Source organism: Apus apus, chromosome Z (genome assembly GCF_020740795.1).
Source record: "Apus apus isolate bApuApu2 chromosome Z, bApuApu2.pri.cur, whole genome shotgun sequence".
Classification (NCBI taxonomy): Eukaryota; Metazoa; Chordata; class Aves; order Apodiformes; family Apodidae; genus Apus; species Apus apus.
In genome coordinates, this window is record NC_067312.1 from 47,787,111 (window position 1) to 47,931,289 (window position 144,179).

Genomic DNA, 144,179 nt, shown 5'->3' on the forward strand with positions numbered 1-144,179 from the left:
AACAAGAAAAGGTGCTTTGCTGGACCTTGTTCTCACAAACAGAGGTGGGCTGGTTGTTGGTGTAAGACATTATGGGAGACTAGTGACCAAGTGACCAAGTAGTCAAGTAGGAGTCAAGTAGTCAAGTAGTGACCAAGACATGGTCAAATTCAAGATCCTTAGGGCAGCAAGGAAGGAGCAAAGCAAGCTCACTACCCTCAACTTCAAGAGAGCAGATTTTGGTCTCTTCAAGGTGCTGCTTGAGAGGGTACTGTGAGACAAAGCCCTGGAGGTGAGTCCAGAAAAGCTGGTCAATATTCAAGGATCACCTTCTCCATGCCCAGGAGCTATGTGTTCCAACAAAGAAGAAGGCAGGCAGGAGAGCCAGGAGGCCTGTATGGATGAGCAAGACACTACTGCACACAGTTAAAAGTAAGAACAAGGTATACAGAGAGTGGAAGTAGGGCCAGGTGTCATGGGGGGAGTACAGACAAGTTGTCAGAGAAGCAAACGATTAAGTAAGGAAGGCCAAAGCACAGATAGATTTGGACCTGGCCAGGGATGTTAAGGACAACAAGAAAAGTTTCTACAGTTATGTCAGTGACAGGAGGAAAATGAAGGAAAATGTGGTCCCACTTCAGAAGGAAACTGGAGACCTGGCCTTGCAGGACATAGAGAAGGCTGAAGTACCCAGTGACTGCTTTGCCTCGGTCTTCATCTCTGGTCACGCAATCCCAGTTAGAGAAGGTGAAGGCATGGACTGTGAAAAGAAGGATCTCCCCACTGTAGGAGAAGGGCAGGTTTGTGACCATCTGAAGGACCTGAAGATGCACAAGTCTATGGCTCCTGGAGGAACTGGCCAACAAAGTTGCAAAACCTCTGTCCATGATATTTGAAAAGTCTTGGCAGTCTGGAGAAATCTCCACTGACTGGAAAAGAGGAAACATCACTCCCATTTTCTAAAAGGGAAAAAAAGGATGACATAGGGAACTATAGACCAGTCAGTCTCACCTTTGTGCCCAGCAAGATTATGGAGGCCACTTCTGGGCTCCTCACTATAAGAAAGACACGGAAGTGCTGGAGCTATGTCCAGAAAAGGGCAACGAGGCTTGAGAAGGGCATAGAGCACAAGGCCTAAGAGGAGCAGCTGAGGGAGCTGGGGTTTAGTCTGGAGAAGAGGAGGCTGTAGGGAGACCTCATTGCTCTTTACAACTATCTGAAAGGAGGCTGGAATGATGAGGGGACCAGTCTCTTCTCCCTGGTGATGTGTGACAGGACCAGAGGGAATGGTGCTTAAGGACATGGTTTAGTGGTGAGCTTGTGGTATTAGGTCTAAGGCTGGACTGGATGATCTTGGAAGTCTCTTCCAGCCAGGGACATTCTGTGATTCTGTGATTCTGTGATACTATCTGTGCTGCTTCATAAAAGATGCTTCCAGATACCATCTGGTATTGAACAGATATTTGGCCCATACTGTTTCTCTAGATAAATTCTTCAAAAAGCATTTTGAAAGTCTCTACCCCATCTTGGGAAGTTTGGTTTCCAAAACAGAGCAGATTTTCTTGAATGGCTGGGTTTTTTCACCTTATAGACACCACACCTTAGGGGTGCTGAACATCCAAATCTTCAGCTGAAATCAGTGGGTTTGACTCTGTCCCAAGGGAGGCAACCTTTTCACTTCTGATGTGTTAAAATTATTTAGGCTGGAGGTCTTAAAACTGCTGAAGTAGCTTAGCCATGCTCTTCCCACTAAAGATGAATGGATCTTGTTTTTTCAGACAAATATTCATCTACACATGAAGATCCAGTCTAACATGAAGTGGGACAAGAGCATAATCCAGTACATGTGGACTTTGGCAACAGTAGAAAGCCCATAACTTTTGTTCTGCCAGGTTCCACCAGATGTAGAATATATGTGAAATTTGTACCTTAAAGGGCATGGAAGTAAATCAAGCCCAGATACTGAGATTTTTCTCTGTCATATGTATGTGTTTGGGCATGTGTTTGAATGATCTTTTCCAAAACACCATGTATTTTAAATCATCAGGTTTTTCCCACATATACGTTCATATGGTCAAAATTAATCTTTACACTGATTATTTTAATTGGCTGAATATGTCTTAGGGAATGGGGAAGAATGAGGCTGGTAATATTCTTCTCCTCCCCTCTTTGGTGTATTTGTGAAATCACATATGACAGCAACACCCTCCTCTAAAGCTCTTTGTCCTGGAATTCCTGAAAAACTCAGAGAGCTTTGCAGAAATGTTTAGCCATCCCAGTGGGAGCCGGACTGTTGTGATGACGCCAGCTGGTGGGTGAAAGATGGAGAAGCATTTTTTGCACCACTGCCAGGTCTACTAGGACAAGCTACCTCCAGATGTTGGAACTTGATTTTGGTGGAAGAGTAATTACCTATCAGTATTATTGCTAGGGATGGGCAGGTTCACATTGCCTAAACAGGCTCAGACCAAATAGACTTGAAAATTCAGGAAATGTTAACATATTATTTGTTTTTGCTACCTCTAGGAAGAGAAAAAAACACCCCAACATTATCAAAAAAAGAAGGCAGAACCTCTACTGTGAAGGCAGAATCCAGGAGAGAGGACCCAATGCAGTGAAACAAAACAAAAAAATAATAAATAAACCCAGGCTATTGAATATTAGTCTCCTAAACCTAACTTTCTCGAAGTACAGTAGGGATTTAAAAAGAGGAATTAACATCCTATCATCTATCTCTTACTAAATAAAGAAAACTTTATTTGAAAGATATCCAAAGTTATCCCTTCCAGGACAAAAATATTTTCAGTAGAAAAAGCAAAACCAAAACCCCAAGCAAGGCACAGAGGAGATGGCAGAAATTTAAACAGAAGATGCAAACAGTCTTTGTTATATGCACTTACAGCTTTTACAAAGTTTGTCTAGAAAGGACAAAATATACAGTAGTCATATATCAGTGCCAGAAGATACTCACTGGGAGTCTGTGTAGCTGTGCAGTTGTGTCCCTGTGGTCCCACTTGGGGGATGCTTGCAGCTTCCAGCTCTTTCCATCTTGACTTGAAAACTGAGTGATGGTTTTAAAAGCTACTAACAATTGCAAAATGAGTGACAGTACCACTCTGAAAGAGTCCTTGGACTGTGCAAGCCTCTGATTTTTGAACCTGGTAATATTTTGTCTATAGGGAAAGTTTCTCCCCAGAGGTGAGCAAAGTCTGTAAAAGCAGACCCGTGCAGGACATTTGCACTCTGGGGGTGGAAAATAATGGTGTTGGTGAGTCTAAACTGCAAATGAAAGGTGGGCCACATGTATGGATGGTATCAGGACAAGGAGGCTTCGTTTGCAGCTGCTTGGGCTCAAAGAGACTGGGAGTCCTCTTTTCCAGCAAGTGGTATAATTTAAATGGGTAAAAATAAGGCATAGACCCATACATGTTTTAGTCATTAACTTTTAACTTGGAAGTCAACTTTAGAGAAAAATGGTCTGAAGAAGCAGCTCTTTCAGCAGGAAAAAGTTGAAAATGGAGCCTGGCATTTATCAAACAGCCTCTGAGAGAACAGAAACTCTCCCTCAGACATAACACAGGTGTCCACATTTCTCTCGAGCAAAGTGCAACATGAGGAGCACGTGTTTTACAGTTCTAAGCATATTTAATACAATGTTTTTACAACAGCTGTTGCTTTCACAGAACTTTAACCCCACTGTGTAAATGCATCACAGAGAAAATACGCTGTTGTCGTGGAGACAGCCTTTACTCACAAGCACTTTTCCACAGAGCTGGTGTCAGTTTTCAGTTCCAGCCGCATTCCAGGCGGGTAGGCACATCCCGCCCTCTCCCTCTCCCACGTCGTCGTTACTGGCACCGCTGAAGTACTGGCGGACGGAGGGACGGACAGACGGGCGGCTCAGGAATCCGGGGCTGTTATCGGGGTGGCCTGGGAGCAGTTTCCATCAGAACACCTGATTTTAAAAATGGCAAAGTCGAAAAGGGGTGTGGGGTGGAGTGAATCTGTAAAGGATTTCCTTACATCCAGCTTGGTTTTGGTTTGATTTTATGTTGTTGATGTTGGTTTTGTTGTTGTTTTCTTTCTGTTAAGTTTCTTCCTTATCAGGCTTTGTACAGAGCCAGGTGCCTTTTTACTTCTAAATTTAGTCAGCTTTATTGTCTTCGCTGAGAAGTGTTACGTGTTACAGCTGACACTTGGAAGATCACTGGAGTTACTGAGTGACAAATGCCCGCCGTTAAAGGGCTTGGAAACTTATCTTTGCAAAAGGTGACACTTGCCAGTGAGTTGACCCCTCCAGCTGTCCAGCATAAACACTCCCTGCTGCAGGTAGCACACAGCAAACACTGCCCTTGTCACGTTGTGTTGGTGGACACAGCCCCAGAATGTGTTCTAAAGCTCTTCAAAATCGCACATATGTATAAGAAATAATTTGCAAGTTACAACAATAACAGCAACAACAATAATAAATGACACTACAAATTTAAAATATGGCTGTCAGGCCTCAAAGACAGATTTTTCAAAATTGTGTAGCTGGATCTAAAGCACTGAATGCCCTTGAATGCAGTGACTGTTGGAAGGACTTGGGTCTTCTCAGCAAACACTGAAGATGTTAAACAACTAAGGCTCTAAATCTAATAATCTGAGAACAGCAAGGTGCAGCCATACCTTTGTCTAATTTATAATCAATACTGCTTTCTTTCATGTGCAAGCACGGCTTCTGTTGGCAGGTAGTGTACAGCTAGTGCAAAGCTAAAAAGTAGATTTTGTTTGTCCCTGGACACTCTCATTAAAGTCCAAATCCAGAAAGCACTCCTATCCAGAACACCATTTAATTGCAATCTTAGATGGAAACATGTATATCAGATCCCTTGGTTCAAATGAGTCTTCCAAAGCGTATGTTTAACATTAGAAGTGCCCTTTCCTGATCCAGAGCCTAGGAAGATTAGCTGAGTGTTTTCCTAAAAGGTTTTAGAAGTAAATATTACCTGTGTCAGGTTACTTGTGTGAGCAGAGATTTGAGGGAACTGTGTGTAACTTTAACAGCTCTTGACTGGAGTAAGAGCAATAAGGGCCAACATGTTGTCCTCTCTGCAGCAGAGCAGCCCTCAACAGGAGTAGGAATTTTGGCTGCTAAACAAGATTAGGACTGGATTCAGACTGGACCTGCAAATAAGCTCAACACAGACAAAATACAGTTTCAATTCTATGTAGCTTTAAAGCAAGGTAGAGTTCCTCAGGAGCAGCTGTGTATCCTGCAGCATCACAGGAAGCTCTTCTGTGGATTAAGTTGTTCTTTTAAGCTTGTGTTTTGGCTTGCACATCCTATCATATTATACCTGCTGATGCTCACAAAATGTTGGTTATGAAATGTGGGAAGACACCTTCAGCAGAGGTCTGGCACAGACTGCTGTGTTCCTTCTCCCATGGACAAGAGGCCCAAGAGGCAGCTCAGCCAGCTCTACCCAACATAGGAACATGCTGCACTTACAGCTCTTCTTTTCCAACATTTGCTTGCTCCAGGCTTGTGAAGAGGAGCCCCAAGTACAGAAAGCAATGTTCTTCAGCTGTGCCAAAGTGTGCTCTGCTGGCAAGCCGGGCATCATGGTGCTGCCATGAGACTGAGCAAAGCAATCAAGCCATCCTTTGCAATTCTGCAAGCAGTTTCTTTACTTAAGGTTGGGTGGCCAGAGCAGCAATCATAACTGCAAACACAGCTGTGTATGGCTGCATGGTCACCAGATGATCACCTGGACCAGGCTTTCCACTCAGCTATTTGGGTTTGTACCTCAGTGTAGTACATTATTCCTGCCCATCTCTGATGATTTTGTCCAGGAGACACATCATTAAATAAAGGAAAGAGAGACTCCTAAATGTCCATCTTCCCTAACTTTCTCTTGGTTCTACTTGTTGTGCTAACTTTGACAGAGGACAATGATGAACTGATAATCTTGCTTTCCCTGACATATCTGGGGGCACAGTCTGAGCCCCAACAAGCTAGGGTTAGTAAAGTGTGTTTAGTAAGTAAGAACTGTAGCCGTTTCTTAGCATAGAAACAAAGTTAGGAGCTTGGAGATAAAGCCACAAGGCAAACCTCTCCTATGTGAAGTGAGCAGGATTTGGCCTCTTGGAGTATGTGTGCATGTCTGCAATCGAAAATAGCATGCTACATTCTGGAAGTGTCACACGTCTACCCTGGATACAGGATTTCATCAGGAAACTGAACTGACAAATCCTTCCAGGCTAAGGCACTCTGAGAAGAGCCATTCTGATGTGATCTCACAGGAGAATTAACAGGTACTTCACATTTACATGTGTAGCTTTTCTGCAAGGGAAAAGATATTTCTGACCTTACTATTGTTGGCATACTTAAACTGTGCCTCCTGTGTCGTGGAAAATAAAAAAACCTTTTGGAGGTTGTGCTGTCAGCTGCGTTTTTGTTTGTTTTTTTCTTTTTATTTCTGCACATTCAAATGTGCACAGAAATGTACACTGAATCGGTAGAAGGTTGCAAAGGCAACTGCTATGTGACACTTCAGTTACTTACAGTGAATACTAAGTAGAGATGAGTAATTACAAATATGTAGTGCCTAATCACATCCATTTTGTTTTTGTACAAGAGTGATCCTTATTTTTGTTAAATGAAAAGATGCATGTGAAAGGTCTGCATTTAATCAGAGACTATATTTCTACACAACATGAAGCAACCCACCTGGAGCTTTGGGGCCATGAATGTTCCCAAATAAGCAGGGACTCAGAATTATTAATAAATGCTTTAGCAAGAGGTTGGCTCAGTTCTAGGTGTTATATTTCAAAATGGACTTAATTGGGTTGTTTGGTTTGGTTTGGTTTCTTTGCTCTGTTTTTGTTTTTGTTTTCTGGTTTAAAGCTGACTGAAGTAAGATGGTTATGATTTATATATTCCTCGCTCTGGCATAAGATTTTTTTCGCAGATTACACTCCTGCATTCATATATAGTTAGAAGCAGAGTTGTCCCTTATTTTCAAGTAGGAAATCCTTCATTGTCAGGGTTCTATTCTTGGAATTTCATATTGGCCTTCCAACATGTTTAACTGATACTTAATTTACCTGTGTTTGTGAATGGTGATATTTCCAGTTTCTTACCCTCTGTGGCGGCTATCTCTGTCAGCTTTTCAGGACAGTTACAGGCGCCCAGTGATTTATAGTGAAGACCTTAAATACTGTTTAGTTATCTTGGAAAGACAACATTTAAACCCATATGGTCACTCAACATTTTTCTTTTCTGGTTCTTCTCTCTGGACTTCAGAAAGAAAAATGGGTGTGTATAGCTCTTTGTATTAAGTCACTGATAAGCAATATTGAATTAGGTTTTTTTGTCCCCTAGTAAAATATCAATCTAAGAAGATAAAGAATTTCAAACTCTAATGCATGCTGAGGGGTTTGTTTGAAAAATAAAAGAGTGTTTAGCACATGGTTGAGTGGAAGCAATGCTATGGCATTTTTGTGGTGATTTTTATGAATGTTGTAGGACAAAACCCCTGACTTTTAAAACTTCAGGATGCACCAAAACTTTCCCAGCCAAATGGCTAGGTTTGAGCAAAGAAAGAGAAAGCATAATAGGCTGGATGTCCCATTGTAAGACCTCAAAATGTCCTAAACAACAGAGCACAGCCTGGTAAAAGGAGCTGGGTGACAAATGCGTCTCTGCTTCCTCAGACCCAGGTGAGACTCTGGCTCCTGAGGATACCCATGAGGGCAGTCACCTTTGCTGTTCTTCAGCTTTAAAGCTTGAAATTCTGTGTTTCCCCACCTCACCCAAGAGCACATGCTTCCTCCATCCACTTCTCCCGTTCCCCCTTCCAGGAAGGGCTGGGGAACCCAAGGGTGCTGCCATCACTGCCCACCACCTCAGCATCATCCTCAAATGCTTCAACACACTCTTAGTTTCATTCACCTACAAGAGGGGGCTGAGGAGAGTGCAGCAGTGCCTACCCCTCCCAGAGGGCAACAAGGCGGGACCACCAGTGTGTGTCAAGTGCAGGAGGCTGCCCAGGTTGAATGCCTCCAGTGAGTCTGGAGCAGGAAGTAACTAGTGATTTATATTCTTCTTCCCTTACCCATCTCCTGATGAATGAACTTACTACATTTCTTGTTTGTCCGTAATAGTCATCCTGCTCAACATTGTGACACAGCTGTATGTTAATAGGCATTGACAACAGACTAAATAGTCTTTTTACAAGTAAATGGAAAAAAGTTATTTCATAGAATCATAGAGTCATAGAATGCCAGGTTGGAAGGGAGCTCAAGGATCGTCTGATCCAACCTCTCTAGATACTACTATAGTCAATATGAGATGGCTCAGCACCCTGTCAAGCTGAGACTTAAAACTCTCCAATGTGGGGGAATCCACCACTTCCCTTGGGAAACTATTCCAGGTTTTGACTGTCCTCATGGTGAAAAATTAACCTCTTGTGTCCAATCAGAATCTCCCCAGAAGCGACTTGTACCCATAACCCTTTGTCTTTTCCGTGTGACTCCTTGTAGACAGGGAGTCTCCATCCTCATTGTAACCACCCTTTAAGTACTGGAATATGGTAATAAGGTCTCTCCAAAGCCTTCTTTTCTCAAGGCTGAACAAACCCAGTTTTCTCAGCCTCTCCTCACATGGCAGGTCCTCCAGTCCTCTGATCATTCCTGTGGCCCTTCTCTGGACCCTCTCCAGCCCCTTCACATCCTTTTTGTAGAGCAGGGACCAGAACTGAACACAATACTCTAGGTGTGGTCTGACAAGGGTCAAGTAAAGCAGGATGATGACTTCTTGATTTCTGCTGGTGATGTCCTGGTTGATGCAGCCCAGCATCCTGTTGGCTTTCTATGCTGCTGCAGCACACTGCTCACTCATGTTGAGTCTATTAGCCACCAAGACCCCCAGTTTCCTTTCCACAGGGCTGCTTTCCAACCAGGTGAGTCCCAGTCTGAACTGCCCTCCTGGGTTATGTGTTCCCAGGTGCAAGACCTTACACTTCTCACAGAATCACTGAATGTTTGGAGTTGGAACAGACCTTGAAGATAATTGAGTTCCAACTCTCCTGCATGGGCAAGGACACCTCCCACTGGAGCAGGCTGCTCAAATTCCCATCCAACCTGCCCTTGAACACCTCCATGGATGGAGCCCCCACAACATCCCTGGGCAGCCTGTTCCAATGTCTCACCACTCTTACACTGAAGATTTTCTGCCTGATCTCTAACCTAAATCTCTCTTCTTTCAGTTTACAACCATTACCCCTTGACCTCTCACTACAAGCCCCTGTAAAAAGTCCTTCCCCAGCTTTCCTGCAGGCCCCCTTCAGGTACTGGAAGGCCACTAGGAGGTCCCCTTGGAGCCTTCACTTCTTCAGGCTGAACAACCCCAGCTCCCTCAGCCTGTCCTCACAAAAGAGGTTCTCCAGCCCTCGGATCATTTTTGTGGCCCTTCTCTGGACTTGTTCCAACAGGTCCACATCTTTCTTGTTCTGGGGGCATCAGAGCTGGATGCAGCTGTTGAACTTCATAAAGTTCTTGCTAGCCCACTCCTCCTGTCTTTCTAAGGTCAACCTGGAGGGTGTTTCTTCCTTCTGGAGTGTCAACCTTTCCACTTATTTTGGTGTTGTCAGGAAACCTCATCAGGGTGCTCTTGATCCCAACATCCAGGTCACTTAGGAAGATGTTAAACAGCATAAGGCCCAATATAAATTCCTGGGGGACTCCACTTGTGACCAGTTGCCAGTTTGAGGAGGAACTATTTACTATTACCCTCTGGGTACCGTCTGTCAGCCAGTAGTCATGAACCAAGTAGGGAAACCCAGGGAGATTCAGATTGGACCCCCTTGCTTTCTAAGCTCCTTCTCAGAGTATGGCTGGATCCAACCTTTGTCTCAGACCTGGCCCTTCCAGAGAGAGGGATTAAAATGTCACAGCCCAAGGAAATGCTCGACGGTCCTATACTAAGGTGAAATGACACTCAAGGTCTGTATTGAATATTAGGTTTACTTAAAGCTATAGAAGGAATACAGATACTTCAATTATTATCTTAGGCTGCACAATCATTAAGGCTGACACAAGAGTATAATACATATATGTTTAATCTGCACAACCTGAGAAAAAATTGTGGTTAGGCCTTGCATTACTTAATGATGATAGGAAGGTAGAGAGAGAAAGTAGGAGAAGAAAAATTTAGAGAGGTAGATAACAGAAAATCACCAGTCCTTGATCCAGCTTCAGGCCAGCCAATGCAGGAAAGTTAGGCAGTGAGGCTCCCAAAGCCCACCATTGCAGCCTCCTGTTTTCTTGTTTCACAAGGATGAGCAAGCCTGTTTGAGTCATAAACCTGAGCAGCTGGAGTGGAGCTCCACCCACTCTGCCCCTCCACCCTTATCTCAATCGCTGTACATGCAGCCTCAGGCCATATGCAGCCATCAGCGCAGTCTCCATCCTCTCAGGCAGGCCTTTTGGGATGCAAAGGAGACTTTGTTTAGGGGTTGCAATGGGGTTTCCATGCCAATTCCAGCAAGTATAGGTCCTGAGGGCTGGTCCCACACACCAGTTCCCTGCCCACTGCACAGACCACTTGTCAAGGCTGTAATGAGTCAGTTTCTCCTGAAGGAAGCTGTGGGGAACTGTGAGCCTTGCGGAAGTCCAGATAGACGATGTCCACTGCTCGTCCTGCATCAACCAAGCGGGTTACTTTGTTGTAGAAGGTGATCAGGTTTGTCAAGCATGATTTGCCCCTGCTAAATCCATGATGGCTTTTCCCAGTCATGTGCTTCAATTGACTTGTGGCTGTCCCCAGGAGGATTTGCTCCATGACTTTCCCAGGGATTGAAGTGAAGCTAATGGGGCTATAATTACCTATATCCTCCTTAAAGCCCTTCTTATAGATGGGGTGACATTAAGCTTCCTCCAGTCTTCAGGGATGTCTCCCAGTTTCTCAAAGATTATGGAGAGTGGCTTTGCAATGACATCAACCAGCTCTCTCAGCACCCTTGGGTGGATCCAGACCCGTTGATTTGTACAGGTCAAGCTCCTGTAATAGCTGACACATCAACTCTTCCTTCACTGCCAGTGGGTCAGTGTCTGCATCAACCTGGACTTTTGTTCCTGTGGCCTGGGACTCAACAGCACTGGTAAAGACAGACGTGAAGAAGGTGTTGAGGTCTTCTGCCTTTTCAGCATTATTGGCAACTAGTTCACTTCTCCTGTTTAATAGTGGGCCAATATTATCCCTCTGTTTCTGCTTGTTGTTAAGGTATCTGAAGAACTCTTTCTTGAAGTTTTTGACGCCTCTGGCCAATGTCAGCTCAAGCTGAGCTTTTGCTTTCTTAACTGCATCCCTGCATACTCTCATAATGCTCTTGTAATTTTCAACAGGTAGCGTTCCACTTTTACGTCTCTGGTATGTTTCCCTTTCGGTTCTGAGCAGACCCAGAAGCTCACAGTTAAGCCTCTGCCTAATTCCATAGCCTTTATAAGGGATGAACTGTTTTTGTGTATCTGCAAGAGTGTTCTTAAAAAACTCCCAGCACTCACTAGCTCCTTTACCCTCCATGGAAGCTGGAAGCTTCCCATGGGATCCCTTCCAACTGTGCTCTGAGTGAGATGAAGTTTGCTCTTCTAAAATCTAAAACCTTTGTCCTGGAATTAACTTTAATTGTGCTCAGCAGTATCCCAGACTCCACAATACCGTTGTCATTGCAGCCAGCCAAGTCTGTCACTAACTGAGATATCACAAAGCAGGTTTTCTTGGTTTGTGAGTATTAAGTCCAGCTGTGCCCCATACCTGGCTGGCACGTCCAACATTGGGGTGAAGAAGCATACTTCTGCACATTCCAGGAAGTTGATGGATGTCAGTGTTATTCTTCCAGGAAATGTCTGAGTGGTTAAAGTCTCCCATCAGGACCAGGTTTTGTTGACCTGAAGCTTGCCTGAGTGACCCAACTATCTCTTCGTTGGTCACAGTTGTCTTGGTTTGGGGGTTGGCAACAGCTGCCTACTGTAAGGTCACCCTTACAGACAACCTCTCTGATTTTGACCCAGAGGCATTCCGTAGGGCTACCACAATTACTAGAGTTGGTATCTATACATTCGAGGTCTTCCTTAACACAGAGTGCAACTCCTCCACCTCTTCTCCCCTGCCTGTCTTTACAAACAGCCTGTACCATCTGTCAGTTGTGTGAATTGTCCCACCACATTTCAGTCATTCTCATGAAATCATAGCTATCTGACTGGGCACAGAGCTCCAGTTCCTCCTGTTTGTTTCCCAAACTGTGTACTTTTGTATACATATGCTTCAGGTGGCTGATCTTCTGGTTTTAATTTTGGGAGACAGCTGAGGCACATTTTACACTACTCCGGTTGGCCTTATTTATCCCCCAATTAATTGTAGTGGTGACGGTGGTGTAATTGCTGAAATTTTTTATCCCTCCCCTGGTACTGGTGTGCTGGTCCCAGACTTCTCTCTAGTAAGCCCAGTTTTACCCCTACTCCTCTTCGAGTCTAATGTAAAGACCTTTCTATGAGTGCTCCTAGCCCCTGACCCAGGATTCTTTTCCCCTCTGGGATAGGTGTATCCTATCTTTTGCCAGCAGCCCTGATGTCTTGTAAAGCAGCCCCCGGTCTTAGAACACAAAATCCTGCTGATGACACCAGTCACATAGCCATGCACTGATCTGTAGGCTCCTACTGTTTATCCCTTCATCAATCCTTGCAACAGGTGGGATAGAGACAAACACTGCTTGTGCTCCCAGCCCCCTAAACAGCCATCCCAGGGCCCTGAAATCTCTCTTCATTGCCCTTGGACTTCTTGTAGCAATCCCATCACTGCCTGCCTAAAAAATATCTAATGGGTAGTACTCTGAGGGTTGAACTAGGGTAGAGATTTTTTTTCTGTACATCCTTGAGCCTGGCTTCAGGGAGGCAGCAAACCTCCCTATGCAGCAGCTCTGGTCTACATATTGGACCTTTCACTCTCTTCAGAACGGAGTCCCCTACAACAAGGACCTGTCTTTCTTTCTTTACTGCAAATGTTTTGATGAGTGGGGTGGTCTGACTAGATCTTGATGACGCCTCCAAGCGAGGAGAATTTTTGTTCTCACCATTATTCTGTTCCACTTGCAAAGCACTGTAGGTGTTATTCAGTGACACCTGGGAAGGTGGTGTAGTTTTTGAGCAGACATGTTTACCTCACCTCTTGCACTGGGCAAGAACATCTTGCCATTGCTCCCTGTCTTCTAAGGCATCACATTGAGTTGGATGGAGAGAGGACAGGTAGTTTGTTTTAGTTTCTCTGACATGAGAAACATTAACATTAAGTAAGATATAATTGTATAAGATATCTTACAGTAAGAGCTTCCAAATAAAAAATTTTCTCTTCTGAAATATATAAAACATTAAGAAATTAATTTTCTGTGGATACACTACCTGCAGAACTGAAGAGTCACCAGGTCAGTTCTGATGCAGCATTTCTTTATCAGACTAGTAGGAAAAACTATTGTGCCCTGTCATCTCCTGATGGTAACAGATCTATCAGCTATCTGAGATATTCAGGAAACAGGTGGGATTCAGAATAATTGTTCACACTTGCAGATTTCTGCAGAGACTACATTGATGTTCGTCAGTCAAAATGTAAAGAGGAGAAGGGGATTACTTGTTATAAATAATTTTTTAAAAGCTTCATGATTGACCAAAGCAAAATGAAAAATCGGCTCAGTAGGATCTGAAATAAAATGGGCTTGACAGAAATTCTTCTTGAGGAAGAGTTTACATCAGAGTACATAAAATCCGTGCTATACATATAATTTTTTTTAAAATAAACATATTCATTATGTACTAAGCATATACTGAGGAAGGATTTAATTTTTTGTCAATATCTATCAATAGAGGTACACTATCACAGAACCAGAACTGTGAGGAGACCATCAATCTTGTGACATGATGTGCAGCTTCACTTATCTACTCATTATTGTTACAAGTTCTCTGCTGCAGCAGCATGGATGGCTGCTGCAGCAGAAACTGCTGGACCAGAGAAAGAGCTGCTGCTCTAGTTTCACTAGGTAATGTTAACTTTTTTTTTGTTTAGATAAGGAAGTGCCTTTAAGGGAGTCTCCTGATCACTCCTGCTTAGCAGATCACTGGCTGATCTCCAGGCACACAAACTGCATTCTTTTTCTGTTAAATTGAACAAGACACACCCTAGCAGCACATTGACTGTATTCCTACTGCCAGCGGACATTTAGCACAAAAGCAGATCAGAGCTAGCCTCAAAAAAACCTCCTGAAACACATCTGGTGTGAATGTTGGCCCTCCAGAACTGCTTCTATTGTGCTCCAGAGGTTGTGTATGTGAAAGTGGTTGTGCGTTCCTGACCCTCATCACTCTCCCCTCAGCTCCTGTCTGCTCTGCCGCTCTCTCTAGCAGCTCTGGGACATTTCAGAACCGCTCACAGCTCAGGAGATGCTGTGGGAGGTGCTGGGGTGGGGGGAGGCAATAGGGGTTTGCACGTTCCCAAACATACTTTTATATAATTGTACATATTTTCTTTCGTCATTAGTATTTGATTAAAGCTGTGCAGTTTAGTTTTCAATATAGGAAGTCTTTCTCTCCTTCTGATCTCTTTCCTTCCCTGTCTGGGTGGGAGGGGAAGGGGATTGAGAGTGTTGTTGTTGCTGGTTTAATTGCCAGTCCTGAGTATTGGGGAGATATTGTTGTGTGTTTTGGCTTTGTTAATAAATCTAAGCCCTGTCTTTGATGCTGTGTGGAGATGAAAAACTATACAAAAGCTTGAAACACAAACACACTAATGTGTATATTGCTCAAAGGATTCACATCTTTTGCATACACAGGTTATTTTATGTCCTGCAGTCATTCTTGCTTCATTATGAGTAGAATATATTATGATTTTTTTTTTTTTTAAAGTGCTATTTTTACTTAGTAGTTACAGAGATTCATAAAATCATAGAATTGTTTGGGTTGGAAGGGACCTCAAAGATCATCTAGTTCCAACCCCCCTGCATGGGCAGAGACACTTCCTACTAGACCATGTTGCTCAAAGCCTCATTTAACCTGACCTTGAACATTTCCAGGGAGGGAGCATCCACAGATTCTCTGGGCAACCTGTTCCAGTGTCTTGCCACCCTCCCAGAAAATAAGTTCTTCCTAATACGTAATGAAAACCTACCAACTTTCAGCTTAAAACCATTCCCCCTTATCACTACAAGCTTGTCCTATCACTACTCGTAAGAAGTCTCTCCCCAGCTTTCCTGTAGGCCCACTTCAGATACTGGAAAACTGCTATAATGTTTCCCCAAAACCTTCTCCTCTCCAGGCTGAACAACCCCAACTCTTTCACCCTGTCTTCACAGCAGAGGTACTCCAATCCTTGGATCATCTTCGTGGCCCTTCTCTGGACTTTGTCCATGAGCTCTGTGTCCTTGTGTTGGGGACTCCAGAACTGGACACAGTACTCCAGGTGGCATTTCACAAGAGCAGAAGGGGAGAATCATCTCCCTTGACCTGCTGGTCATGTTTCTTTTGATGCATCCCAGGTCATGGTTGGCTTTCTGGGCTGCAAGCACACATTGCTGGCTTACGTTGAACTTCTCATTAACCAAAACCCCCACATCCCTCCTCAGGGCTGCTTTCAATCCATTCTGCACCCAGCCTGTAATTATATTTGAGATTGTCCTGACCCAGATGCAGGACCTTGCACTTGGCCTCGTTGAACTTCATGCAATTTGTATGACCCCACTTCTCAAGCCTATCAAGGTCCCTCTGGATGGCATCTCTTCATTCCAGCATGTCAGCCTCACCATACACTTTAGTGTCATCAGCAAACTTGCTGAGGGAGCACTCAGTGCCACTGTCCATGTTGCTGACAAAGATGTTAAACAGCACAGGTCCCAGTACTGATCCTTGGGGAACACCACTCATCACTATGTTATTATTAGTGAAGCCTTACTATCCACATGCCTTAGCATCATTTCCAGGAGGACTTGCTCAATGATTTTGTCAGGCACAGAGGTGAGGCTGACTCGCCTGTGGTTCCCTTCATCTTCTTTTTCCCCCTTTTAAAAAATGGCGGTTAAGTTTCCTTTTTTCCAGTCAGTGGAAACTTCACTGGGCTGTCATGACTTCTGAATATGATGGATAGTGGCTATGCAACTTTGTCTGCCAGTTCCCTCAGGTCCCAAGGACTTGTGAGCCTTCAGGTTCCTTACATGGTCTCAAACCTGATCTTCTCCTACACTGGGTAGATCTTCATTCTCCCAGTCCCTGCCTTTGCCTTCTGTGCCTTGGGTGGTGTGGCCTGAGCACTTGCCAGTGAAGGCTGAGGTAAAAAAGTAATTGAGTGCTTCAGCCTTACCCATATCCTGGGTAACAAGGTCTCCTGTATCCTTTTGGAGAGAGCTTTCATTTTCCGTAGTCTTCCTTTTACTTTAAAGTTTATTTTAAAATTTAAATTTTAGCAGCTTATTCTTGTGGAAATTGAAATTTTCATCACACATTTTAGTACAGAACTACACTTTCACAATACACAAAATAAACAACTGCTGAACTTTCCTTTTGTCACCAAAGGAAGCAAAAACCAAGCAGACAAACAAAACTTCACACACAAAAAAAGCAGGACTATGAAGTGACTTGGAATGAAATGGCAAATGCAGGGTGGTTAAGACTGTAAGTTAATTGATTTTCTTACTTTATGCTTGATGTTGTTTGAAGTGTAGTGTTATGTAGACATGATTTACACCTAGAGCTAGCAATGTGCTCACATGCTGCTGTTCTTTATGTCCAGATTTTGGCCTTGGCAAAAGCATCTGTTTCACATGGTAGAAAACTGGAATAAAATTGACTTTAAATTAGTTTGTTATGTGCTAAGTAGTGGTTTGGAGCTGTGGGTGTAATTTTTGAAATGTTTTTCTTGTCTACAGAAAACTAGGAATTTACCTAAAGTAAAGGTGGAAAGTAATAACTAAAGCTAGCAGCACTTGAAAAGAATGTCTGGAGGTGTTTGGTTCTCATTACGTGAATCATGTTGGATTATTAGGTCACATTCCTGAGGTGCATGCATAATGGAAGAGTTTTGGTGAGAAGAAGATTTTAAAAATCTTTGAATGGTAAACATGAGTTGTGCTTCATATAACCACAAAATTTAACAAACACTGTTAGGTCCATAGCAAATTGGAAGTAAAGCCTGCTGATTCCTTGGGATTCATGAGGAAGCTCAAATAAAAGGGGCATTCCTGAAGGAAACACTTATTGTAATCAGCATTTGATAGTTCTGCTAAAAGTTGTTTGCTGTTCTATGGGATCTATGGCTTTTAATGAAAATCTGCTCATACAAAAAGTGCACTGCAGTGATTTGAATGGGTTTTCTGATAACATACTGGCTAGGGAAGCAAGGAAGTGATGTGGTGACTGTAGCTCCTCATGGGAGACTCAGATCTCTGGTTGTGAGTGTTCCCACAACATGAACAAGAAGTCTCCAATCTCTGAGCACTACAAAGTCATTTATTAGGATATTGTGAAACACTGACAACTCACCCTGAGCATGTGAGCCAGCTGGCTAGCTGTCTGGCTACATGTGTTGTCCCTACACTAAAGGGAAAAAAAGTTTAAAGATGGAGGCATCTATGTTTTCTTTTAAATTTTCACCTTAAAACATTTCAGTCTGAGCCAACAAACGCTATTCACAGAATCCACTTCAGATGAGAAATCAAAACAAGCATTCCTTTGTTTTTTGGCTATCAAGGCACATAACAAAGGCTGGTACCAGTTTCCTCTCCCTCTCAAACCTATTACCTCAATTTACACATGCAGTTGACATAAGCTACTTATTACGTCCTTGGACACACCAGCCAGGGCTTTCAGCAGCTCTGTGAGCACCCTCTCTGCTGACCAGCTCTCCGCAGGCAAAGCTCTTGAAGCCTCTGGATACAGCTTTGGTCTCTCCTCTGTGTGTTCATTAAACCCTCTCGCTTGCCCAAAAAAGCCAACAAGATGTTGGGCAACAAAATGAAAGGTCCTGATGGCAGAAAACATTGTTTTGCCACCTAATAAAACCTTGTTGATCTGTGTTCAGAGCTGGTCTCTGAAGCCCAGGAAGGATGTAATGTAGTTGGAAAGCACACAGAAGAGGGAAAGCAAGATGCTTAGGCTGGCAGAGCAGCAGGCTTAGCAGGAGAGACTAGAAGTGGGATTCTTCAGTGCAGAGAGGAGAAGGCTGAGGGGTGATATGACACATTTACAAAATCGTAAAGATGGTAGATAACTTGGATGTGGGCATGATGTCCAGTAAATCTCACAACACTAGAGTTAAAGGGCACTCAGTGAAACTCACAGGTCACCTGAAGTCAAAGAGTGCACACAATGAACTTCTGGCACTGGATGCCAGGGGATGGTGAGAAGGCAGGCAGTCCCAGCAGGCCCCTGAAAAAGGCTTAGGCAAATTCCTGTGCAATTTCTGTAATCTATAAGTGGATATTAAGAGGATGAGACAGGGATGTAGCCTGTATAACCTGTCAGTTATACTGGTAAGAGGAAGAGGAATGGTTCAAAGGCGTCCAGGCTCACCCGCTCACCCCTAAATAGCACCTCCCCATCTGGGTAGACAGCTCAAACTCTTGAAAAGTGTTCTGAAGCTGCAAACAGGCTGTCAACATTTAATGGGATCCGTGAAACATCTCATCTGTAGCTCCGGATACAACACAGAAACTGGTATCAGAGGCTAGAGCTTTCTAAGGCCTAGGTGGAAATTATTCCTTTTCCTGGTGGAAGCTGTGACAAATATTCTTGTTAAGCAGTGTCTCTGGAGCAGGACTGGTGTTCTTCTCCACTGGAGATGTGTCTTTGGTCTTGCAGTAGAGGTGCCATTGATGCTAATACAGTGTGATCATTTTCATTGTATCTCTACTTATCTCTTGATAGTGAAAAAAACCTAACTCAGTAGTTTTTTTTAATCTTAGTTATTGAAATATAACATATTTTCTCTGTTTTTGGGAAAAGCCATATAATAATTCAGAAAAGAATAAACAAATAAAATATGAATTCTGCTTTTTCTAAGATATGTGCATCTTTTGACATAGGATGAATTTAAATTTGAGTGTGGCTGTGGTATAGAAAGAAGAAAAGGTGTGGAGACTTACAAATTTGCTGTTCACTTGGCTTTGACTATGCACATTTGTGACTGACATTCTCATGTGGGCAAGAAGGTTCCTGTAAGTGGAGATAAGTCTTTGAATTAAGAGAACTGGTATGTTATCACCTTGTTTCAGTGGATCCCTGACTCTTGAACTGAGAGACATACACGTAATACCAGATCTGAGATCACTTGTCTCCATATGCATTCGAACAGACGATCTGCTGTATTCCACCCCTTATATATAAACACTTTCAGCACCCGTCATCCCTTGGGGTTTTTTGTTTGGTTTCGGTTTTCATTTGGGTTTTTTTGTTTGCTTTTTGTTTTTTGGTGGGTTTTTTTCTGCCAGATCAGATTATTGCAGCATAGTCTGCAACAACTGATGTGGTTTATGTACTATGCCTTCCTCCTATCTTATTATTTATGGCATTGCCTCTGCTCCTAACAGCAAAGTACAACACCACCCTTTAAGTTGAGATCAGGCCCCTGTTCTATCCCATCTTAAGGTGGGTTTCTAGGGACAGTTCTGTCTGCAGCCAGAATCATTCTTGTCTGCCCTATGATAAGGCCCTTAAAGAGACTAGTCAGTAGGGTCATGGGCTTTCTGAGAGCATGCATACGTCAGTGTAGTCACAGAGGCTCATACTTTAATAAGAAATATCAAGTCTATCAGTAATAATGAAAGTGTTCAAGTAAGGAAACTTTAATTAAGAAAACTCTTTGCATACCTAGCTCACAGCTTGCATTACAGGACACTATTATGTCAGCTGCTCATCTGCAACACATACCAACAGTATGGCAGTGATGGAGGAGACTCTTAGGTTCATAAATCTGCTATTGGTGCTCATGAGGTATGCCTCTGCCCCAGTCCCCCAACCACAGACTGCCCATGCAGCTCACTTGCTCTCTCAGGGATCTCCACTTACTTCAGAGAGAGACAGAGGATGTTGAACTGTTGCACAGTTGCCAATGTCACCCACAGGGCAAAGAGTTTGAAGAACTGAAGGTCTGTTAAATGGGCACATGTGCGTAGGAGGTGGGCATGTGCAGCACCTTTGCCTCATGGAAGTCTGCTTGTCATAGAGTTCATGGTTTGAGAAAAAAAGATGGCAAAGTCTTGGTGCTGCTCTGTTTCTAGAAGGGTTGTTTGTGGAATTCACATTTCAAGATCACAGACAACAGCATGAGCTTTTCTGAGAGAGGAGCTGATCTATATGGAAGCACTACAGAGGACCAGACCTTCCGATATTTTCAATGCAGGTGATGATGAAGAGTTATCCATCATTAACTATGTGTCATCTGTCCTACTTGTATTTACTTCTTGGGATCCTGGGAGCTATGTCAATAACAAATCAGAGACCTTGCAACAGTTTTAAAAAAGATACATCAACCCTTAGTTTTACTGAGGAGGCTTCTTCTTGGTGCCTTCCAGTGTAAGCAGTAAATGAAGTCATGACTATGCAAAAGTCACGTTTGTTTCCCAGTTAATATATTCTGCTGTCACTGAAATACATGGGAAGTTTGCAGGATATTTAGCTAGGATTAGAGCTAGACCCTAGTAACTGGACATTTACGCTTAGTACTGTGCTAGCCTTGATTTCCCACCGTCAGGTGTCTGGACAAATGCAGGTAAAGAGTAACTGAAGGATACATGTTTTAAGATACAAAAAAGCCAACATATTTTAAACAGAGTAGCTTTCCCCATCACCATTCACGCTTTCTTGGAATAATTGAAGTGACACAGATATGGTGTCCATTATGAATGAGATTTCAATCCTTACTCACTGAAAGCACTAGATATAAATGCTTTCACCAGCAGCAGCTGATGTCTTAGCGCTGGAGGCAGATCAAGATACTAAATAAATGCATTATTTAAAGGGAGAGAGGGACAAGATGGAGATTTGCATTGTTTTCCTTGATAAAAAAAACTTTTTACATGACCTAGAGAAACTTTTTGCTTGCATCGTGTTTCAGCACAGCAGAGGAAACCCACTTTGCCTCCTCAGGGGGACTGCAAAGCTGAAGGTCTGAGCCCCTGGTAGCAATGGTATTGCCTGGGACAGGCTGGGCAGTTGCTGTCCTCTGCTCCCTGCAGTGGTGGGAATGCATAGACAGCCTCATGGGTATGGGATGGACTGCTGGACTGCCAGGATTGAAGACAACACTCAGGCCAAATTGGAGTGGACCAGCTCCTAGGTATGTTCAGCTGACTAATTTTGGCTCAGTCAGCTGTACAATGGGACTGATGTGGTGCTGTCAATAATTTTAACTTGTCACTTGGATCTTTGAATATATTATATATAATATATAAATTGCATATTATATATATATTATATATAAGGCAAAAAGGTGTATAAGCAAATCAAACAAGAACCATTTGTTTCCTTCTGCTCTCACACAGTGCCATACAGAAGAAGGTGCCCTTCAGTCCTTAGGCCTGATCATTCCCAACACCTCATTCTGTAGCTCAATTTGTTTCTTCAAAAAGGAGCAAAAGGGAAGGTGATTCACTCAACCCTTAAGCAAGAGGCTAAAAAGAGGTGCCACAGAAGCACTTTCTGACATCCATCCCACCCATGACTGGTAGTATCCAGGACTCAGAGACAGTAGCTCCTGGCTCCCACATTAGGAAAACTAGCTTCTTGTTTCCATATGAATTAAAGGCTTCTACCTGTTTCCCTGATTAGCTGGGAGCTGTGGCTTGGACAGTGGCAGCTGCATTAAGCTGAAAAAACAAACTTGGGACAAAAGTAAGGATCTTGGCACAGATTGCAACTGTGTGCCTAAAAACCTTGGTGTCATAGTAACATTAAGAATAAGAGCATGAGCAGCACATGAACTTCTGCAGCTAAGCTAAATTGTTACCTCTTGAGACATTTTGCTCAACAGTAAGGATTAGAGACGTATTGTAAGAATACAAAAGTTTACCTAAGAAGTTTTTCATCCCTCAACCACTAAATTGAGCAATGGTGTCATAGTACAGAGCAATGCTGAAGAGCCATAGGTCTTGATGATTAAAATAAACAGTAAATATTAACCCAAAAAAAGGAGCATGAAGGTTTTTTGGGGACCTGTGTGAATATTATTGTGTGAGAGGGTGCAGTTTCCACTTACAAAGCAGGAGGCTGTATTTTCATTTTATATTATACTCTGCAGCAAATATGAAGACTACTTTGTTCCCAGTTTGGTGAGCAAAGGCAGAAAACAAAAGCTGGGCTCTGGAGGCTGAACTGTGTTATTCTGCATGCAAAGATTTGTTGAAGAATGGGGAATAAGCAGCCTTCAACTTCATGGCTTTCTTCCCCCTAACAGCCAGTCAGTCACAGGTGCTGGCAAAAACCCCACCAACCTACTGAAATTTATTAGTGAGGGCCTTGTTATTTTAACACCACATTCAGAGAGTTCCTAATTTGCTCCAGTTTGAAGTGCTCATTATGAATACAGTGAAAATAAAAAGCAGTCCAGAAGGAACCTGAATAAACACAGGAAAACTTATTTGCAAATAAAACAGCTAACAAAACAACCATGTAACATCTATGCACAAAATACACTGTCTGGGGTGAAATGTGCTTGTAGTTTCACTATGTAACCATGCTATCCCTCTACAAATAAAGTTTTAGCATCCTGTCCTCTGTTACATATCTGAGGGATCTGCAGAGTGCTGAATAAAGTGCCTTTTTAGAGGGTATATGAGAATTTCTGGGAACTCAAGAAAACTGTAAGACAAATAGCCAAGAATTCAAAACTCCCTGGTGGACATCCAGTGACCCTTCTGATGTCACACCTTTTAACAGAATTTTCCTGAAAATAGGAGCCCTAGTGGGCACTTGGGTCTCACTGCAGCATCGCAGGAGGCCAAGAAAGCAGTCAAAAGGTATCAGGGATAGCACTTGGAAATGTGTCTGAGGTAATGCTGGGAAACATCTCCAGTAGGCGACAGAAAGTCACATTTGGAGATTGTGGGAAGTGATTCTTCTTCTTCTGCACATAAGTCTAAACAAAATGCTCTATGGCATTAACTGAGTACCAGTATAAAACAAGCTATTTCAATTAACAACGTCTTCAAGCAGAAGTATCTTTTCCTAAAGACAGATGCCGTTAGAGCACTGCACTGGAAAAGGAAGAAATTATTTGCCCACAGTGATGAAATTTTAATCTGTTTACTGAACAAAACTTGTGCTAATATATTTAGATGGTATTTCACGATGTTTTTTTGCTAATAACTGCAATAGCCCTCAATATTGCCAACGTTTGGGGCTTTTCCCTGTGCTCTTGACTAAGTTTTTGCAGGATTTCAAATCTATGCTACTCTAGGGCTTTTGGCAATTGTCCATGTTTGTTTGTTTGATTTCATTTAGTGCCATGAAACATCCAAGAAGTAGTGATTTCTGGAGTTCCATTTTTCCAAATGGGTTCCAACATCTCCTGATTTATCAGATTCAAGGAAGGAGTGAGAGACTAGTGCAAAGTAAGGGCAGGGAAATGAGAATAACATAACCTTTGGAAACCCAAGTCTTTGTTTCAGCTCTATGGAGGTGAACAGACAGTATGAAGTGGAAGATCTATCTTGAGGTACGAGTGACAAATGACACAAACATATGTCCCAAGGTGCAGCATGCCCTCAGAGCCTTTCAGAAGATTGAGAGCCTTATATAACTTGGCTGCCTACCTGCTATTTTCTGGGTGGCGTGGATAAGATCTTGCTGAGACCTGTGAGAATGATTGAATTTGACCTCAGGCAGAAGATTGCAATGATATAGTCTGGTCCCTAAAGCAAGGTTGGTGGCCTCAGCTAATTAAATTTATGGGCTGCTCTCCTTATTGTGGAAATCATAAGAGAAACTTGCCCTCAACAGAAGTCTGATTTACAAAAGGTGCTAAGTTTTGCCAGCTCAAATTAATTTCATATAAGGTTGTGGGTGCTTGTGCCTCTGAAACTTAAACCTTGCATGTGACGCATGAAGAATCTGCCACGTTCAGTGTCTCATTATCCAGGAGCATAAAATGATTGAAAGGAGGGGAAAAAAACAACAAACGCAGGCTTCATAAACATTCATTAAAGTCCATCATCAGTATCTAAGCAGCATGCTAGCAATATAATATGTCAGTTTTTCACTTTGTAGCATACAAATTTTATTCCCAAATTACCCCAGTAGCGTAAATAAGAAAGGCAAAAAACCCAAAGAATATGGCCATCTGGAATACATAATGTGGAAAGATCTGCAATGCATTAGATAGTCTGGAAAGTGGCTGGTCGAATTCCAGAGACCTAAGATAGACTTCAAAGTCTGGCCGCACATCAGTGAAACTGCTGATCAGCTCAGATATTTAAAGTGGGTGCAGTAGAATGAATTTATTACATTTTTATCTGTTGCATTCATACAGGAAAACATGAATGTAGACAGGTTCTGCATTGATTTCATGCTTGATTCTTCTATTTTTAACTGTGTAATATATTTTCAAAATTTTAGATCATATTGCAGTTTTACAAAAAGAGTATTTTCCCAACTTTTAAAATGCCATTGTACAAGAGAAAAACAAAAACCCCAAACAACTGTAAAGAATAGACATGACTCAAATACCTTAAAAAAATAGTTGGGCAATTTTAAGTAATGAAAGACAAATCAAGCTGAGTTTCCAACTTTGCTTTTTTTTTAACTAAATCCAAAGATATTCACCATTTGGGATTTTTCATATTTTTACTTCAAACAGCTTCCTCCTGATTTAATTGCTATGTCTGACTCTTATTTACCCAGACTTCCAGCTTTTTGTTTGAGGAAGGGAAAGTAAGATGAATCCATACACTTCATTATTTTCCATGTGTTGGAACCATATGATCTTTAAGGCCCCTTCCAACGCAAACCGTTCTACAATTCAATGATTTACCTCTGATTTATCCTGACTTCCGGTGGCCTCTATGATGCTGTTGGTTTGCGACAACCTCTTTCTTGCCAGTATCTTTGAAACATCCATAAAGGCAATCCTGGTGGTCATTTGCATCATCAGTTTCCAGTTTTTCTTGTTTTCCTGAAACCCAGAGGAAAAATAAGGTTGAAAAAAAAAAAAAAAAAAAAAAAGTTGGCTAAGCATTTAAAAACCTTTACACACCACAGAAGTTTGGCTGCAATTTTCCTCATGTTTCATTCATACCTTTAAAAGAAGAGAAAAGGGAAACATGTTGCCCTTGAAAAATAGGTATGAGACTTTGGAACTTCAGGGCCAGGCAAATGATGATGGAGAGGTAGTCTAGTGAGTCACCTAGGGCTTGTCACTCACCCCACGCCTTAGGACTTCTTCAACCAAGAAGAAAAGGAGAGTAATTGTGGTGGGTGACTCCCTTCTGAGGGGAACAGAAGAGCCCATTTGTCCACCAGACCCATCCCACGGTGAAGTCTGCTGCCTCCCTGGGGCTCAGATTAGGGATGTTAAAAGGAAACTCTGATCTGGTGCAGCCTCCTGACTACTATCCACTGCTGTTTTTTCAGGTTGGCAGTGATGAAATTGTTACAAGGAGTCCAAGGGCAATGAAGAGAGACTTCAGGACCCTGAGATGGCTGGTTAGGGGGTCTGGAGCGCAAGTAGTGTTTGTCTCCACACCTGTTGCAAGAAAGGATGAAGAGATAAACAGGAGGAGTCTGCAGATCAGTGCATGGCTACGTGACTGGTGCCATAGGCAGGGCTTTGGGTTTTTCGATCACGGGCTGCTATGCGAGACACCTGCTGGTGGCAGGTGGGATGCACCTGTCCCAGAGGTGCAAAAGGTTTTTGGGGCAGGAGTTAGCAGGGCTCATTGACAGGGCTTTAAACTAGATATGAAGGGTGATGGGGAGATAAATGGGCCTCTTAGAGACAAGTGCAAGAGAAACATGCCATGGCTTGAAGGATCATGGACTAGGCAGGATTCTCACTCTGTTGTTTCATTTGAGAGAAAGAAGAGATGTTTAGACATCATGGAAGCACCTGAGAATGGTCTGGTAGGAAATGGGGCCCACAGTGGAAAAAAGGTGTTGGAATCGTTAGCTCATCTGAACTGCATCTATACCAATGCACACAGTGTGAGCAACAAACAGGGGGAGCTTGAAGCCGTGATACACCAGGAAAACTATGACATAGTGGCTATCACAGAAACATGGTGAGATGCATCACTCGACTGGAGTGCCACAGTTGATGGCTACAATCTCTTCAGGAGGGATAAAAAGGGAAGGAAATGGGCTGGAGAGAATGCTATAAGAGCTTGGAAATCAAGTACAGTCATAATGAGGTTGAGAGTGTTTGGATTAGGTTAAGGGCCAATAAAGCTGATTTCATCGTGGGAGTTTGCTATTAGATCTCCCAACCAAAGCAGTGAGGTGGATGAATCTTTCTATAAGCAGTTGGGAGAAATCTCCCAGTCACTTGCTGTTGTTCTTGTGGGGGACTTTAACCTCCCAGACATCTGCTGGGAATACAACACAGCAGAGAGGGAGCAATCCAAGAGGTTCCTTGGTGTGGAAGATAACTTCCTTACACAGCTGATAAGTGAGCAGACCAGGGAAGGTGCCATCCTGGACCTGTTTCTTGTGAACAGGAAAGGTCTTGTGGGAGAAGTAAAGGTTGGAGGCTGTCTAGGGCACAGTGATCATGAGATGATTGAGTTCTTGATCCTTGGAGAAACAAGGAGAGGGATTAGTAAAACTGCCACCTTAGACTTCGGGAGGGCAGACTTTGACCTGCTCAGAAGACTGACTGACAAAGTCCCTTGGGAGGCTGCCTTGAAGGATATAGGAGTCCAGGAAGGCTGGACATACATCCAAGAAAGGAGTTTTAAAGGCACAGGAGCAGGCTGTCCCCATGTGCTGAAAAACCAGTAAGCAGATTAGGAGAACAGCCTGGCTAAATAGGGACCTTTGGCTGGATCTTAAGAACAAAAAGAGAGTCTATGACCTTTGGAAGAGGGGACAGGTCACTCATTAATTCTATAAAGATGAAGTGAACCTATGCAGGGTGAAAATTAGGAGGGCCAAAACACAGCTAGAGCTCAAACTAGCTACAGCTTTTAGGGATAATAAAAAATATTTCTATAAGTTCATTAACAGCAAAAGGAGGATTAGGGAAAATCTCCATCCTTTATTGGATGCAAAGGGAATCTTAGTAACAAAGGATGAGGAAAAGGCTGAGGTTCTCAACACCTGCTTTGTGTCAGTCTTTAGCAGTGGAACTAGCTGCTCCTTGGATATACAGCCACATGAGCTAGGAGACAGGGAGGGGATGCAGAATGAGGTCATCACAATTAAAGAGGAAGTGGTCAGAGACCTACTACACCACTTAGACACACACAAGTCTATGGGACCGGACGGGTTACATCCAAGGGTCATGTCATGGATAACAGGAGAGGTGCCTGAGGACTGGAGGATAGCAAATGTCACACCAGTCTACAAGAAGGGCAAGAAGGAGGACCCGGGTAACTATAGACCGGTCAGCCTCACCTCCATCCCTGGAAAGGTGATGGAACAACTTGTTCTTGTCACTATCTCTAGGCATATCAAGGATATGGGGGTCATCAGGAGCAGTCAGCATGGTTTTATCAAGGGTAAATCATGTTTGACTAACCTCATAGCCTTCTATGAGGAAATTACTAGGTGGATAGATGATGGTAGAGCGGTAGATGTGGTATACCTTGATTTCAGTAAAGCATTTGACACCGTCTCCCACAGCATCCTTGTAGATAAGTTGATCAAGTATGGGTTTGGTGATCAGGTAGTAAGATGGATCAAGAACTGGTTGAAAGGAAGGAGTCAGAGAGTTGTAGTCAATGGGGCAGAATCTGGTTGGAGGTGTGTGACCAGTGGAGTCCCTCAGGGGTCGGTACTGGGACCGGTGTTGTTCAACATCTTCATCAACGACCTGGATGAGGGTATAGAATGTACTCTCAGCAAGTTTGCTGATGACACTAAGCTGGGAGGAGTGGCTGACACACCAGAAGGCTGTGCTGCCATTCAGAGGGACTTAGACAGGCTGGAGAGTTGGGCGGGGAGAAACATGATGAAGTTCAACAAGGGCAAGTGTAGAGTTCTGCATTTGGGGAAGAAAAACACCATGCACCAGTACAGGTTGGGGGCTGACCTGCTGGAGAGCAGTGTAGGAGAAAGGGACCTGGGAATCCTGGTAGACAGGAGGATGACCATGAGCCAGCAATGTGCCCTTGTGGCTAAGAAGGCCAACGGCATCCTGGGGTGCATTAGAAAGGGTGTGGTAAGTAGGTCAAGAGAGGTTCTCCTACCTCTTTATTCTGCATTGGTGAGGCCGCATCTGGAGTATTGTGTCCAGTTCTGGGCCCCTCAGTTCAAGAAGGACAGGGATCTGCTTGAGAGAGTCCAGTGCAGAGCTACCAAGATGATTAAGGGAGTAGAACATCTCCCTTATGAGGAGAGGCTGAGGGAGCTGGGTCTCTTTAGCTTGGAGAAAAGGAGACTGAGGGGTGACCTCATTAATGTTTACAAATACGTAAGGGGTGAGTGTCAGGGAGATGGAGTTAGGCTTTTCTCAGTGATGACCAGTGATAGGACAAGGGGTAATGGGTGGAAATTGGAGCATAGGAGGTTCAAGGTGAATATACGAAAAATTTTTTTTACTGTGAGAGTGACAGAGCACTGGGACAGGCTGCCCAGGGAGGTTGTGGAGTCTCCTTCACTGGAGACATTCAAAACCCACCTGGATGCATTCTTGTGTGATGTGCTCTAGGTGACCCTGCTCTGGCAGGGGGGGTTGGACTAGATGATCTTTCGAGGTCCCTTCCAACCCCTAAGATTCTATGATTCTATGATTCTATGATTCTAAGGGTGCTGAAAGAGTTGGTAGGTGTGATTGCCAAGCCACTTTCCATTATTTACCTGAAGTCCTGGCTAACTGGGGAGGTCCCAATGGACTGGAGGGTAGCAAATGTAACATCCATCTATAAGAAAGACAGAATGGAGAATCCAGGAAACTATAGACCTGTCAGTCTGACCTTGGTACCAGGGAAGGTCATGGAGCAGATCAAGTGTCATTAGAAGACACATAGAGGACAACCAGGAGATCAGGCCTAGTCAGCAAGAGTTTATGAAAGGCAGGTCCTGCCTGATGAACCTCCTTTTATAACCTGATGACCTGACTATCAGATGGGGAAAGGCTGTGGATATTGTCTATCTGGACCTCCAAAAAGCATGTGACACTGTTCTCCATAGAACTCTCATGAAAAAACTGGCTGCTCATGGCGTGGATGAGCATATGATCTGTTGGGTCAAGCACTGGCTGGACAGTCAGGCCCAAAGAGTGGTGGTCAATGGAGTCAAGTTCAGCTGGCAGCCAGTCACAGGTGGTGTTCCTCAGGGCTCAGTGTTGGGACCTCTTTCTGTTTAACATCTTTATTGATGATCTTGATAAGGACATGGAGAGTATTATCAGTAAGTTTGCAGATGCCACCAAGCTAGGCGGGAGTGTTGATCTGCATGAAGATAGTGAGGCTCTACAGAGAGACTTGGATAGATTAGATCATTGGGCTAATGTTAATGGTGTGGGCTTCAACAAGGCCAAGTGCTGAGTCCTGCACTTGGGCCACAACAACCCCAGGCAACCCTACAGGCTTGGGGAAGTGTGACTGGAAAGTGTCTGGCAGGAAAGGACCTGGGGGTTCTAACAGACAAGCAGCTGAATATGAGCCAGCAGTGTGCCCAGGTGGCCAGGAAAGCCAATGGCATCCTGGCTAGTCTTAGAAATAGTGTGACCTGCAGAAGTAGAGAGGTGATTGTCCCCCTGTACTCAACACTGGTGAGGCCACACCTGGAGTATTGCGTCCAGTTTTGGGCACCTCAATTCAAGAGAGATATCAAGGTGCTGGAGCGAGTAGAGAGGAGGGCAACGAAGCTGGTGAAAGGCCTAGAGAGAAAATCTTGTGGAGAACACTTGAAGGAGCTGGGAATGTTTAGTTTGAGAAAGAGGAGGCTGAGGGGAGACTTCATCAGTGTCTACAGCTACCTGAAATGTGACTGTAGAGAGGCTGGTGCTGGTCTCTTCTCACAGGTAATTAACAACAGAACAAGAGGGAATGGCTTCAAGATGCAACAGGGTAGGTTTAGACTGGACATTAGGAAATTTTTTTTCACAGAAAGAGTGGTTAGACACTGGAATAGGCTGCCCAGGGAGGTGGTTGAGTCACCATCCCTGGATGTGTTTAAGGGCTGTTTGGATTTGGTGTTGATGGATATGGTTTAGGGGAGAACTTTGTAGAGTAGGGATGATGGTTGGACTAGGTGATCCCAAGGGTCTTTTCCAACCTGAATCGTTCTATGACTCTAGATTCTATGTACTGAATCAAAATTCCAGCTGCACTCTCTGAGCCTATATGTTTTGCAGATGGGAAAACTGAGAAGACAGACTGATTTTTAATCAATAAAGAAAAGCATCTGCTTCATGTAGTAAAAATGTATCCTATAGTCCTTGTCATCAGACACAGCTGCTGATGTCATCACTGCGCCTATGATAAGGAAAATATGGTGATAGCACAGTGCCTCCTAAGAAGCACATCAGCTGGACAAAGGTTGTCCTCTGGTAGAAAAACTATCTGCAAATCAGTGTTCAAGCCTTCATTTGCTCCACCTGGGCACTAGAGACTGGATTAAAAGATCAAGTCATCATAAATACATATATCCACAAATATGAATATAAATATATGAATGTGTTCACAAAAATACATTTTCATTATGGAAACAGATCCAAAACAACTGATTGTTCAAATAGCGAGTGTTTCCAAAATTACTGCAGACAGGTCTAAACTTTGTTGTCTGGCTGTTGACTTTTAAGCAAATCAGTGTGAAAACAAAAATGGCTTGGATAATTAGCTGAAATATTTTATTTCCCCATAAAACTTACTGTTTGCAAGTGAAGGGATTCCTATGTGAGGAGAAGGAGGCAAGCTTGACTTGCATTTGCAAAGGCTCGTAGCTATAAATACACTGCCATGTTTTGTTATAGTTGTTTTAATGCTTTAGAAAACAAAATTGCAAACAAAATAGAAGCCAAGATGTTTTAGGTACTGTGAATGGACATAATAGTTGACGTGAACAATGCATCAGCAATGTGAAGACTAACTTTTAATTAAGTTATGCAGAATGTATTTGCTAATTATTATAACATTTACAAAAATGGGTTCACTTTGAGAAAGATCCATCCACAGAAAAGAAACATCTCCTGGATAAACGGTGTCCAACAAACTTCCTCAGTTGAAATGGCTGTGGAAAGGTGTGATAAACATGCTAAACTAAGAACTAAACCCCAAAGCTTAGTGCAATAATCTGCTAAAGAGTCTGAAACACACTGCATGAGAATTGCCGCAGTTAATTACAATAGGATTTGACTTTAAAGCCTCTCCAGAGTTACTTTATAGATAGGACTTCTGAGGGCTGTTTAGTGGAAACAAAAGCAAATATCTGCCATCCTCAAAGTGCTAGCAGGTAAGAGGAAAATTACCGCATGGCTAAAGAAGCCCCCAAAACTCAGGGATCTATTACAGAGGAGTCTCTAGGACCCAGTAGTCTTTGTTTTTTGAGCATTTTCCATCCACATTACCTTTACCACCATCTGAAAGAAAGGAGGGAGAAAAAAGCTTGTATCCTCTTGTTATCAAAGAGAAATTTGCTTTGTGTCAGCCATGCAAACCAAACTCACCCTGCTTCCTTCCGGGGATCCAAGTACTCCTACTACCCTTTCCCAGGAGCGGCAACTTCTAGCACTTACCTAACATAGCTGTGGGTTTTGAAGCAAAACTGTATTATGAAAATTGGTAAGGGCAGAATGTGTAGTGGAAAAAGTGCCCATATCTACAAAATGTAGTACTGGAAGACAAAAAAGAAATCTTAAGAAAGGTGATATCTAACATATCTGAGGTGCTCCTTGAGTTATAAGGCCTTACATATCTTTTATAATCATCATATGTGGCAGCCAGTCAAGACCAAGATTGCCAGTCAGTGTTTGCTGAAAGTCTGAAAGCAGGGCACTTATCTGTTGCCTTTAGTTTTACAAGCATGCCTTTCTCTTTTGTCTTCCTGTCCTGCTTCATGTTTTCTTTATTCTTGTCTGAATGTTCCATTTTTTAGAATGGTTTAATAATCCTTCCAAGGATTTAATTTCCTCTTTGCCAGTCTAAGCCAAAAACCAGGCTATATTATTTTTGACTGATGCTTGACCATGCAGATTTTTTATATATATCCATACAAATACATACACATGAGGTCACACACACACACACACACACACACACACGAACTTGAAAAAACCACCAATCTGTTACAAATCTGAAAGCAATCTTCAGCCCAAATTCCTCAGGATCTCATTCAGGGACTTTTTCAATGGCAGTAGGAGGAATATTCATCGGTTTCACAATTACATAACAGAGAAAAATCTAGATTGCTTTCAGAGCACCATCCAGCAGAGGGGTGTGTGTCCAATTTGAAAACTAAGCTTTCTTTGAGAATCACTGATGATGAAAGGCTGTACTTATTCTGTCATGCAAACTATGCAGTTTAATGTGTACTCCCTTAGGGGGTGACATGGAAAAGAGACCTAGCTAAAGTCTTCTGATCTAATGCCCAAAATATATTGTATTTCTTTGATTTATATATGATGATGAAAAACAATAATAAAAGGTGCATATTTAGACATAAAAGAACCCAAATAATTTAAAATAATTACATTGTAAATGTCAGTTCTTTGTGAAGAAGTCCAAGAAGACCAGTGGCATCCTGGGATGCATTAGGAAAAGTGTGGCCAGGAGGTCGAGGAAAGTTAGCCTCCCACTCTATTCTGTCCTAGTGAGGCCACATCTGGAATACTGCATCTAGTTCCAGGCTCTCCAGTTCAAGAGAGACAGAAAACTGCTGGAGAGAGTCCAGTAGAGGGCAATGAAATGACTGGGGGTCTGGAGAAGCTTTCTAATGTGGAAAGGCTGAGGGAGCTGGAACTCTTTAGCCTGGGGAGAAGATGGAAAGGAGACCTTGTCAATGTCTATGCATATCTAAAAGAAGGATGGAGCCAGACTCTTTCCAGTAGTGCCCTGTGACAGGACAGGGGGCAATGGGGACAAGCTGGAACACAGGAAGTTCCATCTGATCATGGGGAAAAACTTCTGTATGGTGAGGATGACAAGGCACTGAAACAGGCTGCCCAGGGGGCTTGTGGAGTCCCCTTCTCTGGAAGACCTTCAAGACCTGCCTGGGTGCTGTCCTGTGTGATGTGTTCTTGGGAGTCCTGCTTTAGCAGTGGGGTAGGATTAGACAATCTCTAGAGGTCCCTTCCAACTCTGAAAATTCTGATTTTGTGATAAAAGGAGCAATAAAGCATATAGAGCAGGAGAAGGGATACATTGTCAATCAGGCAGCCCTTTTTAAAAGCTGCATTCTAGCAGCAAATATTTTAAAAGTAACATCATAACATCTTTGAAGGGCTATTATTTTTCTGCCGCTGAAGTTCATTTCTTGTCTTCTTTGGTGGATTTTGAAGAAAATCTCAGTGCCATTACCATGGTCTGTTGGCAGTCTTGAAAAGATCAACCTTCATGCTTCCCCAGGCCCCTAGGCTGGAGCTATGCAGTTGCTCCGTTCACTCACAGCCACACAGAAGCATATGCAGCCAGCAGGGAGGAAAGAGCAAAGCCTGGAAAACCTGGAGAGTTTAATTCTTCTACTGCACTTCTCCATGGTGTGTTCCTCTGTAGTCTGTTGGATAAATTAGGAAAAAAATTGCAGAAAAATAGGGAACTCCAGAGCAAACTGAAATTCTACCTGTATATGAGAGTTTTTATGCAAAAACCACCACATTCTCTTTCTGAAAGTCTGTCAGAAAGCTGCATTTTCTGCAGCACCTCACTGCTTTCCATCCTGAGCATTTTATCTTCCAAAATTAGACCTTGTCTTTTTTCTGTGTGAAGTTAGGAGTCTTGCTGGAGCTTTTTGTTGTGTAATTTTCACTCCTCTGTGCTGGTTAAGGGGTCACTATATTTGCATCACGTATTGATCAATATATAAGTGTAAAGCTAAACCTGAGCTGTTCCTTGAGCTGTGCTGGATGAAACAGGTTCAAACTGTGCTGCAGTTATAATCTCCTTCCTTCAAAAAGCAGCAAAACAGCTGAGATTACCATAAGCTTGGAGAAAAACCTAGCTTTTATTGGAGTATGAAACCTAGGAAACAACAGGTCCTTGATTCATTTCTGTTCTCGAAGTTAAGAGTGCAGTTCCACTCTCTAGGGATAGAAAGTAATTTAAATAAGAATTTAAGTAATCCAACGCCTGTTTCTTACTGTAGTTACCAGGCGGTTTCTTAACTGAGAAGAGCAGTTCTTCAGAAAAGCTCTTAAGAGCAAAAAAAGTAGAAAGGCCATTCGGGAAGCTTTTAACATAACATTATTTATTTATTTATTTATTTATTTATTTATTTATGTTATTTATTTATGTTATGTTATGTTTATTTATGTTTCACTGTCAGGTGTGATATTAAACATTCTCTGGTTGACTTTATCTGCAGGAATTTCAGTAATGAAATAAAGCCATAGTTTTGCAGTGAAATAATTCATAGTGTGAGCTAATCGGGTTTTGAAATGCTGCTGTATAGAAAAGCCAAAAGGTTCCATTTTTTGGATTTTCATGTGTATAAAATATTTTACTGTTACTACAGTTTCTGCTCCAAGGCACTTCTCTAACAATAAATCAATTTAAAAAAAAAGTTCAGTTGTTCAGGATAACATACAATAGCTTCTGGATGCTTGGGATTATGCATTTAAAATACACACGCATGTTTCTAACTGAGCTTTGGAATACATTGTTGTACTTTAGCTAGCATTCTTTAGCTTATCACATTATAAAAATAAATTTATTTATTATCTTTTTTTTTTTGCATATTAATATCTCCATGACATCCATGTAAAGACAAACAATATATTAGAGAATTCTCTCATTGCTTTTCCTGTTGTGCACCTCTAGTTATCACTAGATTTTTTGTGTGGACAGTGACTATATAGAGTATCCTAAGGGTAGATACATACAGGTATATTAGAAAAAATTACCTCACGTTGTCTTAATAAACTCATATATATAACTTACAAGTGTTCAGCTACAAAGAGAAAGAAGATTTTAAAGATGGGTTGTGGGTTGCCTCAGGATTTTTTGTGTCCAAACATTGCGCAATGAAGACAGTAAACAAAAAAAAAATTGCTCTCCAACTAGAGAAGTGAAATGTACCCAATAAACTCTAAATGACACAAAACACATCTGGCTTCAGGTTTTGCCCTGCATACCAGAAATTAATTTTGATTATTCACAGGTTTGCAAATCTACAAAGCAAACTTGTGTTCAGTGTCTCCTACTCACTTACAGTATTCTGCTGAAAGACTTGCAAAATGTGTGTTTCACCAGCTTTGTGAACTGTTCTGTGGTTGTATCTGAACTTCACTTTGATTTTTGGTGTGCTCAACACAAAGCGCAAAGCAAAATTCACAGCTAAAGATTCTATATATGTAAAAGCAAGAGAAGATAATCACGTGAACAGACTATGGCCCCAGCGACAAGTTTGCATAGGATAAATCCTCATTTTCCCTTCAGTATACAAGCAATTCATATTTTGAAATTCAAGCCCAAACACTGGAGTCAGGATTTAAAGCATGAAGTCCATTCACTTTTCCTGTTTGATAGACATAACTTTAGAAACAGAAGTAGATCTGCAAAATTTTGTCTTCTGCAGTGTCGTGGATGGGCCCAACACAACAACAAAGGAACAGCCCCACGGCTGCTCGCTCAACTCCACCCCACACACACACACTCTGGAATGAGGAAGACAAAGCTAATGGGTCGAGACAACCAACAAGGAGGCTTCTTCACTGATTAAGGTCCTGGGCAAAACAGACTCAACTTGGGGAAAAAAGAATAATTTAATTTCACTTCTCACAGAATTTTTTGAGTTGGAAGGGACCTGAAAGATCATTGAGTTTCAACTACCCTGCATCAGCAGGGACACCTTCCACTAGAACAGGCTGCTCAGAGCCCCATCCAACCTACACTTGAAAACCTCCAGGGATGGAGCCCCTACAACATCTCTGGGCAGCCTGTTCCAGTATCTCACCATCCTTACACTGAAGAATTTACGCCTGATCTCTAACCTAAATCTCCCTTCTTTCAGCTTAAATCAATTACCCCTTGTTCTCTCACTGCAAGCCCCTGTAAAAAGTCCTTCCTCAGCTTTCCTGCAGGACCCCTTCAGGTACTGGAAGGCCACTATGAGGACTCCTTGGAATCTTCTCTTCTTCAGGCTGAACAACCCCAACTCTCAGCCTGTCCTCATAAGAGAGGTGCTCCAGCCCTTGGATCGTTTCTGTGTCTCTTCTCTGGACACATTCCAACAGGTCCACATCTTTCTCGTCCTAGGGGCACCAGAGCTGGATGCAGTATTCTAAGTGAGGTCTCACCAGGGCAGACTAGAGGGGCAGAATCACCTCTCTTCATCTGCTGGCCACACTTCTTTTAATACAGCCCAGGATGGAGCTGGCCTTCTGGGCTGCAACTGCACATTGGTGGCTCATGTCCAGCTCTTGATCCACTAATACCCCCAGGTCCTTTTCCGCAGGGCTGCTCTCAAGTGTGACCTCCCCCAGCCTGTATTCATATCTTGGGTTATCTCAGCCCAGGAGCAGGACCCTGCACTCGGCCTTGTTGGACCTCATGAGGTTCACCTGGGCCCACTTCTCCAGCTTGTCCGGATCCCTCTAGATGGCATCACATCCCTCTGGCATATCGACTGCACCACCCAGCTCGGTGTCATCAGCAAACTTGCTGAGGGTGCTCTCAGTGCCACTGTCAATATCATTAATGAAGATTTTAAACAACACTGGGCCCAGCACTGACCCCTGAGGGACACCACTGGTCACTGTTTTCCATCTGGACTTAGAGCCATTGACCACTACCCTCTGGATGGAACCATCTAACCAGTTCCTTATCCACTGAACAGTCCACCCATCAAACCCATATCTCTCCAATTTAGTGAGAAGGATGTTGTGTGGGACATGTCAAAGGCCTTGCAGAAGTCCATATAGATGACATCTACTGCTTTATTCTGGTCTCCTGATGTAGTCGCTTCGTTGTAGAAAGCCACTCGGTTGGTCAGGCAGGAGATGCCCCTGGTAAAGCCGTGCTGGCTGTCCTGGATCACCTGCTTGTCCTCCATGTGCCTTAGCATGTCTTCTAGGAGGATCTGTTCCATGATCTTCCCAGGCACAGAGGTGAGGCTGATAGGTCAGTAATTCCCAGGGTCCTCCTTTCTACCCTTTTAAAATTAATTTCATACTAATCAGATGCACCCAGGACACAGACAACACAAAGAGCAGAGCTTGCATATGTTACCCCACCCCTTCTTTCTTCCTGGACCCAAATAATTTTGTTTCTGGTTTCTCTCCCTCCCTCCCCCCAGCGGCACAGGGGGACAGGGGATGGGGTTTAGATTCAGTTCACAGGCTGGTGGTTCCTGCTGCTCCTTTCTTCTCAGGAAGAAGGATTCCTTCCTGCTTTCTCATGGGGTCCCTCCCCTGGGAGAGAGTTCTCCACTAACCTCTTCTTCATGAGTCCTTCCCACAAGGTCTGGAGCTGCTCCAGCCTGGGCTTCTCACAGAGTCACGGGCTGCTTTGGGAATAGCCACCTCCCCTTCCAAAGCTGCATAATCTGAGTCCACTGGCAGCAAATCCGAGTCCACTGGCCACAGAATCCAAGTCCAGCTCACTCTGCTCAGGTCTCAATTATTTTGTATGTTAATCACAGAGGCACATTTATTTTCTCTCCAGTGGCTCCTTGGTTGGTTTTGGAGCAGGGGGAGCTTCTTGGCTTCTTACTGGAGCCACCCCTGGGGCCCTTCTCTGGCTATCAAAACTCCACCAAACCAAACCAGAACGTGGAGTAGTGCCATACTTTTAGGCTTTATGATCCTTGTGTTGCTCCAGATACATGTTGGGCTCTCTTTCTGGGGAAAATAGCATTTGGGGATGGAAAAGAAAAATACAGTTCAATGTGAGCAATAGTCCAGGGAGACAATAAACCGTATTTGTAATTAATAATCTTCATGTAAAATGGCATTTCAAAAGCCCAACTTTTCATTTATATGATGTATGCTTAAGATTTTTGGAGTCAAGCAAGGTAAGTAGTCTTTCCTGTGTGTTTTTAAAAATTTTGAGTCAAGCATCCAAAAGTTGCTCAGATCTGTATCACTGTAACTAGCACTTTAATTTCATTTGTCATTAAGGAATCCACCTCAATCTAGTACTTTGCTATTGACTCAAGATTGTCAGAAGTTATTTGGGTCCGTATCTGGAAGTAAGGAGGTGATTTCAGTAAAGAGGAGTAGAAAATCTTGTGTGGCCAAATAACAGCCTTAAGAAAAGGGAAAGCAAGAAGAGGAGGGTGCTTGGAAAAGGGTCTCACCTACAGAAAGTAAGTTTTCTGTCGTTCCCTTCCTGACACTCAGTGAACAGAGCAAACATATTGTCTGTTGGAGCCAGAACTTCAATGTGGCTTTACTTTTGCTAGAAGAAAGAAAAGAAAACTTGCCCGTAATGAATTGTGCACTTGAGTGCAACTGGAATGAATAATCAGAGGAACTTGCTGGCATGCAGTCTCCCAAAAGAGACAGAAAGCTGTAGGGAGTATGGGGAACAGAGGACCAAATGCACCCCTGGTTTCATCCTTTACCTTATCTACTCTGGTTTATTTCTCTGAATGGTCTGGAAGAAATGATACGTGCAATCCATTCTGTGACATTTCAAACACATTTGCGATATCAGCATTCGGTGTCAGAGTAGGGAAGTCTGTTTGTTTATAGGGAAATGTGATAGCTGCAATTTATGGCCTGATGAAGTCACTTTAATAAATAATTAGTCATTTTGTGGGTTTCTGGTACTCTGCTTCTACTAACTGCTTTTCTGCTGTTAATTGAGATGTCTCATTTTATGACTTCAAAGATGCTCACAACAATGCTAGAAGGCAAATGGACTAAGAACAGCCAATAGAGCTGCATTTTAATTTAAACAAAGCAAAAATTTATCCCAGCTAGAAATTTTACCTTTTAAAATATGAAAATCACCACTAAACTATGCAGTTGTTTCCAGTGTTTGGGCACAACATTAAAAAGTTCTTGATTTTAATAAAGGTCAGATTCTTTCACAATTGGAAAACATCTGTCAGAAAAGTTTGGTCAAACTAAACAGGCACTTCCGCAGTCTCTCATTGCACCACCCAATAAAATTAAAAATAATAATAGAAAAAATAGCAAGAAACTGCAAACATTGAGCTTACATCTTTGGCTTTTGCAAAGCTGCAGAAACAACCAGATGAGAAGACCCAGTAATATCACATTTAGTAGATTATTTTGCATAGCCTCATTACATATGCAAGGTCATAAACTCCTCTCCACCTGAAATACACTGTGCCACAGGTTTTAAGTGGAAAAGAAGGTTGTTTGGGTGGGAATCCAGAGACAGGGCTCAAGGCTGAAACAACAGAAGAGGCAGGGCAAAAGAGACGACTGAAGAGAAAAAGAAGGGGCGGGACTTTTCACCTGGGACAGAGCTGTGTTTCACAAATATATAAGGGAGCAGAAACATGGCAGCTACACGATGACTGGTTTGTCAATGCCAATGAAGAGATGGGTGCTACATCTTTGGCTCTGTAGAGAGCACATGGTGAAGAGGCAGCTGAGAGCTCAGCAATGAGCGTCCATGAGCCCCACTTTAAGGTGGTGACTGCCAGGGGCACAGGATGGCTTGTTGCCCATCCTTTCTGTCCCGGACCACATCTGTTGTTTTGGGTTCAGTTGTCCTTGAGAAGCAAGTCTGTTTTAGTTCGTTAGCTGGGGATAATCAGGAAAGGCCTTTGCTGGCTTAAAAGACATTTTGTTTAGACTTATGTGGGGAAGAAAAGAACAGTTTCCCATACCAAGCCACATCATGTTTGGCACCCATAGGGTCATTTTGGATCCTTAGCCCCAGGTGTGACAAAGGTCTGACACACAGATGATGTGCTGTACCTGGAAACATGGACCAGAAAGGCTGAGCAGATCTGTACACTCTAGCAGTGAAGCAACCCTTCTGGAGAAATTTCCTAGACAGCCTTGGTTGCTGGCTGGGGAAACTGCATGGGTCCCATCACAAAGACCCTGCTGAGCCATGAAGTAATCGGATCCAGGCTCATGCAAGGCAGTTGGGCGTTCTGGAAAAAAATCCAAACTTGGCTCCTTGAGAGAGCATGCGGAAAGAGAGAGGGACACTCCAGGAGTTAAACTGAAACCAGATTGGATCCCAGGCCTGCTAACAAACATGAGTAGATACTGGTTTGTATTTGCTAGCAAAACCTGTCTAATGCAGCTTGTAATAAAGCATAAGATCAGATAAGATGACTTGTGGGTGTGTTGTTTCAAGACCCTTTTTTCCCTGCTGCCGCATAGTTAACTGCTAAGCAGGAGACAAGTCTTAGAAGGTACCTTGCTGGCATTCATCACTGTCCTGGTTTGAGCCAGGATGAAGCCAATTTTCCTTTTACTGATTTTTTTTTTTCCTTCAGTAAGCTTTCTTTTAACTAGTAGTAGAGTGCTCCAATTAAGACTGACAGCAGTGGAATGTTTCTGTAGCTGCTGGGTCTTCAAGGTCACATCTTTACTCTGCCAGCTCAGACACTACCAGGAGATCTATAACCCCCCCGTAGGAGGCTGAGTTAGACAGACAGCAAAACTGGCCAGAGATATTCCATTCCATAGATCTACGTAAGCTCAGAGGAAGGTCAGAGATCACAGAAGACAACTTCCTTCCTGCTTCTTCTTCCCTTCTCTCCCATGGTCCATGGTCAGCATCTGGGGAGGACTCCATCCACCCAACACCATCGCCCCCCAGGCTCGAGCTCTCCTGACCCTCATCACTGTCCACTTTCTCCAGCAGCAGCTCTGGGATTTTTCAGGACTATTCACAGCTCAGGAGATGCTGTGGGAGTTGCTGGGGGTGGGGGGAGGCAAGAGGCTTTTGCACATATCTGAACATATTTGTACATAATTGAATATATTTTCTTATATCATTAGTGTTTAATTAAAGCTGTGTAGTTTAGTCTTCAATCCAGCCAAGTCCCTCTCTTTTTCTTTCTCTCCTTCCCTACCTGGGTGGGAGGGGGAGGGGCTTGAGAGCGTTGTTGTCGGAGCTGAGGCAAGTGGTGACAATCACACATTCCTAGATACAGAATACAGGTCTCTGTAGCACAAGTTGATCTGCATGGTGATGAGTGGCTGGGACATGAAGACACAAGGTAAACAACTTCCTGGCTAAGAAATGGCAAGCTCTCCCATGAGAGCAAAATCTTAGAAAATCTGTGCAGGACACATCTCCAGAGATGAGAAAACCCCATGAGTCCTAGTGCCGTGCTGTGCCACGGGTGTGCCATCCAAAAGAGGATGTGACTCAAAAGATTGCAGGGGACATGGCTCTGCCCTGATCACAGCGGGGAATAGACTTGAAAACCAAGGTTATATAGAGACATAGTCAACTCTATTGTAATGTAGTTCTCAGAATTGAAGTTTGCACAAACTTCCAGCCTTTGACAATGAGAAATTTCTCATCCTTGCTTTCTTCTTCTGGCTTGCACACATCTGAGTTGCCTGCAGCCATTTTGAGTTCATGGGAAGGTTTGACTGGATCTCCAGAGAAGTTCCTAGATGCTGTCTGAACTCTGGCCCTGGCAGAAGTTTTTGTGGTGAAAGACCAGAACTGAAAATGAAGAGACCCTTCCTGCCAGCAGCATGCTGTCCTGTGAGTTCAAGAATTCTGCTTAAGGTTTCAAGTAAGTTCTTCAAAACTGGAATAACTTATCTGCCCTCTCTCTTAGGAGTGTCATGAGGGCAAATTACAGAATCACAGATGGGCCACTTGTCCAAGCCATGGATTGCTAGCTTCTCCAGGAAGATGTTATAGGAGAATGTGTCAAAGGCCTTGCTGAAGTTGAGGTAGACCACATCCACAGTCTTGCCCTCATTCACTGGGCAGGTCACCCAGTCATAGAAGGACATGAGATTTGCCAGGAAGGACCTTCCTTTCTTAAACCCATGTTGGCTGGACCTGATCCCCTGGTTGTCTTCTACATTCTGCTTGATGGCACTCAGGATCATCTGTTCCATAATCTTGCCAGGCACCAAGGTCAGGCTGCCAGGCCTATAGTTCCCTGGATCCTCCTTCCAGCCCTTCTGTGGATGGGGTCACACTGGCCAACCTCCAGTCCTCTGGGACCTCCCCAGTCAGCCAGGACCAGTGATAAATGATGGAGAGTGGCTTGGCCAGTTCTTCTGCCAGCTGCCTCAGCACCCTAGGACGAATCCCATCTGGACCCATGGACTTGTTGGCATCTGAATGGCATAGCAGGTGCCTAACTACTTCCTTCTGGATTGCAGGAGGGGGATTCTGCTCCCTGTCCCTGTCTACCAACTCAGGAGCCCAGCTGTCCTGAGGGTAGGTATTCTTTTTGCTAAAGACTGAGGCAAAGAAGGTGTTAAGTTCCTCAGCCTTTTCCTTGTCCTGCATTACCAAGTTCTCCCCCTCATCCAATAAGGAATTAAGATTTTCCCTGAAGCTCCTTTTGTTATTAATGCATTTATAAAAGCATTTTTTATTATCCTTTGCAGAGGTAGCTAGTTTAAGTTCTAGCTGAGCTTTTGCATCTCTAATTCTCTTTCTACATGCCCTTACAATATCCTTTACTGCTTCCTGGTTCACCTGCCCCTTTTTCCAAAGTTGATGCACTCTTTTGAGTGTATTTTGAAATTTAAAGTTTTGGCTTAGCGTGTGGTATTTGTCACTTTTAGAGAGGAGGTGTCATATCATACCTGAGCAAACTGCCTATAGCTATTGGCTTTTCTGTCCTAACTCTTCAAAACAATCCAGTTTCTGGAAAGTAGAAACTTCAAAGCTCCGGGATCTAGCATCAGTACACTCCCTATTTTCCTGCTTTACAGCAATTTTTCATAGTTTTGGATTCTTTTAATAAAGTAATAATCTCTTTGAAGGCTTAAAACTGGTATTGAAAATAAGATTATGAAGTATATCCTAAGGCAAACAAATAACAGAACAGTCTAGAAATGTGATCATGTCTCTCTTTGCAGCCTGTGTTATTTCATTTATCCAGACTTGCCATTATATTTTTCTCAATTTTACTGTGGATAAAGGCTTTTTCTGCAATGAAGTATTTCCTTCAATACAGCAACTAATGTCTTGCAAGAAAAGAACTATCCAGCTGCATAAATTGAGTAATATTCTTGGCCTGTACCTGTATGTCTGTATGTCTGTCTGCAAAAAAAAATAAATTAAAAAATATATGTGACTACGTTTTTAGAGAAGTTTGTCAGCACTTGCCGGTTAGAAGCTGAAAACTCTGTCTGAAACATGGGACAAAGAGAGGATTAGTTAAAACTACTGGAAAAAGAGTTATTAGCTTCCATACTTATTTCTGATTGCTGCTGCTACGATTTCTTTCAGGTGAAGACACAAAGGTGGTGGGCTGCATTTAGCAAAGTATTGCAGTATTGGCTGAATTCTTTCCTGTGCCAGCAAAATTCTTAAGTAGATATTTATTTTTAAACAATGCCATGCAAAAGTCAATGACTGGTATACCAATGTTAATCACACACTACTTTGGTTTTCAGAATGGATTGCCCTACTGGAGGTCAAGCAGCTATCTGGATCGTGGTGGTGGTGGTGGTGGTGAGATTATAAAAGCATTTACAGCTGTGTTGTAGCACTGCCAGAGGGATAATTTGTGGTATATTGTGAACAGAAGAATAATAAAAAGCTAAGAAAAGCATCAGAACCAAAGGCTGACCTAGTGTAACATCCTGTCTCCACCAGTGCCCAATGCCAGATGTTGAGAAAAGAGGCATGTTTCTCTTGAATACTTTTCTAATACCCAGTCATAAGTGGTTCAGTAATTTCCTGGGCCTTCATAAACAGTAGCACCTGGTAGATTTTTGTTCTCTGAGTTTGTGCAATTCTTTATTGAAAACCTGCGTACTTTGCATGCACACTGTCATGATGCCCCCTATGGTGTAACCCAGCTTAACTGTACACTCAGTGCAAAGGTATTTTTTGGGATTTTTTTTTTGCACTCAACTCATTTGATGCCCCTTGTTCCTTCTACAGAAGAGATGGTGAATTGTCTTTCCCTATTATTTTTCCCTTTGCACTGATTGCCATATTAGCAAGTACCAACAACAACCTCAATTACCTTTCCCATAGAGATCTAGTTGATTCAATTATTCCTTGAATAAAAGCATTTGATCATTCCTGTTGTTTTTTGCATTGCCTTTTCCATTTCTTCTCTCCTTGAGGGACCACATAGCACGTGTTGTGAGAGAATACAGGTTATACAGTGGCATGAAGACATTTTCTGCTGTGTTTTTTGGTCTTTTTTAAATAATTCCTAGTACTTGAATTGGCAGTCTGACCCACACAGGAGAGCGGTAGTAATATTTAATTATTTATTTTTATGTTAATACCAAGGTCCGTTTCCATACAAAAACAGCCACACCAGAGCTACTTATACTACAAGTAAATCTGCAACTTTTTTTCTCCAACGTTCACTAGTACACAGTCATCTACACTGAGTTCCATCCGCCAATTCATTGCTTTATGTCTTAGTGCTGTGAGCTCTTTATGTAGTTCTTTCAAATACACTTTACCTCCTATATAGCTTAGGAGCTGTCAACAGATTCTGATAGATTTGACTCCCTTTTCCAGATCAGAAATCCTGGCTTATATACTTGTGTGCTCCCTTAATTACTCTTTTCACTATGAGAAATTACTATTAGTTCATTCCATCTAGTTTTATCTGTTTTTTTAATCTATGCAAGGCTGATCCATTTTATCTTTCTTATAAGAATTCAGAAGCTATGCATCCTTCTTGATTTGCTGCTGGGTGAAACAAGCAATAAGAGTGCCTGAAAATCCCCTTAGTGCTAACTCAGGTTCAGCCTCAATTATCTGGACCCCAATAACATCCTCCTAAGTACAGCAGTTAGGTAGCTCCTGGTTCGGTGCAATGACAGGGAGATGCCTGTGCCTTCTGTCCCTCATGAAAAATATTTCTCTCAGTCTCAGTCACAGTGAGACAAGCAGCAACTCCAGCAGGTGTAGCAGGACAGATTCCTTACCCCACAAGGTTTCTCTCAGGGAGCTTTTCTTAGCTTATTACTTACCTCTCAGCCCTCCCTGTTATCTGTCACCTAAACTCCTGAGGTATCTCTATCATCCACACTCCTCTTCCACCTTTAACCTCTCGCAATTGTAAATGTTCATTAACTTGACATGCAGCGTATCTCCTGTCCAAGTGCTCAGTGTAGTGACAGAGCAGTTGTTCCCGCTCTCTGGGCTGTGTGAGCACTCAAAGAATTTTTCACCCACAGGTCAATTGCTTGTGGCAAATTTGGCATATTTGGACAAGCGTTAACTGGAATAACTGTGTCCATTAATGGAAGCATAGTTAGGGCTGAAGAAGTAAGGGTAGAGTAGATAAGCCAGGTGCTTTATTTTCAGAAAAAAAAAAAGGCTTAAAGTCTGGGTTAGAAAGATATATCGTTCAGTTCTTGAGAATATTTGCATGTCTTACAATTGCTTAAACTGCTTTACTGAAAAGCTTTTTGCCATAGCAGGGCACATGATGGTTGACCTTGAAGTTATGCCCTCAGGTAGCTCTTTTAAATTTCTTTCTTCTATGTGTAACATCAAAAACTACCACTGCTAGAGATAAGTAATTTATACCATCTAGAAACTAGAAGTAGGTGTTTTACACATTTTTAACCTGGTTGTTCTAGGATTAATGTCAGCTAAAATCAAGTTTTAATTCAAATGAGGACAAACACTCATGGGAGCTGGGAGTTAGGCCAGTCATTTCTCTGATAGCCATTTCCAGTTCTGAACTAAAATTGCTGCAATCAGGTTAAGACACTGGTCAGAAATGGAACTTGTGGAACCTAAGCTGAAATTAATTCTACTTACATTTAGCCATCACGTACAAACTAACACTAATTGGGTTATTATAGTAACTGACCAAAACATGAAAAGTTCTGAAATGTCTTTGATACCAGCAGACATGTCTACTGTTGCATTTCCACTCTTTTATATTTTTTTTTTTCTATATATATTTGCTATCTTGCTGAAAAGTATTTTCAGGGACAAGCATGGTGCCAGTGAAGTGAGCCACTATGAAAGTCAGAGTAGAAAAAATATTTTCTTTGTGGGAAAGCAACATGCGCTTGCAAAGGTAAGAGAAAATTTCATGGTGCTTTCTTCCAGAAGTTCCCCCTTGTGACTGGTGAGGAAACCTCCACTCATTAGGTCATGGTCCTCTCTTCCAGTGTTTCCATTTGCTACAAACTGTCTGTTAGTAGAAAGGGACAGAAAAGAGGAAATAGCTCTATGTTAGCTCTTCAGATTACCAATTATCAGGTCTCCTCTTTGTATTTAGGCTTGGTGTTTAGGAAATCTCCTTCTGAAAGCAAAATGATCTTGGAACCTGTCCTGGTTTAGTCAGACTGTTACAGGACCTGATTCTGCTGTTATTTTCCTCTGACATATGGCTGCAAATAGGTCTGCATTTGGTTACTTTCTTAATATGACAGGTCTTAATGGGTTCCAGCTCAAAACCAGTATTTCCCCTCCACCCCATACTATTTAGCTATAATGAGCAATTGCTCAGCCTAAGAGATGATGACATGACACCTGTGAAAATACAAGATCACAGATACCATGATGTCATCATAATTCTGCAGGAGTTAAATAAAATTAAGAAAATTACGGTGACTTTATTTCACACCATGTAGTGCCCACAAGGAAACCCTGCAAGACCTGGTGTTGAGACAGTAAGGAGCTCAGCACGTGCACTGGAAAAAGCTCAAAACCCCACCAGTAGGGCTGAGTTATATAGCATTGCTATACCCTCATGACGATTGTGAAATCCAAGTTCCCATTATGTTCAGTAGACTTTGGATGTGGTCCCAGATGCACAACCTAGAACAACATCTCATATATACGCTATATTTTCCCTCTGATTCAGAGGTTTCATCAACCTACAAATGGCTGCAGGAAACTCTTAGGCCAAGACCATCATGACTCCAGAGCTGTACGTATTTTCTTTAGACTTTTGAACAATGGGCTCCAGATCCCAAATCTGAACTTTGCTTGGTCTGCATGCTTTTTCATGCCCTTTTGAAATCACCTAGAGACATGGGAGCCATATTTAAGCTTTCTCCTTCTTCACTGCCTCTAGAACCCAGGCTCCTAGTGTTGCAGCAGAAGCAGGAGGCATTCAAGGGCCAGGATTTCAACGGGTAAGGGCTGTGTTTGTGAACACAATATTTGAATGCACACTCTTTGCATGCTTAATCCTCCTCACGTGCAGGAAAAAAGGGGTGGATTTGCATTTGTAAGATAGCTTTGGCATGCTCCAGAGCTCGTTTGGCTGAGGCTGCCATCTCCCACTTTTTGTGTGCCTCAGGTTTACATTTGTCCATTTTGCTGACAGCATGGAAGAGTGTGTGGCCCCAGGAGGGATAAATTAGACTTTAATCTTTGACAGTCTGCCCTCATGCCTTTTCTAACAATCTGGGCACTTTCAACTCTGGCATTGCCCCTGCACTATGGCTTCTGCCAAGGCTTGGGTGCTTTTAGCTGTGCCTGGTACTCCAGTGAGGCTTCATTTCTCTGTGCCCATGTGTAGCTTGAAAGATGGCTCAGTCTTTTTCCCTCCCACTTCAAGAACCTGAGGCTGAAGGAACATGTCAGGAGAAAATCCACCCTGATTTCAAACACAGATGGCTCGTTTTTCTGCAGGTATCATTTGAATAAATGACACCATACCTCAGGGCATTTTCTATCATGAGAGTCATGCAGCTGCTTTTACCACAGAAGTGAGCTACTCTCTGCTGAATACATGAGCTCACATAAGAAATAATTAACATGAGAGGTGGGAAGGAGAGAGTATGCTGAAACCATTGGCATTGTCTTTGCTTGGGACAATTCAACTGATTTTGTGCCCTTTGTGGCTTCATGTAGTATGGCTTTTATGTAAATCTTTCTACTTCACTCCCCACAGAACCATTCAGAGACTGGTTCATAGGTCCCCTGCTCTTTTCTCAGCAAAGACCAGGTGTGCATTAGCCCCAGCATTTCTCTTTCATTCTGCTGCCATAGAGCTCTGAAAAGATTAGCAAACCCATCACCTTAGACCACAGGGAGGGATGTTGCAGTGAGTGATATCTGAGCATGGAAAATATTTACTTGTCGTTGTGGCATCATGAAGTTCACAAATATACAAATATAGCACAATCACCCTTTTTATTTTTCTCGCTGCAGCAAGTGTACTGTACTTTGAAGTTAACTGGTAGACTGTCAGACTTGTGGTCTTTATAGGGTTAAAAAGGCTACAGTCAGTGTGAGAAAGCTTTTTTTTTTTTTCCACATTTCTAACAAGCTGAATAAAATCCAGGCCTTGTTTAATGAGCACATATTTTATACAAATAAGCTCAAACGAGCTTACCCATCTCTAATTAAACTAGAAAAGAAGCATTTGTCCTAATTGGACCACATAACTGAAGAATTAATTGTGCGGCTGCTTAGAATTGCAATCTTACAGCCCAATTCACAGAAAATACCTTCATGGTAGGACATAACTATATGCAAGTTTACTTGTGTCTTTTTATCAACACCTAAGCCCATGTGTGTTTTTGATGCTTTGATTTTGTTTTTTAAGGAAAGATTGTTCATGCATATGTACAGAGACCTTAGTAGAGGTTAAATACAGTATTTCAACATTCTAATTAGGCTACAAGGTAATAGTTTTCCATCATTGTAATTAGGTACTCTGTTAATTCCTAGCGTGAAAATGCTGTGCTAACTGATTTACAAATATCAAGTGTGACTATTCCATTGATTTAGCTAGATCTGCAGAAATAAAAAGCATGGCATGGGAATTCGTATTTCATTCCAGTAAGATCTGACGCTTATTCCAGTAAGATCTGGTGCTGTGCATGGCATTGCAAGAAGCTTGGGAGCTGTTGAAGTAACATCTGCTGTGTTTAGAAACCTCTCATTAAAAGAGAGGAGGAACATTGCTAAATGCCTTCTCCCTGTGAATCTTGCGAGTCTCTCCTGCTCCATTTACCAACCAGAGCAAGTTTCAACAACTGACCATGCTGTACAGCCAACTCTACTGAGAGAGAGAATGACATGCACCCTGCCCCGAGCATTGCTGGCAGGACTGTCAGCACAGCTCCTGCTCCAAGATCTCTGCTGATGATACATGAGACAGAGTGCTGCAAAACTGTCAGACACATGCCAGGGCATGCGGCAGGTTGGCAGACATAGGACTCTCTCTTTGGCTCATGTACTAAATACCCTCTGTAGGACCCCCAGCTGAACCTTGTTCCTCTTTGGCCAAGCTCCTGTAATTTCAGTTTAGTCCTTCTAAGCTAGTGTTCTCAAAGTAAAGTAATTTTAGGTGCATGGCTGTCTTTTGAATTTGCTGTAAGCAAGTTATTGAATTCCTTCAAAAGGAAGTAATTGAGTTCCAGTAATTAAATACTATTGAGAAACAGTAGTTGTGAAACATCACCTTTAAAGTTTTGTATGCTCTAGTGCTAGCAACAATATAGGGCTAGTATCAATTTATCTTGGCAGTGCCTGAGTATAATGTACGTCAAGACTTGGAGATCTGGCTACATATGAATGTGAACAATGGAGAATAAACTATGAAGCACCAAGTGATAAGTTTTGCAGAGTCCTTCTGATTGTTCTACTTGCAAGGAGAGTGCTGTTGTTCTGCAACATAGGCAGTAAATATGAGTTATATTAACTGCTCAACTTTTGATTCCATTTGATCTTTCAACACATAGGAAGTTTATTTGTCAGACTCATTTCTTCTTCCTGTATCAGGTTTTCATTTAAAAGTCCCAAAAGTGTCTATCTCTCTTTTCCTTATTTAGAACTTTTTATTGCTTGAGTCATGCCTGTTTTCAATTATTTTCCAAGATGTATGTGAACTTGACAGAAAACTGGAGGATCTTCCTGAATTTGACTCAGTAAATAGAAAGACAGACCTGAATATCATCCAAGACAAAATTAGAGGCCTTCAAAAAAAACCAATCTGTACCATACAGTCACTGCTAAAAATCCTGATGGGTCAAATTAGCATGAAAAGGCACAGAAGTTGGTAGGATTTTTTCCTTCTGGCTCCAGAACAAACCTTCACTCTCAATCAAAAGTTGTATCAGGTTTTTCAAAGGTATGTGGGCACTTTTCCACATGTCCTAAAATAAAGTGAAGGAACATGAACTACAGGCACTAGAACAAGTGCTGTAAGCATACTTCTTATGAACAAACTTCTGCTTTTAAGATTGCAAGATGCCTCTTCTGCACCAAGACTTTCTGCATTTTTGGGTTCAAGCTGAAAAGACAGCTGGGTCCATAGCAGCCATCCATCTCGTGGTCACGTTTCCCTAGCTGGAATCTGACTTCGAACACATGCCACCAAGAGCATCTGTCATGATGCTGGGATATAGCCAGGGGTAACAACATGTCTACTTCATATTTAAAGGGGGTCTTTATAATGAATCTCCAGTGAATAGATGAAACAACAGTCATTCTTCAGATTTGGTAACTAAATCTTGAAGTTCGGCCACCTCAGCTAGGGTTCTGCAGTCCTTAATGAGTCACTGTTCACCTAACACTTCTGTTGGCATTTTAGAGAAGGAAAGAAAACAGGCTTTGACCCTTCTTGCTTCTATATGTTTCAGTCATAATGATTCATGCCCAGGATTTTAAATAGGTGCACAGAGCGAATGAATGCACTTCCTTGATGCATGTAAAGTGGTACAAAACATCAGAACTACTTTCTAGGGCTTTTTTTGTTACATGAAACTCTGAAGCAGTTGAGTAAAAATGTTTACTTTTAGAATGTGTGGACAATGCTGTCAAGGGGATATGGAGGATTATGGTGTTGTTTTTAATCTGCACGACTGCCAGTGGTATGTGGCCATAGTAATGGAAAAAGAAGTCCCCGTGTAAAGTATCAGCTGAAACATGAGTTCTTCTATCTGTATAAAAGACCTCAAGGATTGCAGTCCAGTCAGTGACTTAAATGAAGAGTGCAATTCTCTACTTGGTCTTCTGTGAGAAATAGGTTGCACTGCCAAAACCTTGACACATAATTTGGAGCAGTTGGGCAGTCTGCTGCAGGGAGAGGAGCCTGGAGCAGCCTGGAGACCAGGTTGACTCACAGTGATAGGAAAGGCAGTTATTCTGTTGAGAGAAATCTGGTCCTTGCCTGGCAGCATGCTAGTACTGTCGGAGTTCTGTCAGTAGAGGCAGTGATACTTTACCTAATTTAGGAGAATATATGTTAAGAAGATTTTACCCATGAGAGAGATTCATTGCAATTGTAGGTACTACGCACAAGGATGCTTCTCAGACATCACTCTTCATGAATGCAGCATCCTCAGGAGACTGTAAGTGTTTTTAATTTAGTCTCTTCAAATTATTGTGTAGCGTTACTCATTGCTTTCCCAATGCAGTTTGTATACCCTGGCTTGTTGTCCATCTATCTCACCACATCACTCACAATAGTGTAAATGCTGAGAAAGTTCTCGAGGCCAGTTGTATCATACTGGATTTATGCAGATGTAGATGACAGCAGGATTATTAAGGGTCTGGTTAACACCAACAAAATTCAGTGTTGTTCTATGATTCATACTCTGGTTCTCAGTTCTTTGCATTGGACAAGTTAAAACAATATTTGACACATTTTTAAACAGCAGGAAATAATTTATTACAATCCAACTACAGAAGCATCACAAGAGAAAGGAATCAGTTAGTTAGACTGGGAGGACATAAAGAGCCACTGATAAGACACACAGCACCAAAAAGGAAAAAACCTCCCAAGGCACACACAGTAAGGTCTTGCTTCTTCATGAAACTTATCTTTTTCAGTTGACAAATGATCATAAATTTAGCAGTGCTGAAGAAGCACCTGCCTCTCTCCAGGTCTTGGGACAGACAGTGTGTGTTGACTCTGTAAGGCTGCCTGAAGGTAGAGCAGGCCCAGACTATTTTAAGAGTGGTGTATTGATACTGATTTATGTCTGGTATGACAGATACAGCAGAGAAGACAGACTTCTTGTTAAAAGGAGGCTCCTATGGAACGGTATGTTCTGTGTTACTCTCTCCTGCAAGAGAGCCTGGGGTGACAGTGCGTGCAATCAAAACACAGCTGCAGGCAGCATATGTAATCAGGAAGACATGTTGAGCATGGGCAAATCCCAGGAAAGCTGTAGGTGATATTTTCTCTGCATATAGATGAGGTCTGCCAGTGAGAACTTGTGTCTTGAAACAATTTCCTGTTCAGAAACTATATGCTCAGAAAATGTTCAAAAATCATGGATTGTTCCTGGAGCAACACCTTCCTCCTTTTGAAGAGCCACTCAGAATTATGGTTGTAAGGACAAAAAATCTCTATGAATTCTTCACATGGTTTGTGTCTTTCTGCCACAAAAAGAACATGAGCTCCCCTTGCAAGACTTTCTGGAGCCAATGTAAATCATCCAAGCTGTGCCACAAGCATTAGGACTGTGCTTTTCTCACACCAATGCAACATTGCCTGTGTCTCTCTAGAAAATCAGATCTTCTCAGTTTGGTGTTGCATCTGGCACATAAGCCTTAAATTCACATAATTGTGTGCATCACCTTATCCAGGCATCCCTTGAAAAGGTGACTGAAGAAAGGACTCAGAAAAACATCAGCCTCTCCTCTAGCACATACTGTAAATGCTGTTTCTTGTCCTTTGTATCTTCCTGTTTTATTTACTGGTGTGAATCTGTGCAGTATTTCCAAACATCAAAACGTGCAGCTCTAAGTAACAAACCCTCCAATTGTTCATCTTAATGGCATAAGCCCATTGCTCACTTAGCTGTTGCCAACTTGCCTCCTTTGCTGTGATTAAGTTTTCAAGAAAGATCTTGCAAAAACATGTTAAAATGGCAGCCTCTTTCCTGTGGAGTTTAATTTGAAAGTCTTTGTTTGGTTTAGTGACATCCCAGTTACAGAAAACCTTCATAACTAAACTTGTGCTTGGTTAGTATTTCAGTATCGCACCGTTGGAAAAAAGGTAGAATGCAAATGGTAAAAGATCCAAATACAAAGAAAACGGTGCATAGTGAGATGACTCAAGAAAGAAAGAAAATATCAGCAGAACTTCAGTTCAACTTCTTGTTGAGACAATTTAAAATAACTTTCAACTTTCAAGTAATATCTTTAATTAGCCTAATTGTGAAACACTCAAAACCACTTACAAGTTCTTTAAAATATTTTGTGCCCCCTTCAGGGCACAAAGTCAGAAGTAAGCCACCTATGGTAATTATTTCCTTCTTTAGCTAAAATCAAAATTAGAAGAAAGGGCTAATTGTATTTTGATTAAACTGCATGATGTAATGGCTTTAAACTGGAAGAGAGTAGATTTAGTTAGACATTAGGAAGAAATTCTTCACTCTGAAGGTGATGAGACACCAGAATGGTTTGCCCAGGGAAGCTGTGGATGTCCCCTCCCTGAAAGTGTTCAAGACCAGGTTGGATGGGGCTCTGAGCTACCTGGTCCAGTGGGAGGTGTCCCTGCCCGTGCAGGGGGTTGTAACTAGATGAACTTTAAGATCACTTTCAACCCAAATATTCTATGATTCTATGATAAGCAGGAACAGGAGAAGAGAAAAATCTCTTGAAGGTGATGTGGTGGACAGTAGGAAAGAAAAGGCACTATTGCAATAACTTGTTGAAAATGTGATGAAGCAAAAATTATTATCTCAGTTCTGCTTTTATTATCATACTTGCTTCTTGATTTAACAATAGATACATACAAACTGTTTTCTAAACAGGGCAGGAAATGATCTAATTCGCTCCTCTTAGTTAAGGTCTTAAAAATCCAACATAAAAATCTGAAGGCAGCTTTTCTTGTTGCAACTAATTACAGAATTTTCTTGTTAATCTGAATGTAAATTGAAGAATTTCTACTTGAGTAGTCCTACATGCACAACACTAAATTTCAGAGCAAAATAAGTAGAAACATTTAGGAAAACCATACTTTTAATGGTATCAGTCAATTCTGGTATCTTAACAGATCTCATCTTAACAGAGATTCATACTCTGCTAATCAAGTCTGTAATTATTTCTAATTATGTAATTACTACTGAGGAGAATTGTCAGTGTCTGTGTTGGAGACATTTGCCTTTTATACATTTTTATTCACTGCAAGAGATTCTATAATCTGTAGCTCTTTCTGTAAAGGATCTTGGGACAATACTACTTTGATAAAATATGGGGCATGTTGAAGAAATCTTTTCCCTTTGGCAAGCTTGTAGAACAGTAGAATTGACCTGAAACTCCATTTAATTTTATTATCTACTCACTTTCTAGAATGAGAGTTCAAGTAGTCAGTTTCTGCTGTCAAAGGCAACCTAAAAATGAATGCCCAAATCTTACAGTAGCAACTGTGAAAGTGTTAGGCAGTATGACAGCTCCTGAATTTTACTGTATCATCTTTTGGTTTCTCATATCCACATGTCACATTTTGTCTTCTTTCTTGACCCAGTGTTGATGTTGCACAATCTTTACAGTTTTTCTAGAGAAACAGAAGTTGGTGTGTTTGCTGCCAGCATTTCTAAAGTAGTTAGCATTATCTTATGTTTGCCAGGAACAAATAAATTATATTAAGTGTTGAGACACCAAGAAATAAAGAATTTGGCCATGAACATGGTATTCATTTTGCCTCATAAAGCGGGGTCTGCTGCAGTATCTTTTACTGTTATTCCACCTATCCATTTCAACTGACCTAGCTGGAGTGTGGGAGATGACAAGTAGGCTCCTAAGGAGAGAACTAAGATACTTATATTTTCTGGTTTTGTTTACCACATGACAGAAATATAAATGAGAAGGTGAACCTGTCAGAATTAAGGATGTATTTAATCTTTGTGTTTTTCATGCATCTTAATCAAAGTCCCACATAACCTGGCCTTGAACACTTCCATGGAGGGGGCATCCACAACTTCCCTGGGCAGCCTGTTCCAGTATCTCACCACCCACACAGTGAAGAATGTCTTCCTAATGTTCAACCTAAATCTGCCCTCTTTCAGTTTAAAGCCATTACCCCTCATCGTATTTCTACATGACCTTATAAAAAGTCCTTCCCCGGCATTCTTGTAGGCTCCCTTCAGGTACTGGAAGGAGAAATGTTCTGCTTAATGTTCTTTTCATCATCAAAGTCCTCTCTTATTTTCTTTTTCAAAAAATAAAAATAATTTTAAAATCTTTCTTCCCCATGGTGTACTTCCGGCCTTTCTCTTTTGCTATGTATTTGCTCTGTTATCTGCCAAAATTTGCTAACTTACCACTTGTAAATACTGCCAGTTGAGTGGGCAGATGAGTATGCTTTTGGGTCCTACCTCTTTCTCCTTGGCATGGTAGGAGAGCTGGAATCAGTGATACAGCAGCTGCAGGTTGATGTCATATAGGTTATGTGACTTCCTTTGTCTTCTTGAAAAACAAATACCAGGCAGTGAAATCAATTGCACTCTGTCTCCATGATATTTGGAAAGGCGTCTTACACTGACAGAATTTCTGGGGAAATTACTCAGGCAGGGCTCCTACCTTTGGTTCACTGTTTGCCCTTTTACACTTTGTGAAGATCACGGCAAGAAGTAGGGGCACCAAAACTAGGAATGCCAGCTCATCTTCCCACCTTTCTCCTGAGGCCTTCCTGTGGTTTTGCCAGAACCTGACTCATTAATAATCCATTTGTTAAGTAGCCCTAAAGCCAGAATCCCATGGAAATGACACATATCTGATTGGCTGTCCTGCTCTCTTGTATAAGCAGATTTTTAACAGTAATATTTTCCATTCCAAGGCAGTCACTGCTTACCCTGAAAAACATGGCCATACAAGCCAGATCTGGATCACCTTATTTGACCAAATATATGCACTAAAATCAATGGAACTACTGACCAGCTGAAGGCTTCTTGATAAGAAAGAGGGTTGTACCTCTTTCAGCCTAAGTACTGGTGAGTGTGTTTTTTTTATGGCAAGGTACTCACAAGAGTGTCACGACAGTCCACTTAGCCCATTCCTCCACCTCTGACAGTGGCCAACTACCATTTCTCAAAAAAGGCAGTGAGGACAAGGCAAGCACCTGCAGTTCAGGGGTGCTGCAATTCAGTTCCTAAGGAAATGTCTTTGTGTTGAAGCGAAGATATAAAGTTAGGACCCCCGGGTACAGTTTACTCCCTAACTACCATGTGACAATTTACCGTGGTGCCTGTAGGCCATGTCCTAGTACTTCCACAGAAAGAAGCTGAGTCACTGGGACTTCAGTTGCAAGAGTTAAATAATTCTGTGTGACTGCTGCATCAGGTTAGCTCTGTGCCTCAGTGGAGAGACAAACCTTCAATGAAAATGGAACAGTGATCATATTTAGATGTTGACACTGTAATTGTTCTTTGAATTGTATCCTTAAATCCAGCAAATGTCAAATCAAAGAAAAGCACAAATCCTTTGATACTTAGTGAATATATGGGGCCAAAGTTGTTTTCAGCCAGGCTTTTTTTGCCTTTACTGTCCTTAGTAGGTTTACACAAGTGTGACTGAACCAAAAACTCTCCACTGCCAATGTGTAATAAACCTCTAGTGGATATGCACCTGTGTTGATCATGCATATGCTGGTTAAAATTTTTCTCCAGCATATCTGGTTGAATAAATATTGAATAAATATGTAAAATATTTATTCTTCTACACTCAAACATCGAAAACGCTGGGTAGTACAGTAAATTAAAAGTTCGAGCTGAAGCTTTACAGGTAAATACAGTTAGTATCCTTCATCTTTGCTAACATCAGTAGCAGCTCCATCTACAAAGTGTTTTGAGATGGTGATTCCAGGAATACCCCAGGTGGTGATAGATAATAGAAAGTTGGAAGGAGCAAGCTGCAGTATGTTGTTTTTTTTTTTTCTGTCTACACTCTGAAATGCTTTGGAGCACATATGAAATAATTAAGATGGATAAAGCACATTTTATTTCCTACAAAGGTTTTAACATTTGTGGGTACTGTTGTTTCCTCTTGAGAGAATGCTACCTGTGTCACAGGTCTGGTGAAGTCCTGTCAATGTAATGTTACTTATACAGGCTGAATCAGTATTTATGTTCCTGGCAGTCATCTGCTCCAGTACTTTTTCCACAACCAGAGGAGCATAAAACAACAATGGAGTGGAATGAACCTCTGGTATTTCATCCAGTGATGTTCAGTTGTATATTCTGTCAGAGACAAAAATGGATGAATGGGAGGAATTGCTAATGCTACATACTTTCAGGCAACCAATAAACGAGCCAATTAACTGGTTGTGCCTGGGGTAATTTCTCTAGAAGGTTTAGTTGCCAAAGTTCATAGAAATCACAGAATGCAGGGAACAAAACTAAGCAGAATTATAATGTAGTGGCTCACAGAAGGCTCAGAGCTGTGTTGTCACATACATATATTTGCAACTGTGTTTGGAGCTGTTTTCCATTTTGAAACATACTTGTAATACAAAATACGCATTTGGAACAATGCCAGTGCTAATTCTCATTGGGTTTTGTTTCTGACATTGGGGATTTCTGGCCTGACTATAAACAGCCAGGATGAGCAGTCATACTGAGTTCTCATACTCCATGCAGCAATGAGGCTTGATGGTTACTGTGGGCTTTCTCCAATGGGAATCTCTCTGTGCCGTTAGCTGATGTATGTGCCATTAGATGTGATGTATGTAGAATGTTGAGGCATATATAGACATGCTTAGAAGGCTGTTATAATTCAGGTACATCTTAGCAAAATCAAGGACAGTGGGAGAGGATGCTGCTCAGCTGGATTCGCCCTCACTCTGCCTGACATCCTGAGCAAAACTGAGGATGAACAATTTTCAGTCCAAGGCAGAAATGTTTGCCTCTTGAAAGAAAAGCATACTGGAGCACAATATGACAGTATTCCAGATTCTGCACCTGGGATGAGGCAACCCTCATCATAAGTACAGACTAGGGAGCGAGTGGCTGGAGAGCATTGTGGTGGAGAGGGACTTGGGGGTCCTGGTTGATGGGAAACTAAATATGAGCCAGCAGTGTGCCCTGGCAACCAGGAAGGCCAACTGTGTGCTGGGGTGCATCAAGCACAACACTGCCAGCTGGTCAAGGGAGATGATTGTCCCACTCTGCTCTACACTGGTGAGGCCTCACCTTGAGTACTGTGTGCAGTTTTGGACACCACAATATAAAAAAGACATTAAGCTTTAGGAGATCATCCAAAGAAGAGCCACAGGGTCTGGAGGGAGTAGCAGCGGCAGGGTGACCTCATTGCAGTCTATGGCTTCCTCATGAGGGGAAGAGATGGGGCAGGTACTGATCTCCTCAGTCCTGTGACCAATGACAGGATCAGGGAATTGGCAGGAAGCTGAATCAGGGGAGGTTAGGTCAGATATCAGGAAAAGGTTTTTCACCCAGAGGGTGGCTGAGCACTGGAACCAGCTCCCTAGGGAAGTGGTCACAGCACCAAGACTGCCTGAGTTCAAGAAGCATTTGGCTGATGCTCTCAGGCACATGGTGTGATTCTAGGAGTGTCCTACATAGAGGCAGCAGTTGGATTTGATGATCCTGGTGGGTCCCTTCCAACTCAGCATATTCTATGATTCTATAATTCTAATATGACAGTATCATAAAGAAATGTCACTATGCTCATACGCCATAATTAGAGTTTTAACTATGAGGTGCAATAAAAACATCTCTCCTTAGCCCATGATAAACCTGGCATCAAGAGGTATATTGTGCTTTCAAGGACAGAGGTTAAGGGATTTTTCTTTTTGAGTAATTTTCCTCCTCTAGGTACAATATTTCTTCATAGCTGTAGAAAGGAGGAAGATAATGGAATTTTGTCAACAGCTTAAACTCACAGATTTGTAGGTCATAGCCAGAAGGGGTAAATATAAGCTAGCTTTATCTGACCTCCTATGAAACACATGCCAGGGGAAGGCAGCCAGGACCTATGGGCTACAGCTCCCTTTTCCCTCCCTCTCTGACCACCTTGTTGCACAATTTTTTAAATCCCAGTGACACTGTCAGAGAAGGAGGTCTGCCTTCTAAGTGCCACTGGAAACTGTATGGCACCACTGTACCTTGGAGGCTGAGGTACAGATATGCCATCCCAATTTCTGATTCCCCAGACAAACAAGAGTTAAATCAGCAGACTAAATTCAGTCTTACATCAGAACAGTACATTCAGGCAGTCCTTCGCAGGACTTAACAAACATTCACTGTCTGAAGATCCCAACAATGCAACAAAGGCTAACACGGATGCATTGATCAATTAACCAATGTTTTTACAGCTCAGCTTCTCTCACAAACTACAGATCTTCCCCCCATATTCTTAATTTTATTAACACTGGCCATCCTTAGCTGCAGTTGTATACTCAGGAATATACAGCCTCTTGCCTTTCCCTCATAGTTTGTTTCCAAGCAAAGAAAAAGACTCCTTAATTTTTTATCATAGCTATTTCTACTTGAGTTGCTGCTGCCTCCAGTGTTTCTGCTACTCCTAACTACAACTTTGATGTAGCAATAACGGTAAGTCAGACCCTTAATGTTTTGATAGATCTTATACTGGTTAGGTTGTAATATTTAGCATCTAGGTAGATCTCCAGCCAGCCCCTCAGATTGCAAATAATTTTAGTGCTGGGAAGGATTGGGAAGGACTCTGTGGCTGTTTCAGGCTCACCAGCTTCTGTAGCAAGGAGGACCTCAGGGATTTACCAATTAATATAGAGTACTTCAGGGTTCCATGGTTAATAAAATCTAAAATAAAGTATCAACTATCATAATTATAACTATACAGTTACACAAGTTAATTCAATCTCATTAGGAGCAGCCCAGTGAAGAAACCACATGTTTTACCTCTTTTTAAATGGTTACCATGGAACCACTTCTCAAGACTCCTATCTGGGGAGGAAAAAAAGAAAAAGTTAAAACCAAAGAAAAACACTGATTCAGACTTTCAACATTCTCCCCTGGGTGATGTGGGGAAGCAGTGAAGAGAGGGAAAAGGGTCTTGCTTCTCATTTTTTCTCAATTTATTAAACTCTAATATTTCTAGCTACAAGAGAGGACTTAAATAAAAAACAGGCACACATTATCTGTGGTTTTTTACATTAGATCAGCTGAAAACCGTCCCCCTTTACTAGGAAGAGTCTGTATTTGCCAACAATTCTTTGTGTCTGACTCACTTCCTTATTACCTCTCTCTCCTCTTCTGTTTTCCCTTAAGGGATTGACTTTCCCCCACCTCAAACAAAAAGAATTTATTTGGCATATGAAGGTCAAGAACAGATTTTCTGATGTCTGCCTGCCTCTCCCTCTCTCCTGTTCTATGTGTCTACTTTTCTAAGGCTCGTGGAGCACATAGAACAAGCTGTGCTCCATATTAGTGCATGCATTTTTTTCTAAAGAATATGAATCCAGATGTGCCACATAGGATTTTCACAGTGATACGACCAAGAAGCCTACCTGCATTCTGAAAACCTGGCTCACAAGCCATACAGTAACACAAAGCAATGCATGTAACAGTAGGAAGAATTTAAGAGTACCAAAGCAGTCTTTCTCCTTGGTGAACAGTTTGAGGGGGCAAAAGTAGTGTCAGTGGGTTATTCTCTCTCAGATTCAACAGTACAGCACAACCAAGAGAAAGGTGGCATGTCCATTGCTGCTCTTTTTTCTGATAGTGACCAATTTTACTGCTTTATTTTTTCCCCACAGGACATAATATACAGCATATGAAATACAGAAAGTAGAGCACAGAAAAAAAACAGATGTAACATATGCAGGGTAGATAAGAATGCTTCAGGCCTTATGTTTTCATTATTTCACCGGCAAGGGAGCAAATGGTGGAACATGTAAACCTGCACCATTACTGCCAGCTAAAAATGCCAAGGCAATTAGTCAACCCAGAGCAAGGAAAAACCAAGAGCAGTTCTTTTTCAGCAAACAAGAAACATTTCACTTCTTCAAATCCTGTAACTCAGTAGTGGCTTTCTGTTTCCACTCTGAGAGTATATTTGGCATCCCCATTTTTTTTCTCATTTACATTTCAATTTACTAAATAATCTACAGATAACTTATTATTTCTGCAACTTTCAGAACATTTTATCTGATACTGTGTGTCATCTCAGAGATAAGTTTGGTAGATAAATTGATTGATCAGTCTAGGAACTGAAAACAACACAGCTGTAGAGCAGAAGAGTTAACAGGGAAAACCTCTGGAATGCTACAGCCTATAGTGGACCACTGGGTGAAGAACAAATTAATATTTTATAACCAGAGTTCAAAAAGAAGAAAAAGCTCAAAAGTGAGTGATTTGAGATATTCATCCTCAGACATTGTAAATGAGCGTGGCCTTCAGGGAACACTAAACCTTCTTCCTAAAGGTCAGATCGCCTTTCAGCATTTCAAACTAGGAATCAAAAGTGAAGATGTTAGACATCATTAATCACTTTTCAAAGCTGAACTCTTGGTGTGCAGGGTAGCAGCCTAAAAATGTTTTGTTTTTTTTTTCCAAACTCTGCCCATGCAGATGTTACGAGCTGTGACAGTGAGTGAGCCAGCTGAAATGCTAAATAAACTTTACAGCATTTGTAGAAAAAGATACTGAAATGATAGCCCATAAGTCTTCTCAGGAAGAAGTTGAGTGTGAGAGTTTTCTGCTGGGAGCAGTAAACATGACTACTACCAGAACACACCTCCTGACAGTACTAAGGTATGCTTTTTTTAACTCCTAGCGGGTTATTCACACTATCAAATTTGGACATCTCAGGTGTGATTCAGTGGATCAACAGTACGTAACTTATGGAGTCAAGAGAGATACAGGCACTTCCCAGGCACAGGGTAATAATGTGTAATTAGATCAGATGTCTAATACCACATAAATTATACCATTTGCATGCTTCCTGTAATGGCCTTGCTGGCCTAGCTAGTTTTATGATAGAGACATTAAATTCCCTAGCTATCCTAGATGGGATTTCCTTGGGGTGACAGAGGTATAGAGGTCCAGTGGTTTTCATTTCTCTTCTCCCTACCACCATAGCTTCATGAGCTCATCCATCTCCATCCTTTCATTTTTGCCTCTTCCTGCTGTGACCACTCTGCATTTTGCTCCCTTCCCATGGTATGACCCTAAGAATGGAGATTATGGAGAGGGTGTCAGTGGGGAGTGGCACAGGGTAGGGTCAAGCACATGCATTAAGGATGCAGATAGCCATACGTTGCAAAAGCAAATTGCAGCTGCTCCTGATATATCCTTCAACCTCCCTGAGCAGCAGCCTTGACTTTCCCTTTTTCTCTGCTTTGCTGTAGCTGTCAGCTCCTGAGATGCTTTAGAAGAATTGATAAACTCTACAGGAACAGTTGAGTAGTAACCTGTACAGTTATGGTCTGCTGGGTTCACTGTGTAAGCTGAATCAAATGTCTCTATATGGCACTAAAGTGTGCTGCATGCATTTTAAACATTTTTATAAGCTGGGTAGCAGGCACTATTCTGGAAGTGTTTGCTCCTCCATGGAAAATTCAGACAAAAGTTGCAAAGAGGAGTTTCTATTTAAAAATTGTACCACGTCCACAAACCAGCTGTGACTATTATTCTTTATACAAACTGAAGAAATAAGGTGAAGAAACAGACCATGAAATAACATAACTAAAATTACAGATGTTTTGGACAGCCCAGAATGCTGTAGGCCTCACACAGCTGAAGCTGAGAGTACCTGAAGGTGCACAAGTACTGTAGTTATAAAAACAGTCATTAAAAAGGCAAAACCCACCTGGTTAAAGGAGGAACTCCAGCTTTCGGAAGGCCTGGGAAAGAAAAATGCTAACATTTTTCAGGTGGCTGTACCTTCAAAATTGTTAATGTAAGTTCAGCAAAAGATACCACCTAGGGCATGACCAATTTTTAATCCTTTATTTGCATTCACTATATTTTAAAATAACAGTTGGAGTAAATTAGTCTCATTTGGATAACATCCATTTTCTGGGCTCTCCTCTATTAGAAATGAAGCTTGAAGTTGCCTTAGTCTCCAGAAAAGCCATTTTGCCCCATTTTAAATGAGATATATTATAACAATGCTTTGCAAGTGTAATTTTAAATTGTAAAAGTATTTGGAAAGTTTCTTTTCTTATGACTATTGCATCATGTGGACTGGATATAAAACTGGCTTTGGTTACCAATAACATTAAACTGGAAAACAAAGCTTTGCATGACTCAACAATACTTGAAAATTATTTAATCATGGCCCACAATATAATTTTACAATTAAAAAAACATAGTGTATTTTCTTAAGGTTATTTTTGTTAAAGCAGCAGCAAAGGAAAAGCACTGGAAGGTGTTCATGAACACAGTGGGCCAAATGTCCCCACTCAGGACAGAGCAGAGGCTGCTCTGAGTGGTGGCACTGCTCTCAGAGCACTGGATGAGGTCTCACATCTCTTAAGAAGCACTGACGCCCTCCAAAGCCCATCACACTGGGATAACTGGAGTGTGGTGATGGTGGTAAGAGCTGCATAATCATGGAAAGGTAAAGCAGTCACAAGGATATGGTTTGTGGAGGCATGCCAGGCAGGTGAAGTGCCTACTCCTCTTGGGTCATTGTCTTAATCTCCGTTTCTTGGTGTTTAAATATGATTAAGACTCTCTATTGCCTCAGTTATACTGTGCTCATCTCCATGCTGTTTTGCAGAGCACAGCAGCACTTCCTACCCCACCAGCATGTCAGGGTCAGCCACAGTTTGGTTTTGCCTCCAGAAACCAGTATTTTAGAAAAGGTCGAGTACAACGTATTCAAAGACCTGGCAATTTAAACTCATAAATGTCTCTGTAGACAGGGAGCCTTGAGTTCCTTTCTTCTTGGTTTTCTCCTTCATGACCCAGCAAATCCAGCACCAATTATTGGCAATTGTGGTAACAGCTCTGGGACCTACCTTCCTGGCATGAACTGAAGAAAATGCAGTAAAAGTTCAGACAAGCACAGAGCAGATGCCATGCTTTAAACATTATGAAATCTTGCAACCTCACTTAAAACAAGGAATTAACACTAAATGAAACATACGGAGAAAGGATCTTTCCTCATATTCAAGATTGGTCTTGTAAGTCTTTTGCACTCTCTCCCTGTGCACAGCTGCTTGTATCACCATCTTGGAAAAAAAAACCCCATGAGACCAGGATCTTACGGAGCAGGAGAGAGTTGTGATTTTACATCCATAGACATGGAGTTCATCCTTGCAGAGGACTTAGATATACAAGTGCTGGGAGAGTACTTTTGCTCATATAGCTGATAATTCTAGATAATAGTTATTTTGGCTCTCCCTTCAAAGTCTCCAGCAACAAAAAGTCAAAACTAAAACAGGAAGGAGAAAAGAAGATGAAAGAAAGAAATATTAATGATAGGTTGAAAATTCATACACACAAAACAATTTAATCCATGACTGAAGACAAAATTATTACCAAATAATACTTTAGCTAGTCAGTGTGTCTCCCTTCCTGTTACACAAAGGCCAGGGATTAAAGTAAATAAGTCCTACTTAGATGTAGTAAATTTTCTGTTTCAGAGTAGAAACAGACAATTAATAACTCCAAGACAGATATTTCCCGAAGATTCAAATGCCTTGCATCAGTCTTAATTTCCACTAAAAAAACAAAGATTCAAAAAATAATCTGAACATCACTTACAGAGAGGAGTATCAGTTACAGAGAATCACATACTTGAAGGTTTCAAAGCTCTGAATATGTATACTGTAGTCTTTTAGAAATGAAGACAGACTTCATGGCTGTAGAAAACCAACAGAGAGAACCTGAAAGAGCAAAATAGCAAACAACTGAAAGAAGGGAGCAGCGGGCAGAGAGCAATTGCCTATTCTTTCTCTTCTGTTCATTCAGTGATCATCCATCATGATCCAGAAAAGTTCGTGTAATTAAATAAATAATAATATTTTAACTGAAACAATAATGCCTGAAGTAAGGGAATAATCAAGAGCTCAAAATTACAAGCCTTGTTTTTCCATATTTTTTTAATTGTTTTTTCCTTTGTGATTAGAGTTCTGCAGCAACCTGGTGGCCTGAAACATGTTGGAAACCTTTGTTCTTCAGCAAGTGCAATGGCAGCTGTGGTAAAAAATACTGTGGTAAAACATCTGTGCTGGCAAGCTTCAAGGTTGGTTTGTCTGAGCTCTGGGATATCCTGTCTACAGCCTGGCTCACAGGATGAAACTCCTGACATCTAACTTGATGTGTGAGCCTACTGCCACATCAGACACCCTGCATTATCCTCCAGGATACCAAATCAGGACATCTTCTAGGCCATGTGTCCCTTTTGTGAGCTCTGCAATAATGACTCAGAGACATAATGGTGTCTCAGGTGGAACTAGGTGCCTATGTCTCACCTGTGCTGTCTTTACTTCCATGGTGGCAGATACCACCTTGAACCCAGCTGGAGAAAGCAGAAACCTTACTTTTGGACACTAGATCTGTTTCAGGTATGCTTTTTCTGAGAAATACTGGAAATATTTTTAACAGTATATATAGCAAACATTCTGAAAGAGGGTGGTAGAATACTGACGGAGAGAAGCTGTTGTTAATCCATAGCAACACAGATGATTAAGCATTAAAAATTTGGTGTGTGTGATGCTTTTTGAAATTTTTGTGATTCCATTCAGATAATTTCAAATCTGATTTCAAATCTGATCCAGGTCTGAGCCTTGTGCCAGCTTTCTTCAAATACAATTTTTAAATAATTCAAAACCTATTTTAACTCATAAATAAATAAATAATTCAGCAACAAATTATAAGAAAATTCAGTTGCACCTAAATAACGTCTGGTATTTCTGAGCCTGGATTTTTCATGCAGAAGAGAGATTGTTTTTCTTCTTTTCAGTACAAAGCTCGTCACATCCATACGTATGGTAGCTCCATAACTTATTTCCTTTACACCAGTAATTGTAGACTGGCAGTTGGATCCTTAGACAAACTCTGAGGCCAAAAAGAAGATTTTTTAATTCTTGAAAATATAGAAATGAGGTTAACATAACTCTGCCAGTAGCAAACTTCTGTGTATAAATTTTGGGCAGGTAGGTAAAAATATATTTCTGACTTGACAGGTTGTTTCACTGTCTAAAGTAGTAATTTGGGAAATGGAAAAATATATTAATAGGAGTAAATTTTTCCATGTTATATGCCAAAAGCCTATTTAAAAATGGAGCTGAATCTTTTTATCTTTACTCTTTTTGGTTTTGTTCCTATTCTTTTCTCTTTAATTTCCTCTCTTTCTTCTGAGAATTGCAGAATTATCACATATTGTCGTCTGCATGTTTGTTCAGACTTGTCTGACTGTGAGTAAAACACTGGTCTGAAACTTAATTGAAGGCTATAAGGTTTATATTGGGCTGGGTGCTGAGCAGCTGCATGTTATGCCTGTGTCCCCGAATCAGAAAAATAGGGGCAGTGCTTTTTTTTTTTAAAAAAAAAAAAAAATAAGAACTCAGTGGCAAAGGGGAAAGTTAGCTTTTTCTCATTTTCTCCCATTTTCATAAAAACCTATGTTCTAGGTGGGAGGACTTTTTCCACCTTGGTTTCTCTCTATGAATTGGTTAGAAAAATTCCTAAGCCACTAAGGAGCTAATGAACAGTGCACAACTTATAGAAAGTTAGGAAAACAGCGTGTTAAAGGAACTTCCAGAATTATAGTAATTCATGGACTCAAACACATGCATGTGAAGAACTAGAAATACAATATTGATCACCATGCAAATATGCTATGTTTCTCATCCTTCAGTACCATAAAAGGGCCATAATTATGATTTAATTCTTGCCATAATCTGAATTCTCTGCTTGCATTTTTATTGTTATATTTTATTAAATGTAAATACATCATCCTGTGTTTTACCATAACCACTGAAATGGTTTACTGAATCAGCAACTGAATGTATTTGCTCATGTGTCTATCGCCAGCCAACACAGAGACAGCCAGCTATGAAAGCTTACTAAGTTTTAAGAGTTAACTCTTAAGAGTTAAGAGAGGTTCCCTATGCACCAAATACGGCTATTCTGGACAATTTAGGGTCAGAGCATGAAGCCAGCCCAACTACTTCATAAGACATTCTCTACAGACTTATTCTTATATCTTTCTCCTGTTTCTTTATAGATAATCCCTTGTCTTTTTAGTTGTAGCTCTATTATACAATACTAAAGTAGCAAATGCCATTTATTCCTTTTATTACCACTCCCTCTGTATCGGTGTTCCTTGCCATCAACCTCTGTCTAAGCCTGAGCAGGACTGTCCATCTGACAATCAGTTATACTGATTGTAAGGGACCAGGTTCAAGTAGTTTTAACATGGCAAATTCTAGGTCACACCAGTGGCCTTAGTGAAAGAGTAAGCTAACATTTTTCGCTTGAGTTTGTGCTAGGCTAAAATGCATGCAGGATTAATTACCACAGCTCTGCTGATGTGCAATAACTGGTTAATCCTCTTGTTATCTGATAGTGCATCAAAGACCTACCCTTGAAAATCCAACCTCAAGTAACCCTCCCTCTCCTCTTGCCTCTCCCCATGCCCCCCACCAAATCCTCAGGGGAGTGGGCATGGTCTTCAGTTCCTTTAGTGACCCATCAGGAACAATCAATAGTTGTAAAACTCAGTGGCTGTCTAATAAGCAAAAAAAATATTACCTGGACAGAATCACACCTGAAGTACTGCAGCACATACTGCATGAGGTGTATAAGCAATAGCAGTGGGGATTAACACTGAAGTCATGGTTTTGGTGACCCATCCTTCCCAGGAACTCCAATCAAGCCATGGTCTGTCCACCAGGGTTCATAAAGTCAGAGAACGTGGTAGACCTGGGTGCCCCACAGAGCAATGAATTAGCGCTCTGAGTAGAGTGTAACTTCTGCATTTTTCTGTGCTGTGTTTCATCAGCCACTGTCTCTCATGCATTTACCCCAACTGTTATATTTTCACCCTTTAATTTACTCCATTTTCTAAGGGGTTCATTCCCATCTTCCCTGGTCTACATGGAGCAGCTGACTGACATATTTGCTCAAGGTGTGAAATCAAAGGTATGGGTTATCAAAGTGCTGAGTGCCGATTTTTTTTCGAAGCAGTTCAGGAGTGCTGTTTAGGCAGAACTTGGAAATCAGGCAGGGTGCGTAGAACAGCCTAAAATACAAAGTTGTGAAGGTGACAGCTCAAGGCTCCAGAGCATGGCCATGCCTCCGGGAGTGCTCTGACAGCAGAGGCACACCAACACAAATAGCCTCACCCTGGCTGCCCCCTTTCACTTATTCCCCCAGGAGGAAGGAGACTCTAACAGTGCCAAAATCACACAACAGGCACTCCAGTTTTCTGGTCTTCAAAGCCTGGGGAAAGCATGTCTTTGGCCTATATGCTTCTGTGTTCACTCTCCTCCAGCTAGAATGATGTTTTCTTGCCAAGTTCAGAAGAAGCTGATAAAAATTTTCTTGGCCTGGAAGAACATAAAAACTTAGGCTGGTTTAAACTGTAACAGAAGTGTCTGTATTTTTTCTGTATTCATAATTCCAAAAGTAGCTTAAAGTCTTAATATCTGCACATTTCTAGCCCTTGGAAAGCTGCTGACAGAAGAATGCTACAGCAGAGTGTTCTTAAAACTGTAATACTGACTGACCAGGTCAGCAGAAGCATTTCTAGTGGAAGAGTATTTTGTTATTGCCTTGGCAGTTGGCTGCTGGGATCCTTCTTTAGGAGCCCACCTCCTTTGCCCTTCCCTCAACACTAGCACCAAGGACAGGCAGAGGACTGGTGCGGCCTCTGGTGGGAGCCAGGCATTCCCTGTGTCCCAAGATGGCAGGCAGCTCTCTGAGGAGGCTCTAGCAGACTCCTACGGGCAAAGCCATGGCCTCACAGCCAGTTGCCAAGAAGTGCCAGCTGGGCTGGCCCAGCCTGTGGACTGTGCAGGCAGCATGACAGCAACAGGCAGTGGCAGGGCTGTCTGTGCCACACCAGGACATCTCCTCAAATGCCTGGGAGTGGTGGGCATTGGCATCTGTCCACCCAGGCCCAAGCATCGAAGGACTGAGCAGTCACCATGTCACATACAGGCACATTGAATCTGAGGGTGCTTCAGGGTCTGCAGGTGGTAGTGGAAAATGGAAGTGGAAGACTGATGGAAGCAAGAAATGTGCTGCTGAGAGTCTAAGAAACGGGGTTTGAAGGAAGCACCCCTCACTTTCAGCTTACCTTGTTAGTGATGTTCCTCCAGACTTTGGGAGAAATGCTTAACTTAACTGTCACTACTCAAAGACTTCATTTAATAACTGCATTGTCCTGTGGCTATAAGATAATGAGAAACTATATCTATTATTTAACAGAGCAAAGCACTGCATTGCACAATTTTAATTATATTTTTATTTTTATTTTTATTTTTTATTGAATAGCAGTCTTGTTAAATTTTAGGGAGGCTGTTTGCAGTAGTACCTTTCATTTCTCTTTACTCAATCTTTTTCAAATGACTTTGCAAGATATTTTGCTGTTTTCCTGTTCATAGATGCTGCACAAATTGACCTCTTACTAATGCAGTGCCAATTCCATGGTTCCCAAAAGGGGATTCCTTTGTGCCAGGTGTGGTGACATTAAATACAGAGAATACCTGCTATGGAGGAAACAAGAACCACAGTCAGACAGTGTCAGGGGACTTGACAACATCTTTGTTCCACATTGAATGCAGCAGCAAGCTGCAAAGATGAGCCCAATACCCACTTAATGTTTTCCACTAATGTAATCAGGAGAGGTCTGTGTGTACATAGCCAGTCAGTAGATGGAGCATAAACTCAGCCTTGGCAGAAATAAATTAGCATTGGAAGTGCTATATTGAGGCATCATAAAATCCACCCACTTCCCTATAGATGATGGAAGAGCAGTACATTCTGATGCCTTGAGGAAGGTCCAAAGCACAGGGTGACACAGATATAGTTATCAGGAAGTATTAGGCACAAGTGCCGGTTCAGATAGGCTCTTTATTCAACAGGGAAAACCCAATAAACTGCAGAAAACTGATAATCAGTATCATGGGGAACATGTAATTACAATTAATAACTAATATTTGTTTCAAGCACTACATGTCCAGCTTCATCTGCTATGCAAGGGCATTGGCTTATCTACATAGAACCATAGGGAAGGGTATATGTGACAAGGCCTAGCACTGCTTAGCTCTCTTAAAATGAACAGACAAAAAAGGAAATTCTCCAGGTCACATCAGTTTATGTGTCGAAGTCAGAAGTTAATGGCATTGGAATGCTGAATGAAAAAAAAAAATAAAAATTGGCAGAGCTTGAACTACCATACATAAATAGCATGAGACTACAGAAAGCAAATGAGTCACTGAGATAAGTTCTGGTAACATTTTCCAGCAATCTGCCCTAGATTTATGCTTCCTGGGGAAAGGTGATGTGCAGTAATAAGGAGAATCACTCAGTTACAGATTATTAGTTATTCCAGCATTTTGATCTTTCACGGTCTCATGAAGCTTTAATAAGAGACAGCTCTGTCTCTGCTGTGCAAAATCTTCCCAGGGAAGCAAACAAACAGGTCCAGAGAGACAATGCATATTTACATCAGGGCCCATTTAACCAGGCCAATTATTGCAAATAGAGTTAAATAGAAATGAGTGTCACTAGACCCCTGTAACTATTCACCCATTCTCTTTTACTGCATCATGCTGAGTGTCTGTAATAGCAGAACAACTAGATGGAAGATGCCAAAGAGTCAGACTCGATTCTCCCATTTAAGGACACTGCACTCTGCTCTGGCTCAGTTGTGATTCCCACTTGCAGCTCTCTACACCACTCTGGTGGTTTAGAGGGACTTTGCCCTTCAAAGTTGCATACGATACTGCTGGCATGTCTACATGCCTCACTGCATTATCGGTGGGTTGCCAGAGTGGTCCTGGGCAACCCAGTGTTGATGGCTTCTCCAAGTGTGAATGTCTTCATCTGAAGCTGTAAAAGCTCAGCCTTGCTGAAGAGGACCTCAACATCACAAGGCTGAACTCATTTGTGCGCACTTTCTAACTGCCATGTAGGTCTGCAGAAAGAGAAACAAATGGTGTCCTGTTCTTGGATGGATCCCACTTAAGGAAAGAATTCAGACTTATGAGAACAACCACAGCTTGGACATGTGGCTGATTGAAATTCAGCCATTTTCCACTAGGGGAGGCTGGAACTACAAAACAGGAATATGTTTGGTTTTAATTTAATAGATACTTTATTAGAGATTTAATTTGACTACAGTACATGCTTAGGGCAGGCTGTAGATTTGAAGAATTTTTGTTGTTGAGTTTTTAATGTTTGCAAATTTAGAGAGTGGTTGATTTCTGCCCCAGTTCATTAGAATCAAAGTAGTAGATCCATCAGTGTGCTGAGTCTTCACCTTCTCTGCCCTATCCTGGGGATAGGGTTCTGTCTACAACAAGAGAACAGCTACAAGGAAATGCCTCCATAGTCTGAATTTTAGAGAAAACTTACATCTGTAAGAACTGATGCTCAGTAGACTGTGCACTTGACTAATATCTCCCTTTTCCAGTAGTTGCTACCATGTTTTCCAGGAAACACAAAGAAGTCTGACTGGAGTCATTGGCTCTGGCAGAGGCATTTGAAAGGTGCAATGGGAACCACTCCATAACACAACCAACTCCAGTTGCCTTAGCCAAAGCTTCTAGAAAGTACATCTGGAACAGCTGGAGGTTTAATAATAATTTCACCAGCTTCTCTGGCAAGGGGGGTGGACTCAATGATCTCCAGAGGTCCCTTCCAACCCTTAACATTCTGTGATTCTGTGATTCTCATATTGTTTGGAGTTTTGGCTTTCTTTTTACAGCTTGTAAGTGACATATATAGGAAAAGTGCATTCTTATTTGTCCAACACTGGGGGCAGATATATGAAGAAACAGGAGGCAGCTATGTGCTCCTTTTGGTGCCCAGTAGTCCTTGTGAGCCTCAGCTGACTCACTGCCTCATCTTCTAAATTGTGAATGACTGTACCACATAGCTGTGATGGCTGTGACAATTCTTTTCAAACAAATCTCGTGCAACAAGAAATAAGAAGGTGGTAATAGAAAATGAAAAGGCATCTATATGTATCAGTGGCAACACATGCCCCTGGCAGGCCGCCTGTTTTAAAATGTTTGCTGGGACAAGGAAACTGATGCTTTTTTTCCTCTTGTCTGAACACGTTTGCCAAAAGGCTGTGGGCTTTTTCCTGTTCAGAATTACACAAAACAGAAATGAAAGGTGCTGGTAATATAATCTGCTTTTGGACAATAACAATCAAAAAGTCAGAAAGAAAGTAGGACAGAATTATGGGCAAAGTCTCTGTGACCAGAGTCTGTTGATCCATTTTTGCTGTCAAATAAAGTACCACATTTTAAGAATATTCTTCTTCATATTGACCTCTGCTGTGATAGTGTATTGTGCCCTTCAAAATGTCATGCTGATAAATTGTAAGAGATCTGATCTGGTAGAGATCTGATAACTTTTTTTATCCTGAAGAGGCTAAAAGTAAGTTGTGGGTAAAATGTGAATGACTAGGCACATACAGAGCACATCTGAGAAAGTGTGAACACTCTTTGTTTTCAACATCTTTTCAAGAAGTGATGAAACTATGTACTTTCTGTCCATCTTGAGACACCCTAGGTCACAGCTGGGAAGCCATAATATAAAGCCTAACATGGCCATCCACAAAATACAATTTAGCTCCAAGATGCAAATGAGCTTTAGAATGCTGTACAGAGAGCTGCAAACTACGGACTGTTTTCAGTCACTCAAAATGGGGGCACAGATGTTGACTCAGCAAGGACAGGGTAAAATCTAAAACAAGAAATTAGGAAAAAGTCTGTAAGAGTTTCTCTTTTAACCAGGCCTTGAAATCCCCAACTGTGTCAAGTCGAGCTTGATCCAGAAGGCAAAATACGTCCTTAGACACAGAGAATGATAAATAAAGTTTTTTGTATATTTAAATATCTCAACTTCTTTATCTGTAATACTGACAGGATTTGGTGGGAGTTTGTGGGTGCTCAGCAGGTGCTCAGCTTTCAGGTTTTGGCCTTGTGTGTTTAATTATAAAAGCAGTAGAAGAGTTTTGAATGTAGAAACAGTAGGTCACTCATATTAGAATAATTTAGACCTAAAGATGTCTTAGTATAACTGACAGGTGGGACACAATAGCTTTACCTCAGGCAGCTGACATGAAAGGTCTTTGTTACTGAACAGCATCCTGACACCAGCTGGGGGAAAATAAGAGAATTATCTTGCCACAAAATAGTGTTAACATCGAAATAAGTGCAATGCAAATAATAAGGATATCTAGGAAGTCTGCCAATATAATGCTGTTCAAATTGTCTAGTAAGAACAGACTTAATCCTTGGAACTCTATTCAGTGCCCAGAATTAGTTGGATCTATGAAGCCCTGAAACATTCATTGTTTCTGCTAAAACTGTCTTATGGAATTATTACCTAGAATCCCAGCAATCTACTAACACATTTACTTGTTTTATATTTTTATTATACTCCTCTGCAGATGTGCTGTTTCCAATTAGAGATTTAACTCCTGCCACTGGCTGATAATAATTATTTTGCCTTGAGTCATATCTTACTTGCTAACTGAAAAAGGCAGGTTAATGGTGTCTGCAGTATAGTACATTATTAGAAGTGAGTTTGTGAAGTAAACTCCCAGTGACTCTAATCTCAGGAATGCTGACTCCTCCTGAGGTCAGTAATTGGGTATTTTGGAATTTGCCATAGCAGCAGGCCTAAGCCTGTCTTCAGCCCCCTTTGAAATTCAGACCCTGAGGTCAGCAAAATAATTGGTTCATTTGAACAGAAAATCAGAAATTGAAGGGTCCACTTTTCCCCTGGTGTCAAACTTCCAATTCACCAGACTTTGTGATGTTCCTCTCTCCTTTAGGTAATACAACAAAGTCAGTCACTGTCCATTCTAATTTCCACAGAGCTCCTTGCCACTTGGCACATCCTGCCTGAAGCTGGTAAATCTTCAGTTTCTCATTAATCCCAGATAGCTACAGGAGCAAGGCATGGTTACGCTCTCTGTATGTGGGTTAGAAGCACTTCTTGCTTTCATTGTTTGACCATTAGGAAAACACAAGATCTATTTCAGTCTTTCCCCCCCAAGTTTTCATCCAATTTATGTACTCAAAAGTTCTTCCTATTTCTCTCAGAGTGTAACTCTGACTGCCTCAAGGGCGTGCTTTTCAGCCACTCTATGCCTTTGGTCTCAAGATCTTTATTATGAAAGAATTTGGCAATAATCAGAAACATCCTGTCTCTCCAGATACTGTTTTAAATGCCCTACAGCTCCTAGCCACTAAACCATCTCCTGAAACAACGTCTAGCCCCTTTTTTTAACACCTCCAGGGATGATTCCTCCACCATCTCCCTGGGAAGCCTGTTCCAATGCCTCACCACTCTTTCTGTGAATAAATTTTTCCTAATATCCAATCTGAACCTCCCCTTTGTAACTTTACCCCATTTCCTCTGTTCTGTTGTTATTTAAGTAGGGAGAAGAGGTCAAGACCCACCTCACTACAACCTCCTCTCGGGTAGCTGTAGAGAGCAATGAGGCCTCCCCTCAGCCTACTCTTCTCCAGGCTGAATAGCCCCAGCTCCCTCAGCCTCTACTCATAAGACCTGTTCTCCAGACCCCTCATCAGCTTCGTTGCCTTCTCTGCACCCTCTCCAGCACCTCAATGTCCCTCTTACATTGTAATGCCCAAAATCACACACAGTGCTTGAGGTGCAGCCTCACCAAGGCTGAGTAGAGGGGCAGGATCACCTGCCTGGTCCTGCTGGTCACACTATTCTGGATGTAGACCAGGATGCTGTTGGCCTTCTTGGCTACCTGGGCACACTGCTAGCTCATGTTCAGCCAGCTGTCAATCCAGCACACCCTTGTCCCTCTCTGCTGGGCAGCTCTCTAGCCACTCCACCCCAAACCTGTAGTGCTTTTGGCTAATATTTCTGAAAAAATTAAAAATACATTATATTCCCATCAGCAATAAAATTACATTGTTACATTCAAAAATGTAACAATTGAATAAAAAACACGGAATATATGTGGTTCCAAGGAAAAGAAGTGCTACATTGGATCTAGGTAGTGTCACAGTTACCAACACTCTAGAGCAGGATTACTCCCAGCACGGCTCATGTTAAAGTACATGCCAGATCAGGTCCCTACCAACAGCCAGGCTGTATTTGAAAAGGGTTGGAAAGTATCAGGAATGAGTTTTGGACCTTGAAGGTCAGCCTTGACATGAATTAAACCAGAACACTAGTTTATGCAACTTGTTTGGACTAATGTTAAAGGAATAATAATGATAGTTTATGCTTGTAAGGACAAATTTTGAAATTCTGGCTTGATTTTTGCTCCTATCTCTTTAACAAAAAACCTCCATTCTCTACCTTTTTTCTCTACCTTAGTTATTTTCACTTCCCCCCCGCTTTTTCATTTTTTGCCTTAAAGTGGTTGTCATTACTAATGTCATCTTTGTAAGCTATAAATGCTTCCTTACTGAAAGGAATGAAAAACGGATTTGCAAGGGGGAATGCCATGAGCAGGGACAGACCCTGGAATTTTTCCCATATTTTTCTCATTTGCTATTGGTTTTTTGGTTGTTTTTGTTTGTTTGTTTGTTTGTTTTTTTGTTTTGTTTTGTTTTGTTTTTTTCCTGTGTTACTTATGACTTAAACTTTCATTTTCCAAGAAGTTCTGAAGGGTTTTATTCCTGCCAGATTCTTTTCTGGTCTATAGTGGAGTTTTAATCAGGATTGAGGATTATCTGCAGTCTTCACCACCCACATTTTATATGCTTTGTGGTGTTGACAATATCTTTTAAATTGTTAGCATCTCAAATTACACAGAATGTATGGCTAAAATTATGGAGCCTTTGCATGCTTCTTAGATCATTTGGAGAAGAATATTAGAAACCAGCCTGTTCCTGAAAACAATTATGTTCTTCCAAGCATTACTACTAATAAAGAAAGGTATTACAATGCATCCATAATACCAATTGTTTTCTTTGTTGCTAAGATTCCTTGTTCTCAATACTCCACTGTGCATTTATGCATTTATCCACTGTGGATCTATGAAGAAGAAAGCAAACCCACAGCAGGTGGGGTTTTCACAGGAATGCCTGTAAAATCCTCACTTCTGAAAGCAACAACAGGATACCAAAATTGCCCAGTGCTGCCTATTTATTATGGCAGTTTTCTGTCAATACAACAGGGAATTGCTACATAACAGAAACAAAAATCCAGAGGAAGTTTACTGAGTACCAGACTTGCAATTTACTGTTTCTAATGTCACAGTAGTACCTGTGAGTTCTGACTCTTAAACTGAATTGCACCTGGCATGATTCTGTGGGCTAGGGACAAGGGTGTCATTACAACATACTGCTCCCACACGAGTACAGTAACCAGGCTGGCTCACACCACACAGATTAACCAGAAGATGATGGATTTTATGCTCGCTGACAGCTTTCCAAGGAGTTGTTCTGGCAGCCCAGGATTGCTAAGGAAAAATAGACCCTCAAAATACCCACCTCTTTCTGAGACAAGTTCTCACTGTGGGTGACAGTACCATGGAGGAAACAAATTCTAGGGTCAGAGTTTATGATTTTCTGCTGCTTTTTGTGCCTTGGGAGCTGCATAAATCAGCCAAAGGGGAGACAGGACCTGACTCATGGGAGTAGCAGCCACTGAAGATGGGCTGGAGAAAAAATGACTTCCACATTTGGGTCTGCCAAAGCTTTTCACATAAAAAGTGAAAAGCAAATAGAAATGTATCCAGAGCTGTTGGTTTATATTGGTTACCATCATTCCTGACTCCTGCAGTGTTAATGATTCCATGGACACATTTTTCTCCCTGGCAATCTTTGCCTTGGCTCCTTTTTGGAAATAAATCCTTTGTTCTTAACTCCTTTCTTTCTGTGTTGGTTTGACTAAGATTTCTGTGAGAAAGTTAGAGATTTTCTTTTATTTCACTGGCAAGGTTTCACCTTTTCCCCTGCCCTTTTTTCTTTTTTTTTTCTTTTTTTTTTCTTTTTTTTTTTCCAAATAGATTTAATTCCCCAGATGTCTCTTGTTTCTGAAAATGTCCTCACACTCAAGATTTCTCTCTTTTTCTCTATTTTTTCACTCTTTTTCTCTCTTTTTTATGTTCTTTCTAAACTATGTCTCTGCAAAGGTTCCACAACTCTGTTCTGAAAACTGCTTTGTGAATCCCTGTTTATAATGTCTTTTCCACCCCTCCATGTCTGCAAACATGCACACTAGAGCCCCTGAAGGCTGGATTTGCATGTAACAGGGTAATGGCAGAGCTTCTACTTAATCATCTGCATAGGCAATTAGGGCATGTATGCATACAAATGCCCAGCAACAGGTGCAGAGGCATATTCCTTACATGCAGAGCCTGAGACTTTGTGCTGTTCTGGTGAGAGACTGGCAAGCTGCAGGGCTCTGCTGCTGCTTTGGAAGCAGATGGCACAAGCTGAACAACCATACTTAGGAGGAACACTGTTCAGCATTTTGTACAGCCCAGCCTTTGAGCTGCCCTGTGTATGCACGTGATGGGCCACACTGGCAAGGCAGAAGAACTTCAGCTTTTGTTGTGGGATATGCATGTAAATGGTTGCTGACAGTTCACACACTGAGTGTTTAGCAGCCTAGTTTTCTACCCCACAACCAGTTAGCAGCTGTGCCCAAGAGAGTGACTCCCTGTGACACATCCAGGGATGTAAGCACCTGTATTTTGAGATACTTAAATGTTTCTCTAGTAAGAAATATTCCAGGTCAGATTTTCAAAGTTGAACTTTGAGTATTGATCTCCTCTTCAGTTCCTGGCTTTGGTGTCAATGGATCTTGGGTTTCCTGAGCTGTGTCAGGTGCCTAAGTAACACTGAGATTCTGTGAAATGCAAGCAAAACCAAGACCTTGCATAGAGAGCTAGTAAGGTTTTGGTTATGCTTATATTTCACATATGCCCCAGGAGAACTGACGCCTTGAGTCCTACGCAGTAGCATGGCTAGGGGAGGCACTTCTAGTCCGGCTTCTCCAACACTAAGGAATTTGCACAAACACATGCTTGGCACTGAACTCGTTAACTCGTTAAATAAAGGCAACAGTATCTTTGAATGCTCTTGGGCTCTCCAGAGCCTCTGAACCTGGCTAAGATGGCAATGGCATGAGCAGTACTTCTTGTCTGGAAGCTCTGCACCAGGCACGGCAAGGAGGACTCCTGTCTACTTCAGAAATTGTAACCTGATGTGGGTAACTGTTCTTCTTCCCCTGACTGCTGGTAGTCTCTGTGACGGCATTGGCTCGTGACACCTGGGTAAACATTTACAAAGAGCCATCCACATCCTCCCTTCTAACCTGTAAGTGCCATTGGAAAACTTCAGGTAGGTCAGTTTTCGCCAGATACCTAAACCCTCTCCTTGTAGGCTTATAAGAGTCTGCAGAGTGCCACAAAAATGAAGACATGTTCTGTGCACATGGGGCTTGTAGGAATCTGAGTGTATTATGGGAAGAAGCCTTCAATTACTTCATGGTTGATTTCTGGTGCCCAACTTATTTTTGAGCTACTGAACTCTTGGCAGGAGAGGAGTCTAAGGAGAAGAGCCACATGTTTATCACTGAGGAAAACCAGTTCCATATGTCCCACGCATACCCCTCATTATGTGTCTGGCTTCCCACAGGCAACACTGCCTTGGGATGTCAAGGGAAGAGGGAAGGAGAAACAGAGATCTGCTTTTATTTAAGCCTACTTTAAAAAGAAATACATTGAGGTGACCTATTTTGAAGCTGTTTAAATTCATTCCAAGAGGCTGATTGCACAGCTTGACTAGAAAGCTGCTGCCAACTTTTCTTGCCTTTTTTTTTTTTCTTTCCCTTGATCACATCTTTTCATAATCCATAGCCAGAGTGCAAGGATGGCACCTTGCACTTCTTTCAAGGTTTGTCTTTAGGATATTGAAAACAGCTGCCTGCCTCTGCCTAAGGAGCAGAGTGAAGACTGCCCAGCAAATAGAAAAAGCAAGCAGTAAAATCTATATGGAGCTTATAGCTGGAGAGAGTGAATACATTTAGAATATACTAACAAGCTCACACTGGGTCTCATTTTTCTTCAGCAATCAGATTATTTTCTATTGCAATTTAAACTCACACAACAAAATTTAAGAGGTACTCTGTGCAGTGTATTATAAAACATTTTGTAAAAGCAAGTAAGAGAATCAGTCTCTCCCCTTAGTCCTAGCATCTATCTCCCTGTCTTTCCTCATGAGAGTTAAAAAATACAGTGTCAGCGAAACTGTGTGACTGAGTGATACTGTTATGGAGGAAGGGGAGGAAAGCAAAATATCACTTCTTCAATATCGTGCAGCCTGTGCCAAGCTGTCTTGGAAATGCCCAAGGAAACAAACAGGAGTCAGCACATTGCGGGGCTGGGCCACAACACACGATGTAAATGAAGCTGTGTAAATATATTTTGGCCCTTTCTGAGACACTTTTGAGTAACTAAGATCCCATTCTCCTCAGTACTATTTTGTAAAATCAGGTGCGATACTTTTGACAGATATTCATCACCTCTCTATAAGCACAGAAAGATGAGCAAGATTGCCTTGCATTGTTGTTAGAGCATTTCCATAGACAGAAGCAAATTTTAAAAATATAAATAAGGCTTTCTTTATTTTATCAGTAGAAGAACAATCAGGACTACGAAGACATACACGTAAGATGGGACATGAGTGTGTAATTTACTTAAGCAGACATTGATCCAAAACTAGTTTGTCACCATGGAACCATGAGACTCAGTTGGAGAGTCTCCAGTACAGCTGGAGACCACAAACCTTAGGTAACCATTAAACTTTGTATAGTTTAATGTGGATGGAATTTACTATATATGTGTAATTGTAAAAGAAAAAGTAATTGGCCAAAAAATCAGTCAAGATTAAATACATTAGTTCATTGGATTCCTTGGATTACAGAAAGAAGAAAATGTTCCTGGAAGCAGGAAATCACTTGGATTCTCTGTTGTTCATGACTTGGAAACACTTTCTGAAATACTGGGTACAGCCCAATCTACAGAGCTTTGATGTGTCCAATGTATGAGTTCACAGTTTTCTAAATTAATGAAGTATTCATAATGTTGTACATTACCATGTTCAACAGCTTTCACAATTCCTGTAGAACCTGTAGACAAAAAGAAGAAACATACATCTTTGCAAATATGTTCTTTTATTTTTTTCTTTTTCCAAGAAAAAAACCAAAACACCACGTAGTTTTTGTCAGCTGTGTTCAGCTGGTGAACACTGAAATACATTTCTGTCACAAAAAAAAGCTCTGGATGTCTTCTTTGGGCTAGATAAGACTACTGCAGCTGTAGGTCATTTGGGTAAAACAACCAGGGTGAGTCCTGAGAGTGGGAATGATGCATGCAATAGTGGGAACAGCATCCAAAAATATGTTTACCAGAAAAAAAGGAAAAAAGCCTAATAGTGTCCAACTGGAACAGCACTATCAGTGGAGATTCCATTGGTCTAATACATAACAGAACTGTAGGTACAATGCTCTCTGGCTCTTTGTTTTTCTTTGGAAAAGAAAAGATGCCTGTTGCCAGGATCGTCAGAGATTGTTATAATTAATTAAGCTGACCTTGTAACAACCTGCCCAGCTCATTCTTAAAAAACATAAACAAATAATCCCTGAAAGTGCCTAAGGGGAAGATAAAGGTACTTACTGTAGCTTGAAAATTAATTTGGTGTTATGTCAAAGCAGTAACAGGTAAATTTTAAAGTGACACATCTAAAAAATATTGTTCTTGCTCCCACATGCCCCTGAACTCTCTCAATTCCAAAAAAGGCATTCTCCATTAGTCCCCAGCTAGTGAGCTGGACTATTTAAAATTCAAACAAGGACATTCTTCTCCCTCTCATACTCATTAGCTCACTCCAGCCCTCCTTAGTCAAGGGATTTTCTAAAGAGTAGATTTAGGAGAGCTAATAACAGCAATTAGGGGTCGAGAAACCATCTTGAAACTTGACCCAAATGTCTCACCCAAAACTTGAAATGAACACAAACTCTTCTGAGACTTGAGGGAGCTGGGAACTCCTTCAAAAAAAAGTTTGTGACTTGGAAATATTCTTTTAAAAATATTGCTTCATTCCTGCATACCAAACCCCTGAAAAATTATCTAAGCAGAAAGTCTGCCTTTTAGGAAACTTCTAGAAGCGTTTGCTGCACTGTTCTTTTGTGCCTACTCAAAATGCATGCAGTATGACAGAGCGTATTGTAAACTGTGGGTGTCTTTTCTCCCTCGTTCACATTTATTCTATGCCAATGGGATGATATTAAATTACTATCTGCACCTCCCAGGAGTCCAAGCTTTCTTTAGGCTACCTTTTTCATGTCACAGATTCCAGGCTGCCACAGTCTCCTGCGGATAGCTACAGCAGCCCAGTAGCTGCTTTGATATACAGCTTTGCTGGACATCTCAGTGTGTTCCAGTCAAAACAGTTACAGCAGCCGTTCCTCTTTCTATTGGGACAGGACTTTCAGCAGTACATTGCCAGCACTCAGCTATGGTGGCTACTACTGCAGCCTCCATGCCCAGAACAGATGCAAAAAGCCATTCTGGGATGTAGATTCTTGTTTGCTGGATCCAGTGGAAGTTGCTCCTCGATCCTGGCACAAGTAGAAAAGCAGTAAGGTCCAATGCTTCTAGTGATGGTATGGCATCGTCCACATATATCTTTCTCATATATGTGTCTCCAAGTGAAAAGGGCATCCGCAGAAAGAGAGAACAATCAACTGGGCAACACCTTGAACTACACATTGATATTCTACAAATACTATTAACCTGTTTTAACTATAACACAAGCCCTGAGTTTCATTATGACCTTGCACTGCCTGAATATTTTGTCTTATACATCTTATTTTACGGCTATTCCTTAAAACTTCTGGAAATACATATTTTCAGTTCTGACAGATTAGTCTGGAACTAGAGGATTCCACATCTTCCAAATGACTTTACATTCAATGGCAAGTTTTTCCTCATAATTTGGATAAAATAAGAACAGTTTTGAACCCCCAGCTGAAATTCAAACCTGAACCAAAGTTTCTTTAAGATTAATAGCATCTTGTACAGCTTTACATGTGGTTCATTATTGAAGCAGACCTGGTCCAAAATTGGAATTTCTTACTTCAGGGATATCCTAATATTTGGGTTTGACCTGAAGTGAAACGAAATGTCAAAACGGCAACACAATGTACAGAATGAAAAGTGAAGAAAACACTGATTCAGAAATATCAAAACAATTCATTTTAAAAATGACAAAAAAATTATTATGGAAATGTCTGAATGTTTCATTTAAGAATTTTCCATCCAGATGAAACATTTCAGCATTTTAAAACCAAATATTTCACAACTGGCAGGGCTTACCTAGGCTTCTTTATATCAAAGTTGAATTATCAAATATGATCACTTTACTTGATGGAAAGCTGATGCTTCTAAATGGTGCATTAACTATATGTCGTTTTTAGAAGATTGAATCATAAACTATGTGAAACCTCAAAAAATGCTCCTGTAGCTATTTGTTTAACTATGCATGCTATTCAAGCAATATGCTGGCATTCCAGCTTCTCAGTAATTAAAGCTGTTGAAAGTTTAGAGCAAGAATAGAAGCAGATTTATAGAGAATGATCCAGGTTTTATACAGGTTTTACAAAGTATTTCTGAAAATCTCATTTTTCAAAACATAAAATATATGCAAATGTATATGTATACAGTATAAATTCTTCCACCTTTCCTCTTCTCAGTTCCCTTTCAGCTCTGAAAAGTTATTTGTGGCGGGGTCAGATTACATTAAATTGCATTTCTATTACATGTAGCGTTGGACCACACTTGAACAAGTATGCCTTGGAAACAATGGCTTTTTCTCTGGGACTACAATGGAATACTGATTTGAAGATCATTTTTGGAAAACAGCCTTCTGATTAAAAGTACCTTTTCATTAAAAATGTTAATGTCTGTAAAAATTGCTTATCTAAGGCAATTTTTAATTACTGAGCAAGTTTTAATTTTTCAAATATCCCTTGTACAGTCAAAATGAGCACTGTCTTCCTCAGCACCAGATATTACTGCTTTAAGTAATAAATTCCTGCTGCAAGACTGACATTATTTCTCCAGTTTTTAGTGAAAAAAAAAATAAAAATAGAGTTGATTGACCTCTCTATGGGACACCATTGTAAAAAACACTCTTGAAATCTTGTAGCCACATAACAGACTACATGAATGTTAGGAATGAGAAAGCCTGAGATTGATTGCACTTGGTTTGTGCTTTACACATAGTTCCAACATTAGATGAATAATATCCTGCCTCAACATATCAATTCCACTAAAGCAAATAGCAGTGTTGCAGTTTGTGAGGCCACACACAAACAAAAGTCATGAAAGTATTTTGTCTAAACAAAAAAGCAACAAGAATTATTCATGGCAGATGATAGCAAATTAACACTTGCCCTGCCTTATTGAAGAGCTGTTTCACAAAGACAGACAGAAAGCTTGGTTAATGTAATTTTTACACAATCCTGAAGAAAATCTGGGTGTTGGAAAGCCACTTCTCTCCCACAAATGATTTTCCTTTCAGTGACATTGCTGCTTACCAAGAACGGGTCTACTGAAATCAATAACAGTATAAAATCAGGGTGAAGTACATCAGGCTGTAGGTAAGCCATGCTTTGCAGTACACAGAGTTCACAGGCAGTTTGTAAGACTTACTAGACTTTGAGGGGTATTCTGTGAACAAACTAAGTTCAGAGCACAAGACAGTATGTGCTTGACCCACTGTAACTTGCACTCAGTAGCAACTTTGCTGATCAGCAGTCCCTGACTGAACCATGTAGCCCTAATCATGTTGTCCAACAGAAGATGTGATCCTTTTTTCTCAAAAGAGTATGGATGTCACATACTAATCTGGATAGCCAAAAAAGTTTGTGAAAAAGCTTTTATAGCCTTGTGTGGTTAGACCCACATCCCAAGTCAAGCCCAAAATTGTAAGGTATCAAAATCTTGACTTCTTGTTCTTTGTTCAAATACTTTCTTAATTTGATGGTGTTACAGAATCCAGTTTAGAGAATTAGGATGGAAATGAGGAATGGAAATCAAACAGTACCTGCTAGTGTCCTCTTGCTCCTGCTAGTGCCCTGGAGCCTACTGGGTACACAAAGGCCTTTGCTTTCAGCCACACAGCTACTGCAGTGGGCTAGCTCACGATATTCAATATACCCAACAAAAGATAAAGCATCTTCTAATTTTACACATTGAGCTTTCTGGCACAGCAGTGACATTTGCATGGCTCCTAGTCTTTACCAGGGGTTGCATAAACAACAAACAGCAGTTGTGATTGCCAGTGGTGTGACCTGTGATTCTTGAACCCTGGGGACAGCAAACACAGCTACCCTGTGGATTCCCCTGAGAGGACGGGCAGACAAAGGTTGACTGTGATACAGTATTAGAAATCCTGCTAGATATCCAAGCTGCATGGCTCTGACTAACAACGAGCAAATCAGGGTATTTATTCCAGCAGCTGAGGCATAGACAATTTGGATGATATGGGAATGAATTATCTCAGTAACTCTCAGCCTTATGTTTTCACTCTTTCTGAGGTACATACTCTTCCGTTGTCCCTACCATGCATGTCCTAGACATAATCATCTTCTCTAAAGATTAATGAGGGCTTGTGTGCAGAAGTGACAGCAGAGAGGAAATACTGCACAAACATGAAGCCAGGGCAGTTTTGAACATTTTGAATATGTTAAGACCAGCAGCATCCTCATTAAACTCTGATTAGCAAGTGGACTTGATCCAGGCTAATTCATGACTGAATGGGAATTTTTTTATTATTATTTTTTTTTACTGCCAGTTTATCAGAGGTAGGCAATTAAGAGCTCACACACCTCTGGGTCTTGTAGTTTTTTGAAGCAGGGATCTCATACCAGCCTTGCAATAAAGCCTTATTGTCCTTGGGACAATATTCTTCACTAATCTCACTTCTAGCAATTTACTTTTTCTTGCTGAGCAGATTTAGAAACAAAAAACTTTGAACGGGCATGGGAGGCGGAATACTCTAGGGCTATCTAATCCTATCCCCAAAGTGAGAGTTTTCCATTCAGCTTCTCTTTTAATGAGCACTGGATAAATAAACTTCTACTGCAACACTACTTTGATTCAAGAGGCCTGTAAGGACCCAATTATGCATCCAATGGGAGCGGCATGGAAGCCTGGTTTTCAAAGCAAATGCAATGTAGCAACACAGGCCGCTTGTAATTACAACTTCCCTATGAATTTATAAACCCAGAGGTGAGCTTTGCTTTGGTTGATTGTTTAAATGCAATTATTACCTTTCTTTCACTTTCAAGTTGTTAATAAAGCTTTCCCAAATGCAGTTATTCTTCCTGAGCCCTAGGATCCTGAAGATTTAATTGGAAACCAATCACTTGCTTCGCTGAAAGGGGGACAGGCAGGTCCGGTCAAAGATTAGCTGAAGAGCCAAAATGTTTGACAGACACAGGAAGGGGGCCACATCCTGTTTTCCACCTGAGAAAGCGAGAGGGAGAGAGAGACAGAAAGAAGGAAGCTAAAGAGTGAGACATGGAGTGACTCAGAGAACACAAAGGAAGAAACACTCATTGAACAGCAACATGGCTCATGGAAAGCATGTCGCTTATGCAATTTTCCTTCCTTTGCAGATGTCAATATCACATTCACAGCACTAAAGTGCATCTTTCTCTACAGTATGTGCAGGTTTTTCTAGAAACTAAACCAAGTAAAACAGAAACAGGAGAGCACACAAGTGTGCTTAGTGACACATTTTGCAGTCATGGTCTCCCAAAAAGCTCACGTTCAATAGGTCACCTGGAAAAGTGTTCTCTTCCCATTTCTAGGCTCCCCAGGTGAATGGGAGCAGTGAAAAAAGTGTGGCTCTGATGTGTACATGGAAGGCATGGGATGTATTACATTGCACATGTGCACATTTTATTAAGCTTAAATGTGTATTAATAATGTAATATGCTTTATATGTGATATACGTACAGTCTATACCTGCTCTTGAGTACACCACAGTATGCTTTACTTATTAAAGCTATATGAGATACATTATATACACAGGTTATAGGTCATAGCCAGTTCCAGATAATTCAGGAACATAAACCTGCCATGCAGGCAAGGAAGGAAGGAAGGAAGGAAGGAAGGAAGGAAGGAAGGAAGGAAGGAAGGAAGGAAGGAAGGAAGGAAGGAAGGAAGGAAGGAAGGAAGGAAGGAAGGAAGGAAGGAAGGAAGGAAGGAAGGAAGGAAGGAAGGAAGGAAGGAAGGAAGGAAGGAAGGAAGGAGGGAAGGAAGGAAGGAGGGAAGGAGGGAAGGAAGGAAGGAGGGAAGGAAGGAAGGAGGGAAGGAAGGAAGGAAGGAAGGAAGGAAGGAAGGAAGGAAGGAAGGAAGGAAGGAAGGAAGGAAGGAAGGAAGGAAGGAAGGAAGGAAGGAAGGAAGGAAGGAAGGAAGGAAGGAAGGAAGGAAGGAAGGAAGGAAGGAAGGAAGGAAGGAAGGAAGGAAGGAAGGAAGGAAGGAAGGAAGGAAAGGAAGGAAGGAAGGAAGGAAGGAAGGAAGGAAGGAAGGAAGGAAGGAAGGAAGGAAGGAAGGAAGGAAGGAAGGAAGGAAGGAAGGAAGGAAGGAAGGAAGGAAGGAAGGAAGGAAGGAAGGAAGGAAGGAAGGAAGGAAGGAAGGAAGGAAGGAAGGAAGGAAGGAAGGAAGGAAGGAAGGAAGGAAGGAAGGAAGGAAGGAAGGAAGGAAGGAAGGAAGGAAGGAGGGAAGGAAGGAAGGAAGGAAGGAGGGAAGGAAGGAAGGAGGGAAGGAAGGAAGGAGGGAAGGAAGGAAGGAAGGAAGGAAGGAAGGAAGGAAGGAAGGAAGGAAGGAAGGAAGGAAGGAAGGAAGGAAGGAAGGAAGGAAGGAAGGAAGGAAGGAAGGAAGGAAGGAAGGAAGGAAGGAAGGAAGGAAGGAAGGAAGGAAGGAAGGAAGGAAGGAAGGAAGGAAGGAAGGAAGGAAGGAAGGAAGGAAGGAAGGAAGGAAGGAAGGAAGGAAGGAAGGAAGGAAGGAAGGAAGGAAGGAAGGAAGGAAGGAAGGAAGGAAGGAAGGAAGGAAGGAAGGAAGGAAGGAAGGAAGGTTGGTTCATAAGCAGCCTTCATTTGCATCCTGTGTCATAGCTTCCTTCCAGTGCCTGGAGCAGAAGGGACACTGACTCGTTTTATAATCTTCTATGGCAAAGTATCACTGGAGTAATAAACATCCATGGGCTTCAGGGCAAACTGCTCAGTTTGAACAGTTTTCTTCCAAGTTGCCACCTGGGAGGCAATTGCAAGCTAGGTGCTTGTGTTACAAGAAAGAGTATTAGTGACCTTGGAGGCTTTGAAGGACAGAAGTCCTTGTACTCAGGCTACCATAATGTGTTGTGTGTCAATAGCAGGATGATCCAAAGCTGCAGATCTCCTTCCCAACCCAAAAGGACTATAGAGAGCTTCACTGAGCTCCTCCTCATATTTATCTTGAGGCCTCCAACAACTTTCAAAATATCAGTACCATAGCTGCATCTAGCACTGCTACCTTGTAATGTGATGTTTGTCTCATCAGTGCTTGCTTGAACTAGCTCTTGTAATTGCCACCTGAACTGCAGGCTGGCTGGAGGCCATCCAGCCCCCTCCAAGACTGCCGTGCTGGACTGAGCACCCAGAGCCATGCTTATCTCTTATTCTAGCAAAAACAAGCCAATGGTGACCTGTAGGCTGGGGAAACACTTCCTCTTTGCTTTGCTCCATGTGTGGATCCTCTTGAATGTATTTAACTCTGCATGAAAAACACATGACCCACCACTAAGAATTTCTTAACCTTGGGCAGGCTTTCAAAACACATCATACAAAGATATCTTATAAGAGACAAAGAGAGAGAATATATATATATATATATTAGGTATGTGCATCTGTAAGTGTATATATATTCATATACATACATATAGAACAGAATCCTAGATCTGAAAATAGCTACTAGAAGCCAACAGGGTATGAGCAAGTAGCCATTTCCCTGACAAAATCCAGCTCCCAACTTCCTGCCGTTTAGGAAGTTACTAAACTGGAGGTTAAATGTACATTTTTGTATTTTATAGATGCTCTCGATTCCCAAGAAGCTGTCTGATCCCTCTTTGTAGCCTTTACAACACCCTGTGACAATGAATTTCCTTTTTGACTATGTGTCATTTGAAAAAAAAAAAAAGGTTGCTGCTTTTTTTTTTTTTCTTCATTTATTTCTGCCTGATAATTTAACCAGGTCTTTTTACCAGCTCAGTCACAAACATGCTGTGTGAGTTTGGACAGCACTTATAATCTATGCCTCAATTCCCCATCTGCACAGCATGAATAGAAGCATTCCCTCAAGCAGACTTCCACTGAAATCAAATGACAGTAAGTAGTACATGCTGTCATTCTTTTAGCATCCCTGCTTACCTGATTAAAAGATCTGTCATTTCTGTGTGAATACGGTCAGGTAAGGGTGAATGAAGGTAGAGGAAGGACTTCAGAAGCTGGGTGGGCCTGGCTTGGTAGAGCCCATGGCCAGGTAGGACAGGGCTGTGAGGAACTGGAGACCAGCAGTACTGTGGCATTGCTGCGGCAGTGACTCTCTCCTGCCAGTTAACATCAAACAAGCTATAAGCTCTGGACACAGATTTTACTTGTAGGTGCCTTCTGAGTACTGGTATTTCCTGTGTTTCCATGTGGGCTTGGTAGCAATCCATGTATATATGAGACAGATGCAAATATATGCTGGCAAGACTATTAGGTGTTGAGGCCACAAAGCATCAATCCCAAAATGTGCTTTCATAAAGAACACTAATTACACTGAATGATAAATATATGTGCAGCAATTCTGACCTTCATAAATGATCTGAATCCTTATCATCCAGCAGGTATCTTCCCAAAGACCCATAGAATGGAAGAAGGCAAGCCTGCCTTGTTTATTGTGGTTTCAGCAGGCATGCACATGGCTTAGGAACTTCAGGGATGACACAGGCTACAATAACGCCAATGGCAAAATTCTCACGGACTTTGAAAAGCTTGGGATTTCACTCTGAAAGGGATACTCACTCACTTTAATAATGAGTGGCCATTCCTCCCTCAACGAAAAATTCTGCCCTTACTTGCCACAGAAAACACAATTACTCTGCACCCTCCACATGATCAACAGCAGGAGAACTCATTGCAGGCTGACAAATGGCCCTGAGCAGCATCTGAGGCCAATCTCTCTGAACCCATCTATAGGCAGTGTGTTTTCAGCTTGTGAAGACAGTGAATTTTAACTTCACTGACGTTCTTTATTTACAAAACATATACGTGTCCTGAAAAAAACAGCCCTTTCCTTCAGACCAATTTTCGAAAGACCTGCAGCTAAGGGTGACACAGATACAGTACTCCAACTCCCATATTACTGACTGTAAGGGCATCTGTTATTCTTTTGTTAAAAGATGTATATACAAGCTTCCACAGTCTTTAAAGCCATTTGACTCTAAGTATAGCGAAAGCACTGATATATGTGTCAGTAATGCAGCTATAGACAAGGACCAGATCCACCTCCAGAGGGGTTTTTGACAGTTTCCAGGCTTTGCTATTGCAATGCAAGTAGATGCTGAATGTGGGAAAGGCTAAAGTTATGCAGTTTGGCTCAGAGCCCAGGACTGAAAGACTTGGGTCTACTTTTTCAGCTGAAAAATGTAATGTCCTTCCTCCTAGAGCTTCAAGTAGTGACATACTCAGCTGGGGGAACAGGGGTAGTTCCAGTGAAGTCAATGTAACTGCAAGCAAAAATTAAAGCTCCAGATAAAACCTGTGTTATCTCTTCGTAAGCAGTAAACTGAAAACTCGTTAAAGATAGATCAGACACAAAAACCACAAGTAAGCAGAAGAAACTTTTAAAATTATTATTATTTTGTCTTTCTGCATCAAATACTGACTCTTTACCTGTAAGATTGACTCTCTCTATGAATTGTATAGAGATAACCTCTCTGTTAGTGCACAAGAACTGTGTGGGAAATTGAAACAATTATCAGAGACAAGATTCTTTTGCTGATACTTGCCTTGCATTTTCTCAGGTTATGAAGTCAAACTCTCAGTCAACATTTTTCAAAAGTATTACACTGAATTCAATATTTTGTGCTATTGGGAAATTACCAGAATTTTACTAGTAAAGGATAAATAATAAAAAGACTTGCATAGTTCAGTCCAGACATTTTATTTTCACTAATGATCTCAGCCTTGCAGAAGATGGGAGTGTTTTCACTGGACACTTTGGTTAGCAGGTATATGTTGTTTTATTTCTCTCCTTTCAATCTTACATATTCTTTGGACAGAAGTCAGGCCCCACTGACCAAATATGCAGCCCCCGGGCACTAAGTGAATGGATCTGGTAGCTCAGCTTCTTTCACTTATCCAGGTCAGCATCCATCCCAGACACAGGCTTTATCCTGCAAGTCTGTGAGGACGTGCAGCAGGAAGTGCCAAGTTATTATGCTCCTTTACAACTCTGAGTGAAATCAGCAGGAGGATGCAGTAAAGCTATTAACTAGGTGTTGTCTTTCACTAAGAGGTAAATTTGTGGCTTCTTGTGGCTTGCTTCTTTACTCAAGGGGAAAAAAAAAAACCTGAAGCATTATTAGACATTAAGTATCAAAACAAGGACTAGCGTTCATGTCAGTGAGGAGCTGAGCTGTAGAATTATAGAAGCTCAGAATCATTTGGGTTGGAAAAGACCCTTAAGATCATTGAATCCAACCACTAACTAGCACAACCAAGTATGTGCTCTTTTTTACTTTCTCTCCGTGACTGGACAGGGATAACTCAAAAAAGCAGAGTGACCTCTGAGACACAGGACCAGTCTTCTGAACTTTCTGGTCACCTTATGCCTTTCATTTATGCATAGCATTTTATAGGATCATAAGTTAATTTAGGTTGCAAGTTCAACTCCATGCTCAAGGCAGGCATTGGAAGGCTTTTCTTAGGTTCTCCCAAAGCCTCTCTTCCTCCCTCCTACCTGCTTTTTGCTCCTCTCTCTTTCCTTGCATTGACATTATATTTGTTGCAAGTTGCCCTGTTACACATTCCATGGCTCTCAGTGTTTTCCTATCATCTTTGGTGTCTGTATGGGTCACAGTCAGTAGCAGATCTGGATGAAGCGAGCAAAGTCTGTGAAGTCCCCAGGGGTCCAGATTTTCTCCAAAGTGAGACTGAGCAAGGCCAACTGCTTAAGTAGGAGGATTTTTCTCATCCAGTGCCAACCAAGCCACACCTCTGCAGCACTAGGAGCCTTGCCAGATTGTGCTCATTTCTTAGTGGTGTGTTTAAATGAAGGGGAAGGAAAGAATAAGACTCATTCACTCATCCTCCCTCTCTCCCATGCTGCCTCAGCAAGGCACAGGTAAGTGCAAAAGATGATGCTTTGCAGGTGTCATGGATGGAAAGTCCAATACTATCTCATCCTGTCACCCATTTCATTTGCAGGCACCCACTTCATTGTGGAAAATATTCTAGGAGTCTAGAGAGATAAATCAAGACAAGAAAATGAGATTTGAAGCCTAGTCCTCACAGATAGAGCTAAAAAGGGCAAAAGGGAATAAAGCAAGTAGAAAGGAGAAGTAGGAAGGGGAAACATTGCTTGGAAGTGCTGCCCTTACCATTAAGGGCAATCATGGGAAGCATCTCCTTGAGGCTCCCTGCTGAAAATGTACTATGTGCATTACTTAGTTGGCCTCCGATTCCTTTTATAGTCAATGTAGAGAAAAAAAGGTAACCTCAGAGAAAAGTAAACAAGCAGCGGAGCCAGGCAAGTTAATGCTGAGGCTGTACATTCATGGAAACTAAAGTCAGTTCAGTAGCAATTTGTAATCATTATCATGTTATTGCTGTTTTGTGGTCAACATGAAATAAGTACTGAGAAGTTATACTACAAAATTATCTTCCTGTTTGTCATTTTCATTTATATTGCCTCAACAAGGACCTCAAAGATTGTCTAGACTTATAACATCAATAGAATTTGCTGACCATCCTAGGTCTTTCTGTAGTCATTGTGCTACTTACAGACAGAAGGTGAGACTCTGAGAAGCAAAACTAACTGAAGAGATCTTGCTTAATTAGTGGAATAGAAAGAAAAATAAGATGCTATATATAACATTAATATGATATATAAGTATTTGCTTATTGTTATTTAGGCAATAAGACAAGAAAGTACTGCGGTATATTAATTGTTAGAATAATGTGAAATGTGATTTAAACTGAATACTGAGATTAACTGAGCATAGTTTCTTTCTCCAAGGAATATGATCAGGTGTTTGATCCTAATAATACTGGTAGCAATGAAATTATATAAATTGACTCCTTCTTGCTACAGCAGTAAGGTATCCTACCCATGTTATTAGACACAAGATAATACATCAGTGTAGATGATATTGTACATTAGTTTACCAGAGTTTTAAAAAAGACATCTGATGAGCAGCTCTTGAAATCTTTCCCTAAGATGATACCATAAAATGCCCATCTTCTCATCTTGTTCTGCCAGGCCAAGAAGGCTGTGAACAGTGGAAGAGTAACACATTTTTAGGAAGGGTGTTGGGCTGCTTTTGGAAGAATAGTGTTTTATTTTATCTTAGTAATCAAAATGCTAGTGAAAGTTTTATTTTGGGTGATATCTTCTTATAGCCAGTGGTATACTTACAGAAGAAGTCTACTTAAGGGAAGGAGGGAACAGCAGCTCGCCCAACCTGGTTAGCACTCTGCTGCCTTCAAGATGCAGACACTCCTTGGCTCTCTCTTGAGAAGGACCTTGCACAGACAACTGCACCTACCCCAGCCTAGGAAGGGCTTTTTCAATGTACCTCATTAGGAGGAGCTGGACTTCATCTCTTGATATGGAAAGGTATTAATTTTTCACAGATGCAAATTAAATTGTTGTGAGAACTATCACATTTAAGAAGTCAATGACTTACTCATTGCTCTGTAATCCATTGAACAGCCAGACAACAGATGGGTCACAGATCCACAGTTACCTGCCATAGTTTGACTTGCATCTTATGTGGTTCTTGACAGAAGTCTATTTTATTACATTTTTCTTATATTTCTTTTATTTTTCAGCCCAAAAAAATAATACTTCAAATTCCACATGATGTGTTACAGGACTTGGGAGGAGAACAGGGAGTTTTCCTATTTTTTTTATCAATACCTTTTTTTAACATTACACCAGGGAGTGGTTTTGGTGTACTGAAAACAGGAATGCACTAGCCCATAAACCTGACACAGTTGGTATATGAAGAAAATGTATAATAACCCTGATTTCCAGACAAGCTCTATATAACCATTACTTCATTACTTGATCGTTCATTTCATCAAGTAGTAATTTTTGTTAATAGTTACCATAAAGCAATGTCTGCCAAACATTCATTCCTCTATAATTGAATTCCCTGTACTTAGAACACGGAATAAAAATAATTTTCTACCTTTATAGCTGCCACTTGTGCATTCATTTCTTATTCAGCATGGTAGATAAGTAAGCATAGCATTACTTAATGTTTGGTTGCTAGACCATAGTAATTTATTTTACAAATAAACAAGAAGTGTAATATTTTCATAAACACAACAGAAATTCAAACATTTATGAGAACAGTAGCTCTTAGTAAAGGCCTTCAAGTCAAACTCAAGTCAACCTTTGTACAAGGAAATTACTAACATAAACTGTTTATTTTATTATTTGAGGGGTCATAAATAAAAAAGTCTGTCACATCCTAACTCACAGCAGTGTTTTATCTATCAAAATTGAATTGCTCATGTCAATGTGCTGAACATCCATGAATCAGAGCAATAGACTCTGGCACCTAATAATTAATTATAAGTACTTTGAGATCAGTCAAAAAGCTCTGTGTTTGTTCTGGGCAGATGTAACACCTCATGAACTCTTCACAGACAACCTGGTAATGAGTCACAAACACTGAAAAATAAGTTAAAATATTATCTCCCTTCTGGTCTAGAAAATAGAGATGCAGTATTGGTTAGCATCATGTTGGAGGTCTGTAACTAGTGGAGTCCCTCAGGGGTAGGTACTAGGACCGGTGTTGTTCAATATTTTCATCAACGACCTGGATGAGGGAACAGAGTGTGCCCTCAGCAAGTTTGCTGATGACACTGAACTGGGAGGAGTGGCTGACACACCAGAAGGCTGTGCTGCAATTCAATGAGACCTGGACAGGCTGGAGAGTTGGGCAGGGAGGAACTTGATGAAATTCAACAAGGGCAAGTGTAGAGTCTTGCATCTGGGGAAGAACAACTCCATGTACCAGTACAGGTTGGGGGCTGACCTGCTGGAGAGCAGTGTAGGAGAAAAGGACCAGGGGGTCCTGGTGGACAGGAGGATGACCACGAGCCAGCAATGTGCCCTTGTAGCCAAGAAGGCCAACGGCATCCTGGGGTGTATTAGCAAGGGTGTGGTTAGTAGGTCAAGGGAAGTTCTCCTCCCACTCTATTCTGCCTTTGTGAGGCCACATCTGGAATATTGTGTCCAGTTCTGGGCCCCTCAGTTCAAGAAGGACAGAGAACTGCTTGAAAGGGTCCAGTGCAGAGCCACAGAGATGATGAAGGGAGTGGAACATCTCCCTTATGAGGAAAGGCTGAGGGAGCTGGGTCTCTTTAGCTTGGAGAAGAGGAGACTGAGGGGCGACCTCATCAATGTTTACAAATATGTTAAGGGCGAGTGTCAGGAGGACAGAGCCAGGCTTTTTTCAGTGATGTCCAGTGATAGGACAAGGGGCAGTGGGTGCAAACTGGAACATAGGAGGTTCCATGTAAACATCATAAAAAACTTCTTTCCTGTGAGAGTGACAGAGCACTGGAACAGGCTGCCCAGAGAGGTTGTGGAGTCTCCTTCACTGGAGACATTCAAAACCTGCCTGGACACGTTCCTGTGTGATGTGCTCTAGGTGATCCTGCTCTGGCAGGGGTGTTGGACTGGATGATCTTTCAAGGTCCCTTCCAACCCCTAAGATTCTGTGATTCTGTGATTCTGTGATGTATCTGTTGTGCATCTCTGCCCCTAGTTGGTTTTCAATTTGCTTCTGACTATTTTTCTTCTTTATTTTGCTGTAAAAAACCACTTGCCATTAGACATCTCTGGCTATGAAAAAGAAAGCTTTAGGCAAGATAGATACACTTTTCTTATCAACGCATATGTTGAGAAGCACTTCCTCTCTTCACAGGGTAGATATTATTGGTACAATCAGCAGCAGAAAACCAGAATATTGTAGAAGCTGAGTCCTAGCCACAGGAGGTCCTAACTGCTTAAAAATGTAGCACTGCCTACAGTCTACAAGACAGGATGGTGACACAGAAAGAGAAAATATTATAATAATGGCAGAGAACAGAGAGACAACTTCATTCAGCTGTTACAGGAGGGGCAGAGAAATCAGAGATGGAGAACTGTCCCCAACCCTGTGGCCCCAGGCATGTAATTGAAGTCCTACCGCTCTGTTGGGTAGTTCACTCAGAAGGGTAGCAAGTAACACAGGCCTGCAAAGCAGCTATCACAAATATATGTGATTTCACTTTATGACTTTAAAATACTTTAAATTGTCAATCCACATGAAGAGCCGTCCCTGAGTGTGCTGCAGTTCTTCATACTCATATGCCTCAAATGAATTTGAGATATGTTTTATCATTTATAAAATTAGCACGATGCTCATATCTCTATTCAAAATTACAGTACATAGCATTTTCTTTTGTTTGTTCTTTTCTGTTTCAAATTTTTCATTCTAGATTTCTCTATGTATTTCCTAGACCTTTACAAGCCTGAAAAATGAAGTCTTTACTAAAAAGCCAAAAATGGAGTGCTACTTTTTTGAAGCTATTTATTAAAAGTATCTCCTGGACTTTATATCTCCTATATGCCTGTAAAATTTAAAGATTAAAAGAGTAAGGAGAATGGTGAAGTGGATTTATCTGTGAATATGATAATCTATTTTCTGCTGTGTAGCACACTAGGCAAATATTAGGCAATAAAATTTTAATTGTGCAGTTTCAATCTAGTACAATATTGCTATTCCTTTAAGAAATCTGAATAAAAAATTAATGAGATTGGAATAAAGAACACAAGGTTTAAAGAAAGCAATACCTTTTGGTGCTTTTTCACATTTTGTTTTTTCTAGGAAGTGCTCAGGTAACAATTTAAATCTTTTTTCTGAAACTGTAAAGACTAGAAAGCTATACTCAAAGGAGTGCAATATGAGCTTTTTGCCTCTTAAAACAGCTCTGGGATTTGGATTTTAAGAAACACAGCAGCAGAGCACAAGACTTAGGACAAAACCCTGGGAGTTTGCCAAGCTGCCTGTACTCAGCCAATCTGTTTTTTTGTACAAGTCATCTGGCAGAGTAAGCAGTGCTGAAAGAGCTAAATAAAATAGTATGAGAACGCTGAAGGCACAAGATGGAAACATGGGAATGTGGGGGGTGGGGTGTTTCTGAGTTAAGCCCTTGCTCGGAGAGGCTAATGGGAAGTAATGAGAAGGAAAGTGGGGGAGTGGAGCAAAAGCTGTGGAATGAGTGAACCAATTCTTGTTATGTTTATGGCCAATTAATGTTTGTCATACTTGGGAATCAAAAGTTTAGCAAGGGTTTCTCTATATTAAAGGCAGTTCTTTGAACAATAGAGCCCTTTTTCTGCAATTCCCAGCTGTCAGAGATCATTTCACTCCCTATATAATTAAAAAAAGTGATGCCTTTAATTGGCAGCATAAACACTGTTGGGTTAGTGTGTAGTGAGCTTGATTTAGATGTTTAGTGTATGGCACAGTTTGCATCTGTCAGGGTTTGTAAGGAAAAGCTGCATAAATAATTCTAGACTTACATTTGAAAACTGGGAGGAAAAAACAGAATTCTAAAATGTCACATATGCTGGCTTTAAAAAGACATGAGACAGGAAAGCAAGAGTTAAAGGTGAAACTCTGTTCCCAGGTCAAGTGCCACTATACATAGCAGGGCCAGCATAAGATGGAATGGCACCTTAGCCCTGCATTTCCTACCCTTTTTTTGAATTTATTTTACCCTTAATAATTTAAGACAGCCTAATTTTAATTTACTAATTGTGTTGGCAGTTTCCTTGTTTATCTCTTTGTAGTGCTTCTCATAAAACATTTAGCAGATAAGAAGCACAAGGCTTTGTGTTACCACTCCCTGTCATTTTGTATTGTGTTTTTTCAGTGCCACAATTAAACCAGAGGTGTATCTGAACCACTCACTCCTGGAGGGCTTCACAGCACAGGCACAAAACAACAACAAGAAGAAAACAAAAACAAAACCACAACTAACAACACAAAAAAAAACCAACCCACCAGTTAGTAAAAAAGTATGGAACAGTTGAACGCACTGCACCTGCAACTAGCCTCTACCCCCAGTGAACTTAATTTAATATCCAGGTATAACCTGGAGCTCCCTAAACTTCTAAACACCAAGATTGTATTGAAATTCCTAAGGAAGAAAACTGGGGTTTATACAGACTGAATTTTGTTAATAAAATAAGCTATATTTCAAATAGAAGGAAATGTTCAAAGTTAGCAATGGCATTTAAGAAGCAACCACTTGTTTATTCTTCCTTTTCTGTGGCTGTGGGATTGTGTTATAAATACCCATCCTTTCTCTGTTTGCCTCACAGGAAAAACTAATTTATTAATCCAACAACACTGGACCTGCATTTGTAAGCTGTAAATATAGTCTGTCAAAATCAAAATATTCAATGTTTCAACAATGTTGCAACAACTTTATTATGGACTCTCTCAAGTTTGCTCCTCATATCATATCTCTCAGCTGGTGGCATCCCCTCAACTTCTTTTATCTCACTTTTGTGAGGCATGGTACACTAAAGGACACATGAAAAAGTAATTTTTAGCAGAACATACTGATTTTTGGATGGACAATGGTGATAAATCATTACAAAAATCTTATAGAATTTGGATAAAATGGAAAAGTGAGAAATGTGAATTGCCTGAAAATGAGCTTTGTCTCTGGAAATTGATGAGTGCAGGCTTTGTTATCCCAAACTAGCATTTGGAGCTGAAACAGTGAATTTATTTTTGAAACAGTGATTCAAGCTGCTATACCAGCCTCTTCACTGAATAAAATTTAATTCCTGCCCCAAGAGTCACAGTTGAGTGATAGGCAGAGGTCATCAGTGAGCAGCAAAGGGATGGTTTGTACAAAAAACTGATGTTTTTACAAACGTCAAAGAGTTTCAAGACACATCAAAGAACGAATGAGTGTGGACTTTGTCTAAGTGAGGACTAGGTTTGCATGATGTATGAGAGCCACACAGAAGAAAGCACGGAGATGCTTTGTTAAACAGGCTGGCTTGTGCAACATGGGAAAGGTGGATGAAGGCAAGGGAGAGAAAAAGACTAATTACAGAGCTCTGAGCAATGTGCTATGGGAAAGCATACTATGACAGGAGGTTGGAAGACAGAGGGACAGAAAACTTGCATTGCTAGACAAATATCCTGTTAGTCACTGCAAGAAGGAGGAGAAAATCAGCCTAATTATTTGGTCATTTTCAGCACTGGAAGGAGAAAAATCATAGGACAAACCCTCTGTGCAGAGGACAGAATAGCTCATTTCTTCTTCCTCATAATGATTGTCTCTCTTGTGCTCTATGCCCACTTAACCAGGATCCTGCATTACAAGTTCACTTTCCACTACAGGACTGCTATGTCCTTAATATATAGGCTCTCTTCACCTAGAAAAAATAATCTCCACTTTGTGGAAAAGCCCAAATTATTTCAAGCTAAGAGTTCCTCTTGAAGCAGCATCAAATAAAGCCAAACATAATTTGTTTCATAAACCAAAATATTTTTTGGGAAAAAAATTTATCTCAGAAATCTCATCTAGTAAAGACTGTCTGAATATGAAAAATTTGAAATTGCATCAACATTTAAAAAGTAATTTCAGTATTTTATTTGAATTGGTGTTTTAAATAACAACATTCTGGGGGGATCTAGCATTACAATTTGAAGAACACTGCCACCTGAAATGGTGATTTAAATCTAACCTGAAATGGGGACGTGAGTTAGGAAACCCTGTCCCCTATTTTAGTTACACTGATTTCACACTCATCTGCACAGACTCCCATATATCTGTGACTTACATTGGCATGAAAAAAACAGTTCAGAAAGCATTGAAGCCAGCCTGAAAGTATCAGTTGTATCCACTTTTCATGCCATTTTGAAACAGAACCTGCACAGCAAGGGCAGGAGTAATAAGGCGTTAGTCGTTTAGAGCCACATTCTTTACATTAGGCCATCAGGCTTTTTTACAGGGAGGAGTCAGGAATGTGTCTTGTGAGTAAAAAAACCCTTATAATTATGGAGCTTCTCTTTCAAATAAAAAACAAACCAAAATGACAAACCCTGAAATGGAAACGTGCTAAAATTTCTACAGATTCATGTGCAGCTCTAGCCATTTACTAGCTGGAGAGAACTGTACATTTTACATCAACTGCTATTTTTAAAGAGTTGATCACCTAAATGAAGTGCACTGACCACTGGAACCTTTGTTCGTCCAGAAGTGCACTGTACAGTTACCTGAACCAGGAGCTTATTAACAGGGGTAAGAATTGCACATCAGCTCAATTTCACCAACGCACTAAGCTCCTTCTGACAGGTGTTCGATAATTTTTGCACAATTCAAAAATACTCAGCATTTCACAGAAGCAAGCAACAAGAATACAGTCTTAATCCTCAGAAAGTACAAAAGAAGGTTCACCCTGCCTTGAGTAGGATTTAAGTAGGTGTAAAAATACAGAAGTGCTGGTACTAATTTCTCAGAAGAATGTCAGTTAATTTAGTCCTAAAAATATAGAGTGAAGTCAAGTTAAGTGCACCTGCATCGTCCTCACATGAGGGAATTCAGAACAATGCTGCTCTTGCAGTTGATCAGCCTTACTACACCTAAACTTGGGTATGAAATATGGGGGAACTTTATTATGTCTTACAGACCCTACTCTCAATTAAACTGAGGTCAGTTCATAACAGTCCCATTGTTATCAATGATCTTAGTTCAGATTTGCAAGGGTGAGACTGGGAGCAACGTGGAACCTATGCCTGAGGAAGTTTAATGATCTAATTCTTTTGTGCTTTCTAGTGTCAAGAGTGACAGGGAGATTCCTGTAATGATTGCACAGGCGGTGTTAAATAACCATTAGCAGACTACAGGTATAGCTTAAAAGTGATTATTTGTTCAAAGGAATGGTTTCAAAATAAATGTCAAGGAAGTATTATACCTTGTGTGGAAAAGAGGAATGTAATGGAAAAAAGTGCAACCTTAGTATGTATTTCATTATAGCATGCTTAAGGAGAATTGGCAATACTGTCACAGCAGTTTCACAGCTACAACAGTTCTTAATTTTTCCTCTCTAGTTTTCTATCTCTGATTTCTTACCAACAGCAAGCATAAAATGTGTAGCTATATTTATTTTTTTTTTAGTTTATGTCAAATAGATCAATGAGTTATCTGGTTCCTGAGCCTAAAGGATGGCAGGAAATATCTTATAGTTACTTGGCACTGAAACCCAAGCACAGTCTAAATCTCACAATGACATCACAATAGAAAAAAAACCTTATGAAAATGCCTGACTCTGTAATACCCCACAGTCTGTCATTTGGCAGCTCTTACTCCCACACCCACTGTATCAAACAGGTGGTCACATGCTAAAGAGCAGTTTTGCTTTGATAGGGCTAAAGAAACATTTCTCACAACAATGGCTTCCTAAACAAAGGATTAGGAACAAGTGGAAAGGAAATGAAGTCTTGTGCTGCCACTCATCTTTTTTGCCAGCGGAAAACAAGAGAATTGGCTTACTTAGCTAAGCTTCTTGTTGCATGTAATTTTCTTAAATCTGATTAGGATCATTTAGGCTTTTCTAATTACAGCAATCTCAGAAAACCATGCCCACTTCCTATTTACTGAGGACCCTTTTTGTCTCTTTTGCTTCCTCATATTCATTTTAAAAAATGAATCCTTATACAGCTAAAAAAGGCAGAGACAAATTTTACATTCATAAGAAATGTCAGTATAAGGTTGTATTTCAGAACTGAGTGGACACCATGCTGCCAATTTTCAGACTAGCCTTCTGAGCTGTACCCTCAGAGAAAGCAGCCCATTCATTAATCGCAAGTGTCAATCTGAGTGACTGGGGCTCCTAATGACAGTGATGACACCAGGATGTCTTAGGCTTTGCTCAGACTTTGCAGAACTGGGCTTTACAGGGTTTTGCCACTAGACAAGATGATTCTTGTGGCATTACTGTGTATTTATAATGTTTTCCTGTATCAGCAGTTTCCAAATGTAGCTTCATTCCACCTATACTCTCTAGCTTCAGGAAGATCACTCTTTTCAGTTGACAGGAGTCAGGCATGACAAAAACATGAAGCTCCCAAAATCTTTTCCTTCTTTGTTCATGCAAGTGCTAAAGATACATTTGCAGCATGACACGTGAAGTAGACACATTAACTGTTAGAAATCCACTGAGAAACAATGAAATCTCATTAAGAATAAAGCAGATCATGTACATCTTTGCTCATAAATCTGTTTTGAAAGGATGGCTTACCCTTTCAGACAAAAGGATCAATGATCTGTCTTCCTTTCTGGGCTGGGGAGGAGAATAAACTGAATAAGAAAATTAACATTTAAGCATATGAAATATTATTTTATATACACCTGTAACCTGTTATCTTATGGATCAGAAATATCATGTGATTTGAGGTGATGATTCAGCACTCTTTCTCTCTCAATCAGCATTGAACTGCTATACCAGCATGGTATTATTTCCAGGAAGCAGCATGATACAGCAAGGAGCATTTTTCAAGCAACTATTGGGATCGAGGTTATTAGATGCACTTAAAATGCTACTAAAATAAATTACAAAGTGATCCTAGTAAAGTTCATGCTTGATAAAATCCATAAATAATTATGTCTGTTAAATTTTAAAAGGTTTTTTTTTGTTTGGTTTATTGGGGTTTTTAATGTACAAAAGGAAAACAGAAAACCCCTGGAATCTTAATAGCTATTCTGTACAAACTATGAGGTTCATCAGAGCTATGGAATTTCTCCCAAGCGTTATTGAAAGCATGTGACTGATGAAGGACAATCAGCTGGCAGAGGTGATTGACTGACATTGGTCGTAGTGATAAGATAGGTGATACAAGTGATCCAGTCTTATTGTTCTTTCACCAAGTCACACAAAGCAGCTGAGCACAGTCATCTCTGCACATCTGTGCACAGTCTCAAGAAATTAAAGGACCAGTATGGGTTTAGTCTGTATTACTCTTCAAGAAACCCTACTGTCCAACAGGCAGTAGGGTAGAGTGTAAGCCTTGTAAAAGCTCAATTAGTGTTTTCTGAGAGCCTGTATAGGACAGAAAGATGACAGAGCTCAGCTGTTTCTGCAAGTCACAACTGGGACCTGTCATAGGAGGCAGACTTGGGCACTCAGGGACCAGTAATATTACTTCTTCTTCTATGGACCAGATAGGGATGGTTTTGCAGTAAAGATAAAACAGAATTTCTACTTCCTAATTAATGATATTTGCTGATAAATTGATTGATCTGGTGTCATTTTTCTCCATCCAGTGTTGCAGTAAGCCAGCTGACAACTCTTTTGTGACATCACAGCAGTCCACATGCAGACACTTTTCTGAGAGCACAAGGCTGGAACCCCCATAACAGCTTTTTCCATGTGTGGTGAGCTAGTAACCAACCACAAGACCTTCACACTGTGTGTTTTGTGGAAGCACAGAAAGACATTTTCCCATCAGAAATTCCAGCTTATGCTCCTCACTGTTGAGAAGTTTGTGGCACAGATTCCCAAGATGTTTTGCAACAGAAGTATCTTCTTGAAGTACTGTATAGAGCTGTCTGGCTCTGTGTGGTCAAAGGGCATAACTTAGGTAATAAATGCCTATTTCTTCTCTGTTTTTACCATTCATGTCCAATGATATAATGTATCTGAGGTTTTTATTATTACTATTAGGTAACCAAATGTCCTGGTTGAGCCAGGATGAAGCCAGTTTTCCTTTTACTGATTTTTTTTCCTTCAGTAAGCTTTCATTTAACTAGTAGCAAAGGGTTCCAACTAAGACTGACAGCAGTGAAATGTTTTTCTAATTGCTGGGTCTTCAAGGTCGCATCTTTACTCTGCCAGCTCAGACACTATGGGGACATCTATGACCTCCCCCCATAGGAGACTGAACTAGACAGAGAGCAAAACTGGCCAGAAATATTCCATTCCATATATCTATGTAAGCTCAGAGGAAGGTCGGAGATCACAGAAGACAACTTCCTTCCTGCTTCTTCTTCCTTTTTCTTCCATCCATGGCCAGTGTCCAAGGAGGACTCCATCCATCCAAAACCATCGTACCCCAGGCTCAAGCTCTCCTGCCCCTCACAACTCTGCTCTCTCTTCAGCAGCAGTCTGGAACTTTTCAGGACTGTTCACAGCTCAGGAGATGCTGTGGGAGTTGCTGGGGGTGGCAGGAGGCAATAGGGGGTTTGTACATTTTCTGAATATATTTGTATATAATTGTATTATATTTTCTTGTATTGTTAGTGTTTAATTAAAGCTGTGTAGTTTAGTTTTCAATCCAGAGAGTCTCTCTCTTTTTCACTCTCTCCTTCCCTACCTGGGTGGGAGGGGGAGGGGATCAAGAGCATCGTTGTCAAACCTGAGTCAAACGGTGACACCTAACTTGCTGAGTATCCCTTTTGACATTCCATTTTCAAGATTTATTCAGGTCTCTTCCTGTCCCACCATCACCATCATTGCAAGCTCTTGATTTGTGAATGTAAATGGCATTTGCTTAAAAGGTTAAGTTATAGCACTTATTCTTTAATGACTCATTTAAATTTTCATACTGCTTCCTGAAACTCTGAGGTCAGTACAGACGAGGAACCCATACATGCAAGTAACACCAATTTGAGAGTGAGTTAGATATTCTCTTTGTTAAAATAATCCAATGATAACAATATGTTCCTTTCTTACCACCAGGCAGAAAATTCCAACTCTACAATGAACTCCATGGTGGCTATCTGACCTGTTGTAATGGATGAGTTCCTCGGTTAAGACACAAGTTTCAGATATTTGCAGGAGGGCATGAGAATGTGTCCTCAAGGAGAAGAGACTTCCCAAGATAGGATATCATCATTTCACTCTAATATGTAAGAGAATCAGAGCATGTCTTTAATGTTGTCAGCTTTGACTTCATCCCTTTAACCACTTCTGAAGTGAATCCAGCTTCCTCTGGATTGTTTTGGATGTAGGTTTTGGACCTAACATTTGGACACCAAACTTGTTATTTAATTTGGAAGATATTAGACACCACTGTGTATGCAGTGGAGCAGCACTGGAGGAAAATAGAGTCCAAGAAAACTTTTCTGTATCATTCTCAGTAACAGGGAATCAACAGAGAGAGGTCTGAGCAGGTTCCAGGACTTGTGGACAAAATCCAAACTACTTTTCTGTAATATCTCTCAAAGATTCACTTTTTCTTAGAAATATCTATCTACAGTTAGGCATACTGACTGTACAATTCACCCTGTTGGTGTGCATTCACCATCCCTCTCAACTTAGAAGTATTTTGAATCTTATATTTTGTTCCACTAGCAGAGTAAAAGATTGCTAACAACACATATCATATGTCCTACGTTCTGATAGAAATCTCTAGACTTGCTGGAAGCCTTCCTAAGATTTGCACAGCTTTTGAGATTTTGTTGCAAGTTAAGTTTGGATTGTGCAGGGACAATTAAGATCATAAACAGCTGAAATTATTTCAGTAGAATTTCAGTAGACTTTATTTGAATTAACAAGATACAAAAGCTGTAAAAAAGATCCAAAAACTTTTGACAAACTGGACTCTTCTCTGCTTTTGGACATTTCTAGTTATTTCCTCATGAAGTAACTAAAAATTATCAATTTGCTCAAGTAGGGTCCTGATTTGTGAAGCAGTTATAATTTGTGTATGTGAGGCTGGGGTAACTGATGAACTTCCAGAGATTTCAGTAGCATTATACTGATGTGATCCAGCTGAAATACTCACACAAGCTTTTGGAAATTTCACTAATGAAATTACTTATTACAGAGAAATAAGTCCAAGCCACAAAGTTTGATTTCTCCTATTGTTGCAACCTCCTTAAAATATGAATGTGTTTGAACCTTGAAATTTGGCTGGTGACAATATGACTGTGGTCCAGCAGCGAACCTCAGATTTGTACTTCTGCAGCATTCACAAGTTTTTGCTCTAAAATTTCACTCTGGTTTTCAATTTCAGTATTTCTAGGTGTTCAGGTTGCATGGAGTGCAGCAGTCATATAAAACAATCTGTGAAAAGCCTGAGCCATTTAAGTGCAATTCCAATGTATTTAAAAGCAGCTAGGGACTGATTTTTCCCTCCCTTATCCTGGTTTTACATTGGCTTGTTCTCTTCAGTTCTGTGTCGTTCTTTTGTGGTTACATTGGTGTAAGCAAGAGGAGAATAAGGCTAATTTACTTAGCTGCATACCTTCTCAAAGGACACTTTAAAGTTTTAGCATGTATTCTTCTTCATCTTTTTTCCTTTTAATCCCCCCTAAAGCTCAAAACATTCAAGAAGGATAAACAGAGAAAGTTTGTTCTTCAGATAACTTATCACCAAGACAGTGGGAGCTTTTTCTTCCTTCCACCCTGTCAGTAGATATTGCCTCCAAGATCTGCGAGATTAGCTGAGTTTTAGTGACAAAGGAACACAAACAAAATAGAATTAAAATAAAACAAGAGCCTTTAGTCACATCATGCTGATGTGAACTTTCTCATTTCTCCGTTTTTGTTACAAACAAACCTTTTAAAAGCAGGTATTACAGAGGCGTGCAAGTAGACCCAACCTATTGTACAATTAATAACTTTTCAGTGTTTGCTACCTTATCATTATCTGCTCAAAAAATATTAAATATCATCTGGTTTCTTGTTAGGTAAAATAAGATGTCAGAGATAAGTTATTGTTGGTTTTCCTCTCCACTTTTTCAAGGATGAACCATGAGGTCTGCATCCTTTGTAATCAGCAAAGGTTGTTTGTAAAGACACCTTGAATTAAATCTTCTAATTATTGCACAGTTAACCAGCCCATGGCTTTTGTACATACAGAACTCAGGTAGTGTTTCTGACCACCACATAATTTAAACCACTGGAACACAGGAATTCTCACACTAAAACAACATGTCTGGAAATGCAGCAGCTCAGACCAGCTGCTGGGCTGCCTCATTAAACAGCCATTTGACAGAAAGCAGCCAGCTGGGTCCTAATGTCCCTCCTGTCAGACAGTGGCAGCTCTGGATGGTCATGGGACTTGAGCTCAAAAACCTTCCAGAAACATTAATTCAAATTAAGAACTTTAGAGTTGCAAAAGATGCCTTTTTCTTTGATGGTCTCAGTTATGCTATAGAGTTGTCCTGGGGGAATGCTCACAATGTCACCAATTTCTCTGTGGAAATTAGGAGATGCTTGTGGATTCTGAGCTGATAAACACAACTGATTCCATCATTTTAAATATCATGGGCTAACCAGAAAATAGAGACATATTGTATGACCAGTATGACTTGTGTCCAGTTCTGGGCCCCTCAGTTCAAGAAGGACAGGGAAGTGCTTGAAAGAGTCCAGCGCAGAGCCACAAAGATGATTAAGGGAGTGGAACATCTCCCTTATGAGGAAAGGCTGAGGGAGCTGGGTCTCTTTAGTTTGGAGAAAAGGAGACTGAGGGGTGACCTCATCAATGTTTACAAATACGTAAAGGGTGAGTGTCAAGAAGAAGGAGTTAAGCTTTTTTCAGTGATGACCAGTGATAGGACAAGGAGTAATGGATACAAATCGGAGCATAGGAGGTTTAAGGTGAATATCAGAAAATGTTTTTTTACTGTGAGAGTGACAGAGCACTGGAACAGGCTGCCCAGAGAGGTTGTGGAGTCTCCTTCTCTGGAGACATTCAAAACCCGCCTGGACGCCTTCCTGTGTGATGTACTCTAGGTGACCCTGCTCTGGCAGGGGGGTTGGACTAGATGATCTTTTGAGGTCCCTTCCAACCCCTATGATTGTATGATTCTATGATTCTATGACATGATTATGCAGGAGAGCATGACCTCTTTCAAAAAAAAACCCACAACAATAAAATGTTGATGAACACAGCTCAGATTTTGAACACCGAAGAATCCCTAGCAGCACTGTGTAAGTCACAAGGAGGCAAAGTATTATCCATAGGAGTTGCTGGGCAAATAGTATAAAATAAATACTTTTAAAGACTCAGAAGGCATGTTTTATGTTTTAAGTGTTCATTAGTCTGCTCAGTATTTGTTGACAGTTGCTTTCATTATTCTTCCTGACAAAAAATTCTTTCCTGATGATCAACCAGCTCAGAAAGGTCATAAAGGCTGTATGCCCTATACAGTAACATAGCATTGAGGATAGCCCTGAAACAGCCTTTTCAGAATGAAGAGTAGCTTTCCTGATCTCCTGGCAGAGACAGGTTTTCCACAGCACAGACCTAGCACCCAGTGTTTTTAGAGCATTTGCACAGATACAAGACCAGCTCACACTCACAATGGAAACTTCCAGTTATGCTTAACGTAACTGACTCTCTTTCATATCTGGCAAGACCCAGCTTTGCCTGCATAAGCCATTTTTGGAGTGACCAATGGGGAAGGTTAACTGCAAAAGCTTCCTTGAGATGTGTGGCCTGAGCAACACAGAGTAAAAAGGTTTAGTGCCACTGCACTAATTGTCCTCTGAAGTCAGGATCTCCCAGCAGGCTCTCTCAAGTGGTGGAAGGGGTATCCATGGAGATGCAAGGCCTTAAGCAGGGTCACTGGTGAAACCGCAAGGCCATAAGCTTAGACAGCTTAACAGTCACCCCAAGATCTGTAGAAACCAGCCATGCACGCTGGCTCGGTCCATGGTCCCTTGAAGATACAGTTCATCGTCTCTTACCAATAGCACTACCCCACCAAAGCCCTGCTATAGTCTTTGGAAGAGAGAGAGCTCGTACCCAAGTGTGGCCAAGAGTCTGACTTGTAACTGAGGCTAATTCACGTGGCAAGGAACATGTATGGCCAAACCTCTGAATGCAGTGAACAGCTCTGGAGCCAAGGAAACATTTCCTTTACAAATGCTGCAGCAGAGAGGACACAAAACTTACTGCTGCTTTTCTGGGTCTTCTGAGTTAGGCAAGAAATGCCAAAAATGAAATTATGTAAAATTACCTTCTGGAACATCTTGGTGTACACCTAAAACCATTAACAAACCACTAAATGCTTCCTCAAAGTGGTGTAGTCATTGGCAGCCATCAGCAAGAAGAGGACTAGCACAGGAGCCTGGCATAGAATTATAGAATCATAGAATCATCCTGGTTGGAAGGGACCTTGAAGATCATCAAATCCAACCATAACTTAAATCCCCTTACCATAACCTAAGTTATCTGTTCAGTGCTTAAAGCATGTTGGTAAGCACTATATCCACATTTCTTTTAAATACTTCCAGGGATGGTGACTCCACCACCTCCCTGGGCAGCCTGTTCCATTGTTCAACCACTCTTCTGATAAATAAATTATTTCTAATATCCAGTCTAAACCTGCCCTGGTGCAGCTTCAGGCCATTTCCCTTTGTCCTGTCATTATTCACTTGAGAGAAGAGGCCAACTCCCATGTCCCTCCTTTCAGGTAGTTGTAGAGAGCAATTAGGTCTCCCCTCAGCCTCCTCTTCTTCAAACTGAACAATCCCAGCTCCCTCTGCCTCTCATCATAGGGTTTATTCTCCAGACCTTTCACCTTGGTAGCTCTCCTCTGGACATGCTCCAGCAACTCCACATCCTTCTTGTAGTGAGGGGCCCAGAACTGCACACAGTACTCGAGGTGCAGCCTCACCAATGCCAAGTACAGGGGCACAATCACCTCTCTACTCCTGCTGGCCACACTATGCCTGATGCAGGCCAGAACACCATTGGCCTTCTTGGCCACCTGGGCACACTGCTGGATCATGTTAAGTTGGCTGTCAGCCAGCACCCCCAGGTCCTTCTCCACCATGGAGCTTTCCACCTACTCATCCTCGAGCCTGTAGCTTTGCATGGGGTTGTGTTGACCAAAGTGCAGGACCCAACACTTGGCCTTGTTAAACCTCATACAATTGGCCTTGGCCCATCAATCCAGTCTGTCCAGGTTTCTCTGCAGAGCCTTCCTACCCTCAAGCAAATCAACACTCCCTCCCAGCTTAGTGTCACCTGCAAACTTACTTAGGAAGCACTCCATCCCCTCATCTAGGTCATTAATAAAGATACTGAACAAGACTGGCCCAAAAATTGAGCCCTGGGGGACACCACTGCTGACGGGCCACCAGCTGGATCTAAACCCATTCACTACAACTCTCTGGGCTTCGTCAGCCAGCCAGTTTCTTACCCAGCAGAGAGTGCACCTGTCTATGCCATGAGCCACCAGCTCCTCTAGGAGAATGCTGTGGGAGACAATGTCAAAGGCCTTTCCGAAGTCCATATAGACAACGCCCACAGCTCTTCCCTCATCCACCAGGCAAATCACCTGATCATAGAATGAGATCAGGTTAGTCAAGCAGGACGTGCCCTTCCTGAGCCCACGCTGGCTTGGCCTGATCCCATGGCTCTCCTGAACTTGCCATATAAGCGGACTCAAGATGAGCCTCTCCATGATTTCCCTGGTACTGAGGTCAGGCTGACAAGCCTGTAGTTCCCAGGATCCTTCTTAAGGCCCTTCTTGTAGATGGGCGTCATGCTGGCAAGCCTGCAGTCATCTGGGACCTCGCCTGTTATCCGGGACTGTTGGTAGATGATAGATGGTAAATGCATCTCTAAGGGACAACCTGGCATTGCTTCTTTCAAGAGCAGCCCAGGTCCTCTGAGTTCAGTGCCAGGAAATCACAGGCAGGAAAACACTGAGGCAGTCTTGAAGAGCACGGCATTACACTGCACCAGGTCACTTAAAACTCTTTTATTTTTCAGACTGCTAATGGATGTCCAAGCCACCAATGCAGTTTGGAGGTTAATCGTGTCTCTAAGAAAGTACTATAATTGAATGCAAAGGTCTACACACCCAAGGAATAAAAAACTTTGTCAATTCCAGGAACATTTTAGCAACTGTTGACTGGTAGAAAGTAAACAGATTTCAGAAAGTGTCAGCATGCCACACATTGCATGCCATATCAAGATGAGCCTTGTTCCTATATATATTTCCTGTGAGTGGAGGACGAAAACTAATCTAATTTTACAGAAATAAAACCAAACCAAATGTGCACAAGTATGTTTTGGGCTTTCTTTTTTTCAGTTGTAGGTTGGGGTTTTTGATGGTATTGTTTTTTTTATTTCTTTGGGGTTTGTTTGGGATTTTTCTTTTGTTTTGTTTTTTAATAAAGGTTTTTCTTTAGAGGTACCAAGTCAATAAATCTAATCTGAGACCGGGCATGGCATTCTTTACCACCTGGTTTGCACCTCTGCTGCCCTTTGTAGCTGCACCCATTTTCCAGTTTCTCAGAACATTAAGTAATTGAGTGCAGGAGTTCAGAAAAGACTTAAAAGTTATGCGGGCCTTTTAGGCTTATCAAAACCTCTTGTGCTTTCATGATTGTACAAGGTGTGATGTCAAGATTTGACAAAATATGAAAAATAGCTGGAGGTACATGTAACTTAGCAATTGCTCATACAAATGACTGTTTGTACTAAAAAGCCACCTGTGAATTGTAATTGTGCACATAGTTTTTGCAGTTAAGTGTAAATTACAGAAATGCAGATTTATGAAGTTTTGACTCTCTGTACATCCATTCAGGTTAAGGATCAGGCTGTGAGAGTGGAATATGGAAATTCCAGTGCCACAGCAGGTTGAGATGGGAATGCCAGAAGAGTGAACTCTTAGCACAAGTCTTTAATTTATTTAAAGTGAGAAGAGTGCTCCCTAATAAAGCACATGGCAACCATAGTCATTAGCCAAAAGGTCAAGAATACATTGGCAGCTGCCACTGCAGAAAGCCATAGGGCCAGTAGCTGCAGGATGCAGCATCCCTAGAGAGCCCTGCAGATTACACAGAGCATCTGATAAGAATCAGGCCTTGCATCTTCTAATCCCACGTCTTGTGATGGATAACATAACCTTGCTATTGATTAATGTTTCCCAGGTCTGGGCTCATGTCAGGTGACAATGGATCAATAGCTTTTGAGCTTTTGGTATGGCAGCTAAACTCCTTGTTGAGATTTGCACATACAGTCACTAGAAACAAGTTCTTGTTCCTGTGCTCTTGTATTATTCATTTTGATGAGTGTGTTACCAAGTCCTGACCTCCATTGTGTCTTAATTACAGGATACAGGCAGAATACAATTTCTCACTGTTAAACACGCAGCATACTGTAACTATTTAATAATCACTTTGTCCTGCCCAGCCTTTTCTCTCGAGCATACAAGAAGTACCTATACCAAGCCAGAAGTTAATTTCTCTTTTTCCACCTCTTTCACTCCTCTCTCCCACCAGATTGCACAATTCAAGATGAGGAAGCAAGCAGGTATCCCTCCATGAACAAGTAAAACTTATTTCAAGCCCACTACTACCGATGGCGGAAGGCACTGGACTGGACACTGACAACTTTCTTCACCTGTCTAGCAAATAAACCTAAAAGCAAGTGGAGAAACAATGACACCTTCCTTAAAAGGAAAACTGGTGGATGTGCTAACAAAGAGTTAAGCCAATCTGCATTACTGTACTTATGTGCAGACCTAGTGTAACTGCAGGCTGCCCCTGAGATGTGCTTGGGTGGTCCTCGATAAATTCATATGCAGCAATCTATTACTGGTATCTAGCAGTGATTTATGCAGCTGTCAAGCTGCCTTCGTCAGTACAAGTGAATTGTGGGCAGCATCAACTAATGCAGACTCCTTCATAGTGTCTAAAGTAAACAAGGGCCAAATTAAAAGAAAAACAGCCCAAGGTACCCCCTGCTCATCTTCTCAGCTCTTTCATGGCAAGCTCCCTCTACAGAAAAACACACAGATGCTCATATGAAACCACATTTACAGAGACCTCACTGTCTAATCACACACAGCATGTGAAAGTAAGCTTTCAGGGGCTTGGTTAGAGTTAGAACAGGAAAAGTCGGCAGGGTTCCACCAGAAACTGAAACAGTATTGATGGCAAATAAAATCGACACAGGACCAAATCAGTTAGTCTTCATAATAAATACTGATGCATTATTTTGTCAGGGAATATTACGGACTATCTGATGATGATATAATATGCACTTGTAGCATGTGCCTATGTCTTCGTTTTCAGTAGGAACCACTGCTATAGTGTATCTTCGTCCAGCTGTGAACCCTAGTCATAGATGGCCACTGATCCAACCCAACAACTTTGGGCTTGTTACTCTGGGTGCACAAAGGGATGGAAAAGTATCCGAGAGCTATGTGTGGGCAAAATGACAGTCTTCACAGTTATTTTTTACTAATTTATGTGAAAATGGAGTGAGAAATATATCATGGCCAAAATACCATCAATGAACAAATGGTCAGAAAAGCAGGCACATGCATACGTGCACTCACACTTCTTTTAAAAGAAAAAAACACACACACACACAAAACAAAAACAAACCAACCAACCAAACAAACAAAAAACACACAGAAAAAAGGATGCTTATCTTTTATTCCAAACTGAGAAAAAAATCATTCCTGGCAAGACCAGAAACTTGGCCACTCTGAGGCATAGTCAGTCATCACTGATTTTGATCTAATGGAAGATAATACTGCATAAAATGACAGTCTTTCTTTGTAATTATACATGAAATTTCAAGACTCTTGCACTTTCTCAAGCTAGCAGAATAGAGACAGCTTGTGATAACAGGATCCATCTATGGTTCAGTTTTACAGAGAATGTTTTCAATATTGCATTTATTATGAAGGCAGAATGAAGAATTCACTTGTGGACACAGGCAGGGAAAAGAACTGTCTGTAGGCAAAATGTCCATTAACATCCCAGTTCCATCCAAAATTACCAAAGTCTAGACAATATGGCTGAAAACTGACCTGTTCTTGACTAAATAAGTGTAATGATCCCCAGTCGTTCCAGCTACACTGTCACCAGACTGTAACATCTCCCAGACCACAGCCCTTTAAGAATATGCCGCTCACCTAGGCACTCAAACAGGTGCTGAGTTGATCTTGTCCTCAATCTTTTTTAACAATTTGCTCCAAAGTGGAGAGGAGAAGTGGTATCTCATGGTGCTTTGCAGCATGTCTCCTAAGGCAGCTGTCATGGCAAGGATCAGTATGGGACACTGAAATTAGGAAATGGTGCTTGAGCCCAGATCCTGTGCTTGAGACAGTTCTCCTCACATTCATTTCACTAGCACTAAACTCCCTGTGAGGGCAGAAGCAGGATGTAGATAGAAATTAAGAAATCCCAAATGAAGTAGTTAAGAATTCCTCAACTGTCTTAATACTCATGCTGTGATTTTAAAGAGTTTTGTGTCTGTCACATTTAGACTCCGATAACTTTTCCTGCCAAGCACAAATGTAGATACAAGTCTGTGCCCTATGGTAATACCCTGCTCTTTGGGACATTTTCTTTATTGTTGGCACTGAACATGGTGTGAACAGCTGCAGGGGCTGTTAACAGTGATTGTGGCCAGCTTCCTCTTTTGTGATTCCCCTCTTTTTTAATTATTGTTCAGTCCCAATTACTGAGCATTGTCCTGGGCTGAAAACTCTGAGCATTTCTCTTCTCTCCCTGACAGGCCTCAGACGTAACGGCACAAAAGAAATCTCTAAGGCATCCTAATTTTAGAAGGCACTCATTTGCTGGACAGTTCCCCAGTGGCTTGACACAAAGAGCAAAAAGGAGCCGGAGAAGGCATTTACTGCTGTTCTGAAGCAGGCAGATGCACTGAAGGGTCCTGTGTGCTGCTTATACAGAGGGAGGGGTACTAAGGCGTGTGCAAACACCAGCCACGAAAGTACTCCACCCCAAAATGCAGCCCACATTTGCTGTTTCCTTATCACTAGACCATGAGTAAAGCTGAGCAATGGCAAAGGGTTTTTTTTGGCATTGAACTTGAATGTCAAACAATTTCTTCCAGTGGAAGAAATTCTACTGGACAGATCATTTGTTTTGCTGCTGCTTTTGCTTTATGAATTATCAGATGTGTTCATTATGACTTAGAAACTGAAGATAGTGCTCATTGTCCTGCCACCATTAAGAGGCCCTCAGGATTGGCTAGATGTCCGTGGTTCCTACAGCAAAATTAAAAAAAAAAAAAAAAAAAAAAAAAAAAAAAAAAAAAAAAAAGGGATAGCTTGCAGAATAATAAGAACTCTGCTCCCAGAGTGTAATTAAATACGCAGGAGCATAACCCTCTGACCAGGTACTCTTGGAAACAGCAGAGACTGTGTCTAGTTAGTGTCAATGGGTTATTATTAAGCCTGGTGTCTCATGCTTCCATTCAGAAAGCCAGGAAAAGTGAGACACTCTTTGAGTGTCTTTAATAGGCAGAATACTATAACACATTGGTAACACAGTAATAGGAAAGACGTTTCCTGGGACATCCACAAAGGTCCATTGCTGGAGGAGATGAAAGAATGTAGGTGATATGGCAAGAGAAGTCGAATTTTAGGATTCATTGTTCATACTTACCAGTTCTGCAATACAGGAGAGATTTAAGACTATACCAAACAATGTGACCCACACTATGGAAGATGAAGCCACATACTAATTCCATTCTATACTTCTCGGAGAGTTATACTTGTCATGATTATATTTATTCAGGTGTTTATTTTTTCTCCCTGAAAAGAGAAATTATTGCCTTACATGGATGTTGCAAGTGCTGTAAATGGCAATTTGGTGGGTTTTAAGCATGTTCTTAAACATTTTGCCAAGTCAGTATTCTGAGAAACATAGATTCAAATGTAATGACAAGGTAAATCTCTTTATGATTGAAGACAAGGGTAAAATGTGTGTATCTGAATGTGTGTGTCTGTGATGAGAGGATCAGAAGTTCAGGAACATGTCCACATTGCACAGCATAGATCAGCATAGAAGTCTCTGAAATGTCACTGATGGCACTATCTCCCAGATCCAAGAATAGCAGAGCTGTGCTGGTATACAGCCATGCTCAGGCTACCTAGTGGTGGTACTGTGTACAACTATTCAGCATGGATGCCTGACTGTGCTAAAGTAGCAATACTGCCTGCAAGACAGTACCAGGTTCCAGCTCTTTTGGAAGAGATTCACAGATGTTTGCCATGACTCTACACTGGGTAGTGAGATGGTTTGGGTCAGTCAGAAGACTTTCACAGCAGCACAAATGAGTATGTCCTAATGAAGAGTGTCCATATTAGAGCACAGAAGAGAAGAATAATTAGCAGAGACAGTGTGAAACTACTGGACACTTTGAAATGTCACCTTAAGCATTAAATGCACCAATGGTCTAGAGGCAGTTATGATCAGGGCTAATCCAGTAACAAAAAGTAGATGACTTAGAGAGATGCACTGGAAGGGCCTTAAACAGATGGAGATGCCCAAAAGAAAAGGTCTCCCAGGAGATGTGCTAGATTTTTTTTATTATTTTTTTTTTAACTAAAATCATTTAGGGCACAGGAGGAAAAGTCCTAATCTTAGTAAGATGAGAAGACTTTGGCAACAAAAGCAGATATAATGGCTGAAACTCTAACTCACAATGTTGAAAAGATCAAACTCAGCAGCAGCAAAAGGCAAGGAGGAATGAAGATAGCGTAATTCAGTATGAGGTATGTTTTCCAGAAACAGAGAAAGATGTGTAATGAGAAAAGGCCAGAAAAGTCAGTCAAAGTTTCCACACCAAACAATTTGTTCAGCCAGCAGAACTGTAAGTCAAAGACTGTTTTATTTTTGTCACAGATATAAATGAAGCCTTCTAGTCAGGAAAACATTTTTCATTATGTGCTGTGTAACCTCCCATTTATGGAGATATATGCAGGACTAAAAACCTGTCTAAAATGTTCTCTAAAACTATCACATTTTACCCGTAATCTCCTAGCAGCTCTATTGATATGTCATCTTCCATAGCTTCACTTCCTCATGTTTGTTTTCTACACCACCATACTCAAATGACGTAAGAGATTCTGGCAGATTTCCTGCAAATGAGGTCCATAAAAATATACTGTGCATAACTTAAAAATGGTCTGCACTGTCCCAATAAAAGCAGGAATACAGTTAGGTCATTTAATCTGTTAAAAGGGCAGAAATGAGTTTGGACTTGTGAATTTACATCTGAATACAGAATACTTTCTTCTAAGAACCAATTGTACTGCAAAAGGCATGTAAAATGAAAAGAAGTTCCTATGAAACAGTTTTATGAGTGGATTCCAGAGCAGCAGCAGGATGAGAATACTAAAAATAGTCAGGGCTCCAACTGTGCTGTTAAGAAGCACTTTAAGTGTTCAATGTGTTTATTATTTTCATTACACCACACTCTCATTAAATAAACAGACAATTCTTAATTTAAATATTTTTTCTTATTGGAGCAACTACAGTAGCTCTCATCCATGTAAATATATTCACCTACTTTTCTTCAACAGCACTTCCCATTAGATGTGCTATCATATTTTGACAAAGAAATCAAATTTAGGTTCAGCTCCAAATTCCTTTCTGTAGTCACAATGCAATTTATGATCCCAGCTCAAAAGGATTTAATCCTGAACTGCTCATACCTACTACACTAAACAAGAAGTAGATACAGCTGGCCCGTGCCTCAGTCTCCCCTGTGATCCACCATCTCAGACATTTTCATGCACATTGCCATACAACCCTTGACCTTAGATGTGCCACCTGGCAGGAGTTCAGTCCTCTAGTGAGGTGTAGTAGTGAACAGGCTTTGAGGCTGCAGCCTGTACTGCTTCATCACCCCATCTCAGGGTGTGCCAGATGCAGTCTTGAGCCCATCCTCCTACACCAAAGGTCTTATGCACTGACAGATGGGAAACTTGATAGGCTGGTGCTTATGGAAGTGAGAATTCATTTCTGTCTCAGCTCCTCACTGCTAATATCAGGACGTCTCTTCTACCTTCCTCTCCCCTCAGACCCCAAAGCAGACACAGTACCTCTCTACCATTTCCGTGGTGCCTTTCAGCTCTCATGTAGCTCCAGTGGCAAACAACCACTTCATGACAGAGAGATCCCAGCAGTAGCCTGAAGGATTACCTGAAGGTAAGTTATATTGATATAACTTACCCTAAACAGTCAATTCTTCAGCAAAGTCTGTCACCCTGTTACTCTATTTCTCAGTAGTGCAACTGCTTCCCCAGTGCTCACAGATATCACAATGCCTGAAAAGATGCTGTTATGTTGGCCAAAAAACAGCAACCCAACATATAGTTTGCTCTTGTGGGACACAAATTTGAGCAGTGAAAGTCTGCTAGTACAACGAAGGTTTCTGCAGATCCAAGGAATTTTAAAGGAACTTTGCCTTGGCAGATGGGGGATATCTTGCTGTGCTGGAGAAGATGTGTCAGGATCTCCAGACACAGAGCAAAAAATTACTGAAACCCTTCCCTGGGTGAGTAAATATTTTTGTTTAAATCTGAGGTAGCTCAGAGAAGTAATGACTGATTCAAAGAGGCACTGGTTTCCTTCCATTCAAGGAGATTATTTTAGCCCTTCTGCTTGCTTCAGAATACCTGCAATGGTTATACATTATTTATAATGGTTATAAAATACACCAGACAAACCTCCAAGCTGTTAGGTGGTACTGAAGTACGGACAACACTTTCTTTTACATCATGTACTTTTTCCAGAGTGTATCCTCTCCTTCTCCAAAAAGAAGCTGAGTGATCAGTCTGAACAATTGTAGGGACTGATTCACACAGCTACTGACAAGGCTTCATTGGCCCCTCGTCATGACCTAAGGAAGAAATTGTTTTCAACATTGAACTTTTCTGTTATTCTCAGCTCTTAGAAATAACAAAGAGGGTTAAAACAGCCTTGATAGGAATAACGAAGACTCATTGTGCAATAATTCCTGGCTGTCTCTTAGGTTACACGTGGCAGGAAAATAGTATTTACAGCTGCTAGTTAGGAAAGGGGTGGTTTTATTATCTATCAGTGGTTTATTCAGCTTGCCTTTTAAAAATCACTTTTATTACCAAAAGCTTGAGATAGAAACATTCTACAAAATTTGCAGAGTAACTATAGAAGAGTTGAGTGACAGCAAAAGCTAGCAAAACCTGAGACCTGTTTTGAAATGGGAGTCACCTACACAGCCAGGTCTGCTCCTGCTCCATGCTGGAGTGGTGAGAATCTCCCCTGCCCTGGCAGAGACTTGTGTCTGGGGCTTAGTGTGTATGGGCAGCTCATTGCTGCCAGTTGGATCTCACTCACCGCTCAATAAGAAGTATAAGGCTCCAAAAGGAAGTGACAAGCTTGAAATTTGGAGGGAATGGACCTTTGTTTCACTTTTGTGAGGTGGAGAGAGATACTGAACAGTCACGAGCTATTGTTAAAACCTGATGATTCGTCTTGACGTACTGCAAAACTTGGAATGAGGCAAGGACCAAAAATGTATGTTAAAAATGTATGTAAAAAAAAGACAACATACTTAAGGCTTTTCAAATTCCAGTCTTGATTTTTGTCATGTGGAAATAGCACAGCTCTGAATTAGCTAAGACTGCTTCTCTAGGACACTGTGGATCAGTTGAGGTTGTTACTTCTGACAGTTTAAAAACAAGAGTCAAAGTAGGATTTGTTGTTGGCCCAGAAAATTATTTTACTTTTAGTTTTAGCTTAAATTTAACTACCTAAACAAAGTATGGTTTGTGCCCCTGTCTGTTTGCAGTACAAAGACAGGCTGCACTACAGAAGACAGAAAACAGAGTATTGGAAAGACAATGGCAACACAGTTAAAGAAATGGTATTACCTGGTCAACCATGATACGTGATTTATGCTATCCCACTCCTGCTTCCTCTCATCTCTCCTCCAGTCTTTCAGATGTCAAGAGAATCTCCGTTTTTCCTTCCCTCAGTCCAGATGATGTATAATAATTTACTGATATGCAGCAATTAAGCTGCTTGGCACATCAATGAAAAATAACCTCACATCTACCCCACAGTTGAAAGGAACTGTGAAAGACGTCTTTGATTCTAAAGACATCTTTCCAAATAAGTTTATTTTGGTTTTCCGTCTTTGTGGTAATAAGGATGATTAAAAGCTGGCCATGAGCCTCATGGCATGTCTCACAGGTATCATGTGGCACTTGAACATCACAGAATCACAGAATTAGAGTATGGCTGAGACAGAAAGCAACCTCTGTAGGTCACAGAAACACAAAATCATAGAGTGTGTGGACTAGGAACTTTAAAGGTCAGCCCACCCTACAGTGCACAGGAAAGTTTTTAACTAGATCAGGTTGCTCAGAGCCTGATCAAGACTGATCTTGAATGTTTCCAGGGATGGGGCCTCCAACGCCTCTCTGGGCAACCTGTTCCCGTGCTTCACCACCCTCACAATAAAGAACTTCCTGATATCCAACCTGAATCTACCCTGCTCTGCCACTGTCCCTCATCCCATCGCTACACACCCTTGGAAACAGCCCTTCCCCAGCTTTCCTGTAACCCCTTCAGGCACTGGAAAGCTGCTATAAGGTCTCCCAGGAACCTTCTCCTCTCCCAGCTGAACAACCCCAACCCTCTCATCCTGTCTTCATGGGAGAGGTGCTGCAGCCCTCTGATAATTTTTGTTGCCCTTCTCTGGACTCCAGCAGGTCTCTTCAACAGATCCACATCCCTCTTACATCGGGGGCTTCAGAACTGGACACAGTACTCCAGGTGGGGTCTTACAAGAGTGGAGTAGAGGGGCAGAATCACTTCCCTTGATCTGCTGGCGACACTTCTTTTGATGCAGGCCAGGATGGGATTTGTCCTCTGGGCTGCAAGGGCACATAGTTTGATCATGTCCATCTTCCATCCACTAGTACCCTCAAGTCACACTCTGCAGGGTTGCCCTCTATTGCATCATCCCCCCAGCTTGTACTGATAGCAAGGACTGCTCCTACCCAGATGCAAGACCTTGCACTTGGCCTTGTTGAACCTCATTAAGCTCACCTGGGCCCACTTCTCTAGCTTGTTCAGGTCTTTCTGTACAGCATCCTGTCCCTCTAGCATGTGGTAATCAGTCATGTGGTCATCTAGTCTAACTCCGGCTCAAAGAAGGGTCACATAGAGCAAGTTGCTCAGGGCCATGTCCTGTTGGGTTTTGAATATGTTGAAGGATGGGGACACCACAACTTCTCTGGGAAACATGTACCAGTGTTCAGCCAACAATTCAGCAAAACAGTTTTTTTCTGCATTTAAGGAGTTTGAATTTGTGCCCATTTTGTATTGTCCTCTTGTATCAGGTATTTATACACACTGATAAGATTCCTCCCAGAGCCTTCTCTTCCCCATGTTGAACAGTCTCAGCTCTCAGCCTTTCTTCATATGTGAGGTACTCCAGTTCCTTAATCATCTTCGTTATAGCCCTTCACTGGTCCTTCTCCAATATTCCCATGTCTCTCTTGTACCAGTGAGCCCAGGACTGGACCCAGAACTCCAGATATGTCTCACCAGTGCTGAATAGAGGGGAAGGATCAACTCCCTTGACCTCCTGGGAATGTGCTTCCCAGGAAGCTGTTGATGGTCTTTGCTGTAAGGAACCATTGCTGGCTCATGATCAGTTTGGTATCCACTCCCAGGTCCTTTTTTGAAGACCTGTTTTCCAGCCAGTAGGCTTCCAGTGTGTGCCTAGAATTGTTCTGCCTCAAGGGAAGGACCTTGCATTTCACTCTAGTGAACTTACTAAGATTCTTTGAGACCATTTTACCAGCTTCTCCAGGTGTCTCTGAATGGCAGCACCACCACCTAGTTTGCCAATTGCAAGTTACATTTCATCCACAAACTTGGTAAGAGTACACTCCATCTCAGTGTCTCAGTTATTAGCAAAGATTTTAATCAGCATGGGTTCCAATATCAGTACCTGGAATACATCCCTAGGGACTGGCTTCCAACTGGACTTTAAAGCCATCAATCACAACCCTTTGAGCTCAGAAGTTTAGCAAGACATCAGTCCACCTCAGTGTTCACTTACTGACCCCATAATTCATCAACTAATCTATTAGGATTCTATGGGACACAGCACAAATATCCACTAGTCTCTTACTACTCACTGGGCCAGTCATCTCATCACAGAAGGCTATCCAGTTGGTCAGGAGTCTATGCTGACTCCTCCCACTCGTCTTCTTGTCCCTATTTTGTATATGTTTAGGAGTTAGGTATACTTAATAGGAGACTAGACTGCAGCAACCGTGACATGGTTGAATTCAGGATCCTTAGGGCAGCGAAGAAAGAACAAAGCAAGCTCACTACCTTCAACTTCAAGAGAGCAGATTTTGCTTTCTTCAAGTATCTGGTTGGCAGGGTACCATGGAACAAAGCCCTGGAGGGGAGTGAAAAGCTGCTCCATATTCAAGGATCACTTACTCTATGCCCAGGACCAATGTGCCCCAATGAAGAGGCAGGCAGGAGTGCCAGGATGAGCAAGATACTCCGAGACACAGTTTGATGTAAAAAACAGGGTATACAGAGAGTGGAAGCAGAGCCAGGTGACCTGGGGGAAGTACAGACAAGTTGTCAGAGAATCAAGGGATCGGGTAAGGAAGGCCAAAGCACAGATGGAGTTGGACCTGGCCAGGGATGTTAAGGACAACAAGAAAAGTTTCTACAGTTATGTCAGTGACAAGAGGAAGATGAGGGAAACTGGGCCTCACTTCAGAAGGAAACTGGAGACCTGGCCATGCATGACATAGAGAAGGCTGAGGTACCCAGTGATTGCTTTGCCTCGGTCTTCACCTCCGGTCACATCATTCCAGTTAAAGAAGGCAAAGTCATGAACTGTGAAAAGGAAGATCTCCCCACTACAGGAGAAGAGCAGGTTTGTGACCATCTGAAAGATCTGAAGGTGCACAAGTCCATGGGACCTGACAGGATTCATCCATGGCTCCTGAGGGAACTGGCCAATGAAGTTGCAAAGCCTCTGTCCATCACATTTGAAAATTCTTGGCAGTCTGGAGAAATTCCCACTGAATGGAAAAGGGGAAACATCACTCCCATTTTTAAAAAGAGAAAAAAAAGGAAGACCCAGGGAACTACAGACCAGTCAGTCTCACCTCTGTGCCTGGGAAGATCAGGAAGTAGATCCTCCTGAAGGCTGTGCTAAGGCATGTGGAAAACAAAGGGGTGACTAGTGACAGCCAAAACAGCTTCACCAAGGGCAAATCCTGCCTGAACAATTTAGTGGCCTTATACAGTGGGGTAACAGCATTGGTGGACAAAGGAGGAGCAACCAACATCATCTACCTGGACCTGTACAAAGCTTTGGACACTGTCCTGCATGACATGCTGGTATCAAAACTTGAACAATATGGTTTCCATGCAGGGGCCACTCACTGGGCAAGGAACTGGCTGGATGGTCACACTCAAAGAGTGATGATCAATGGGTCAATGTCCAGGTGGAGACCTGTGACAAGTGGTGCTCCCCAAGGGTCAGTACTTGGACAAGTGATATTTAACATCCTTGTTAAACTGGAGGAAAGGGAGGCCATCCCAAAGGGCCTTGATGGGTTTGAGAGGTGGGCTCGTGCCTGGTTGTCTGACTGTAACTAGGACAAGTGAACACTGCTTCTTATCAGAATGTAAGTATTTGTTCCTCTCTTTGGAGAGTTTATCCAGCTGGTTTATGGCTCACACAGCTCAACTTAGCCAAGGGATATTAGCCTAATAGTTTCAGTAAATTACATACATTCATCAGCCACTTGACTTCTAAGCTCAAGTTCTTGCCTTTTATGAAAGACGCAGCAAAAATTATATAATGGTGCACTCTACAGCATTTTTACATAGGGAGTTGGGGATATACTTCATATAACTTTACAAGTTTTGCTTTCCAAAATTTTATAAAGGAATTTTTAATTTATAGTCTGATAAACAATTTCACTACAAAGGTTAACTGGATCTCTACCAGAAGCTACGTGCTCTGTCAGAGCAAAAGAAAAAAAGACAGAAAGGTGTGGGTTACTGAATGAAGTTCTTATCTATACACATGGTCCCTAATATTCTGTTCTTGATGCCAGTGGCAAAATTCTCATTAAAGATGGGATTTTACTCTGGGCCTGTGCAAGAAAATTAATTTGCACAGCTGTTATTGTTTCATTTTAAAAAAAATTAAAAAAATTTAAAGAGTGTTTTTTGAATGAAGTGATAGCAGAAAGACACCATTGTCTTCATGTGGAGTGGGGTATTGTGAAAGAAACTTGCTAAATTAAATCCTTAGCACTGTTTCCAGATTTTAATGTGAGTATTGGGAGGGATGGGAGATTTCTCTTGACACATTTCAAAAAGTGTTGAGCTTTCTTTTGTGTTATGGAGCTGTGATGATCTGGCTTTCTCCATAGGACTGTAGTAGAATGTCTCCAACTTTGGCTAAATAAGGAACTTGCCAAATAAAGTTGCATAAAAGAGTAAATTGAGGATAATTATGCCTAAATGTGTGGGCATTTGGGATTTCATCCAAGTTAATCCAAAGAGGAAGTTGTATTGGCCTGATTCTCACCTCACTCTTTTTATCACCAAGTTATGCTATTATAAATCACCAATGGGTGATTTATTTTCTTGGTAGATTCTTTGCACAGATACTAGCAACTCAAAGTATTATGCCTTACCATTTTATGCTTCTTCTGCCAAGGAAGCCCTAACACTCAGTGCTACACCTTTAGCAGGAAAAGCAGAAGAAATGCAAGGCTTGTTCTTATATTTTGTTGTGCCCTAACTTGACATGTTAGTTGGCTTTGATCCCATAAAGTAGTTAAGTGGATGAAAAAGGGCATATTTGGATTGTCTGCTAGCAATAAATGCAAAAGTGTCAAGCCATGTAACATAAGCCTCTTGAGAAGGTCTTAAGGATGTACCTAGTGAGTTACCAACAGTTTTCACCACACCAATCATCCAAATCTAGTATGGACAACGTAGACTTCTGAAACTAATTAACAGGAATTAATGCCTGAAATCAGTGGTTCTTGAAAGTCTTTCACACCATAACCTTCCATAATCCTTCTTCTTCATACTCATACATAGGACTAACGATTCTGAATCTTGTCTTGGATTCACAGTAAGATTTAGGCAGGGGGAAGCTGGATTTATTCAAAGCTGTACATTTGCAGACTTCAGGACCTGCAAACCCATGTAAACTGTTTCTCACACAAAGCTGGCAAACTTGTTCTGGATAAAAATAGGAATGGCTTACCCAGGTCTGTCATACAACCTTGCTTTTTCACCCTAGTAAATCAAATTTCCTTTGTCTCTTCTGCAGTCTTAAAGGCAACTAAAAACATATTCATTTCAAGCTAGGTTGGGTCAGAATGGTCATCCCTCAGTAAATCCACTGAATTTTGCCACTGATACATTTTAGCCTGAGTTGACAGACTTCTATACAAAATTGTTAGAAGGGACATCTGGAGCTCATAGGGTCTAACCTCCACCTCAAAGCAGGACTCTCTACTTTGCTGTTAATTTTTGGAAGTCAGATTATCCCACCATAGTGTCTTACAAGCACAAAATAAAACAGAAGAGGAAAAGACTCACTGAAAACGTCCAAAGGCAGAAGGAGAATAGTTTGGCCTGGATTTTGAAAGGGTTTCTTACTCTCTGTCATCAAGTTTCTCTGTGTTCAGTGAAAGGCAATTAGGGAACAGGCAAGTCAAGCTTGCTTCAAAAGGCTGCTAAGAGAACAGTGGTAAGTGTCCACCACGGAGATGAAAAATGAAAATAAACCCCACTTAATATATATAACAAGTTTCAGTTCCTGGGTCACCAGAAAAACATCCCTCCTTAAAGATTTGTATCCCACATGAATAGTTTACTGCTCTTATGAAAGAAATTACCTAGTCCAGCACAAGACAGCAAAAGTGAACAAGTCATTGCTCAGAAAACCTGGCAGAAATACTCAGAATGAAAAGTAATAGAAAAAAAACTTAGATTATTTTTCCTTCGAATCTGCACTTTCATCTGATTAAGTGGCAGGCAGAGAATGCTCTGTTTAGAAACCTGAAATTGTGGTGGGTGGCATCTGAAGGACTGTGGCTTCCCTGTGAAAGCTCTCCTAGGAGATGGCTGGCACTGCAGTGCAGGTTGGTGTGTGCTGGCCAGATGCTGGGACGTCACACTGCAGTTAGGACCCACAGTACCCTCAAGTATGACAAAATACACAACACCCTGATAGGTGAAAAAAATAAGGCAAGTTTGCAACTTCAGTAGCAAAAACATCAGTCTTTTCAGAGCAGGCAGCAGGATGGTGATCAGCAGAGATGCAATTCATCTTGGTTCCCAGCAGCCCTAACCTGCCCCTTCACACCAAGTGATTCCTCCTTCAGCAGCTGTTCTGGGTAGATTTGGGGTGACCTCTCACTCATCCAGATCAGCTGTCACCATCCCACCTATCTCCCCAAAATGAGGCAGGGTAGACTTGAAAAAAGTCAGTCTGCTCCTACAGAAAATAAAGCAGCTCTACAAGGGACCACTGAAGGAAGCTACAGCATCTAAAGGGGCTGAGAGGGCACCACTCATAGGATCTTTTGGTTGTATTAGCTGCATGCAGAATTACTTGCAACTGAATCATTCAAAAGTAGATTCGTGCAGGCTTTTGTAAAAAATTATTGCTGTAAACCACTTGTCTCTAAGACAGGAAGTGCATACCTGCAGGAAAATAAAGGGATTTGCAGAGATCTGCAGATTTACCGTATTTTGGCCATGAAATCATAGCTCTGAATCCACAAGCATATAACATCTACTCCATTGCTCAGTGTGTTTGTACCTAATGCATACACCCATCAATATATCACCTTGCAGAGTACTTTCTCATCTGTCCCTTGAAAGTGCTCACAGCACTTTATACACACTTTTAGCTTCTCAGGATTAGCAGTGGGTTGTATCGAGGAGTCATGAATTGAAAGATGCTAGAGATGTTTGGAGGGCTCCTGTGAGCTCAGGATGTTAAAGTTCAGAGTGCATTCACGAAACATGTGAATCCCAGTTTTGTTTGAGGCAAGAAACACGATGAAGGAGTTGTCGTATATGCTGAGTCATTTGAAACGTGATCACATGAGGTTAGAGCAGTCATCATAACTGATGTTAGAGTCATATCTTGTTTCTGATGAGTTTCAGCTGATGCTGCTCTGGAAATATAGAGCAGCTGTTTTTAAAAGTCTTTTAAAATGCTGTATAGACAACATAGATGGAATTGTAGAATAACTTTACCTAGATGATCCCTTAAGCTTCACAATTAACCATAGATCCTCTTTAGCTATATTATGTTCATGTGGCCAACAGAAAGAGCCAGACATCCAAAGGGAGAATTAGGATCATACAGCCTTACCTTTTTCAAGCCAGGAAAATAACTTCTGCACCAAAACAATAGTTTCTGTTTGAGCCTTACGCATATCTTTTAAAATAAATATTCATTTATTACTTAATACCTCCAGGTGTGGGAAAATGCAGTACATCCATGCCCAAATAATTCCAAAGCTTAGGTAGTTTCCCTTTTGAAGATCTGTGCTTCATTTTTCATCTCTGCTTGTCTCATTCCAGCTTTCATCCACTGGATCTCGATATGGCTGTTTTTTAAATCAGAGTCTGCCATGATCTGAAGTATTTTTTCCATGTAAGCATTTCTAGGCTGGAATTAATTCCCTTCTAAATCTTCTCTTGGATAAATAATATCACAGAATCACACAGAATCACAGAATCTTAGGGTTTGGAATGCACCTCAAAAGACCATCTAGTTAAACCCCCCTGCCAGAGCAGGATCACCTAGAGCACATCACACAGGAACGTGTCCAGGTGGGTTTTGAATGTCTCCAGTGAAGGAGACTCCACAACCTCTCTGGGCAGCCTGTTCAGTGCTCTGTCACTCTCACAGGAAAGAAGTTTTTTCTGATGTTTATGCGGAACCTCCTATGCTCCATTTTGCACCCACGTAATCTGTCAGGTATGTTTTCTAGATCCTAAGTTGTGCTTTTAAGTCTTTTCTGAATACACTCCAGTTTCTCAGTATTCTTTTTGAAATGAGGACATGAGGTATACTTTGGTAATGCTCTTACTCTATACATTGGTAATGTTCTTACTCATATTGGAGACAGAGGTAATGCCTCTCTTCCTATTTTGATTGACTGTTGTTTCTTCAATGAAGGATGGCATTCACAAACTCAGCTGCTATGTTGCCATAAGATCACATGCTTCATAAGCTGCTCAGTGTGATTTTGATGTGTTTTTCAGGTTGATCTACAGGATAAAGGTCCATAGTTTGTAATGATAGTTTATAATTATATTCTGTCTTTACTGTTTTTCTAGCATTGTAGTCTGTCACAATGTCTGTCATTGCTCTATTTACCACCTAATTCTTATCAGTACATATAGATCATGCAGCCATGCAATTATTTACAAATTCCACTTTTTGTATTCTTTCCTACTTTCACTAGCACTGGTTTCGTAAGTTTCTCCCATAGAGTGCTGTCCTGGTTTGAGCCAGGATGAAGCCAGTTTTTCTTTTGCTGATTCCTTTTTTCATTTCAGTGAGCTTTCTTCAACTAGCAACTGCGTGTTCTGCTAGGTTGATAAGACACTGGAATGTTTTTGTAATTGCTGGGCCCTCAAGGTCGTGCCTTTGCTCTGCTGGCTCAGACACTGCGAGGGGATCTGTGGCCCCTCCCGTGGGAGGCTGGGTTAGACGAACAGCAAAACTGGCCAGAGATATTCCATTCCATATATCTACGTAGGCTCGGGGGAAGGTCGGAGATGAGAGAAGAAAACTTCCTTCCTTCCTTCCTTCCTGCTTCGCTCTCTCGCCGCTTCGCTTCGCCTCTCTGTCTGCCTTCCTTCTTCTCTCTCTCTCCCTTTCTTTTGTTCGTGGCTGGCATCTGGGAAAACACCATCTGCCCATCATCGTCGACCCATCGACCTCAAGCCCTCCTGACTCTCGTAACTCTCTGCCTTTCTCCAGGAGCAGCTTCGGGATTCCTCGGAATTGTCTCGTCTGAGGGAAGTGCTGTGGGAGTTGCTGGGGGTGGGGGGAGGCGAGAGGCTTCTACCACACCTTGTATAATCACATATATATATATACACTCTTATATCACATATTAGTATTCTAAACAAATCTGCACGGTTCAGTTTTCAATCTAGCCAAGTCTCTCTCTTTTTTTTCTCTCACTCCTTCCCTACCTGGGTGGGAGGGGGAGGGGATCGAGAGCATTGTTGTTAAACTGAGTCAAACATTGACAACTGCAAAGTCATTGAGCATCATCTGGCCAAAACTGGATCTCTGAGAAGCATACTGGAAATGATCTTCAAGACCACTGTTGCTCAATTTTCAGTTATTTACAAGCAAGTTTTAATATATATCTACTATACCCTGTATTTTTAATACAATGCTAAGTCTGGAAGATGAATCTTTTATCTGGAGACCACATGGGATTCTGTAAAATATTCTGTTGTTTCTCATTGCTACCTGTGCAACACTAATAAAGAGAAGCTCATGTAGGCTCCGCAGCATTCTAACTGTGCTTATTGACTACAGGACACAAAGGTATCAGATCTAGCTCCATAGGGCTCTGGTTAGTCTGCTGGGAGCTGCTGTTTTCTGCATTGAAAGATATTAGACCGCTGAGTGGCTGATGTGTTGCCAAACCGCATAAATGGCTATTGCTAGTTCCCACACATTTCATTTACAGGTGCCATAGTAGCATAGAGCAAACCCTAGGGCAGTTTTGAGAAATCATAGTGAAACATAATCATGGTGATGATGATAAGCTAGCAGCACTGTTACCTTTCTCAAACATCTAATCTCCTCAGAGAAGACACCACGGTTATGTCACAAGACCTGTAAAAAATGATTAAATGATTTGCTGTAACAACTTTCTGCAGCTTTACTCAACACCTACACCATTATCTAAACTTCAGGGCTTCACTTGCTTTAGATAAGGACCCTGCAATCCAGGCAGTTGTATAACCCAGTTCACACAAAGCAGTACCTCCTGCACCATGCTGAATGAATGGTGTGCCACAGATCCATATGTCCTCTGGCCATGTAAGAAACACCATCAAAGTGGAATATCAAACCTGTTATTTCTGTGCCTGGGCAGAAACTGCCAGCAGCAAGAGAAGAACCATTAAAAAAAAAGGCAGGAAGGCATAACCACAGGTACTATGTGGCATGAACTAATTCTATTCAAGGCAATTTGTTTTTTTCTGCTTCTTTTTACTCTTGATGCTTTACTTAATCCATTGACAATTAAGAACCAGCTGTGCATTTAAACCATAGCTTCAGCTGAATCTTGGGAGTCAGTGTCTCAAGTAACCTTGAAAGTGACGGCCAAGGCTCACATAACACACCTGACATGCAGTCCTAGTGAACCATCTTAGAAAACTGCACAATTTATGAGTGTACAGTCTCAATGAGTCATGCACAGAGGCTGGCAAATCTCTAACAAGATGGATGGCAGATAAAACACATAGTAGATGGTTCAGCAAAATCCGGGTTACCTTTGTTAAACTGCACTTCTAAAATGTTTCAGTTAGTATAGTTTCTTTATTTAGATATTCTAGAGGAGATGATCTGACATAAACTCAATAAAAAATACAAGAATAAATTACCGTAAAGATAATGTAAATGTTTAAGAAGTTACAATACAGTCTTATTGCATTAGGTTCTGTATATTGTATTAAAATTTAGGAGTGACGTGTAAGAATATTGTTTTCAGCTAGAGGCGCCAGATTAAGCTTAACACATAAAATAACGAAGAGAGATTCCACTACTTCAACTTTAGTGTACTGTTGATTAACAGGGACTTTTTACAAAGGTGTGTAGTGATAGGATGCAGGGTAATGGTTTTAAACTGAATAAGTATAGATTTAATTTAGATTTTAGGAAGAAAATCTTCACTATGAGGGTCATGAAAAACTGGAACAGGTTGTTCACGGAAGTTGTTGAAGCCCCCATCCTGGAAGTGTTTAAGGTCAGGTGGGATGGAGCTTTGAGCAACCTGGTCCAGTGGCAGATGTCCCTGCCCATGGCACAGGGGTTGGAACTAGATGATCTTTTAGGTCCCTTCCAACCCAAACACTTCTATGATTGTATGATTTCTTGAGGTTAGTGAACACATTTTCCTCATCTCAAGCTAACACTCTAGTATAGGTTAGCACAGAGTATGAGTTAATGAGTCTTTTTCTGCTCATTACCCCAGGTCCTGAGATAAGTACTGTGTCTAGATAAATGGTGCATTACTGGAAGTATAATGTGCCATGAACTATGATTTTAACTTGGTGGATTAAAGAACAGTTTCTTGTAAGAAACAAGGAGCAGTAAGCAAACAGTTGGTTGCCATTTTACTAAATAGAAGGAGATGCCTTTTCTAACAGAACTAGTTGAGGCAATAGCTTTCCTTTTTTCAAATACCAAGCCAATTACATGATTTTGCTAACATTGAACAGAACTGAAAATGCAAAACTTCTCTTGGGAAAGCTTATGTAAAAGATTTCAGCATATGGAACCAGGGAGAAATACTTCATTTGGAAGCAGTTCGACAACAAACTGTGACCAAATTCTGTGGCTCTCAAAAAGTGCTGTTTCAGTTTTACGACCTGTCTGCTCCCATATGACAACTATAATATTGTGTTGCATTACCCATTATGCACCATAATCTGACTGATCCCTGATGTTGTATCACAGTAGGATTGTATCCATTATGCATCCCATCAAAATGTTCAGACAGATGGAAAGGGGCATGTGGCAGCTGAACTACAATTTCTGTGAAGCATCATAACAATGCAGAAATTTTTTATTGCTGGATAGAGGAAAAAGGTAATGTTTCCCAGTGTGGATGTTCCAAAAGTTTCCTTTGATTAAGTGTTTTTGTATTTCAAAACCGCAAGAGCTGGACAAGCTTTCACCCCACCCTCCCAGGCTCAAATTTTCATTTTCAGGACAAAAAGTTTGCAGGAAGCAAACTCTTTACATATTTTAATTTACTTCATCAAAGAAAAACTTCTTTATTAAAAATAGTCCGAAGGCTGAAAAATCCTAGTTCTAGAGTAGAATTCACTGCATAAAGCTCAATCTACATTTGTTTTAAATATATTTAAATATATTTAAGTTGAAAGGGTTCAACTTAAAGGAATTACCCTGGAATGGCTAAAGGGTAAATACTGTTTACCAGTCGGTGTGGACTAAGGTTTGGCTCCATTAATCCTGGCTAGTTCAGCCACTTTAAAACTATTTTGTTATGAAGTAGTCCTAAATTACAGTATATTTGAACAGTTTCAGCAACATAGCTTTTGGCCCAGAATGGTTATAGGTTAATAGTTTTCTGATAAGGTAAAAACCCAAAGCTATGCTCAATATATACCAGTGGAAAGCTAACATTTAAAAAGCATGAGCTATCTCTGTAATGTCAAAAAACAATGGAAAAAAAAAAAGTTATTTTTCACATCCTTATGAAGATGTGAGACTCACTGGAACAATTTCCAACCACAAGAAATGGTCCACTAGCTGCACATGAAGATTTTGTGGCAAAGCATCCAGGTGTGTTTTTAGATCTGCCAGGGAGGGAGTCTTCTTTTCCTACCACAGCATCTCCAGACCTCTGTCAGAGTGCTGCAGCAGGTCCAGATCAGGGTCTGAAGAACTGAGGGACACTGGTCCACAGCCATGCCACAGAACCAGGGAGAGTATTCACAATGATGCGCAGGTCCTTCATTATGGAAGGGCAGCCTTTGCTTCCAGCACCCCCATGATGTCTCTTCCCAGCCAAAGAGCCTCAGCTGGAGACGTGGGACATGCTCACACCCTAACACTGACCTCCATTCCCCAGACACCTTCACTGGTCACCAGAGGCCTCAACTGAGCCAGGATTCTGGCAGTAGGGTTGCACTGTGCATAGCTGCACTATCACAAGTCAAATTAGGGATGAAGTCCTTCACTGTAAGCCACAAAGCTGGGGAGAGAACAACTTGAATTTTATTTCATGTCTGAACATAGTAAGCAGTCATGTCAATTCCTGCAGGGAGATTATGCTAGAATGTCTCAGTCGACAGTGCTGGTCTTTCGCTTGCTAAGCCTGACCTGATGCTGTTTGCTGACTAGAAACCTAACCAGGAGGATTTTGCACAGTATCAGCCTGCCAGAAGCAGATCCTGAAGTTGCTATGGTCAAAAAGACAACTATCACATCTTGGAAGCAGCTCAGAACAGCAGAGCAATATGCTGGAAAATCTTGTCTATCAACCACATGGACAAAGGGCGGGAGTGATGGGGGGGTGGGATTTTCTACTGCAGCAACCACCGATCACTAAATGCATTAAAATCAAGGGTGCTGGGACTCCTTCATTCCTATCTCACAATTCCTTTCTAAGACTGTTCTACAGGAGAGTTCCAGGGGGCTGCCTTTAGAGCCAGCAGAAAAATTCCAATTAGCTTTAACATGAGCTGACTCCCAGCAAAAGAAAATTGCAGCAGTGTCAGGAGCCATATGATCACAAGCTATGCACAACTGCACCAGACCACTGCTATGTTTTTTGCAAAGCAGGAATGAGAGATGTCAGAAGTAATTATCTTGCACCACGTTAATCACCTATCTAGAGGGCATTAGTATTGCACAGGTAATCTTTCTTGTCTGTCTGTCTGGACACAGTTTAGCAGAACTGCTGTCTGTTTTCTAAACCCTTGGGCTCTCTCAGTTTTAGAAGTGATCAGGCATACGGTTATGCACCAAAATTATGGATCTAGGCAGAATCATGAGCTATGCATTCACAAACCTTATAAGTTCTGTGTTATCAGCTTTCTCTGTTCCTTTCCGTACACAATGACTTCTTATGCTACATTAGGTCCTCCAAACAAGTAAATGGGGGAACATGAAATCTGTTTTAATGCCAAGGCTCCTTTAAGATTTTTAAAACAACTAGAACTTGAAAAGAAAAGAGGCAGCAGAAGCTTACGATTTTTTGTAAGGCCTCATTATTTTTTTCTGATATAAAAGCAGAAGGAATGTAGAGCTAGAGTCATCTCTATTCATTTAAGTAAGTGGGCCTAGGTTTACCAAAAGGAGATCAAAAAGGGTTTTAGTCCTTCCCCCAAACAGTGTTGGTTCTTCTAGTGAAGTTCTATAACACAATTAAAAGTCTGCTGTAGGAGCACAGGCAGGTCATGCAAGACACCCTTTCTCCTTAGTGCACGTGTCGTCTTTCCAAGAAAGTATGTCTTCTTCCCCCAAAAAGCTGGGAGAAGCCTGGGGAAGCCTGCAGTGTTGAAGAGCAGCAGAGTACATGGGTACATGCCTGTAAGTGTGTGTGCACAGCCATTCCACCACATGGCCTTTCCTACTGAGCATCACCCCACAGCATCACCACAGGCCACTCATTTCCACCCATGTTGAAGGCTACAGCTGACTTTGAGACAAGAAACCAAAAGATTTATAAATTACTCTAATGTTGTTACTGAAATGACTTAATTTTGATTATTTAGAAGGCCTGGTTGGGCCTGACCAAGGCAAGGCTGTTTCTATAGGAATCATATTTGGAGGGGGAGTGAGTAATTATGTTTCACTGCAGTAGTCACAGAAACCACATGCACTAGACAAGTGGTATGTACAAGTAGCTAGGGCCTAGTGTTGCATAAGAGTAAGGTACTATGCTTAAGCAGTTACTGTGGAAAGAATAATACAATAATAAATCCTGAACCTATCACACGGTAGCCAAGGTCACAGTAACCAGTTATGCTACTAGAAATCCCCTTTCCCTGTCCCAACCAGGTTTGAATGTCAGGGACAACAATCAATAGGGTGACCAATGATCTTTGTTAGAAATGAATATGTATGAAGTTATGTAACTCAAAGAGGACATTCAATGCGAAAGTTAAACTTAATGAATAGTTAAAAGCAAGCATTGTATGCATTTTTATGTTATATATTTTAGACAAGAGAAATTGAAAGTATAAAAAACCTGCTGGTTGCAATGCAACTTAGGATACACTAGGAGGAGTTATCTCCCATATCCTCCAAGCATCAGTAATGAAGTGTCTGCTTATCTGCATCACATTGGTATCAATAAGTTATTTTCACCTAATTTGGTGACAGTTTTTGGTGACCCAGATGGGATTCAAACCCACAATCCCCAGCTTGTCTTTCTTCCTGTGAAGAACTTAGAAAAACTGCAGGATTCACCAGGTTAGTTGTTTTCAAAATCACATCATCTTCTTCAGTCAATATCACCTGGTATTTCATCATTCTGCTAGGGGATAACCAATGTCTCCCCTTTAGTTCTAAACCAGTTATTAACATGTGTGAGATATACACTGTTTTTGTGCTTTCCTAAGTCAGTTTTCAGGCTTCATATATAAGCATCACTGTAGCAGCAACTTCTCAGGGACAAGTAGGCCATCCCTTTTACTTACAGTATCCAGTTGTTTAGAGAAATATCTGACTGGTCCCTTCCAGCTTCCCATGCTCTGGGTAAGCACTCCCAACAATAGATGCTGTCTTTCATGAACAAACAACTGGAAATCTTTGGCTAAATCTGGAAGTCCCACAGCAGCTACAGACATTAATACTTGTTTCAGGTCTTTAAAGGCCTGTTGCTGATCTGGACAAAATACAACAGCAGTGTTATTTTTTTTTGTTTGGTTTTGGGTTTTTTTTTGCTTGGTTTGGTTTGGTTTGATTTTGGTTTTGGTTTTTTTGGGCTTCATACAACAGCTTGGCTATTAGATCGTAATTCATTATCCACAGAAGACACCACCCAGCCATTCCCAAGAACACCCTCATTTCATGAACATTTTTGGGTTCCTGGATGTCACAACTGGCTTCCTTATGGTCTGTTCCCAATTGCCATTGTCCTTTTGAAATTTCGAAGCCCAGATATATCACAGTCTGTTTTGCTATTTGGGCTTTGTTTCTGCATACCTTGTACCCATTTAGTCCAAGAAAATTTAAAAGTTCTGTTGTTACCTTTATGCAGGTAGATCTCTCTTCTGTAGCAATCAGTATGTCATCCACATACTGTAGAAGCAGATTTCCCAGCTTTGTTCTTGAATCATCTTGTTTCCATATTTCAGGTTCTTTGGCCAGCTGATTTTCAAAAATCGTTGGGCTATTTTTGAATCCTTGTAGTAACCTTGTCCATGTTAGCTGCATCTTCCACCTTGTTTGTGGATTCTCCCATTCAAAAGTAAACAGGTTTATCAGTTTCCCATACTGTAGGGATTACTGCCAAATCCACCTCCTGTGGAATTTCTTATTCTTTTATTGTTTTCTTGATCATCAAAATTTCTCCTTTCTTTGACTCAGGTAGTTTTAAGAGGAGCTCTCCATTTTAAAAAACAATCTGTGCATTTAATTTAGATAACAAATCTCTCCCTAATGAGGCTACCGGGCATTCTGGTACATACAAGAATTCACGTGTAATTATTTTGTTTCCAAACTTTAAATTCAGGGGTTGAAGGAACAGCCTATTTTCCTCCTTCCCTGGGGCCGAATTATATTTGCTGTTTTGGTGCCCAATTTCCCTTTACAAGTATTCAAAAATGAGAATGTTGCTCCAGTGTCCACTAAAAACGTAACCTCTTTTACTCCCAGCTTAATTACGACCAGAGGTTCAGCTGGGTTCCCCTCCGGTTCCCTTCATTCATCTAACGTCATCAATCTTGCTGCTTCTTGCTGACCTTCCTGCAATTTTGGGCACTCTTGCCTCCAATGTTCTTCTCCTTTACAGTAAGCACATTGATTTATTCCCAAGGGAGCATTAAAGTTCTGGTTTCCACCTCTTTCTATGGCCCCCCTTTTTTCCCAGCATCCTCTACCTCTCTCAGGTGTTCTGTTACCACTACCAGCAGCCTGTTTTCCCTCGTTCTCCTTTCTTCCCTCTCTTGGTTATTATATACTTTCCATGCCACCTCTAACATTCAGGGGTTTTTTAATCTTCTCCTTCCAGTTTCTGAAGCTTGTCCAATAAAGGTTATGGCCAGCTGCACTTACGCTGTATCTGTATCCACTTCCAAACTAGTGTATTTTCTGGCCACTTCCTTTAATCTTTCCAGAAACGCAGAAAGAGATTCATTCTTATCCTTCCTCACTTCATACAGCTTTGACCAATTAACAGCCTTAGGTATTGCATGTTTCACTCCATACAAAACCCAATTCCAATACTGATTCAATCTCTGCCTATGTTCCACATGATTTGGATCCCACTCTGGATCTCCTGATGGAAAATTTTGCCCATTTCTACCTGCGCCTCAGGCAGCGCTCAATGCCATTTGCTTCTCTGTCCTGTCCATCGAGTAATCCAGTATCACTTCCATATCATTTCAATCTGGATCCTGTGTTCTAACAATTACGTCTAGTACCCTGCTAACTTTCTCAGAATTTTCCCTGTGAGGTCCTGCAGCCTCCTTCCAAGCCACCAAATCCACAATTGAAACAGGTACTTTCACATACACAGGTCCCTCTTGACCAGCTCTTTGTCTAAAAGGAGCTTTCTGCCTAGTTCTCTTTGCTGACTAGTTCTCTGAGATGTAGGGGCATATGAGGTCTTTCTTCCTCATCCTTCATTCCACTACTCTCTGGCTCCACTACTTCTACTGATTCATTATCCCTTTCATGCCACTGTACCTGTCTATGGTGTTCCTGTCCTCTTTGTGAAGGAGCTACATCTAATTCTAGTCCTATTTCATCTTTTGGCACCATACATTTGATACACCTCTTTCCAATATCACATGCAGAGCAACATCTCTTTGTTTGTTTTGTTTTGATATGATTTTTTTTTCCTTTTTTTTTTAAGCCATTAATCAATTTACATTATTTCTGTCCATCGGTTCATTGCATCAGATAAAAGAACAAGTCTACATACCATACTTCATTCCATTTCTCCTCCCTTCTGCAAAACAACATTAGCTCTCATATAGTGTTATAAATCAAAGTTCCGTTTGTGGGCCATTTTTCCAGATCTTCTAAAACATACAGAGGCCACCAATGATTAAAATACTCTATCATTTGGCCTTTTCACAAATCACCTTGTAATTCTCGCCAGTAAGTTAATAAACACCCTAGAGGGGAGGTTTTCATTATCTTTTCATCAGAAACTAAATTACCAACACTTCTACTCTTAAACAAATGTGTTAACTTGGAAGTCATTATAACTGTGTTAAAGACCACAGAAATCACTCGGTCTTTCATTTAGCTCTTCTCCAGCTATACCCCTCATGGGATAAACAGAACTGTGGATCCAAACTCCGCACTTGCTTCATACTTGTTTGTACGTATCAGACACACACATATATACGCATACAGTGACACCAACAAAAGATATAACCAGTTACAAACATATATAAAGACGACAAAGACCCATATGCACTTAAATTTCTACTACTACAAATTGTCTAACCCTGCAATATCTTTTGCTTATGTTTTATGGCCAGATGCCTAGGCTTCCAAATGGGTACCTTCTTAGTTCAACCCTATGCAGCTTTCACCGTGTCTGACAGGCAGAGCAGGGGACCCTAACCCCCTCCAAATACAGACTGGAGGACTCTAACCCCCTTCTCTAACCAAATAAGAAGTGTCTTACCAATGCCAGGGGATGTTGCAAAGAGCCTTGTGGATCGGGGATCTATGGATCTATGGGTACCCCCGAGAATTTCCTTGGTGCTGGCTGGAACCGATCAGGTCCCCAACTCCTCTGGTCTCTCTCTGCGAGGTCCCATCTGGGTCACCAAAAACTGTCACCAAATTAGGTGAAAATAACTTATTGATACCAATGTGATGCAGATAAGCAGACACTTCATTACTGATGCGTGGAGGATAAGGGATATATCCTTCTAGTGTACCTGAAGTTGAATTGCAACCAGCAGGTTTTTTATACTTTCAATTTCTCTTGTCTAAAATATGTAAAATAAAAATGCATATAATGCTCGCTTTTAACCATTCATTAAGTTTAACCTTTGCATTGAATGCCCCCTTTGAGTTACATAACTTCATACATATTCATTTCTAACAAAGATCATTGGTCACCCTATTGATTGTTGTCCCTGACATTCATACCAGGTTGGGACAGGGAAAGGGGATTTCAAGTAGCATAACTGGCTACTGTGACCTTGGCTACCGTGTGATAGGTTCAGGATTTATTATTGTATTATTCTTTCCACAGTAACTGCTTAAGCATAGTACCTTACTCTTATGCAATACTAGGCCCTAGCTACTTGTACATACCACTTGTCTAGTGCATGTGGTTTCTGTGACTACTGCAGTGAAACATAATTACTCACTCCCCCTCCAAATATGATTCCTATAGAAACAGTTTCTCCTAAAAGCCTTGCCTTGGTCAGGCCCAACCAGGCCTTCTAAATAACCAAAATTAAGTCAGTTCAGCATTTCCACTTAAACGACAGTGTCGTACCAATAGGCTCCATCCAAAGACTCCTCCTCTGTTGCAAAGTGTCTATTTGCAGCAAGATGCTGCTATGTATTTCTATATAGAAAGGGTTGATGGGGAGTACAAATTGCATCTCATCAAGATAAAACACTGTTACAGTTTGGGAGACCCTAGCACAGTGTCGGAACCTACAGAGAGAGAGGGTTCTTAGGCCCCTGACAGTCTGGAAGGGTCAGTATTCCCGCCACTTCCTGTCACAATCTATAAAAGCCAAGAGAGCCGGAAGCCAGGCCCTTCTCCCTTCTTGCTCCTTTATTCCTGCTGGGGCTGCTGCTGGTTCCTTCAGTTTCCCACGTGCTCGCTCCAGAATCCAACTGCTTCGGGTGCTGGGGGGGAGCCGCGGACCTTCCCCTGGAGCTGCCCTGCCTTTCCCATATCCCTGCCATCCACAAGATCAGCTTTGTATATAAATACTTTATCTGTTCTTCCCCCACATTTTACCCTTTTTCCTTGAGTTATAGTAAATTTGTTTCTAGCTTCAATTTCCAAAATTTAAGTCTCTCTTTCTTATTCCTCTTATGTCTTGCATTGGTGGAGGGGGGGCTGGAATAATAAAGAGCAATTCTATCCTCTGGTGGTTTTTTTGGAGTTCACCTTTAATATTTAAACCAGAACAAACACTACAGGCAAAATGGTCTTTAAATTACTCTTTGTGAAGTTATCATTTTTAACAGAAAGCATTGTGATAGAAGCTGTTCTGAAGCAAAAGGCTTGAAGAAAAGCCAAGATCATTTGAAACAGTACTGTGGGTGTTTCATGCTTAGTGGCAGGGATGGAATACAGCAGAGAGAAACTGCAGTGACAAGCAGACACACATGTGTGCAAGCTCTTCTACTGGACAGAGTTGATTGGAGTCTTATTGCTGGAGCCTTTTTTAGTGTAAAGACAGCAGATGTTTTTAAATCATTCTGATAATTCCAAAATGAAGTCTTCAATTTTACTTCAGTTTCAGTTTTACTTAATGACCCTTAAATTTTAAGAAAGGGTTCAAATACAATGACTCATTCCACAAAGAAAACACATGCATTTTTTTCTCCCTTACAGTTTCAGTGCAATCTTTTAAAAATCTTTGGGGTTGACAGAGAATATTTTTCATGGGTTTGGTACTAGATGTCAGTAACATGTCAGAACAAATTGAGCCAGAACCATGCAACAGTGAACAAGTGCAAACCACTGAACAAGTGAAAAGGCCAATTTTCCAGGCCTTGAGTGAGAAAACTACACATTTTGAGTACAAAGTGTGTCAGTGTAGTGTAATAAAGTACCATCCAAAGACACTCAAGGAAGTCGAGAAGAAGGCACAAATTCTGCCTGTGGTAAGTGGAGCAGGGATGGATAACAAGAGCTGTTCTGACTATCCAGCTCCTGATCCCCAAACCAGCCCATTCAGAACTAGCTTGGACCCTGTGATTTACAGAAACCCACAGCAGACCCATGGTGATATGAGGCTAGGCCAGCAAAGACACTAGAAGACAGATACAATTTGATGAGAAGGGCAGCAGGAAGGAGAGTCACACCATTGCCAAGAGCCTGTGCACAGGGGACTCCATGTGGGTAAGACATAAGGAGGCAGCAGGGACCATAGCAGGAGCCAGGGAATGCCCTAAGAACTGCTTTGCCTGAAGAGGGAAAAAGAAAGAGGATGCTTCTTTCAGTGTGAAGGAAGCTGCAGAAGATGACATATAGCCCCAGGGGCTACCATTCAAGCAAAAAGTAAGGCTACAAGCAAAATATAAGATGGCATCAAAATACTCAAGTCATGAACATTGGTAGTGACACCAATGGTAGCGGCAAAGGAAGAGGTGAGAGAAAAAGTGATAGAAGAGATCTCTGAGCAGATGGTATGACCCAGTGGTGTCCTTAGTCCAGTGATGAGGAAACTGCAATGTCCTAATAGTCAAAAGCCAGAGGAAACACAAGCTGTTCAGAGCAGTCTGGGCAGGAGCATGCAGTCTTATCCTAATAGCTGCTCACTGGTTAATCCTCCAATGTATTACAGGGCCCAGAAAACAGTGAAGAGATGTTAGTTACCTGGGTGTAAAAAAACCCTTGCAATCTTTGTGAGAAACTCCTCAGCTTAAAAATACATGCATTTCCATGCCACTCTTTTCTCTAAAACAATAGTGATAATTTCAAGACATTTAACCTCCAGTGAAAAGAAAGATAAAATTAATCTCAGTATTTAAAGCCCAAAACTAAGGCAGCAACAAAATAGGCAGGTGGCCTTGCTAGAGCTGATGGGTCTTGAGGTGTTCTGGGCAGGCCCAGAAATCCTCATGCATGTGGGTGATGCTCAGACATGTGTTTTGCCCCAGTAGTGAGTTATACAGAATTATTATGAGGCCCTAGAGGCTTGCCATGTTGCATATGAAAAACTAAAAAGTATATTTTCTCAAAGTTTGTATTTGTGTATTTTCAAACTTGGTGTGGGGAACAGTCCGTTTTCTCTGCCCCCACATAGTGCCTTTCAAGCCAGCAAAGCAAGAGTGGCAGCTTTTTGCTGATTTAGCCAAGGATGGACTGGAACGGACCCAGGTAAGTCCATAACAAGAAGTGAGCATAAGGGTTATGATAACTGGCAGAAAAATGGACAATAGGTTAAAGATGCCTCTGATGGAGCATGTACCTGGCCAGTGCTAATTGGCTAATTTGAACAGTGGTACTTTACTCAGTGATTCCTATCTAGAAAAAGAGGGCAAGATCTGCAGGCCTGGGGGCTCTTTGTCTGCCAGACCCTTGCTGCAGTATCCGAAACTGCCTGCAATGCCAACACCGCTGCCCGAGAGTAAAGGGGGGGGCCACCTGTGCCCACTCCCAGGGACACTGCCTGCTCCATGGGGGTTCAAGCCTGCTCGTTGAGTCCTGCCCGCTCCTGAGGGATTGCTGCCTGCCCGAGCCTAAACCAAACCAGACCAGAGTAGGAGCTTGCCCAGCCTGCCCTTGCCACCTGACACACTCTAACTTTCCTGCTGGGCTCAACTCCTACCCTTAGCCCCTCAGTTTGTGTTGACCCTTAATAAACCAATTGATTTGTGAACTAAACATTGGTCTCAGTAACAATTTGTGAGCGTGGTGAGGGGGTATTCTAATCTACCCTCTAAGATATGGTCCCGCAGTGGCCATTCCTCTGTGAGAGGCAGCGCCACATGTGACCCTCGGACTCATCCACAAACCTCTCCACATTGAGGGGGAAGTCATGGAAGCACCTGACAGCCAGTAGCCCTGATACCAGCCCACGACACTTGGGTAAATGTGTATGCCAGTGAGAATGTGTACAGGTTTTAGATCACCATCTGCAGTAAGAGACTGAACACTTGCTGGATTGCAAAATACATGTTTCTTTGTCCTCTTCCCAGCTTTTCACATAATTCTTAGTCTAATAGTCTCCTATCAAAATTCTGACAGATTATCTTCCAAATATTTCAGTCCAAAATATCTTCACAGCACTATTTTGAACAGCTCTAGCCAAAATGCACTTTTCCCACTTCCCTTAAATCACTGGCCACTCATCTAACCATGAAGGTGTTAACCAGTTTCTGTTTCTTAATTCCATTTCGGAGAAAATGTTAATCCCTTTATTACACAGCATGCTCAACTGACAACATTACTTTCTTCTTGTTGAAAAGCTCCTTGTTATACTGAAGGCTTTTGATAAAACGTGGCCACAGGGAAAAATTCTAGATTTGCTACTGAGACAATTTTTTACATAAAAATTCAAGGGAACATGCAATCCTCTTTAAGGGGTCTATTATGTAGCCACAGTGGTTTCCCACCACCCAAAGCTAACTTCCTCTCTTCCTGGAACTGTAAAGCCTCATGGTAAGCAAGCTGTGCTCTCAGAGCTACAATGGTGGATTTTCAATTATATGCAAGGCATTCAGCTTTTAGTCCCTCTTGCACCTTTTAGGAAATTATGTCCTCCCTCATGCTAATAAGGTTACAGGGAGCTTCAGCAGGGGAATACATCCCTCTGAGGGCAAGGAAGCATGTGGCAGACAGCTTTGCATGCAATGTGCTGAATTACTAATTTCATGACAGCAGGTCTTAAGACAACAATGGCAAACAGTAGAAATCAGATCATGTGCAGCACTAAGCAATGACAAAATATTCCTGTTACCCCTCCAGGGTTTCGGGAATAGTTAGCTGAAGTCATTGGGCATTTTTTCATTCCTTACAAAGAGCTACAGATGAGAACAACTGTTGACATCAAATACTGTCTCCAACAGAAATTGAAGTTACCTGCCCATCATTTCTTAATCCTGTATGCAGGGTAATCAGATCAAACTTCTCCTGTCCCAGGATCTTACTGATGCTTGTTTGGTAGTATTCTCCAACCATTTGAGCTTTATTATCCTCCTAAAGCTAAGAACCCAGATCTGGGTGGAGCAGCAGAAAAATGTAAAGCACAAGAAATATTTCTTTACAACTGGCCAGTTTTATGAAAAATAACGATGGCTTTACTGTAGTACATTAAAAGATACTCAGTTTCTAGTCTACTTGCTCTTACCGTGTGTTCTAACCAGTGAAAAATTGATTTAAAATTAGCATTGGGTTAAGATCCTTCTGTCTAATCTTAGTACATAAGGTTGATTGTGTTTCACACTAATAAGCTAAGAGCTTAGGACATTAATCTACTGTAAACGAAATGCTTCTATGAAATGCGATAGAGGAGACAGTAAAGAACTTGCTTTACTGCACTGCAGCTGACTCGTATCACATTCTGTGCTTGTTGAAGACTAAGCTACAGACCATGTTATATGTGCTTTAAAATAGCTATCATGGTCTTTGAGATTTTCTTAAAAAATTAGGGACTTATCCCTGAGAATATAAACAATGTCATCTCAAAATAATACAGCTTGCTACATTTTTGTGTTATATAAAAGTTCATGACCTATCAGACCTACACATCTTGACCAATGACAGCAATAGAGAATGAATAAAGGTGACAGGACAGAGTGGGATGCATGTGGTTTGGGGCTTGGTTTCTGACAGCACAAATGTTTGATTGCTACTGAGTTATATTGGAGACCTGGTATTGCATTAGGTTACACACAGATATGCACAGGAATACACAAGCATTACTTTCCTTTTTGACTCAAAACCAGCACCTTTT

The 144,179-nt window shown here is 41.4% G+C and overlaps 1 long non-coding RNA gene across 3 annotated transcripts; it reads left to right on the forward strand.

The window, feature by feature from the left end:
- The first annotated feature begins 6,210 nt into the window (after positions 1–6,210).
- LOC127396080 (uncharacterized) lies at positions 6,211–67,204 on the forward strand. 3 transcript variants are annotated; one of them, XR_007891896.1, is made up of 5 exons: positions 6,226–6,276; positions 43,844–43,901; positions 47,461–47,521; positions 61,862–62,044; positions 65,370–67,204. It is a non-coding gene; the product is annotated as an uncharacterized LOC127396080 (long non-coding RNA). The 3 variants fall into 3 exon arrangements; XR_007891898.1 differs by lacking the exon at positions 43,844–43,901 and having other exon boundaries at positions 6,211–6,276; XR_007891897.1 differs by lacking the exons at positions 43,844–43,901; positions 61,862–62,044 and having other exon boundaries at positions 6,211–6,276.
- The last annotated feature ends 76,975 nt before the right edge of the window (positions 67,205–144,179 follow it).